This window comes from Eschscholzia californica, unplaced genomic scaffold (assembly GCF_041429995.1).
Source record: "Eschscholzia californica isolate CP2 unplaced genomic scaffold, dmEscCali1.0.p SCAF_2, whole genome shotgun sequence".
In the NCBI taxonomy this organism is placed as follows: Eukaryota; Viridiplantae; Streptophyta; class Magnoliopsida; order Ranunculales; family Papaveraceae; genus Eschscholzia; species Eschscholzia californica.
Genome location: NW_028238309.1, coordinates 58,778,197 through 58,918,421, shown reverse-complemented (window position 1 = coordinate 58,918,421; position 140,225 = coordinate 58,778,197). Strand labels below are relative to the sequence as shown.

At 35.8% G+C, this 140,225-nt stretch overlaps 17 protein-coding genes, 1 long non-coding RNA gene, 1 other non-coding gene and 1 pseudogene across 32 annotated transcripts; 8 read left to right on the top strand and 12 right to left on the bottom strand.

The window, feature by feature from the left end:
- The first annotated feature begins 8,597 nt into the window (after positions 1–8,597).
- MYB108 (myb domain protein 108) lies at positions 8,598–10,247 on the top strand. Its single transcript, XM_086661540.1, has 3 exons — positions 8,598–8,889; positions 9,061–9,190; positions 9,320–10,247. Exons 1-3 carry the CDS (start codon positions 8,736–8,738, stop codon positions 10,002–10,004), a joined length of 969 nt encoding a protein of 322 aa, XP_086517666.1. The 5' UTR covers positions 8,598–8,735; the 3' UTR covers positions 10,005–10,247.
- An 11,975-nt stretch (positions 10,248–22,222) lies between these two features.
- On the top strand, positions 22,223–27,768 carry LOC147559643 (alkaline/neutral invertase A, mitochondrial-like). 2 transcript variants are annotated; one of them, XM_086661539.1, is made up of 7 exons: positions 22,223–22,317; positions 22,928–24,195; positions 24,833–24,998; positions 25,384–25,595; positions 25,954–26,447; positions 26,560–26,608; positions 27,044–27,768. In XM_086661539.1, exons 2-7 carry the CDS (start codon positions 23,380–23,382, stop codon positions 27,368–27,370), a joined length of 2,064 nt encoding a protein of 687 aa, XP_086517665.1. In that variant the 5' UTR covers positions 22,223–22,317; positions 22,928–23,379; the 3' UTR covers positions 27,371–27,768. The 2 variants fall into 2 exon arrangements, with proteins under 2 accessions (XP_086517665.1, XP_086517664.1); XM_086661538.1 differs by lacking the exon at positions 22,223–22,317 and having other exon boundaries at positions 22,913–24,195.
- Positions 27,769–34,761: 6,993 nt separating this feature from the next.
- On the bottom strand, positions 34,762–39,002 carry GA2OX6 (gibberellin 2-oxidase 6). Its single transcript, XM_086661537.1, has 3 exons — positions 38,471–39,002; positions 36,255–36,627; positions 34,762–35,312 (listed from the first exon to the last, which is right to left on the bottom strand). The coding sequence occupies exons 1-3, from the start codon at positions 38,848–38,850 to the stop codon at positions 35,016–35,018; spliced, it is 1,050 nt and encodes a 349-aa protein (XP_086517663.1). The 5' UTR covers positions 38,851–39,002; the 3' UTR covers positions 34,762–35,015.
- An 11,512-nt stretch (positions 39,003–50,514) lies between these two features.
- TRNAV-CAC (transfer RNA valine (anticodon CAC)) lies at positions 50,515–50,588 on the top strand. The gene has a single exon. It is a non-coding gene; the product is annotated as a tRNA-Val (tRNA).
- Positions 50,589–52,407: 1,819 nt separating this feature from the next.
- On the bottom strand, positions 52,408–53,876 carry LOC147559640 (uncharacterized). Its single transcript, XR_015234636.1, has 2 exons — positions 53,754–53,876; positions 52,408–53,448 (listed from the first exon to the last, which is right to left on the bottom strand). It is a non-coding gene; the product is annotated as an uncharacterized LOC147559640 (long non-coding RNA).
- A 6,139-nt stretch (positions 53,877–60,015) lies between these two features.
- On the top strand, positions 60,016–63,109 carry PGN (Tetratricopeptide repeat (TPR)-like superfamily protein). The gene is made up of 2 exons (XM_086661533.1): positions 60,016–60,917; positions 61,319–63,109. Exons 1-2 carry the CDS (start codon positions 60,315–60,317, stop codon positions 62,531–62,533), a joined length of 1,818 nt encoding a protein of 605 aa, XP_086517659.1. The 5' UTR covers positions 60,016–60,314; the 3' UTR covers positions 62,534–63,109.
- Positions 63,055–66,029, bottom strand: LOC147559638 (patatin-like protein 4). 3 transcript variants are annotated; one of them, XM_086661534.1, is made up of 7 exons: positions 65,797–66,029; positions 65,243–65,451; positions 64,743–65,040; positions 64,495–64,641; positions 64,107–64,400; positions 63,590–63,765; positions 63,055–63,352 (listed from the first exon to the last, which is right to left on the bottom strand). In XM_086661534.1, exons 1-7 carry the CDS (start codon positions 65,923–65,925, stop codon positions 63,274–63,276), a joined length of 1,332 nt encoding a protein of 443 aa, XP_086517660.1. In that variant the 5' UTR covers positions 65,926–66,029; the 3' UTR covers positions 63,055–63,273. The 3 variants fall into 3 exon arrangements, with proteins under 3 accessions (XP_086517660.1, XP_086517661.1, XP_086517662.1); XM_086661535.1 differs by having other exon boundaries at positions 64,173–64,400; positions 65,797–65,996; XM_086661536.1 differs by lacking the exon at positions 63,590–63,765 and having other exon boundaries at positions 63,099–63,352; positions 65,797–65,996.
- Positions 66,030–67,731: 1,702 nt separating this feature from the next.
- On the top strand, positions 67,732–69,449 carry LOC147559637 (insulin-induced protein). 2 transcript variants are annotated; one of them, XM_086661529.1, is made up of 5 exons: positions 67,732–68,097; positions 68,201–68,325; positions 68,467–68,655; positions 68,749–68,800; positions 68,895–69,449. In XM_086661529.1, exons 1-5 carry the CDS (start codon positions 67,801–67,803, stop codon positions 69,009–69,011), a joined length of 780 nt encoding a protein of 259 aa, XP_086517655.1. In that variant the 5' UTR covers positions 67,732–67,800; the 3' UTR covers positions 69,012–69,449. The 2 variants fall into 2 exon arrangements, with proteins under 2 accessions (XP_086517655.1, XP_086517656.1); XM_086661530.1 differs by having other exon boundaries at positions 67,745–68,097; positions 68,230–68,325.
- Positions 69,215–72,675, bottom strand: NFU1 (NFU domain protein 1). Its single transcript, XM_086661531.1, has 3 exons — positions 70,935–72,675; positions 69,747–69,883; positions 69,215–69,670 (listed from the first exon to the last, which is right to left on the bottom strand). Exons 1-3 carry the CDS (start codon positions 71,362–71,364, stop codon positions 69,482–69,484), a joined length of 756 nt encoding a protein of 251 aa, XP_086517657.1. The 5' UTR covers positions 71,365–72,675; the 3' UTR covers positions 69,215–69,481.
- Positions 71,268–74,086, top strand: LOC147559635 (protein AGENET DOMAIN (AGD)-CONTAINING P1-like). The gene is made up of 3 exons (XM_086661528.1): positions 71,268–71,982; positions 72,399–72,836; positions 73,808–74,086. Exons 1-3 carry the CDS (start codon positions 71,542–71,544, stop codon positions 73,823–73,825), a joined length of 897 nt encoding a protein of 298 aa, XP_086517654.1. The 5' UTR covers positions 71,268–71,541; the 3' UTR covers positions 73,826–74,086.
- An 868-nt stretch (positions 74,087–74,954) lies between these two features.
- LOC147559634 (uncharacterized) lies at positions 74,955–75,710 on the bottom strand. The gene has a single exon (XM_086661532.1). It carries the CDS (start codon positions 75,610–75,612, stop codon positions 75,166–75,168), a length of 447 nt encoding a protein of 148 aa, XP_086517658.1. The 5' UTR covers positions 75,613–75,710; the 3' UTR covers positions 74,955–75,165.
- Positions 75,711–76,559: 849 nt separating this feature from the next.
- LOC147559633 (pentatricopeptide repeat-containing protein At3g62890 pseudogene) lies at positions 76,560–80,741 on the bottom strand (annotated as a pseudogene). 2 transcript variants are annotated; one of them, XR_015234634.1, is made up of 2 exons: positions 77,162–80,741; positions 76,560–77,067 (listed from the first exon to the last, which is right to left on the bottom strand). The product of XR_015234634.1 is annotated as a pentatricopeptide repeat-containing protein At3g62890 pseudogene, transcript variant X1 (transcript). The 2 variants fall into 2 exon arrangements; XR_015234635.1 differs by having other exon boundaries at positions 76,560–77,976; positions 78,045–80,741.
- A 1,653-nt stretch (positions 80,742–82,394) lies between these two features.
- On the bottom strand, positions 82,395–87,532 carry LOC147559632 (Metallopeptidase M24 family protein). The gene is made up of 14 exons (XM_086661526.1): positions 87,362–87,532; positions 86,669–86,743; positions 86,293–86,556; positions 85,682–85,774; positions 85,139–85,345; positions 84,915–85,018; positions 84,657–84,723; positions 84,447–84,554; positions 84,258–84,350; positions 83,958–84,054; positions 83,734–83,804; positions 83,041–83,096; positions 82,829–82,889; positions 82,395–82,694 (listed from the first exon to the last, which is right to left on the bottom strand). The coding sequence occupies exons 1-14, from the start codon at positions 87,407–87,409 to the stop codon at positions 82,584–82,586; spliced, it is 1,455 nt and encodes a 484-aa protein (XP_086517652.1). The 5' UTR covers positions 87,410–87,532; the 3' UTR covers positions 82,395–82,583.
- A 106-nt stretch (positions 87,533–87,638) lies between these two features.
- LOC147559631 (Translation elongation factor EF1B/ribosomal protein S6 family protein) lies at positions 87,639–90,461 on the top strand. The gene is made up of 5 exons (XM_086661527.1): positions 87,639–87,950; positions 88,744–88,798; positions 88,912–88,968; positions 89,412–89,489; positions 89,776–90,461. Exons 1-5 carry the CDS (start codon positions 87,654–87,656, stop codon positions 90,213–90,215), a joined length of 927 nt encoding a protein of 308 aa, XP_086517653.1. The 5' UTR covers positions 87,639–87,653; the 3' UTR covers positions 90,216–90,461.
- Positions 90,462–91,953: 1,492 nt separating this feature from the next.
- LOC147559630 (galactokinase-like) lies at positions 91,954–97,206 on the bottom strand. The gene is made up of 13 exons (XM_086661525.1): positions 96,754–97,206; positions 96,453–96,637; positions 96,322–96,368; positions 95,901–95,995; positions 95,696–95,778; positions 95,131–95,199; positions 94,758–94,943; positions 93,533–93,667; positions 93,257–93,391; positions 93,098–93,168; positions 92,836–92,913; positions 92,304–92,445; positions 91,954–92,227 (listed from the first exon to the last, which is right to left on the bottom strand). The coding sequence occupies exons 1-13, from the start codon at positions 96,914–96,916 to the stop codon at positions 92,117–92,119; spliced, it is 1,500 nt and encodes a 499-aa protein (XP_086517651.1). The 5' UTR covers positions 96,917–97,206; the 3' UTR covers positions 91,954–92,116.
- Positions 97,207–98,092: 886 nt separating this feature from the next.
- Positions 98,093–98,865, bottom strand: LOC147559629 (3'-5' exonuclease-like). The gene is made up of 2 exons (XM_086659205.1): positions 98,266–98,865; positions 98,093–98,134 (listed from the first exon to the last, which is right to left on the bottom strand). The coding sequence occupies exons 1-2, from the start codon at positions 98,863–98,865 to the stop codon at positions 98,093–98,095; spliced, it is 642 nt and encodes a 213-aa protein (XP_086515331.1).
- Positions 98,866–100,283: 1,418 nt separating this feature from the next.
- LOC147559628 (auxin response factor 1-like) lies at positions 100,284–103,439 on the bottom strand. 8 transcript variants are annotated; one of them, XM_086661517.1, is made up of 11 exons: positions 103,369–103,439; positions 103,206–103,303; positions 103,077–103,147; positions 102,888–102,984; positions 102,750–102,806; positions 102,486–102,638; positions 102,300–102,384; positions 102,060–102,125; positions 101,904–101,945; positions 101,339–101,425; positions 100,284–100,829 (listed from the first exon to the last, which is right to left on the bottom strand). In XM_086661517.1, the coding sequence occupies exons 7-11, from the start codon at positions 102,379–102,381 to the stop codon at positions 100,744–100,746; spliced, it is 363 nt and encodes a 120-aa protein (XP_086517643.1). In that variant the 5' UTR covers positions 102,382–102,384; positions 102,486–102,638; positions 102,750–102,806; positions 102,888–102,984; positions 103,077–103,147; positions 103,206–103,303; positions 103,369–103,439; the 3' UTR covers positions 100,284–100,743. The 8 variants fall into 8 exon arrangements, with proteins under 8 accessions (XP_086517643.1, XP_086517644.1, XP_086517647.1 ...); XM_086661518.1 differs by having other exon boundaries at positions 103,206–103,275; XM_086661521.1 differs by lacking the exon at positions 102,486–102,638 and having other exon boundaries at positions 102,888–103,006.
- An 11,416-nt stretch (positions 103,440–114,855) lies between these two features.
- On the bottom strand, positions 114,856–115,479 carry LOC147559627 (3'-5' exonuclease-like). The gene has a single exon (XM_086659203.1). The coding sequence runs from the start codon at positions 115,477–115,479 to the stop codon at positions 114,856–114,858; it is 624 nt and encodes a 207-aa protein (XP_086515329.1).
- Positions 115,480–116,511: 1,032 nt separating this feature from the next.
- Positions 116,512–117,062, top strand: LOC147559626 (uncharacterized). The gene is made up of 2 exons (XM_086659202.1): positions 116,512–116,967; positions 117,051–117,062. The coding sequence occupies exons 1-2, from the start codon at positions 116,512–116,514 to the stop codon at positions 117,060–117,062; spliced, it is 468 nt and encodes a 155-aa protein (XP_086515328.1).
- Positions 117,063–126,689: 9,627 nt separating this feature from the next.
- On the bottom strand, positions 126,690–127,310 carry LOC147559625 (3'-5' exonuclease-like). Its single transcript, XM_086659201.1, has one exon. It carries the CDS (start codon positions 127,308–127,310, stop codon positions 126,690–126,692), a length of 621 nt encoding a protein of 206 aa, XP_086515327.1.
- Between the last annotated feature and the right edge of the window lie 12,915 nt (positions 127,311–140,225).

Here is a 140,225-nt window from a genome sequence, read left to right as displayed (position 1 = left end):
TATTAGTTCACATCAAAATAATGGGCTTCAAGTGTTCACATTTTATGATGAGTATAGTTCATGAAAATAACGGAAAGGGTTGACATGAAGATTGTGAGTGGAAGAAGCAGCCCACAGAGTATTAGTAGATCAAGTTTTTATCTGGAAGGAGGGCTTCTAATTAGTAGTTTATGGCGTGGTTGGTTTTTGGTATTAGAGACATATTTAATTCTTTTTGGGGTCGGTTTTGGTTTTTCTTCCCCGCATTCACTTCATGTAATTATTCTGGTCATGTTTGACGCACCAGAATGCAATGTTATTAGCAAGAATCGTATTACAAAGTAGTGTTTGGTGTGAAAGAATGACTTAGAAGTCACATTATAAAGAGGAATGTGATTCTTCCTTAAGGAGGAATCCTGCATCAAAAGTGGGGAGTTTGCAACACTCTTTTTCTTGGAATCGTCAATCAGAGTAATTTACAGATAAAATCAATCTTTACAATCATAAATTTGATCAAAACTAAACAATATAGTAAGGTATTGACGTATTATGATTACTAATATCGAGTCATAGGATTATGTTCCTCTTAATCACATTTCTTTCTGGCACAGTGAAGAGAAATACTAACCTCACAACCGAAAAGCAGATTTTATCCAATGGTGATGTCGATACATGTTAACACCATGCCAAACTAACTTCGCAAAAGATGAAACAAAAAGGATAAATATTTTATTTCTTTTGAAGCTATATCGATGGATGTACGAATGTTTTAGTTGTGGGTTTACATAATATCCTTTACCACTTTTGAAATTTACGTACATTAAACGCTTTATATCTAAAACTTGGTGCATTAGGTGGCGTTTGTTTTTCTTTATTGTCGGAATGTGACTCACTTATGTCTTACGTATTTTGGTCGAGCATACTACAATATCATTTTAATTTAGGGAGAATTACTGAAACCCCCTAACTCTGATAATGCCTTTACCGAAACCCCCCACTTTAATTAGTAATTACTGAAACCCCCAACTCCGTTTGATTTAACGGTATTGTGCCGTTAGAGAGAGTGAAATGTCCAAAAGACCATTTACTAAAACCGGAGTTGGGGGGTTTCAGTAATTACTAATTAAAGTGGGGGGTTTCAGTAAAGGCATTATCAGAGTTGGGGGGTTTCAGTAATTACTAATTAAAGTGGGGGGTTTCAGTAAAGGCATTATCAGAGTTGGGGGGTTTCAGTAATTCTCCCTTACTTCAAAAACCATTCTCTCTTTCTTTCTTCATTACCCCACCAACATCAACCAACATGTATTCATCTTTTTCTTTTCTTCTTTGTTTTATTTTCCTATATTTATGGTTGTTTTAAGTTTCATAATTCACCCATTTTTCTTTGTCTGTCTTAGGATTACAATTGCAACTACATCCTATTAGTGATACTTTAGCGATACTTAAGTGATTAGGAACATCATATTACTAACCGAGAGAAAGTAGTCTGAACCGAATAATGTGATACTGTTAATTTTGTTAATGTTTGCACTTCATGTCGTTGGATATGTCTGAAATTTGCTATTTGTCTGAAGTTTACAACTACTAGTGATTTGGTTTAGCTAAAAGCTTCGTGACGACATACATTATGAGCTCGAGATGGTAGGGGTGAAGTTTGTAGGGTGGTTTCATGGATTTAAATAGAAAAAATAAGGCTCAAAAAGGTGTAAAACGGTAAAAAAAAACGACCATAATTTTTGTGTCATCTTGGCCATCCATTTTGAGCTTCTCCATTCATTTCAAATAGTTGGGGGGTTTCAGTAATTATTAATAAAAGTGGGGGGTTTCAGTATACGAATTATCAGAAGTGGGGGTAAACGTAAGAGGGCAAGAAAGTAATATTTAAAATATAAAAGTTAAATCAAACGGAGTTGGGGGGTTTCAGTAATTACTAATTAAAGTGGGGGGTTTCAGTAAAGGCATTATCAGAGTTGGGGGGTTTCAGTAATTCTCCCTTTAATTTATTTCATATAAATAACTAGACTTGCAAAAGAAATTTATTACTTCAGGTGGCAACCTGTTTCTTTAGGAAGAATAAACTCTGGTCAAGTCTTTCTCGTATAAGAAGCAAATATATATTTTCCGCACACCAAAGTATATTCTACTGTCAATTTACATGAAAAATATCGGCAATCACAAATAAGTTCAGCCGGCGGAGACTGCATTAGCGCGAAACCTCTAGGAAGCAGGGTCTCAAATTTGAGATCGTAATAACTAACAAGAGAAAAGGAATCACTATTCCACAATGAATTTACAAGAAATTCACATATATACCACAGTATAAGGATGTGATATCCGTATTAGAGGCTGCTTTGACTAAAAGAAAATGCTATTTGGCCCAACAAAGTAGCCTGAATAGTTTGACAATGTAAAATTGCTGATGTCATGATGACTTCAAATTTTGGTCTTACGGGACCATTGGTGACACTAATTGTCACGATGACTTCAAATTTTTGCCTTATCGGATCATTCGGGACACTATTTGTCACTCTAAATAGCATTTTTGTTGACAAAAGCATTAGAGTATTTTTACACAAAGAGATACTATTTTCAGTTTTTTTTTTGGTGGAAAGATACCATTTTCAGTTGCTATCTTGGAACTATTGAATGAAAGTGATCACCATTTTGCTACTTGCAAGAGGGACCATTTAGTTGTTGACTTATTAAAAAGAAAATATTCATGATTTGAAATTTATGTGCATCACTCAATAAATTAAAAAAAAAAAGGAAAATTGGAAAAAAAAAAAAATATTCTTAAAAACCTATTTTATGTCACAAAATGGATAATTAGTCCCAACTGGGCCAAAAATAGGCGATTAGTCCAAAGTGTTTTTCACTAATCTTAATTTTAGGCAAAAATATTGAAAGAAGAAAATCATAATTTACGGGAGGTCGAAATAGATATTTTTTCTGAAAGAAAAAAACCCTTTCCTGTAAAATATATACAGTGAATTCTCATAATGTATTATGATTTTTCATAATATAATACATTAAAAAAAGAGTACTATATACAAAAAAATATCCTATTTTAACTTTTTTAACTTGAATACAAAATCGTTTTTATTCTCAAATAAATTTTTGTTTCTCTACGTAATGCATTATGACCAGAAATAATACGTTATGAACAAGAACACTACAATATAGTTATTCATAATACGTTGTGAAAAGAAAATAAACTCAGAGAAGTATATCAAAATAAATTCGTCTTCTTCCATTTTCATTTGACAAGTTTTCAACTCTCTGATTACGCAATAGAGGTAAGGGAGATATCGAACTCAGAAAGAAACCGAGTATATCATCAACGGATTAAGCTTCATTTGTAGTTCTTTTCTCTCTTGAACAATAGTTCTTAACTGCATCAAAACCAAATTCATTATTCGTTTGAGGAATCTGTTTGTCCATTTATATTATGACGTAGACAATCTTTGTAAGACTCTTTTGATATATAGTTTAAACAAAAAATTGTTTATCTTCTAATTGGAACGGACATATTATTTTTTAAGATTTTTTGTCTCTTCAGAAATCTCATGATTTTCATAGCACATAATGAACTATCATACTACCTAAATGCTTGTTTCAACATAAGTCAATACCTAGCACGTCATTTTTCCGTGCGTCATGTAGAAAAAGCGGAGAAAGAAATTACATTGTTTCTGCCATATGATATGGACCTCTAGTCTAGGTGTTTCCGAGCCCGAATCTCCTCTCATTTATTGTGGCCATAGAACAAATTTATAGGCCACAATCAAAAGAAAAGATTTGAATTGGTAATTCTCACTCTAGATAGAGATATAGTTTGAATTGGTTGTTATTATAATTTTCTAATGTTCTGAATTATAAGAACTACTTATAGCTTGTGCATTCGGAATGTAAGACTTCGTCAAAAATTAAAGTTTGGACTAATTAAATAAGAATGGAATTTCAAAATCTTCTGATTATTCTTAAATTAAATACGAGAGAGTCCCTAGAAATAAATATTTGTATCTATTACAGAAAGCAAAATTTACAACTTGAACCAATTACGAAAGTTGAATTGAACACCTAAAAATTAACACAAATATCAAACAAAAGAAAATCAAAGTCATAACATCATATAAATTCAGACACTAAAAACAATTTGAAACACAAACACCCAACACGAAATTTAGAGAGAAAAAGGAGGGAGAGAGATAGGAAATGAAATTTAAAGTGAAATTATGTGAGAAGGATTTAGTATTGTGCAGGAGAAAGGATGATATGTCAGACTGGTTTATACAGGGGAAATGAGAGTTATATAAGAGGAAGACAGAAAGTATTAACGTTGGTGAAAAAAAATCGCCCAATTCTTATACGACTCCTTAAGTAATTTTATAATTTATCATGACATTTATCAATGTAATTGTCAGCACAAAACCATCTATTTTGTATAATAGATTATACCTATTTAAAGTGATTCTTGAATAGGTACTTGAATCGTGATAGTTGATGTCCAATAGTTCCCATTAATCTATATAAGATTGATAATTATACTAGTTAATTACGTTTTCATGACTGATTTGTGCAAATCTTCTTCTAATAAATAGAATTAGTGTGAAGAAAAGGTTAAATTGGATTTGGAAGAAAATAAAGAGAATATCTTTGACTTTGACTGGTCCTACTATTAGAAGCTGAATTGAAGTCAAAAGATTCTTCTTGTGGATGGACCCACATTAAGGCCCAGTTCTAAAGAACATGGACCCCATATTTTTAATTACACCTGACTCCTTAAAACTTTTAGCCGTCAATTCAAGTGAGTCAAATATCGGATTAGACAATGACGGTGTAGATCAACTTATAAGGTGGATGTAATCTAAGATTAAGTAAAATCATTTATACAATAGCAGCCCTCTTACTAGTAATTAGGTGAAGTTTAATTCCGTGAAGAAAGGAATACAGAAACGTGGCAGAAGAATATAGGTCGTTAACTTAGGTTTATCATTGTTGATGTTTTGCTTTATTCCTTCCAGTCTCCCTTGAGGGAGTAAAGGACCTAAAAGTGAATATTCCTCTCTTTTGGGGTCCTCTAGTAAAGAGATATCTCTGAAATAGACCCTATCTTTTTGTTGTTTAGAGTGCTAGGACTTACCTTCACTTTATTGGTTTCATTAACAAAATCAATACTAATAAAGATGCCAATTTGATGTGGTTTATTTTAACTATGGTAATTTAGCCGATTTGTCGTGTGGTTGACTAACCCATTGAGTTCAAGAGCAGACTTAATTAAACAAGCTAACAGTCACTCGACATTGGGTGATTAATAATTCGTTTGCTTCAAAATACAAATATCCTATTATAGTTAGCATTGAGCTTTAGCCGTAACACATCATTAGTTTATTCTTCTTTCAGGAAATCGGGCTGGAGATCTATTTTAAAAAAGTTAAGTTAAAAAGACAAGATTTATTTTGTTTGGTTAAAGAGTCAAATATTTTTATTTTGTTTTGTTGCAACCTTCATGCAAGTAGTTGCAAAACTCTTGCAAACTTTTTGTAAGTTGTCGTAAATTACTAAAAATACTTAAGCAGTGGAAGACTAAAAATAATTGAGCGATCGTTTTTCACCAAAACAAACAATTTAGAAGGAGTTTTGACCAATTTTCCTATTTTTTCAATTAGGTAAATTCTAAAATTACAAAAGTAGTAGAGGTGTGCTAAAACAAAGATTATTTGAGGAACTGAAAGAAAAATTAATATAAATTAATTAGGTAGTAATTGTTTTCTCTAAGACAGATCTAAAGTTGGACACGAAGTCTAAATCGATTAAAACCAGATTTTTAAGGTTTGTTTGTATCTGACTCGTACTATCAAACTAATCTGAATGACACATTGGATTGACAAGTCTTTTTCTTTATGATGCTGCCCTAGTGGCCGAGAAACTCAAATAAATATAAAATTAACCAAAAGTAATAGATGTTCTTTGTCATCAAGAACCTTTGAACTCACAATCACCGATTACACTAGGGGTAAATCAGTAAGGAGAAGAATAGGTAGCAACATATATTATAGATGTTGCATCCATCCAACAAGCTATACGACACAATTATAGAAGCAGAAGTTGTGTTTGGAGATCCAATTTTTCTATTAAAAACGAGTTTCAAACGATTTTGTCCGACATCTCCAAATTATTTTATAATATTATGTTGAATTGTTTGATCCTTAAACATTATAAAATTAGGGGTTTTTTGTTTATTGTCGCCTGATAGAGAAACAACCAGACATACTTTTCTCATAAGCTCCATCTAATCACCCAAAATGCCACAACTTTACTGTGTCTTAGTATGAAGTCATGCACAAAAGAAAGAAACCCACTAAGATTTAGGCGGCCTCTAATTATTAGTTTAAAATGCTAATCAAGAACTATTTGTTTTTTAACATACATTGGCTTTTACTTATTGTTTCTTTACTACTTGATCCCCACACATTACATGTGTTTGCCCTGGCCATTATAATTAATCACATACGCGTAGCTTTGCTACTAATATTTTGTGAATAACTCGGTTTTCAGTATTTATCCGTCCGTTCTAATTACCCTTTCATCGATGAGGATCAAATCCTTCATTTAACCTCTTATTTTTTGCATACAAGGAACACGCGAGATATAGATGATTGTATGGTCGAAGACCTAGATTCATTTTGGGGAAAGATAAAGTTTGATTGTTAATTAGATAAGATTTCAAACAGAGTAGAATATCACGCCTCAAGATCAACAAAAGCTTCGTAACAAAACCTAAAATATAGAACTATTTTTCAACTTTGCCTTAGTATTGACATCATATTTTAGTCAAATTTTTGGACTCTATACAATTACTTTTCTTCAAATAAATGGATATCCACGTACACTTTTGTTTTAAATTATTTCCAATACCTATTAAAAATAATAATTGTTGGATCATAGTCATATATACTCGGTTTGACTTCATTTAGGTTAACTCTTTCATGGCGCTCTTGTATGTTATAGATTACATAAATGGTGTTTCTTTACCAAATCTCTTAATTGTGTTGAATTTTTCATGGTTGTTTAGTTAGACTTTGGCTCGTGTCACATGATATTCAAAGTTAGCTAGATCATCTAAAATATGGACGTAATTACCTTTCTTCTGAAAACTTAGCTAGCAATTTAAGTGGCTCGCGTCCATTACAGCTAACTATGTCAGTAAATGAATAGGAAACACTATTCAATCTTTCGAGAAACTTATTTTATAATTTTATATCAGTCTCAAAACGAACAAATATACAGTATCTTCACATAAGTTATTAAGTTATAGCACTAAATGTCAAAAAAAGAAATATGGGGACAAAAGGAATAATACATTTTGAGGTTGAAAATCCCGAAGGAGTAGTGATCAAAGACCTTGTTCATTCTGAAGTAGATTAGCTACTACGAAAAAACTAAGTTGATATTATTTCTTACATTGTCTTGTTATTCTACGAAAAATAGTTCGAAATATAGACAATGGTGTTGCCCTTTCAGCCTTTTCATAATTAGTTCTTTAGCAGTATTATTCTTAGTAAAGAACAATAATTACATCCCGGTGAAATAGCTAAGGTGGATCAACTTAGTAAACCAAAAGGCACACATACAATTCCTCCCAAGCTCTGGGTACATTAGCATGGTCCCATATGACTTATTATTGGTAGTTTTTCGTCTACGAAGATAAACACACTTAAAGATATAAAAAATGAAATCGCCCTTTAAATTAGGTCTTTAGCCGCGGAACTGTTAGTAAAGAGCAATAATGACGTGTCGATGAAATAGCTACAGTTGATCAACTTATTAGTAAACCAAAAGGTACACATAAAATTTATAACGGGGTCCTATTATTGGTAGTTTTAGGATGTGTATTTGCGACTATAGAAATAACTAAGTTGGCATATTCTATCCCATTCTCTCATTATTCTATGAAAACAAACTCGAAAAAGTAGCTAAAGATATAGATAATGAAATTGCTAGCTATGATCAATCGTACACCAAAGGGCACACATAAAAACTTAAAATGGAGTCCCATGCCCCCCTCCCCCTCTATGACCTATTATCCCTAGTTTTAGGATGTGCACCATGACAAATACAGTGGTGGAAGACAGAAAGAGTACATTAGTCTCTCTCCCTCTCCTAGTACCACACACACACACACACACACACACACCTTGTTTTTGTTCTTCTTCTTGATGTACAAAACAAACTTCTTTAGTTAGGGACTTTTTTTTCTAAAGTAAAACTTTTTTAGATAAAACAACTAAAAAGACACGTGTGTTATGGATATTCAACACGGAACTTGGCTTAACTGAGTTGAAAGTCAAAGTGTCAAACTTAAAACTACTTTTGGTAACATTACTTAAATCAATCCACTTCTCTTCTCTCTCTCTATCTCTCACTTCTTTCTCTATCTCTCTCTAAAATTACTACTACTAATTGTTTCTTAAGCTAATAATTAATCAAGATAATTCCTTCCCCCTCACTAATCCTCTCTCTCCCCCACGTTTACCTTTTCTTTTCCATTCTCATCCATTTTCAACACCCCCTTCTTTCTATCTATAAAAAGAACATCTCTCCTCTCGGTCTCTCTCCAACTTCTCTCCTTCTCATTCTATTAAAAATTTCTCTCTCTCTCTCTCTAGGTTTTTCTCTCTTTCTCTCTCTCTTGATATTTCATTCTCATCCTAATAAGTCCAAAGAATTTGATTTTGAAAGATATACAAAAAGACATGGATAATCAAACTCATCAATTAAGTGATTTTGATGAAGATCAAATGGATGACCTTAGAAGAGGTCCTTGGACTCTTGAAGAAGACTTCTTACTTGTCAATTACATTACTAATCATGGTGAAGGTCGATGGAATTCATTAGCTCGTTCTGCTGGTAATTCATTCATTCTCTTTCTCTCTCTCTCTCACTAACTCACTTCTTTCTCTCTCTAGAATCAAGCGCCTAATTAACTAAAATGGGTTTATCTAATTGGGTCTTTTTTTTTTCTTCTTGAAGATCGATTTTGAACCATTTCTAATCTAATTTCTTCTTCTTCTATAACAGGACTGAAACGAACAGGTAAAAGTTGCAGATTAAGATGGTTAAATTACTTACGTCCTGATGTTAGACGTGGAAACATTACTCTTGAAGAACAACTTCTAATCCTTGAACTTCACTCTCGTTGGGGAAATAGGTATGTCAATATCATCATCAATCTTCTCTCTCTCTCTCTAGGATTCTAGAGAGATTTTCTTACATGGGTTTCATTTATAAGATCAAAATCTAACATGGGTTTGTTTCAATTTTTTGTTTAATCAATCAGGTGGTCTAAAATTGCACAACACTTACCAGGAAGAACAGATAATGAAATTAAAAACTATTGGAGAACCAGAGTTCAAAAACACGCTAAACAACTTCAATGTGATGTTAATAGTAAACAATTTAAAGATACTATGAGGTATCTATGGATGCCAAGATTAGTTGAAAGAATTCAAGCTGCTTCTGCCTCTGCTTATTCTAGCGACGCCGCCACCACCACCACTAACCACAACCACCACCAAAACCAAAATCAGAACCAATACAGCAACAGTATCATCAATAGCCATGGCCACCTTCCACCCAACACCAATACAGACTATTCAGCTGGTTCAAATTGGAACCAGAATTTCATTACTACTCCTGAAAATTCAAGTACTGCTGGTTCATCAGATTCAATGGGAACTCAATTCTCATCAGATTATTCTTACAATTTCCAAACTAATACTAGTAGTACTCTAAATTTGGATAATACCCAAACTACCCATAATAATAATAATATCTCTGAATCTTTATTTAGTCCGTATGGTTACTATAATCAAGGAGGAGGTATGGAATTACAGGGAAATAATAATGTTGAGCAAAATAGCATGTGGGGAGGTGATCATGGTGGTGGTGAGGATATATCTGGGAATTTATGGAATGATGAGGATATTTGGTTTTTACAGCAACAACTATATGATGGTATTTAAATTAAAATAGAGAGTATAATCCAAAATGGAGAAGATGTAGAAAAGTAAAAGAAAAAAAGAAATAGATTGAGAAAACAGAGGAAGTAGGGGTTTTATTGGAATTTGGTAAGAAAGAAGGACCAAATTGTGGGTTCCAACTTTTGTTTAAGTTTGTAATTTTGACATTTGTGAAGATCTATTTTTAAGTTTATGACATTTATCTTGTAATTGGTTCTATCTTCATATATTTTATTTGTTTATTTATACTTATTTTCTATTTTATTAGTTTGTTTTTCAAATTTTATGGTTCAACTGTGGGAAGAAAAATCCATTTGCCCTTCATTGATGTTTTTAATGAAGATTAAGAACTAGTATTAGATTTTTAAGGCACCAATTTTCAACATTGAGAGGATATTATTGAAGAAAAGTTCTACCGAAGTCTCCTACTCCTATCTAGCTAGCACTACACCTAACTAACTATGACGTATTAGAACTAATTAATCACTACACCTAACTAACTATGGATTGATATTTTAGTTGATTGACATAGATGTATCATCGAATAATGAAAGACTAGTACTTATGAGATCACTAGGAAATGTCCAATCGTGATGCTTAGGCTCTTACGTGTAAGTCGAAGGAAATTTATCTCCAAGAACAATTAATAATAAACAAAGAAACCTAAGCATTGAAATGTTTAACATTGTTCAATCTATACTAATCATTGTCTATCAAATCAATAATATAGTGGCACATAAGAAAACCCATTAAACATGTATTATGTATGATCAATAATTACTTTACAGTTATTTAATTTACATTTGGCTAATTATTGTTTATAGTTTTTATCCAATTTTATTTTGTTTTCAAATAAAATATCACAATTTATTCATTCATTCAGTTGTTCTCAACAAAAACCATAGTTTAACAAAGGCTGTACAAGCTAATAATGATGGTTTTTAGAATAAACAATCTTAATTACCACAAAAATAGTTTAATATGATCACGTGACATCTTCGATATGACACAATTTCCTTTTTTTACTTAATTATACAAAGCCTCAATCATATATGATGTGTCATGACATGTGAGTTTTCATATCCCTTCTAAAAAGAACTCAACCTGAAAGTTCGAGGAACGACAAAACAATATAGAAAAAGAAACCACCTCCACTAAGAGCACGAATTACACTTGTTTCTCGTTCTCTGTATTCTTTCACCCTCGCATTAAATATACAATTTATTTCTTAAAATATGAAGATAAAGGACATTAAAGATAAGTACTGCACTTGTATGATTGTCGTAATGTTGATGACTACATGTCACTATTTGAGTGCATTCACCTATTTGCAACCCCACGACTTACTTTTAGAATAGATATTCCAAAAAGTAACAGATCAGCTAATATAACGATATAATGAGATAAACACATGAACTAATGGAATTTAAAAGGTTTCTAAATTTGTGTAGTAATGTAACTTTAGGGTTCATACATATCGTTAGTTGATTGTTTATGATCGAACTTTTTCCTACCTGTCCGCAAATTGAGTTTGTAAGTTTTATTTGGAATGTAAATTTTTAATTGTGTTTTTGATTGCGGAATAAATTTTTTTTTTTTTTTTTTTTTTTTTGCGGAATAAAATTTTGAAACAACATTAAAAATGATATATATGTAATATTTGTGTGAAAAATGAGCATAGTATTAGGAAAATGAAATTGACACGTGAGAAAGGACAAGGGGCAAGGGCGATGGCGGCGGCGTGAGGAATAATTTGCTTAGGCGTGTCAAGTGATGAACCCACTCCTGTGGTCCAGGGAATTCCAAGCGTTAGTAGTTCTCCACGTGGCATATTTTTTGAAGAGGATAATAGTCTAGTTAGGTTCCCCAGACTGAAGCACTAACCAGAAGAGATTACGTCATTATTAGTTTAATAGTTTGTTCTTTATTTACCACATCATTGTTTTATTAGAAATATTGCATTAAAAAACCGTATTTTCTTTTTGTCTTTTTGGAAATTAAAATTCGTAATAACTTAATAACCAAAAAATTCTTATAAATTCTTTTTTTAACGAAGTGACTGGGATAGTCACTACAATAACATTAATACAACAATATGTAATAAGCACGATCATCATCAAAATTAAACTCTTACAGAAACGGATGTAAAGTCTAACTAAACATATACCTAAAGCACTATTTACATGACTAATGAGCCAATGTTGGAAGGTCCACTCCACTCGGCCAAACCGAGTGGACTTGGTCCAAATAGGAATCCTACTACAACTAGGATTCCTTAGGTATTAGGATTATAGTTTAGATTAGTTTAGGATTAGTTTAGATAAGTTTTGATAACTTAAAACTCTTCATCATGTAAACCTATATAAGGAGATCATACACATTGTATTATTAAGTTGTAGTGTTAATAAACAAGGTATTTACCTATCTCTCTCTCTCCTTCTCACACGATCAACAACTCACTAATCATCATCAATCATTCTCGGTTATAACCGAGAGCTCCATCTCTCTCTCTCTCGGTTATACCCGAGCATCTAAGTTCCATCACTCTCTGCTTCAACCGAGAGTCATCACATATCGTCTCGGTTATAGCCGAGACCATCATCCCTTCTTTATCTTCCTCGGTTAACAACCGAGTTAATCATCTTCTTCATCTCCACTCGATTATATTCGAGTGTGTTTATCATTCAAAGGTTTAACCTTTTCACATGGTATAAGAGCCTTCAAATTTTTTTTTTCTCTTGAATCATGAATACTCCCGAAGCTTCTGAAACTTCTCAAGTTCATGCTACCATTAATAGTGGACCGTTTGAGGTTCACCACTCGGATTCTCCCACCACGATGCCTTCAGCAACTACTCTCACACCGGAGCAATACCAATCTATAATTGCCTTATTGGAACAAAACAAACAGCCCACATCTTCTCATGGTACCACTAAAGACCCTCACGTCAATCTTACAGGTAAGTATTATTCTTCTTTTCATCCTCCTTGGGTTATTGATTCCGGTGCCGCTAAACACATATGTTCGGTTTTATCACGTTTTTCTTCATATTCTCTTGCTCCTCCGGATTTATTTGTTAGACTACCCGATGGATCAAGAGTTAAGGTACACCATATTGGTTCGGTCTATTTTTCCAATAGATTTTATTTACAAGATGTGCTTCATATTCCATCTTTTCAATTTAATCTCATATCTATATCTCAAATTTCTAAATCTCTTCGTTGTACCGTCTTATTTGACGATGACTTATGTCTTTTTCAAGACCGAACAACGAAGATGGAGATTGGGCATGGTAGTCTCCATGATGATCTTTACTTCCTCCGCACGGAGCGTCAAATTTTTTCCGTTTCAAATTTATTTCAAGATAAACCTAGTCATGAGTCTTTTTCTTTATGGCATTGCCGTTTAGGCCATCCATCTTTCTCTCGTTTTCAATTTTTTAATTCTAGACTTCCATGTATGAATTTTAAATTCTTATCAAATAAAGTGCCGTGCGATATATGTCCGCTTTCTAAGCAATGTCGATTGCCTTTTCCTTCTAGCACTACTTCTTCCACTCATATATTTGAGTTAGTTCATGCCGATATATGGGGTCCCTTTCCGGTTCTCTCCACCTCCGGGTGTCGTTATTTTTTGACCCTTGTTGACGATTTTTCTCGTTGTACTTGGATATTCCTTCTAAGTTCTAAATCGGACTCCACCATGAAAATTAGGAATTTTTCTAATTATGTTCATACACAATTTAATTGTGTGATAAAAACAATTAGATCAGACAATGGTTCTGAGTTCATGAATCATTCCCTCCAAAGTTGGTTTCTTGAAAAAGGAATCACCCATCAACGTAGTTGCACTTATACACCTCAACAAAACGGTGTTGTTGAGCGAAAACATCGCCACATTCTTGAAGTCGCTAGATCTTTACGACTACAAGCTCACCTCCCTCTTTCTTTTTGGGGAGAATGTGTTTTAACTGCCGTCTACCTCATAAATAAATTACCCACACCAATTCTTGATGGGAAATCTCCTCATGAAATCCTCATGGGTGCTCCTCCGAATCTTTCACACTTACGTGTATTCGGTTGCCTTTGCTATGCCCGTATCCCTTTGGTAAAAACCAAGATGGACGCCCGGTCTTCCGCCGGCATCTTTCTTGGTTACCCAAGTGGACAGAAAGGTTACCGTATCTACGATATCTCTACTCAACGTATCTTTATCTCACGAGATGTGTCTTTCTTTGAGAACCGCTTTCCGATGGCCTCTCCGCCTCCGGCACAACCTCCTCTTGCCAATCCGTCCACGTCCCTCTCTATCGATGATGACGGTACCTTTAATTTTCCGGTGATTAACAAGTCTCCTCCCAACTCACTGTCCGACAGCAGCAGGTTCACCGAAGAACCCACTGTTCCTGTCGTCCCGACTTCTGATTCTGTTTCAGGGGTGCCTCCAGACACCCCTGCTGACCCGCCTTCGGGGGTGCCGACAGAAACTCTTAATTTCCCTTCGGGGGTGCCGATAGAAACTCTTAATTCCCCTTCGGGGGTGCCGACAGAAAATCCTGACGGACTCCCAAGTTCAGGGGTGCCGACAGAACCTCCTGTCTTCACTCCCAGCTCGGTCTCTTCGCTGCCACCGAACGCGATCGACGTTCCCGCTTCCGACTTTCCCGTCGTTGATTCCGGCAGACCGGTTCGGTCTCGCCATCCACCTAGTCACCTCAAAGACTATGTTTGCTCCAACACCACTACCGTCAAGTACCCACTTGAAAACTACTTTTCAATCAATTCTTTTTCCACTTCTCATCAAAAATTTCTTTCTTCGGTCTTGTCCTCGACCGAACCCACTTCCTTCACCCAAGCAATGAAATCTTCTCATTGGAAGGATGCAATGGCCAAGGAAATTTCGGCCTTGGAAGAAAACAAAACATGGACTCTTACTAACTTACCACCCGGCAAGAAGCCTATCGGTTGTAAATGGGTGTATAAAATAAAATTCAAGCCCGATGGCTCCATAGAACGCTATAAAGCTCGTTTAGTGGCTAAAGGCTATACTCAAATAGAGGGTTTAGATTACAATGATACCTTTGCTCCGGTTGCTAAACTAGTAACCGTTCGAGTTCTTCTTTCTCTCGCCGCCATTAAAGGCTGGTCTCTCCATCAATTGGATGTCAATAACGCCTTTCTTCAAGGCGACCTTCATGAAGAAGTTTACATGAAATTACCCCCCGGTTTTTCATCTCAGGGGGAGTCTAAAGTATGTCGTCTCCATAAATCTCTCTATGGTCTCAAACAGGCCTCTCGACAATGGTTTTCAAAATTTTCCTCCGTTCTCATCGAACGTGGCTTTTCTCAGTCTAAAAGTGACTATTCTCTTTTTACTTTTAGATCTCACTCCACTCAAATCTATGTCCTTGTCTACGTAGACGACATAATTATCACGGGAAATAATGATCATGCTATCTCCCAGTTAAAAATATTTCTGAATAAAGCCTTTTCACTAAAGGATCTGTGCCGCCTACAGTACTTCCTTGGTATCGAAGTATCTCGCTCATCACAAGGCATATTTCTATGTCAAAGGAAATATGCTCTTGATATTTTAAAAGATTCTGGACTCACCGCTGCACGTCCTTCTGAGTTTCCCATGGAACAAAAACTACGTCTCAGTCCCACCGACGGTACACCTTTACCAGATCCGTCAGTTTACCGTCGTCTCATAGGCAGATTACTTTACTTAACGGTTACACGGCCAGATATCACCTTTGCCGTAAACAACCTCAGCCAGTTCATGCAAACACCTAGCCAAGTACACTTAGACGCAGCTCATCGCGTTCTACGATACTTGAAGGGTACCCTTGATAAAGGAGTCTTCTTATCCGCAGACAGCTCTCTCCATATTACAGGATACTGTGATTCGGATTGGGCTGGCTGCCCTTCAACCCGTAGATCTACTACTGGGTATTTCACAATGTTGGGATCCAGCCCTCTCTCCTGGAAATCAAAGAAGCAACCCACAGTTGCAAAATCTTCGGCAGAAGCAGAATATCGAGCTTTAGCCATCCTCACATGCGAATTACAATGGCTCAAGTATTTACTACTTGATTTTGGAATCGACCACTCTGACCCGATGACAATTTACTGTGACAATCGGGCCGCTCTCCACATTGCTGATAATCCCGTCTTCCACGAACGTACAAAACACATTGAGATAGATTGCCACATCGTTCGTGAAAAGATTAAAGACAACGTCATTGCCACACGCTTCACCAGTACAGAAAATCAGTTAGCGGATATCTTCACAAAGCCACTTGGGGCAGAACCGTTCAAGAACATTATTGGCAAGTTAGGCGTTACTTCCATTCCCGCTCTAACTTGAGGGGGAGTGTTGGAAGGTCCACTCCACTCGGCCAAACCGAGTGGACTTGGTCCAAATAGGAATCCTACTACAACTAGGATTCCTTAGGTATTAGGATTATAGTTTAGATTAGTTTAGGATTAGTTTAGATAAGTTTTGATAACTTAAAACTCTTCATCATGTAAACCTATATAAGGAGATCATACACATTGTATTATTAAGTTGTAGTGTTAATAAACAAGGTATTTACCTATCTCTCTCTCTCCTTCTCACACGATCAACAACTCACTAATCATCATCAATCATTCTCGGTTATAACCGAGAGCTCCATCTCTCTCTCTCTCGGTTATACCCGAGCATCTAAGTTCCATCACTCTCTGCTTCAACCGAGAGTCATCACATATCGTCTCGGTTATAGCCGAGACCATCATCCCTTCTTTATCTTCCTCGGTTAACAACCGAGTTAATCATCTTCTTCATCTCCACTCGATTATATTCGAGTGTGTTTATCATTCAAAGGTTTAACCTTTTCACAGCCAATAACAATTTACAAATGTATATACAAAAATAAACAAAATTTTCAGCGCTCATCACATACTCATAAGAGCATCACAAATCAGGCTAGAATTCTTTGTGACACAGTATTCCTCCAAAGTTGATTTTGGGAAGCAATTAAGAATGAGAAACATTCATAGAATGACTAATTGAGGGAGAGATTGATTTGTTAGAGTCTTATTCATCTAATGACAAACATCTTATTGGTTATTTTGAGAGGATTATTAGGGTTCTTGCCTTCCAAAGAAGCTAGAAGGTTAGATATTGATGACGGCGCCAGGATAGAATTTGTGAGTAATTTGATTGGCATTTATACTATCCATAATTTTTATCTCTCTGGCGTGACGTATATTAAGTTAGTGCTAGTTACTAATATTTGGTAGTTTATAATTTGGTCAATTGCTCTTATCTCTTCTCAAATGAAATTGTATTTGTGGAAGTAATATCATAATAAAACTATCCTAGATATTGCTTTTTGGCATGGATTACTAAATGACATCATTGAGGAATCGTTTATCATCAATACAATTAATATCAAGTACTAAACATTTTTAGTTGTATTTAAGAGGTTAGTTGTTAGAATTTTGGGAAGAAAGTTACTTAATCTAATTGAGTTTATCTTGTACTTTTTTTTTGCCAATTTAAGAAAACATCATGTCTTAGTACTTTTGTATTTTCTACCTACCTAGGCTCAACTAGTTAAGTTGTATGAAAGATGAGTTTAAAGATAGTCATATTATCCAACTTTACTCTTTAATATCCTCCACATGTTATTTTCAAATGACAATGAACTTTGCCTATAAGATGATCCCCCAATGTATCTCTTTCAATTTTCAATCTCACATATGTATCATACCCTTTATGCATATGAATTAGGGTTTCCACTTCAAGTAATACCAAATCTTGTTTTAGATGACTTTCATTGTTCTTTCCATTTGAGATGACTTCACCATTTTGAAAAAACATATCATGCATATATCCTCTTAGCTAACTAGGTATAATTTGGAGGGTTGATCAAACTAATTAGTATGTGAATTCCTTCGTTTAGATAGTTAAGTAGTTAAATTCCTATCTCACAAACACAAATGCATCTCTTCAGAAGACGAAGAAAGTAAAATGATGAGCTCGAGATCAAACTTCATAGTTTGACATCTATCCATTACCCGTAAATTTTATGTGATGTAACTAAACGTGAGAAAACTATATCATTTCTCATATAGTCTACGAAAACTAACAAGGGTTAAACTTGAGGTCGAAGTCATTAAACATTAGAAAAAAATCCTAGGCTGTGGTCACTGTTCTACTTCCAAAAGTAATAACCCCTATTAGGAAATATATTGGGGAATAAGAACCCTAAGGATATAAAACTATGCTTTTTATAGTATAACATCTTTTTTGCTATCAATCTTGAGGAGAATTCTAGTTCAACAAAAAAAAAATCTTGAGGAGAATTCAGACTGTGAATTTAAAGTAACTTTGATTGGACACTTGTTGCTATTGGATATCCTTTCCTTTTTAAAGAGGATATAATTTCATTTTATGGGAGAGTTTTCTATTTTGGGCAATACATGCAGTGAACATATTCATCTAACCCTAGACCTAGCTTCTGAGGTCCTTGTAAGATAATTATTGTACCTTAAAGATATCAGCCAAGATCCCACAACCCTTTGTGAGAACATACTGTCCTATGCATTGAAGCTGGCCTCTCCCTTTTCTGAAAGGCCATTTATAATGAGCTTTGTTTTGCACTATATATTTTGACAACCATTTACATTTTTAACTTTTAAGTGTATAATTAGTGATTGATTGATCGAAAAGACTTTACCGCTTACGTACGATCCTGGTATCAGATTTCAGATACATATCGACGTAACTCGTAGCTAATTTCTTATTTCGGTGGAGTGACATGCATGCACGCATGCGTATGTACAAATAAGAGAATATTTCAAAATACGTATTTAATGCAGTTATGCAGAGTATTAGACTAATGAGCTTATTATCCCTAACTTCCTTGGTTAGGTATGGATCAAATAAGGGTTTTTAGGTAGATTACTTTACTTGCAAATTCCGTACAAGTATTTAATCGAAATATTTAGGGGGATTTTTTTTTAAGGTTTCAAATTTATGCCAGAAGGGGGATTGCCATGCCAAAGCTAAATCTGAAATTGGAGAATTTTGTTATGGTTAGGTGTAAAATTGGGAAAAACAAAACCCAACCCATTCAAATTTGCTGGGGCAAGCCCTATGGGCCCTAACAGGCCTAGGGGAGTGTTGTAAAAATTTCATTTGCACACATCATTTCTATGCATACAAATCTAAGGTTCTAATTGTTTTGGTCAAGGGAGATCTGTTTGGTTGGATATAAAATAGAACCTTATATTTGTAGGTGTCTTCCATAAGGGTTATAGGCGCCTCTTTCCTTCATCCACCAACCAAAGATTCCTTCTCCTTGATAAGTCTCAGACCTAATGAGTTTGAGTCTAAACATGTACAACTCCATTGACAACTTCATTTGTCAAATGTCAAATATAAGGTCATATGACTAGCGAGACTGAAACTTTCTCTAAGATAAACACCTAGTAGGATGTAAGAAAAAAAGTTCTACCTCTTCTTCTCAGATGTGAAATACGATATCATTTCCTGATAAATGATATCTATATGTGTAAATTTTTTAAGCAAGAAAATTTTGAATTGGTCAGAGCACCTAGGTTTGTCATATAATTTAGAATCATGCGACCAACAATTGTTATTTTTACCCTGCCTGAACTTTAGGTTTGCTTCGGGAGTTCTGTAAGACGCCAAGAAAAGTTGAAATTGTATGCTTATGTTCCTAACACAAAATTCATGTCGTAGTTAACAACATAATTTTTATGAAGCAAGTAAAGCGGGAGTAGTGCAGGTGAGAAAACCAGAGAAGGCAAAAAAATTGCTTTCTTCAATAAACAAGTTGGTGTATACATAATAGTTTGACTTGTCCATTTTACTCCAGAAAAACAATATTTTTGCATTTTACTTTATGTAGTTGTCGAACACATTAATGAAAAAATAACATTTTAAATTAAGAAATTTTTATTTTCAAATTTTAAAAAAGTATTTTTTTTATTTTCTTGTGAAACAATAACTATATACATTTTACTTGTTGCATGTGAAAAACACATTAACGAACAAATAATACTTTGACTTAAGCATATTTGACAAACAAATTAGAGATCAAACAACATTTTGATTAAAAAGGTTTTAGCAGCGGTGGAAAATTATTGTTTTTTATTTTACAAAACCGTGGTTGATGTTACGAGATGGATCCTTAGAGTTATGGTAGGATATTACCATCAAACATTAACTTGCCATACGGCCGGTTGTCTTTCATTTTTTGAAATATTAGCATCTCATGTATACTTGTGGTGCTACTTATCACATGACATAAGGGACTCATTGAGAGGAGATCTCTTTAGTTTTCTACTTTTCTTGTAACTTTGACAAACCAAATCTATTAACTAATACTTCAAGTCTTTCATGATCTCTATATTTTGAGCCCTAATCTTTTTATATATGGTGCATAAATACCAAAGTCAATCTGAACATAATATGCCCCTGGAACTAACTTTCTGAGCAGAGTTGGTCAACATCAACTTAATAAGTTGTTTGATGTCAAAATGTAGAAAGTCTACCCCTGTCACCTTCTAATCGAAGTCTTCAAAGAGAGTGAAAAAACATAGCAATCTTAATTTTGTACACTATGAGGAAAGCAACTTGTGCTACAGATATAGCAATGTTAAGAAATTTGATGCCACAGAGAGAAAATTCAACCCTACCCATTAGACATTGTCACGAGAAGATAATGTTGAGAACTACACGATAAATATTGTCATTTCTTTTATTCTAACCATATGGAGAGTGAAAAAACATAGCAATCTTAATTTTGTACACTATGAGGAAAGCAACTTGTGCTACAGATATAGCAATGTTAAGAAATTTGATGCCACAGAGAGAAAATTCAACCCTACCCATTAGACATTGTCACGAGAAGATAATGTTGAGAACTACACGATAAATATTGTCATTTCTTTTATTCTAACCATATGGAGAGCGGTATTTTTGTACGAGTCAGAATAAAAATGTGTTTTAAGCGTAGACTGTTACTTTCGATACACTCTGTGGCGCCTAGAGAAATATCGACATTTTAGTCCTTCAGACTTTGTTCCACAACCTAATTCCACGCCATCAACCTTTATCTTTTTTTACGCGCGAAAAGAGATTTTATATACAGATAACTACTTGTACACTCCTTCGATGAGGGAAGTTTAGTGGATTGGATTGATTCTAGTAGACCATTACTCCATCAATCCATCCTCTACTTTGAAAGGTGTAAGTGTATTTGCAGGTCGTTCTCTCTATGCTTATCTTTCATGTTTATATGTGACCCTTAATGATTTTATTACGGTTAATTCTGTTTTCGCCCCCAATTTGTGACCAACTCACCGTCTTGGCCTCCAATTTGTGACCAACTCATCGTTTTGACCCCCATAAGTACACGATAGTTCGATTTAGCTCCCAAAGACCAAAAAAGTTACAACTTTTTCTGGAACTACTCTTGGAGGCCAAAATGGAATTAATTCAAAAAATTTGTAAAACATAAATTCCACCTCACCCACCCCTCCCTCTCTCCTCCACTTCATCCCTTTCGCCACCTCATCATCTTCTCCGACATTGTTGTCGGCCGCCCAAAATTTTAGGCGACCTTCAAACTTTAAAAAATAGAAAAATTATTTATTCTTCTTTACTCTCTTTCTTTCTCTCTCCACTAGGGTTTGGGTTTCCCCAGACCAGATCTGAAGCTTCAACGAAGCTTCAACAACCCTGATTTAAATTTTTCCAAACCATGTCTAGAGTGTGGGGAAACCCTAGTGGAGAGAGAGAAAGAGAGAAAAGAAGAATTCTTACATAAAAAAAATTCGTCAAGTTTGAAGGTCGCCAGAAATTTTGACCAGTCGACGACTTTGGCGGAGAAGATGATGAGGTGGCGAAAGAGATGAAGTGGAGGAGAGAAGAGGGATGAGGTGTAGTTCATGTTTTTATATTTTTCGGATTAATTCCATTTTCGCCCCCAAAAGTAGTTATAGAAAAAGTTGAAACTTTTTAATCCTTGGGAATCAAATCGGACTGTCAGACACTTATAAGGCCCAAAACTGTGAGTTGGTCACAAATTGAGGAAAAATACGAAATCTAACCTTTTATTAACCCTGACTAATTTGTGCTAATGGAATGTCAATCCATTTTGATAACAAGATATCTACTATCTTATAGCGCATAAAGTGTTTAACAATGTCTTCGCCACACATAGTGTACAATGTACTTAATCAATTGAAACATGGTAGAAGATGATAGGAAAGTAGATTAAACCTAGAAAAAATGAGTGAAAAACCCAAAAATCTAGACCCTAATGAGAAAAAAACCCACTCAAAAATAATAATGTCAAAAAAACCCATTTTTTGAACATTTTTCAAAATGCTCACAACATATGTAATTATATTGTTAACAAGACAATATATTTTTTTCATAATTCCATTGCTACCCTTACATGTTGACAACATATATCATTGTGTTGTTATAAAATGTTGACAATATCTATAATAATATCCCGACTTATTATAAAATGTTGGCGTCATATATAATTATGTTCTTAACAACATATATAATGTATTAGTCAAAATATTATTTGTTCGTTAACGAATTTGTTAAATACAAAGGATAATATGCATAACGTTTTAATTTTTGTAAAAGGCAAATAAAAAAATGCTTTAGTCTTTATATTTATGTCGAAAGCAAAACAAACAAACCAAGAATTGTTCAGAAATGTTCAAAATTGTTTTTGACGTTGATTTAGGCGGAAATTTCATTTTGGAGGGTAAAATTGTATTTTTACCTACTGGGTTTTTTCCTCATTATTATTTAATAGTGGGCCTGATTCTCTTTTACTTCCCCATTTTGGGCCGTATAATTACCGGGCCCTTAAACCTAACTAGTAATCAATGGTAGAAGATGTTACAAAATGTCAATCAAAGGAGAAAGAGAAGTTGTAAATAGAGACAGTCGATGTGGTGTAGGTCTGGTGGAGACTTCACACATTTTGTTAGTTTGCTATGCGGTAAGTCATAAATCTTCACATCCCTATTCCCTACACCCTTAAGGCTTCAATCCGCTCAATCTCTCTCTCTCTCTCTCTCTCTCTCTCTCTCTCTCTCTAAACTTTCGTACTTAGAAACTTTCGAACTATCACTAAAGATTTTCGCTTAGATTTCAAATATCAATATCCATTTTCATTTCATTATCATTCTATTTTTAGATTATTATCTGTTTTTCAGTTTTTAAAATCAACAACCTAACTGTATCATTCATACCCAAAATAGAAGTTTTCGTTTTGATTATTTAACTGAATTCAGAAACCGATTCTTTATAGTAGTAATTATTATTATTTATGAATCTGACTAGTTTCATGGGAATTCAGACCATGAAACCCCACCGTAAAATCTTAATCTGTTCTCGAACTTCATCTTTCTTCAGATTTTCAATTCGAAGATGTTGTAATCATTTAGGTATTGAAATTTCATCAATTTCTAGCTCGAATTTAGTTCAGGATCGTCAATTCCATGGAAATTCTCGTAAAGATCAGATTTTTCATTTACGAGATTTGATTATACCAAATCAGAGAAAACCCTTATTTATTGGTGATTCAAATTGGGGAAAAATTAGGGTTTTCTCAGGTAATTGCAATGTTGGTAATAGGGATAAGGGTTTTTCTTTGATTTCAAATGTTGCTTCCGGTATTAGGCACTATTCAACTTCAATTGAAGGTCATGTCAATGAAAAAGGATTTGAGAGGATTTATATTCAGGGTGGGGTAAATGTAAAACCATTGGTAGTTGAAAGGATTGAAGAAGGTGATGACTTAAGGGAAAAGAAACAGGAAAATGAAAACCCTAGTTTAGAAGTTACTAGTTCTAACCCACATATAGAAAACTCTAAGGGTTTAAATTATGAAGCTGAGATTTCTACTCATAAAAGAGTTTATTCACCATTAGAGAAAGAGGCTTGGAAGCTCCTAAATGATTCAGTTGTGACTTATTGTGGAAATCCTATTGGGACTGTTGCAGCAAATGATCCTGGTGATAAACAACCATTGAATTATGATCAGGTTTTCATTCGTGATTTCGTTCCGTCAGCATTAGCTTTCTTACTTAAAGGGGAGGGAGAGATTGTGAGGAACTTCCTCCTTCATACTTTGCAATTGCAGGTAATTTTGCAAATTTCAGTATTTCAATCTTTATACTAGTTCATAATCTAAGTTGATATATATTTCCCTCTTAGGTATATCTTTGTAATTTTTTTGTTTGAATGGTGCCTTTTCAATTGTTTAATTTGTTTGCTAAATGTTGTTCACAAAAGGCTAGAGCAAATGACTAGGATTGAAGTTTATAAGACAATTAGTGTCATCTAGTCTTTTGGCCTTGAGATTCTTATATAGCAAAAATATTTTCATGTTATATTATGACACTTGGGAATGCCAATATGTTGGATTTGTATGCGAGGCAATGTTTACAATGTTATCCTAATCTTGGAACGTTAATCCTATTGGGATGTAATGATTCCCTGGTTAAACCCACAGGCAGGCAGGCGATGGGGTAAAGAAACCGGGTTCCCAGGATTCATTGGGTCCTGATAAACTTATTGATGTTGAACTGTGTCTTTTTTAGGATGAAAAAGTGATAGTAGTCCTAAGAGACTGTATTTTGTTTGCGTAAAAGGGGTCATCCAATTTTGTCTGATATGACGCTTCATGCAATATCTGAAGGAGAAGGCCTTTTTATGGTAATTCCTTTTAAGCTTTGGATGAGGTCTAAAACTTGAACTTCTTCATGTTTGTTGCCCAGAGTTGGGAGAAAACAGTGGACTGCTATAGCCCAGGACAAGGGTTGATGCCAGCAAGTTTTAAAGTTAGAACTGTGCCTCTAGATGGAAGTAACGGAGCATTTGAAGAGGTTTTAGATCCAGACTTTGGCGAATCAGCTATTGGACGTGTTGCTCCCGTTGATTCTGGTTAGTAAAATAAACAACTTGATGGAGGCTATTATTTATTTTTTGTTCAGTTGTTAAATTGCCGGCTTGTCGCATACAACATGTCTAGGGTTGTTACTTGTTCCCATCCTTAGAAATGAGTTGTCAAAGCTCTATAACATCTGTGATGGCCCAAGTCCAAATAGTTACAAATATTATCCCTGCTTTGTTTCCAGTTCCAAGTCCAGTGGGCTTAGATTGTTATTTTTGGCGAAGGCTTTGCGAGCCCACGTAAAGACCTCTATAATTTCTAACCTTGAGTTAGGTACTATAGCCCAGACTCCGACACTCCCCCAAAAATTTGGCTCTATCCCATAAAAGATGCTGCTGATAATGCTAATGGGATGGTCCTTAACTAATTTTACAGGGTTGTGGTGGATTATTCTATTGAGGGCCTATGGAAAAATCACTGGTGACTACTCACTGCAAGAACGGGTGGACATTCAGACTGGCATAAAGCTTATCCTAAATTTATGTCTAGCTGATGGGTTTGATATGTTTCCTTCTCTGCTAGTCACTGATGGCTCCTGCATGATCGACCGAAGAATGGGAATCCATGGCCACCCACTTGAGATCCAAGTAATGTCTTCTACTTTCTACATTTATAGCTTCTTCATACTGCTTAGTTTGACTTGGCTGAATGGTTTCTAGGCTATATCCAAGGTTTTAAAAATCGAAAAATTTCGACTGAACGATCGAAATTTTTTCGGTTTCCATAGCTATGAAAGCGAAACTCAACATACATATTCCTTTTCCAAGGATTTCAGCCGTACTTGCCCAAGATTTTTAGATCATTACTTAGAGCTACGAAAAGTTGAAAAGGATGAACTAGTTTGTCATCTTCATTTGATGGTTCTAGTTTGTCATTTTCCTTACTATGATTATGTGTCCTCATCCAATTGTAGTTATGCCTAATCAAAGTAGTATGGTTTCACAGGCCTTATTCTATTCAGCATTAAGGAGCTCCCGCGAAATGCTTACAGTTGATGATCTCTCCAAGAATCTGGTTCGGGCAGTAAACAACAGACTCAGTGCATTATCGTTCCACATAAGGGAGTATTATTGGGTCGATATGAAAAAGATGAATGAGATATACCGCTACAAAACTGAGGAATACTCAACCGATGCCATCAATAAGTTCAATATCTATCCTGATCAAATTCCTAGTTGGCTTGTCGATTGGATCCCTGATAAAGGTGGCTATCTAATCGGCAATCTTCAGCCAGCTCACATGGATTTTAGGTTCTTCACTCTGGGGAATCTTTGGTCTATTGTTTCATCTTTGGGTACTCCAAGACAGAATCAGGGTATTCTGAATCTGATTGAATCCAAGTGGGATGATCTTGTGGGTCATATGCCTCTTAAGATATGTTACCCTGCTTTGGAATACGATGAGTGGCGTATAATCACTGGTAGTGACCCGAAAAATACGTGAGTTTTGCAAAGATGAATTTTGAAGTTTTGTGTATATTCCCACGCTCCATTTTATTTTGCTTTGAGCGAATTTTGAAGTGTGGTCAAATTTCTTGTGTCTTTCACGCAGCCCTTGGTCATATCACAATGGTGGCTCTTGGCCGACACTCTCATGGCAGGTACAATGTACTTATTTTGTCATTTGGTATGGTTTTGATCTCATTCAGATTTCTGGTTTCTTTCCGAGGTGGTGTTTCTTATAGTGAACTTACTAGTGTCAGTCTGATTTCTCTTAATCTGAGTTGTCTGCGTCTATCGTGTTTTACTGGTTTAGCGAGGTGCATAATGGTTCTTTCAGATTATTTTGGACAGTGGACTCTTAATTTTGGACTTATTATATGTCTGACTCAAACGCACCAAAATAAGCCATTTAGACGAGTCTGACGTCGAATCAGATTAAAAACAAACGTTTTAAATCTCACTTGAGTCTTTTCATATGTCGAATAAAATTCAGATCTGAAACTGAAAAAAAAAACACAGTTTATATTTCGATTTGTGTTCGGCAGCGGACTGATAATTTTGTTCCCCAACTTTCTATTTGTTTGGTGTTTCAGTTCACATTGGCTTGCATTAAAATGGGGAGACCAGAATTAGCAGAAAAGGCGGTTGCTTTAGCTGAAAAGAGGCTTTCAGAAGATGGATGGCCGGAATACTACGACACGCGAAATGGCAGGTTCATTGGTAAGCAATCACGACTATACCAAACATGGACAATTGCCGGGTATTTGACCTCCAAGATGCTCTTGAAGAACCCTGAAATGGCTTCCTTGCTATCCTGGGATGAAGATTTAGAGCTTCTCGAGACCTGCATCTGTGCACTGAGCAATACTACCCGGAAAAAGTGCTCTCGACGTGCTGCGAGGTCACAAATTTTAGTATAACAACAACAATACTCGCTGGTAACTTTCTGCATCCTGTATATATTTCACAGAAAAGCGAAAACATAAAAATATAAAATAAGAACATAGATTCTGAATTTTCAACTCGAAAATGCAGACCTTGTGTGAGTGGGAAAACAAAATTGTTTCATATTGTATCTCTCATAGATGTCATTTTGTATAATCAAGATGACAGATATACAAATTTCCATGCCCGAATTTTGTGGGGCATTTGAAGAGCTACTTAGAAGTGGTCTATTACATTTGACTAAATTTTATTGCATGTGTTATTAGTAATAGATCATTTGTATTGATTGAAAATTTGAAATTTGTTGTTTCTGTCTTCCATTATTAGCATAATTGTACCACTATAGTTTGATATCAATAATACATTTCTGATATTTCTATTTTTGTTGATGCATTTTGGTAGTTGTTCAAGAATCTCAATTATTTTGGTCCTACTTGACATGAGCAAAATGAGTGAATTTGTTGTTTGTCAAGTGTATAAATGCAAAATGGTCCTCTAGATTAGGTTTTGTAGTGACCTCTGAAATGAAACTCATTGGCTAAAACAGAAGGATATTTTGGTGTGCAAAAACAAATTATGTGATGTCGATTTGGAGGTTGGCCCATGGGTTTGCACCATTTCATGTGCAAAAGGTTCATGGATGAGAAGTGAAAAATTGAATGTTTTTTTGGGACTCTTAAGCCAATTCATTTGGGACCCAAGTTTACAAAAATAAATTGGATGTTGACCTTGGGTGGGATTTTGGTAGGGGCGGGAATCGGTTCGGACGGGCGGGAATCGGTTCAGACGGGCGGGGATCGGTTCGGACGGGCGCTAAGTCAACCGGTCCGGGCGGAACGGGCATAAATTTTAAGTGTCCATTCGGACATCCGGACAAAACGGACGGGCATTTCGGATTTTTCTCTAACAAAGTGCCCGTCCGTGACCGTTTTGATAGTCAGGCAAACTGGGTATCGGTCGGTCGGGCACCGGTTACTAATGAACAAATAAAAAAAAATTATCCGAAATTAAAAATGTTTAGTAACTAAATATAACTTTCTAAACTCCTACTTTCCAATTCCAAAAAGTATATGAATACAAAATTAAAAGATAATTATTGAGATTTCTCATGGATTAGGATCGGTTGTATTCTTCTTCACATGGATTACTATCGGTGCATTGTGGGTTCTACGGTGTATCGTGGGTTCAAGGGTTACTGATGAGATATTGAGATTTTGGAGGAGAGAGAAACTAGAGAAGTAGAGAGGTGAAGATAAGATTAAGAAAAGTGAGTTCTAGGGTTATATATTTTTACTCTTGAAATCTGACGGCTGTAGCTAATCCTACAAATCTAAAGGCTTAAAATCATCATATAGGCGGGCGGGTATAACGGGTAGGATAAACGAACGGGTATGGACGGATTCGGTCGGGCGGACAATATAAGTGGGCGGATTCGGTCAGACCACTGGGTAAGGACCTATGTCCGCGTCCGTCCGCTTAAGCTCTTTCGGTCGGGCGGGTACAGACCGATTCGGGCAACGGATGGTCACGGACGCTTCGGACTCAGGCGGTCGTGGGCGGATTCCGGGTTTCCGGACCACAATCCCACCCCTATTCGAGTCAGAAGGGTCCGCGACTGTCCGATGGCCGAATCAGTCCGTACCCGCCCGACCGAAAGAGCTTAAGTGGACGCACGCGGCATAGGTACCCGGTGATCCGACCGAGTCCGACCGCTTATATAGTCCGCCCGACCGAACCCGCCATATTGTCCGTTTATCCTACTCGTTATACCCGCCCGCCTATATGATTGATTCTAAGCCTTTAGATTTGTAGGGTTTGGTACAATTGTTAGATTTCAAGAGTAAAAATATATAACTCTATTAATCACTTTTCTTAATCTTGTCTTCGCCTCTCCACTTCTCTAGTCTCTCTCTCCTTCAAAATATCAATATCTCATCAGTAATCCTAGAATCCACAATACACCGACCATTATCCATGAGTAGAAGAAGAATAAAACTGATGGTAATCCATGAGAAATCTCAATGATTATCTTTTAATTTTGTATTCATTTACTTTGTGGATTTGTAGTTTGAGAGTTTAGAAAGTTGTATTTAGCTACTAAACAATTTTTAGTTTCGAATAAAAATTTCTTTATTTGTTCATTAGTGACCGGTGCCCGACCGACACCCGGTTTGTCCGACTATTAAAACGGTCACGAACGGACAATTTGTTGGAGAAAAAATCGAAATGTCCGCCCGTTTTGTCTGGATGTCCGAGTGGACACTTAGGACTTGTGCCCGTTCCGCCTGCACCGATTGAGTTAGTGTCTGTTTTCGCCCGCCCGAACCAATTCCCACCCTACCTTGGAGCATCTCAAACCTCCGCCGCCTAAGACTAGAATTTCAAATTGTAGCTGAGCCCCACCTGACCACTTTAGCCGTCCCAGGGTTTTGTCGACTGAAGTCCCCAACATGACCGTTGGAACATCTCAACGGTCATGTTAGGGATGACATTTAGCCGTTGGATCACTTCCAACTGGCCGAATTATTATTATTATTTTTTAAATATTTATTATCCCAATTTTTTTAAAAAAATAGTTACTTTTTTTTAAGCATGATTGCTACTTACACATTAATAATTCAAACACATTCCACCAACGTGCCCACCCCTGAATCATTTCTAAACTTTGAAAAAAAAAATGTTATTTCGAAAATAGTTCAAACACGTGTTTTGTACATACACAAGATCGCACACGTTTTTCGCACACCCACAAAAAGTTCACACACGTGTTTCTCACATGCACAAATTTTAGGCCTAAAAAGAGGTTGGGGTTGAGTTTAGTTTTAGAAGGTGAGTTGAGGCTGAAAAATTTAGGTGAAAAAGTGATTTTTTTCGACCTAAGAAAGACTGGGTTAGTCTTAGAGCAACCCAATAGAGGTTTTCAGATGGGAGGTTTCATCCCATTTTGGGAGCCTCTAAATTTTTTGGAGCTTCTTGGGTTTCCAGCTATGGGGCTTCCAAATCAGGAGCTAACAATTGAAGTTCATTTATTCCGTAAGTTTGTCAAATTTATTTCTTTTTTTTAACTGAATTATTGATTTCAAATTTAAAACTTGATCAAATTTTTGAGAGGGAATATCTTGAAAAGATTTAAAAATAAGTAAATAAAATAAACTTAAAAAAGGTTTGGGCAGAACTAAAAAAATTAAATTTTAAAATATTTTAAAGAATAAAAACGTGGGGTGAATATATTTTTTAAAAGATCCACCGCAAACTGGTCATTGGGCCTTCTTTACTGCTAGTTGTGACGAACTCTCAGGCCGTGGGCTATTCACTTGGAGCTTTCAGACTAGAGTCCGGGTTCCCAAATATTTGAATTTGTGAGACTATGATTAACCTAGTGGGTTTTCACGGAGTGGTAACCCCATAATGAAGTCTTATGTACGAAATGAAGCACATTAAGAGCATCTCCAATGCAAAACTCAAAAAAATCTCTATTTGTCTTATATGTCAAGTTTCATTAGAGAGTTTCACTCCAAGTTGGCGAAAATAGAGATGCTCAATTTTCTTTGTTAACCTTTTGGTTAACTAAAATGTGGTTTTTAAAAATTAAATCGGTACGTTGTAAGAATATTAACATTGCCTCACACTTTTAAACACACTTTCTTTGCATATAATCCTAAAATGGGTTTAGAAACCAAAATATTAACATGAATGGAAATCTAGTCCATTTGTATCCATCTCTAAAGAAAACACAAATCCCTAGGTTTCATATTAAATCATAATACCTAATCTAACCTTCTATATAAACAAAAACTTATTTTCCTTCAAAATCCCCAAATATCTGTTTTCCATTTTTATCTCTCATCTTCTCTCTCCAATCACGATCATATTAACAGAAACATTATCTTTATTCTTCTCCAAAACGGAAACCATTAATTTTATCTCTTTAAAACCGATCCTCTTTTCAGCCTCCATTTTTTAGTCTCGAAATCTGCTTCATCTTCCTTAAACCCTTTTTTGGGAAGATTTGACACTAAACCTATTTAAGGAAATGCAGACATAATAAATGGTTCAAGGAAATAATAAAATTAGAAAGAAAACAAGGGATTTAGAAAAAATAAAAAGAAGAAAAGTACCGAAAGAACATCAAACATCAAAGAAGATAAAAAAAACATAAAAAAAAGTGGAAAAAGTGAAGAACGAAAGAACGTAAGAGGAGAAAGAAACAAAAGAACGACAAAGAAAACGACAAAGAAACATAAAAACGACAAAGAATGAAAAATTAACAAAAAAACGACAAAGAAAACTGAAAGAAGAAGAATTCAGGATGGAAACCAGAAAAAAAAAGATCGAAAGGGAAATCATAAAAAATAGCTCGAAAAGGCGGAAGGCGAGGATGAGGAAGAGGAGCAGAAGGAGAAAAAAAGGAAAAAATATAGTGGCTCTTGGATTTCATGTAAAAAAAAATCTTATACCAACCTTTAACCCGACAATTCAACGACTTAGTTCGGTCTTAGGTTTGTATTGAGCTCGGGCCTTCTTATAGAAGGGGCAAATTTTAGTTATCTAAACGTAAGTAGATACCATATGGACTATGCCATAATTTACTTAAAGATGTGAGAATCAATGTGTCTAGGCGTACCTACTTTTCATTCTTGAGGTGTCTTCAGTCTCCGGACCCCATGATTTGCAGTAGTTTGAGGGCAATCAGATTGGGTCTGATCCGTGCTGAGCTTAAATAGCACAGACTGTAGTCAGTTCGAGTGCTCTCGGACTATCCTAATCTAGGGGCTCAGACTGAATAGTCTGAGCTCGACGGAGAATGCCAAGAGAGGAATAGACTAAGAGCGAAAGATCGCGACAAGTTTAGAGGCACCTTGTGAGAATTAGTGTGGTTTTTGTTTTTAAAATGATAGGTATTCATCCACATGGAGGGGGATTCACATGAATGTAATGGGGACATGGGTGAAGTACATTATTTATACCAAGTCTGGTCTAAAATAAGCCACACCTGCATCTCCTTTTTTCCTCCAGACAGTTAAACAACAATATCCAATCAACTGTCCACTTCCCTCATTGGATCTCTCTCTCTCTACCTTATTTCAATTTTTTATTTTCTAAAAAAAAAGATCCCCTTGTTCTTGGAAGTTTTACCCACAAAATTATTAATCTTTTGCAAAGTTGTAAAGTTTGAAGAAAGGACTAGACATGCAACTTTGCTATAGAGAGAGAGAAAGAGAGAATCAAAAGGGACCCTTCTTCCCATGCTATGAGTGGTTAGGACTTGCTCTGTTCCAAAGATTCAGAATTCTGAATCACCACTTTTTGGAGAGATAGTGAAGAAGAAATGTAGTGAGAGAAAGGTACTAAAAAAGAAAAAAGATGAGGAAAGGAAAATGGAATTAATGGGGAATGGTTACTACTGCTTCACTCTGTGTGTGGTTTGTTCTGCTTTTTTTTTTTACTGCCCAATCTGATCAAATTTTAACTGGATAAGGATTCATCAAATTACCCCTTGGATTTTACCATGTTCCTCTTTTTTTTTTTACTCACTGTCATGATTTTTGATGAATCACTGAATTACTGTGGTTGGGTACTTGGGTTGGGTTGGGTTGGGTTGGGTGGGAGAAGATAAGAGAGAGAGAGAGGTAAGAACTGTTATGGCATGCCAACTTCCCTACTATTCAATCTTTTCAAGAAACAACAAACCGACTTCTTACTCTGTTTTTTTACACAGTACTTTCGGTTGTACACCAAAGTCCAAACGCATGCTCTCTCTCTCTCTAAGTTTGTGGGGTGTATGTATTAGCTGTGGGCATCTCTTAAAAAAGGGGGAAAAGTTAGGTTTTGGGGGACTCACAAAACACTCTAATTGTCAATCAATAAAATTATGACAACTTCCCTAATTAGGTTCACAACCACATGCAGATCAACTATAACAAGCCACACCCAATTTGAGATATGTCATTTCAACCATAAAAAAGGAATTAATTAGTTGGTGGATTTGAATTAATATCTATTATTTTGTTTCTAGGCATGCCAAACAACCAACAAAACTATTCTTAACATTAAACTTGATTTTAGGTACAAGTTCCAAATGATTCAAGATCGTCAAGAGGCTAGATACAACAAATACTCATGAGTTGATATCCGGAGTTTCTAATTGATGTTCTTCAAAAGACTCATTCTCGGTTTGTATCGAAGAAACTAGTACGAGTGATTTGTACCCTCAAATTTACCGTAATCAACATTTCTTTTATATTCAGTTTAGAATTAAAATTCTTTAGTTACATTGTAGATTCCCTTGGAAAAAAAAGAGTTAAAATCCTTTTGATATTTTTCTTGTTGATAATGTAGAAAAAGTTAGTTGTCCATCATGTAGGATGTTTTGGTGGTTGATATATAATTGATACACCTAATGCCTAGTGATTAGGACAACAAGTTTGTAGGCTGTAGCAAAGGAAAAAAAGTTAATCTCCTTTATTATTAAGCTCAGACTAGCTAATTATCCTTCAATTATGCACAAGCATTCACCCATTAGTTGATGTGTAGTCACTCAACCCACATATTTTCATCTACTACTTGTGGAAAATCTCATTACAAACAGTATTAAGATTATGTCATCAATGCCTTCTCCTGCCTGAGTGATTCCCGCACTTCTTTTGAAATCACAATTGCTTTTCTATTTGGCTTGAAATGTGAAGAACCTAACTCATGCAAGGTTATTCGTTTGACGGAATCAATTTCCTTAGAAACAAGATTAGTTCTAGTTTGCAGCTAAATTGTGCATATAAAGGTCATCAAAAGTTTTGATGTTAATTCCAACTTGGATATATTTATATGATATTAATCGGAGGCAACCTCTTCGAACGTTTGATTACATAACATTTTAACCTAAAAGTGTAGGCTCCATAGGTCCAAAATGTTCTTTAATATATCACTAGGTTCTATGACAAAGACCTACTAAATTTTATCCTTTCTTGTTTATTAGTGAGAAGCCATTTACTTCTCTTCCATGTCCTAAGATATTCAGATGCAACTTGCTCATTTAAGAGTACATAATTATCCTCGACATAAAACCACATCCCCATTTTTATTCCCTTATATTATTGAAGAATGTATATTAATGTACCTTCTTAGAGCATTTTAATGTTAATCTCATCAACTTATTACCATGACGAGGAAGATAGCCTCACTTTTTAATATATTCAACTTTGAGTTACCAAATTTTCCGAAAAAGTCTCTATGAATGAACTAAATCAGAACGACATTCCATATGTTAGTCGGCTTCTTACTATTTCCATAGATAGAGCACTATCCCTAAAAAGAGATAAATTACTTTTGCCTTGAATTTGTTTTGTGCAAAATTAAAACAACACCAAAAGAACGAAAATATTACATTTTCAACACCTCAGAAACTCTTACATACCAAATATATTAAGAAAACATTAACAAAATCTTTAGTACTAATTTCTGGCTTCATCCTAAATTTGCAAGCATCCTTAGCAAAAAAATTGGGTGGAATGAGTAATCAACTACACACCCCTCTAAGGATGCAAATTCATTTTCTAGCACTTATTTACAGTAAGTACCTATTTTTTCAAATAATTTTTCTAGGTCATTTTCTTTCATGTTAATTCAAATTATATTAGAGTAGATCGAGTTGTCTTCGTTGTTGTTGTTGTCGTTATATTTCCGTGTTCTAAACAAATCAAGACGACGATCGCTGAGACGTAGAGAATATGTAGCTTTCTTGTATTCAGCCCAAGTGAACGATCTATATAGAGATGGGTTTTGGGGTGTAACCATCTCTGGTAAGGGAGAAATTCTTGCTTGCAAAGGTGGAGCTCCAAAATATACCATTGACATTCTAGTGGTGTATGAGTTTGTCAATGCCCTATGCCTCACACTCAAAAACCTTCCATTTGTTAAGGCCTTCAAAAGAAAAAAAGAAGGAAGTTTAGATAAATTCATAATTGTAAGTTCACCAAGTTATAATATATCCAAAATTTCCTTAATATAACAATGGCAAATTAACTCAATTATGGCCCTTGAGGGTAAACTCTTAACTTATGTTTAACCTTTGTAATTTAATTACGTGGACTTTTGCACGATTAAAGTAAGAACGCAATAAAAAATCAAGTAAATCAAAATTTGTTCTCGAACTCTTATGCATTCTTATCAACCCAAACATTGACATCTGAAATTTTTATACTTTTTCAAAAAAATACATTTTTGAGTTGTCATTTGTTGTTCTAAAATCAAATTTTAGTGTCTTTCTTGGCGAGCTAGACTCTCTATTTAAGAAAAAACATTTATATATTCTAAAGAAAAGTACATTGAAGTTTCCACCGAAAGTTTGAGCTTGGAATTGGTCAAACTCATGAAAGTATATTCCTCGTAACTCAGTCAAATGGAGGGTGAATAATCACGATTTCTCGAAATAAGTTAGTTTAAAAACATCAGTATTACTTCTCTTTTTCTTTGTTGATAGAAAAACACCGATATTACTTGGTTAATTAGACTTATCATCGTCAATAGTCTACTCATTTTTGCCGTAAAGTCTTAACCATTTCAAATAATTTCAATTAACACTAATTGTTAGAAGAAATCCATTTATTAGAACAGTCTTTTATGTCTATAAAAAATCTTAAATTGGGCATTGACTCTGTTTTCCTTAGAGGAGGTAGAGGATATTGGATATTAATATGACTGACCTAGTACACACTTGGATGATGTCAGACTAGTGACTACTACTTAATGGGTCCTACATGGAAGCTACTAGCAGCATGAAAGGCCCCAACAAAATGGGACCCAATAAAAAATCTGAAAACATTCATACATACATATGTATATATATATATAAATACTACTAACCTGTAAAGCATCACCAACATTAACACAGAAAGCCTCAGGATCAGAAGGAACAGGAACCCACAAACCATCTTCTAAAGAAATTTGTAATCCATCTACATCGTTGGATCTTAATAGTGTTAAGATCTGAGGGTCAGAATGTTCACCAAATCCAATCCTGTTGTTGTTGTTTTTAACCATGTGACAGTCTTTACTACTGTCTTTTATGATGACATTTGATGGATAGTGATTTAGCCTGATCACTGAATCACTATCAACGTCTCTGATCAACCTGCTAAATACTGACTTATCATTGACCCACAATCCCTCTGCCATTAGATCTAATATCTCACATGCTAGATCTCTAACTCCCTCAATGTATTCATTCACTATACAGCTGCATGCAGCAAAACCCATTTTCAACACATACCCAACAAACTTTAGAGAGAGAAATTATTCAAAAATGTAGAGAGAGAGAGAGAGAGAGAAATTATTCAAAAATGTAGAGAGAGAGGAACAAATTTCAACTAGTGTTGTTAGTTTGTTACCCATCCATCATCATGACTTACTTCATTTGGTAAGAAAATTTATTATTCATGTCATGTAAAGTCATTACTAGTTTTGCTCTTTTTAGAAAGAAAAATGATAAAGTTCCCCCCCACCTTACTCCCTTGTACACCATCTTGCCTATGTGGCACATAAAAGTAGGGGTGTTCTTAAAAGTTGAAACACTTGCAGGGACTGAAAATGAAAAAACACTCCCTTGTCTAATTCTAATACGGTAGACAAGGGAGTGAGGTGGGGAGTTACCCCATCACGGTTGTTTTAGAAATAAATAGTTAAAAAGTAAAAAAAAAATTTAATCATTTTAGATTTTATAGCCTTAATCCTTTCTTATCATTACAAATTATGATTTGTTTGGATGGGATGTCATTTCCTAATCATAATTAATTAGTAATATTCCTCTCACTTGTCATTCTAATTGTCTTTAGAATAATTTCAATTTCTTCTTTTAGCCAATTTTTAAGTTTGTTAACAATTTAATGGTTTATGAATGTTGGTAATGCTAAGTAATAATTTTCTTTGATATTTTATAGAGACATAGGGTCATATTCATAACATCAAGACGATAGAAAAACAAAAAACTAAAGCAAAATGATAGTACAATATTGTTTTTTTTGAATTTAATTTTTAACTTGAATGTGACATAAACAAGCAAAAAGGTTGTTTGGGTTGAAATGATCTCTATTATGGTAATGATTCTATTCATGGGGGGTCATGATGGAGTACTTTTTAAATGTTAGTTGGTGCATATGTGCCCTAAGGTTTTTTTTTCTTTTAGTAGGTTATATGAAATATTTATATATAGGAAAATATATTTAATAATATGAGATTAATTGATTAAAAAAGAAAATAATGCAATTATTAGGAGAAGGTATGAGATTTCTTAAATATGACTGCGTATTACTGGAAAATCTACTGACAATATGCGAATGATAAATATAGAACAGGCTTCGTACCACAATAATAATAGGAATTTAATTGATAAAAAAAGAAAATAATGCAATTATTAAGAAAAGGTACGAGAAAATTTCAAATATGACCTGCGTATTACTGCAACAGAAAATCTACTGACAATATGCGAATAGTAGACGTACAACAAATATTGTACCACAATAATCTCTTTGATTTTTTTTTGTCAGGTTCGTGTTTTTTTTTTACGTCGTCTTAGAAAGTGATATATTATTTTTTTTTGCCTTAGTCCTTTATGACAAAATATCATAAAATAAATAAAAAAAAAAGCCCAAGAAAAGAGCTTTTAGTAAGAAATGAGATACCCATAAAGTGATCATGATACATACTCTATAGTATTCAAACATTTTGGGAAATAATCCCTAAACCAAAATGGGTTTCACTATAATGATCATCATTACTATTTGTATATATTAAAGAACATAGAAATTGAGATAAAACTAAAAGATAAACATGTATATATAGGAGAAGCTCCCCAATACCCAACATAGAGATGAGGTACTCAAACTTTTATGATTCCAATTAATACTATGGGTATGTGGTTATATAGTCTAAATGCTTGAGAGAGAGAGAGAGAGGAGAAAATGAAGGAGGGTCTTAGTTAGAAATGATGAATAAGTACTATCATATACTATAAAAGTACAAAAGTTGTTGTATACATAAGAAAAAGAATAAGTAATGAGGTAAAAGGGTAATGAATTAATTACCTGAATTTTGTTGGATTATTGGAAATGGACTTGGATCTTTGAGAAATGGAAAGAGGATTTGTATGAAGGAGAAGATACTCAACTTCACCAATATCACCATTAAAACCAATATTTTTAATACCATAACCAAGAGGATTAGGAGGACCAGCTTTTAATTTCTCTAAAGAAGGTTTTGCAAAGAAATCAAAACCTTCTTTTTCCATTCTATCAATTATATCTTTTGAGATACCATGATTTATCACTTTAAAGAACCCATATTCTTCACTAGCTTTAACTATTTGTTCACATACTTGTGATCTCTTCTTTGATAAATCAATGGTTGGAATTCCAATAGATCTTATTCTTTCTTTAGGAATTGGATTAGGAGAGGCTACCACCATTGCTTCTTTATAGCTTTCTTGTTAATTTTTGTTTTAGTAAGTAGTTAAGAAAGGAACTTAAAGAGGGAAAGAAAAACTTAGAGAGAGAGAGAGAGAAGGGAGAATGGTGGAGGTGGATCTGAAGGTGGTGATATTTATTCAAGAATGAGGAGAGAGAGAGAGAATTCTTTTAATTTGGAAAAGAAAAGATATTATTATTATACATCCATAAATAAATAAATAATGTTGGGATATATAGATGGTAGACTTTGGGTGATCAAACAAAGTACAAGTAGTCAAAAACTAAGTTGGAGAGATAATATGGTTGACTTGCTTTTCTTTATACTCATTTTTCTATTCATTTTTTCTTTTCCAAATAATTATTTTTTCAAAAATTCTATTTATATCTCACACTCATTCTCACCCTAAATGTCTTTTATTGATCGGATCTATTCACATAGGGTTGTAGTTTTGTTGATTTTACATTTCTCAAATATGGGAATTTAGAATTCGGAGTAGTTGCGGTAATTAGAAAATTTTTCCATTAGTTTATGAAAAGGAATTGAAACATATGAAATAAGAGTTTTTCTTTGCCTTTCATACTGGGCTAGGATGACATTTTGTCTCTATCTTCATGCCTTTTGGGAATTTTAATGTTGTTTACGATATGGTTTATAAAATTATTCTATGTTTTGATATATCAATGTCAATATGTCATATTATATAATGATGTTGAATGGGCGAACAGTATATTCTCATCCTATCCTCAAATGTATTCATGTCTGTAATGTAATTTGGAAATTAAAAATAATAGATCCTTTACTTGAATGGTTACAATTCATGATAACCTCCTTTCACATATTCTATAGTTTTCATTTAAATAAACCGATGCTATAATTCAAAATTATCTTATAAATTTGCTTTCATCATGATCTACAAGAAAATTCTTCCCCAAAACTAACTAATATAATTAAAAAGCCTGCAATGTCAACATATCGTATTGAGTGGGACTCAATGGAACGTTTATTTATTTAAAACCAACAACTAAAAATTAATTCGATCGTTCAAAACTACTAAAATGGAGGCATTAATAATTTATTTTCAAATATTGAGTCATATATATGCATGTCAACACTAACTAATTATCAAGTATTTATTTTCTTTCGATAAATTTATCAAGTATTCAAACATAATATATCCATGTGAAACTCATACCCACCACATGAGACCGTTATATTTGAAGTAACTGAAAAGTAGTGTAAACGTTTAAGCGAAAAAAAAAAAAGTAGTGTATACGAATCCTATAACAATCATATAGTCAAAATAAACAAAATCAGAGAAAGCTATGACTAAATATTACAAGCCATAGACAAAAGCCGTACACAAAAGCCAAGGCCGACCTAATATAAATTAACATCCTGCCTATGATTTAACATAGTGGATGTTACTGCGTTTCTTACTCTTTTTTTGTTGCAAAGACTGCATTTCTTACTTGTTGATCAAGGCAAATATTCTTCACTTAATATCATATTTTAAGCGACAACAAGTTGACCTATCATTCTAAATAACTTATAACCGAAAGTTCAACATAAGGACAAGTGCATGCAACGGCAACTTCATTATATAAATAACTTGCAAATGTTTATTTTCTGAAAAAAATTAATCATGAAATTAGAATACATAACTCGATTTAATCTAACATAACTCTTTCATGTACACACTCAATTTAAAAATATGGGGTTTCATTTGGGTGTCGCAAGACTACAATGAAATGGATAACAGATAAATACTCAAATTTAGGTTATAAAAAATGAAAAGTGTTGATATGCATGTGCTCACTTCTGTACGTAATCGACATTATTTTAAATTTGATAGTGGAAGACCAAAAAATTGTCTGAATTAAGTTGAGTTCTTGACATTTTCATACAAGAACGAAAAGCAAAGTTTGAAGTAGTCCACCAAAACAAAAGATTTGGTAAATAAGGTGAGAATAATCTCACATAGGAGAAAGATGAACTCCACCATTGCCAATTGTCAATTGGTTTTGAAGTAGACAACCACAAGATTAACATGGTATCAGAGCCAAAAACACACTTCATAAGTTTACAAGCCACACGTGCTTTAGTAACAAAAAACATAATGACAAGTCCTCTCTCTGTCAATTAATTTTGAATTGAATGAAATAAAACTTGTAAATACTGTTTAAAACACCCTAACTATATATAATGAAATGGTCAATGTTGTACATATTTTATACACAAATACTGCACGATGAGATGAGAGTAGGTAGGATTATAAGGGGGTTGAGATAAAGATAGAGAGTTGTTTGAAGAGATTAAAATACAAAATCTCTAGATTGAATGCGACTAATACCGACCAAACAAGCTAGATAAGAAGGAAAGTTACTCGAGTAATTTCGGCCTAGACGTGGATGATCATCGCCATCGAAGTTAGTGTCCTATGCATGGAAAAGCAAAAAAAAAGAAACAAATTCCCTCCTTGATTAAAGCAATATTGATCATTAGTCAACAAAAACTTTCTAATAATTCTCTATATGGAGTATATAATATGGCTAGTCTAATTCTAATTAATTGCAGATTAGGTACTCCTAATCTCCACCTTCTTGATCTCATAATCACTTTTTGGTCCCCTTAATATAGTAATTTTTGAAATTCCCAAAAGCCATTTGCACTTCTCCATTTAGCACATTCAAGCTTATTTTGTTAGCTTGGACCCTGGAGGAACCTATGGATTATTAATCTTTTGTTTTACCAACAAGTTGGGTTGGAACATCCTATATCCATGTAATTAGGTCGGGTATCAATTATATTCTCTTTTCAATTTTAAAATTTTCTTGGTATGGTATTCTTAATTATTCATTATGTGCCTTAATAATTGGAGTTAGCTAGGGTTCATTTCCCCATCTTATCCAAAAACGCAATACTACCAATAACTCCAACCAACATAATTGTTTTTTAAATTATTTCAATATTTATATACTAACTACTTTTATATGTTTCTCTGCATTTTTAGGTCGAAAAATTGGGAACATGCTAGCCAATGAGTAACTACGCCTTCCCCGAGGCCTAGGCAAACCAATTGCTCTAAATTTTCTTCCAACAAATCAATTATGCTTATATCAACAAAAATATTTTAACAAATCAACTATGCTTATATCTTCTTTGAAAAAAACTATGCTTATATCGACAAAAATATGTTATATGAATTTAGAAAAGTAAAGCATGTCAAGACCATTTCTACTAAAATGCTAAAGTTAACTTCAAGCTTAAAGCTTGACCTCCTACTTGTAAGCGAAAAATTCGAGGTCTGTCTCTTGGAAAATTGGTGGGGAGGGAATTGAACACCTAAGAATACCAAACATTGAATAATTATTAAATTGAATGAATTCTAGTTTTCTTGTTCGAACACTCATTGTATTTTGATATATATATATATATATATATATATATGTATATATATATATATATATATATATATATATATATATATAAAGGGTCAGAGATATTTAATTAAGCAAGTCAATTGTCTTTTCAAATTAGTCAAGAGCCTATATATATATATGTTTGTGTTTTTACTTTCCAAACAGTTTCAAGATTATATAGTTGTTTGAAAAGATAGGTTAAATTTTATACTTTTTTTTTTTTTATAGATTTGAATATATATATAAAAGAATAAACCATTAACTATATATGATCACCCATTGTTGGTGTAGATTACACCACTTGGCAGCTTTGGACTCCTCTAAATTGCTTATCTGACTGAATAATATATGGTTGCCAACGGGCAACTGAAGACATGATACATATAAACATATCGATATTGACATATTAATCATATACCTTATGGGGTCACCATAACTTGGTGACCTAGGTATTCTGTTTATAATATTAAATCATCAATAGTCTCATACTATAAAAAGAAATTTTAATTCATAACAAACAATAGTAACTTTCAATAAAATTTTGCCCTTTCAAAATGAATATCATAGGAGTGAAATGTTCTCTATTTAGCTCAAATAAAACATCATAATGCAATACATTAAATTAGACAGAAATAGAATCCTCATTGCCATTTCCCCTCTCCACCTCTTCTAAGTTTTCTATATTGTAACAAACTTTGCTTAATATTTTAGGTTTCCTTAAGGTTATTTTTGTAGAATTAGTAAAATGAATTAGAAAGTTTTTGTGGTTTATGAAGAACACCCCACCAAACTTGGGGCAAAGACAACTGTCTCGAAATAATATTTAGTTTAAGTACATATATATTCAGTAGAGATACAATATATTCGGTTTTTTGTGAAGATGCTACTTACTAAAGTTGAACGGGGAATCAGCCGAATGTATCACTTGCTCGTCACTAATAGTTATATGGGGTTACTTTGAATTGTTTCTCGCGGAATTCCATCTGAATACCCATCAACCACACAGGATGGTAGGAGTTGAAGATTAATTAAGTCCAACATTACAAAACAGACGGCCTTTATTTACGGATTACTTCCGTAGTTGTGATTCCAATTTCCGTAGCAAAACATCTTTTGTTATGACCCTCCTCTCGTAATTAATATTGCAGCCACAAAAAAATTTAGCTACGAATTGTTTGCTAAGACCTTGTTCGTAACTACAAGTTTAAGCCTTTTGCTATGGATTTTACCGTAACTAAATGTTCAAAAATATTTGACCGTTACCTACTAATTTGATTATAGAATTAGTCATAGCAAAAAATCACGGAGAATTACTGTTGAATGCCCATTAGCTACAGAAGCATCCGTAGCAAAAAATTGGTCATCTTAAGACCCTATTTCCTGTTCGCATTAATTAATCATGACCCTGTTCAACCTGCATATATTGATATATATATATATATATATATATATATATATATATATATATATATATATATATATATATATATATATAACTAAAATGCATACAATAAAATGTCAATCATCTGTTTCATCCATTCATTCATTAAAAATCCTTCTTACATATACTAAAAGTAAAAAATCTATCAAATCAAATTTACCAAAATATGAGCGTAATATGTCGAGTAAACAATCCAAGCTAACAAATGTCAACATCTTAAAAAGTTCAACATACTATACATTAACAAAAAGAATTTCATACGAGGCTTTAGTTCTCTAACTTTTCCTGTAACAAGAGATTAATAAATCATTGGGATTCAATGAGTAACAATGGTACTTTGATAAAGTCAAGAATGTAATCATATTTTTTTGATAAAATGTAACATCACAATCCGAAAATGCTAACAAACAGTGTATAAAATTATTTACAAAGTCATGAGCGTGACACCTTAACCATTCGTTACAAGATTCAATGGAAAGCATCTAAATGTAAGCAACCTAACAATGAGTAAGTAAATGCGTAAAGTTATAACGGGTGAAAACATCAAATACGATAAAAGGTAAAAGCCAACTGCAGAATATGGTTTAATAAAATGAGTAACAAACTGCATCATATTTACGTCATTCTATAGAGTTAGGTTGCAATACTATCTTTCATTGCTCAATCTGAATGGTATCTTCTTGGTTATGTGAAAGTAAACATATGAAGGTCTCGTACTTAAAACTGTCTCGATTTCATATATGGCAGATGTTCGTTATGTTATTTCTTATATTATTTTTTGGCAACATCAGAATTGAAAGAATAATAAAGCATGTGTATGCTTACAATTGCAGTTCAGTTTGCTTTCCCCAAATAAGATATAGTTTAATTTCAATTTTATGCACACATTTTTGCGTATAACCATCGTTTCCACATTGTTGTTTCTCATACTTCCAGATGTGTTAGGTCCAGACAAGATCTAAGGAATTGGTGTTGGTTTCATTCATGGCGTCCTTGATGTTGGTCTAATCGATGAAGTTGTTCAAGTAAGCTTCATAAGTTTTTTATTTAACTTTTTACTTTGTTGGATATGGTTGTCAATGGGTATAGTTTAAATAACTCCCTCCAATGATGGATACTCCAAAACTACGGTGACGTTGTCTACCACATCCATTAGTGCACATAATATATAGTTTACCACATTGATGGAGATACCGAAACATACAGAAAATTCAAAATATGTAAGAAAGTAAACTAGAAGATGTACCAATGCATATTCTCGTAACTTTATGAAATAATAGTATCATCCCCATCATTGTGCAGAGTTACAGGATGAAGTACGCTATATATAGTTAAAGTAGTTATGATTTCTTGAGAATAAAAAAATGCTTAGAAACTTAATTCTCATGATAAATAATGAAAGAACAAAGTTGGAACTTCTAATAGTAATTTCAAAAGTGAGTGATTGCATTTCTAACAATTGCTGCCAATTTTCATAAGACGAATTACTGAAGATGTGAGAATCAAAGTTTTTTCTAACTGTTGTTGTATGGGCCAATATTCGTCCAACGAGGTGCCCGTAGAAAAAAGAACAACCGCTTCGTAAGGATAAAATCTGCGAAGCTCGATAACGAGGTCCAATAACGTCCCAAGTCGCTACTCTGGTCACCGAATCCATACCCGCTTGACACTAAGCATATCTGACACGTGTCACGCGATAGCTACCTGTCAGTACTACGCTATCTTACTGTCAGAGGATTATTGCGCAATCCATAACCACTTCGATGTTGAATATCTCGTATCTTCCACTTAAAGACGGACGTTACTGGTCAGTAGATTATCGCACATGTGGTAACATCCTGTTCGCCCCTCAGAAAATTCAAATACTCATCTGACGGTCGATGCGTCAGATACTCTACCCCTTAACGCACCTCCCATGAGTAACGCCCCTAAATGAATACGCCATTAACTTGCTGGTCGTCATCAAGGTAACCCCTCTCCACCACTATAAATACAAGAGGCGACACTCAGACAAGACCATCCAATATTCGACAACAGTACTCGAGTAACCTAATCCATTATCTCCACTCACTTACCCACTCATAAGCATCTCAAAGATCTTCCGATTCTCTCAAAGTCTCCGACTTATCGTCTTAGAAGTTGGGAGGTAAGAGTCTGGTAGTCACAAATCAAACGACAACTAGCTAACTGTATCAACACCATACGACCACCACCTTATTGCATAAGAGAGCTCTCTGATCTAATATATCTCCCATCTAACGGTAACTAGCTGATCGTAACACTCAACCAGCGGTAACGAGCTGACCGTAACACCCATCCAACAGTAACTAGTTGGTCGTAACACCATCCTTATACGACCACCCTCTTACGCATCATCCTCACCGTTCGATCCACTTGCGACCAGAGCCCTATTGCAAGATTCGTTTACGACCAGCAGGTTATCGTTACAATATTTCTACCATCACCCTCTTCATTGCACTAAGTATACCACTACCGTGGAGATTCGTTCCGACGACTCCACGAGCCGCGACACCTAAGCACTCCGACGATGGTTACCTTCCTATCGCCCACTGTGACTTTGTTATTTCTATTTGATCGAGTATTTGACTTGATCGTCGGAGCCCCCTTAGGTCGGCACCATCCCGGTGTCCCAAAGGCTTCACGATCTTTTCTTTCTTTTTGTGTGCAGGTCCTTTTCGACACGTAGCTGGTCCCCAAAACATCCAACCCGACCCGACAAGACTTTTGACCGTTGACTCGTTGAGTGTCAGACTTTTCGTCCCGTAGACATTTTACCGTCTACAACTGCAAAGCTACAACATTGCTAGAGGAAGAAAAATGTCACAAAGTTGTTATAGCTAGAGACTCAATATGTTTGTAGCTTGTTTACTTTGCCAGGAACTAATTCTCCTTGGCAATATGTTTTCATTTGTAACTGAATTAAAAGGCAATTAAATCAGTTTGCTAAATGCATTTGAAAAATATCTATTGGGAATTCTATGTTTGAATGAAGAGGCTTTAATGCCTTCTATATTCCCTGCGTTCATTTGTTTCAGGTCCCCCTAAGCCTGCTGATATATACAAAAACAAAAAATTATAAACAATTTAATATTAAATACATGTATACCTGACTAGATAGTCGATATATCTCCTCTTTCATCTGATCCATATTTGTGCTTAACATTTTAACTTGTTCACTCAAATTCTTGATCTTATCATCCTTGCTTATGGAGCAAGAAGCACTTTGATTAATTCTGTCGAACTTCATTCTAGGCCCAACAACACCCCACCGCCCTTTTTCTCGGGTCCTACAACATACCACCAATGTTGCAATATACCACTAATGTTATCGTCATTATCATTATCATTACTTGCATCTTCTCTATTCTCCACCATTGCAGGTGCATCCTGTATCGTTTTTTCTTTCTCACCGTGATGATACCATGTTTTTATAAGTTTCTAGCACCCCTCTACAAACCAAATGGTCATAGATAGTATCTCTATCTTTAAAGACGAGTTCTTACAATCTATACATGGGCACCTTATAAGTCCCACATCGTTAACATAACCATGAACAAAAGCATTATCCAGAAATGCAGAACTCCATCATCATAAGTTTGAGAATTTTTACGCATATGAATCCAACTTTTATTCGTGACTTTAGAAAACACTTAACAAAGCTTACTAAGTGAAAAGTTCAAAGATCAAGAACCCGCAACTCTGTTACAACAAACAGCAACTTCAAACAAATGTGTTGTAATTAAATTCTGAATTTTATTATGATAAACACTTACAAAATGCAGCAGATGTTGTTTTCTTTTTTTTTTTTTTTTTTTTTTGTTGAAATATCCATAGAATTAAATCAGATGTTGCTTGAACTGTTGAAGTACAACAATTTCGTTGAAGTATTCTAAAGCATTTTAAAGATATTGAAACAAAATGATAAACCTTTTCAAACCTTCCGACTACCAAAATGATGTTCTAGAGTTATGCAAGTAGCTATACCCAAATATGTCAACATATTCCGTATTAACGGTGGATAATCATAAACTTGATGCATGACTCGTCGGCTTTTTATGATGAATATATTACAACTTAAAAAAATACTCCATGTTTTAATAAGCACTTATGTTTTTATTCGTTTCCTCAATCTAATTACTACCTTTCTATTGTATATTTTTTTTCACTGTTGCGAAATCATTCTTAAATAAAATAATAGATCAAGCAGATTAAAGTGCTTAGAGCATCTCAAATGCAAGACTTAATCTTAAAATCTTAAGTGCCAACTAGGACTTTAGAGTTTTTTTTGAGATAAAACCTCTCCAATGCAAAACTCAATTGAGATCTTAAAATGATGTGGAAGCATTAAGTTTTAAGATGCCTCAACTAGAAACTCTATTTTTGAGATCTCTTTTGAGAGTCTTAAGTGTCCTAGTCATCAAATTTAATTTTTTGACCAATAGAAAACCTTTCTTTCTCAACTATTTTTTCCTATTAAATGTATGTGTGACATGTGTATCTATTAGAGTTTTTTAGAGTGTTGCATTGGAGAAGGACTTGAATTAGAGACACTCAAGTTAGCCACATAAGAAAGAGAATCTCAATTGGGACTCAACACATAAGTCAAATAGAGTTTTTTTTAAGTTTTGCATTGGAGATGCTCTTATACAAGAACTCATAATGATCACATGAGATTAAGATCTTAGTCCTAAATATCATCCTTTCAGTTCCCACATTTGGTGTAAAGAAAGTGTTAATTACAACACATGGTGTTAATAAATGACTTCATTGTTAATGACTAATTATTAAGTTTAGTTAGTTAGACAATTAAACTTAATCATTGATTAAGTAATAATCAATCTATCTACAGTTCTGACATCTGGTTATCTTTGAATGTTGACTAGTCTTAACTGGATATACAAATATAACAGAATTTATGTTATTCCATTTGGGCAGTTAGTAGTTAGATATCATATCTGTATTAATATTAGATTAACATTCTAAAACTTGATTAAAAAGTAGTTTAACCAAATATACCTTCTCTGATCACATGATTATTCACATGGTGGCTATATAATATTCAGGAGTATATATATATATATATATATGAAGATCGACAACCTTACAAAAACAGATAAGTGGGGGCGATCGTGATGATCGAATTATAAAAACAATATTTTAGTGATGAAATTACAAAGATATCATGACAACGAATCGGGTGGTGGCTAGAGATCTAGACAAGGAAAACATTGCTATCATAATAAATCGGTTGATTGGTCATACCACTTTATGAAACCTTCTCTTAACACATAATTAGGGGACAAGATTAAATTAGGTCATGACATTAAGATTGATTAGGAACATAAAAACGGATGTTTAGGGAATGTGATCCAAGTTAATCTCTCCGTGTCAAGTGGCGGGGTCTAAATTTTATTTGTTTAATTTGAGGTAATGTGTTTTTTTTTTTTATGGATTTTATGAGACAATCTTTGACTTTGAATTATTTGAATGTTTTATCACTTACACTATTAACTTTGAAAGACTTCTCATGTTATAAGATCATGTGTCTAGTTGGTTATGTTTTTCAATCTATTAAAATAATTGAACTTTTTTTTAAGTCTCTTGGATCGGTCAACGAAACTTAATTGTGTCTGAAGAGGAATTAGACGGAAATACTAATTCTTGATTTGGTCCGTTTTAGTTAAGCAAAAAATAATTAGCAACAGACAAATACTCAAGTATATCAGTTTTTTTTTTTTAAATAGTAAGATTCGAACCGTGATCTCTACATACTGAAGAGCTATTCATGTAAATGTTTATGAGTGGAGAGATAATACATGCTCATCATGGTATTGTGTTTATGACAAATTTGCCTCCAGTGAGCTTTTAAATTGAAAGGCAGCCCAGTAAGGAAGTATTTTGGTGCTTCATGTAAGGCCCAATAAAGAAATTCTTAAGGCGCCTCCTAAATAGAGTGTAGTGCTTTGGTTATGGTTAAGTAGCTCGGAGTAGCCCTCCTAGTTTCACCTTTGCATACTTGAAGAGAAGAAGTAGAAGAGAGAAAGAGAAAGAGAAGGAGAAAGAAAGACTCCAAAAGGTTTAGCTCCGAGCGTTTAGATAGATGGAGAGGAGATTTAGCAACAAAAAGACCCAGAGAACACAAGTTTTTAGATTGGGAGATGCTAGAGTTACAAAGGATTTTGACAAAAGAAAGTTCCCAGCTGATGTGGGTCGTGGACATATATTGGAGCATGGACTCCAAATTCTTGTACATATTTTGAAGAAATGTCACCGATCTGAATGTTGCACACATGTTTGGATAAAAATATAGATGGTTAGCAAATTCACAACAACGAACTTTGAGCTTTCATTCTTTTCCATGATTTTCATCAACTAAAATATGATTTTGGAGGAAGATAAATGGTCTAACTTCGAAATGTTCCTACTCACAAAAAAAGTTTGAAATGGTGAGGTAGATAGAGTAGTTTGGTAGAAGTAATTTGATTCTTTTTAATTACTTAAAAGTTTCTTGACCGAGTTGAGTGTGAGTAACACTTTGACTTCAAACTGATCAAATAATGTGAGTCTGATAGATAGAAACAAGAAGTGTATATAAATTTTTCGATCCGTAAATACGTTATAATGGGTTTGTAATATGAGTTTGAGTCCCTCAGTCTTGTCGAGTATATCAGTTGTCTCTCGGTTGGGGTCAACGTAGATCTAAATCCATTTCTGTATCATCTAAATTCTAAAAAGCACCTAAAGAAAGTAATAAAACAATTGGGTGTCTAATAACACAAAAGTCTGGGTGGTGTAGTCGGTTATCACGCTAGTCTCACACACTAGAGGTCCCCAGTTCGAACCCGGGCTCAGACATTTTTCCTCTTTAATTATTTTTACCCCTAAAAGAACACTTAGAATCGATTTCCATTCTTTTCTTACACTGATCTTTTGGATTATATTCTTCTTCATCGTAACTCCCATTTCATGGCTGGAACCGATAATCAATTTTACTAGTAATTTTTTTTATAAGATAAGCGGAATAAGGGCCCGGAAACAAGAAAACCAAAACTCAAAGGCCAATTATCCCCAACCCTTCCTTAGCCTAACAGTTCCCCTCGTGTCTGACTCTATTATGTTGACTAATTCTGGTGGTAGTCGATCAATAGATAGTCTCGTTTCTCCATTCCGAAGATTCATTTTAGCTAAAAAGTCTGCTGCTTGATTAGTTTCTCTATAAATATGAGAGATAGTAACACTTCTAAAATGATGGCGTAACCTTTTAACTTTAATATTGGCTTCGTGAGTAAGGTTTGTACATTCATCGAATCCAGACCCACTTTTATATTTTCCAGCCCAATCTCTTTTGCCATGTGTAGGCCCATTTCTAAACCCTGAAGTTCGTGAAAGAAAATAGTCTGCTTCTCACATGTTGTCGTCGTTGCGGCTAGCACTCCTCCTTCTGGTCATGAATAATAGCTCCATAGCCCACTGTCTCGCTAGTTAGTGACCCATCTCTTGGCTCAGTCCATTTGCATGTAGTATAAGTTGGCCTAGCAAGAGAGATATCCAGGTTCCAATCTCTTGGGATGTTTCTATTTTCTAGAGTATCAGTTACCTGTCCCGTCCCGAATGACATTTTAACCTTGACTTCTTCGTATAGTTCACTGAGAATAATCGTTGTTTGACGAGTGAGACCTTCAAAATCTTTCCTGTTACGTCTGCCAAGTATGATACATATATATGCATTGAATACCGGCCGGCCAATTTTCCTTCCTATTGAGGGACCCTTGATATTAGTTAGGCACCAGTCGATCTTGTCTTCCCAACTAGAGGCACACTGTCTTGAGAAACCTGCAGGTTGTTGGAGTAGTTCTTCCCAAATTGGTTTGGTTTCAACACACCCAAGTAAAATGTGGTAATCAGTTTCTTCCTCTCTATTACAGAATACACACCTGGGGTGAACATTTATGGCTTAGCGGCTTAGCCCATTAACTTAGCCGCTTCCTTGTCTATAATCTTCTATATAGTACTGCTACCCAGGAAATGAAACTACGTCGTGGAAAGGAAGGTTACTAATTCGCATCGATATTCAAAAAAAAAAAAAAAAAGTTGTAGCTGTCCTAATATACAAGAGGACTAGAGGAGTGTTACATGTACAACTTAATTATTTATAATGGATTACGTATGTTGAAAATTTGCGAGTTATACTGAGTTCGGTTGAGTTAGTACGTTGTTAAACAACTAGCATTAAACCGTTACAAATCCAATATAAGTAATTGGATATACGGAAATGACCTTCTGCCCGGCCGTCTTCTGACTGAATCTCGGCCGGGTGACGTAGCCGAGCATGATTTAGAGAGAAAATTAAATATTTTTTTCCTTTAAATCTTGTCAGGCCACATCATACGGTCAAGATTCAGCTGAAATACGGGTGACGACTATGAGGTTGTTAGTGTATAAGTGAACTTTGTGAACAAGTATAACTAATCCTGTAAACAAAGAACTATATTTGATATTATGAAGTTTTTTAAAGTCCAAAATAAAGCATAAAAAAACAATGATAAAAAAGAAAGAAAAATAAAGAATGAGAAGAAAAACAGTACATTAGTAATAATAGTTGTACTATTCTACTCCAATAATACTGTGAAAACAGTATTTTGTACTAGTTTTCAAAAGTCACGAGAAGATAGAGTTTTTAGAGTGAGAGAGAATATTTATCATTTAATCATTCAAGCAACAAACAACATATAAAACAACAAATTCATCATTCCAGTACTTCTGCAACACCACATTTATGCTCATCTTACAAATAAAAAAATCCAAAACCCTAAAAACTGGCAGCCAGGCAGGGATATTCAAAGAAAACCCACACACTTTTTTCTCATCACATTTTGTTTTCTTGGTAAAATGAATATACTTCTATCTGATCTATTCATCCTCACTTCCATGTTTTTTGTTGCTTCTTTAGTGTCTTACATCATTACATGTACCAAAACAAATAAGTTGATGAAACTAAAGTATAAGAATTTCGTCTCCAAATTCATTCCAAATTCTTGTTAATCATGGAGCTCTTTATATAGATAACTTCCAAAGTGTACGTCGGGAACTAACTTAATAAGAATCTCATATAACAACGAAGAGAAAGCCAATAACCCTTGGTTGGAGTGGTATTAGCTAGACTTAGTCTTCCACCTTATAGATCAGAGGTACGAGGCACGTTGATTTAGGAAAAGCTCAAGAGGGTTTTGAGCACGATTTGATTTAGGAAAAGCTCAAGAGGGATAGACAAGAGAAAGAGGGGTGAGTTGGGCGGAAGGAGACAACAGTGGAGGTAAGATTTTCTAACATGACCTCAAGAGAAAGGGCTTATGACAAATCAGAGAATAAAACTACCAACTTTTACGTTGGGTCTTACAAGGTCAAGAAAAGGTCTTACAAGGTCAAGAAAACTATAGGAACAACGGAAAATAAAGTTGTGATCCACTTAAATATGGATCAACCGACAACAGAAAAGAGAGGATGGAGATAGACGAAGAATACGATTAGTGAAGAAAAGCTCAGTTAGGATACCACCTTTTCAAGGCAAACGAATAATAAAAGTTACATAATAAAGGCCTCCCATATTGTTGTTGATACTCTCCAACCATGGAAAGCTTTCATCATGGCCAAAGATTTCAAATCTTGGGTAAATACTAGTACTTGTTGTGGTGAATGTGAACTCAACCATGACAACCTACACACAAACAAATGGAGATAATTAATTAGCATAAAGTAATGTAATAATTAACCACAACTAATTTGTGAATTTCTTCTAATCAAGAAAATAAACCTTTAAGTACCCAAGATTGAAAGCAAAAAAATAGGAGTAAATTTTCAGTTTTTCATGCATGGGTAGGTAGAAAACGCAAAACTAATACATAGATTTAAGAAGAATGCAAAGTGGGTTAATAGGATGATTACATAAAAAAGCTAATTGCTTAAGCTAAAGATATGTTAATTTTGTAGGTAGGTATTCAAAAAAACTTTTGCAATGTTTACCTTGTAAAAAGTTTACTTCTTGTTCTTTTGGTTGAAATTAGGTATTCTTCTCTCCCCCTCATCACAAAACACAACACAAGCAGTTCAAAATTTAGAGAGAGAGAGAGAGAGAGATAGAGAGGTGAAAAGTGAGGTGGTGGTGGGGGGTTCTTATGGAAGGAGGTTGGTTGGGCTTGACAGTGACTGATCTAAGCCCACAAAGAATATTACCCGTGACATCACAACGTGCACCCCCTGGCCCCTGCCCTTTGTGTGAGCTGTACTGATTGATTTTAGTCACATTTTTTCCAATTTTTTTTTAGAGTTTTACTTGGGCTTATGAGGCCTGAGGCAGTCAAATGTGAACAATAGGTATTGGAAATTCTCACTATTTGCATTTTTTTCCCTCTAATTTTAGAGGAGTGCAAAACTAACTCGAGCTTTGCGTAGCCTTTTTTTATTTCAAATTATCGCAATCTTAAAATGTATGTACATCTTTTCTTACAATAAAAGCAGAGGAAAGAAATTATGTTTGATTAGACTCGTTTACATTTACCCAAATATAACTAGGTCGATTTGACTGATTAGAAAAACATAACATTTTTTATACCTATAAATTCCTAAAAAGCACTAATATGTTAGTGAGAACTTAGTAGTAATCCCTTTGTTAGATGTTGAAAATATTTAACAATGAAAGTGAAGAGTTCAAGAAGTAATAAAGTTTTTGGAAGTGGTAGAGAATCACGTGACTCAAATACAGATGCACGCGTGTGTTACTGGTTTTCCGTGCTAAACTTGCAAAGTTTTCCCCCCTTCCCTTCCTCCTAGAATATTTTCCCATTATCTTCTTCACCTTTTACGAGTCAATTACCAAACTACCCTCATTAAAATCTAAGATGAACCAATCTCTATTTTAAGCTGTCTTCTATGTGGTAAGCCCATTTCAGATCCATACGAGGTATAGATAGTGTTTCACAACAGGTAGGAGCAATTCGAAAACAGTCTATAATGCCCCGTTTAAGTGGTCGACGAGAGTTGTTCATATTTTCAACTTTGGCATACTAACAATAACTTATTGATTAGTATAGTGTCTATCGTTCTATAATATGACAAACGCGAGAATAAAGGAAGAAATAGTTGGTAGATAAGAAGTTACAAAAGAAAAAAAACAGGAATAGATAAAAGAAGAAACGTTTAGTTAAACTTTTGAATGTCGATAACAAACAGTTGCTGAAAACTTTGTATTCGATACAAGGATTAGAAGTGATCCAGTTGCTCTAAGAACACCTCATTAAATCGCACATGGTCTAAGTCGAGATCTGTCAGCATAGGGTCAGAGGGTTGTTAGGTAGGGATACAACAGGAATTCAAAGAATTCACTACCTCTTAAGTGGGGGCATTTCCCAAATTAGGATTTATAGAAGAGTCAAGGGAAAGAAAACAAGAAATGGTGTGGGAAGGGGGTCAGCTAATTATTCACGGTCGTCGAGGATTTCGGTCAATGGAACTGCTTCCTTTGGGGCAAGTTGCCCATTAGTTTTTTTCAAAATTCATGAATTCGGAGTTGACCTTCTTTTCCCTAATATTCCTGCCCATGCTGCCCGATTAACTGACCTCCTGATGAGTCCTGACCTGATTCATTTCTAGGTCAGGGGGTCCCCCCCCCCCCAATTCCCACCCATATAACTTTCTTTTTAAAACAAACACGTCGCTAGTTTGGGAGGGGGGCCTCTTTTTCAATTTCCTATTTTGATAGGATCGCCCATGTCTTCAAAATATTTCACTATTTGTGTCCTCCAAAAAGTTCACATTATTCCACCACTTTCATCCTCTCCCCCATTTCATAAATTGATCTAGGACCTACCGGTGGGGTAGTCCTTTGTCAAAAAATGTGTTGGGTAGTCTAGCTAGGTTATCCATGACCCAAAATCATATCGAAGAGGTGAAAATTTTCTCCATTTATTGAAACAATCGCTAACACGATGATACCTTTTGTGACTGTGTGAAATTGTTTTCACAATCTTTACCTCACATATTGGGTTTTATTTTAATAGATAATTGGATAGAAACTTGAGTTTAGGTTGTTACTGGTCATTCTCACTTTGAAAATTTGGATAAAATCAGAGTCCGCTCGAGTATATGGGAGGCCACAAGTGAAGTGCAAATTGAAGCCTTATACGACAAGCTAGAAAAAAATAATTAAATCTCTTAGAGTGTTTATCAGAGGATTTGAACTCTTAACCTTTTGCACGCGATCTAAATTCCTAACAACTAAACTTCAACTAATCATGTCTAAGTCCTCTACACTCATTGTCAAATAGTTTCGAGTTGGATGATCACAAATTTAACATGGGATCAGAACTAGGCCCACACGTGATAGGCTTAAAAGCCACAAGTGTTCCACGTCACCCGAAAAAAGAACACGTGATTGACTAAAAAACGCTACGCATGAGGGGACGTGTGAGAATAGTCTCACATGGAGAAAGGACATCTAACAACCAAGATTATAATGGTCTAAGTCCTCTCCGCTCATTGCCAATTAGTTTTGAGTTGGATGACCACAAACTTAACAAACCTAATTCAGTATGGTTTGTATAAAATTGGGTTAATTTATCTTAAAGTTTTCATAACATGTGTCTTAAGTGCACGTAAAGACGTAACTTCTTTTCATTTTTATCTTAAAAATGTGTACAATTAGTGTGGACGTTATATCTTAATTTGTTTTTTTCTAATATAGATTTGAAGAGTCATTATATCATTATTTGTCAAACATACGGAAATCCTCCAAATTTAACAAATTATCATGTGAAATTGTGTCACTGCATTTCTTTTTCGGAAGTGCTAAAGCATTTTACGAAAGAGTAATACTAAAATAGGCAACAACTCAAAACCTACTCCAGGTATACGAAATCAACAGTCTCTATTTTGGAATCAACTCTCTTTCTTTCTTGATGATTTTTTTCACTCTTCGTGAACAATTAATTTCTATTTAAGTGTGAGATAAATATAAGAGTTAATTCCTATATGGCCCCCTACTTTGTGACCAGCTTCCTCTATGGCCCCCTTTTTTTCGTAAATTCAAATATGACCCCCTATTTTCATGGAAATGTCCTAACTACCCTTCCTTTAAATTTTTTTCAAAATAAAATAAAAAAAACAAACATAATTCCACCTCACCTCTCTTCCCAAATCATCTTTCTCTCTCTCCAACTCACCTTTTTCTCTCTCCACCTCACCTCTCTTCCCAAATCATCTTTCTCTCTCTCCAACTCACCTTTTTCTCTCTCCACCTCACCTCTCTCTCTCTCCACCTCACTCTATCTTCTCCGATGAAGGTCGCCGGCCGGAAAATTTTCCGGCTGACGACCTTCAACCTAAAAAATTTTTTTTACTCCCATCTCCCTCTCTCTCTAAAAACTCCGCTGAAGGGAAAATTTTCCGGCCGGCGACCTTCATCGGAGAAGATAGAGTGAGGTGGAGAGAGAGAGAGAGGTGAGTTGGAAAGAGAGAGAAAGATGATTTGGGAAGAGAGGTGAGGTGGAGAGAGATAAGTGGTGGAGAGGGAAGTGAGGTGGAATTATGTTTGTTTTTTTGATTTTATTTTAAAAAAAGATTTAAAGGAAGGGTAGTTAGGACATTTCCATGAAAATAAGGGGCCATATTTGAATTTACGAAAAAAAGGGGGCCATAAAGGAAGCTGGTCACAAAGTAGGGGGCCATACAGGAATTAACTCTAAATATAATTTTGTAGTCATTTTTGTTTATGAAAATCGTTCACAAATCTGCTGCTATAGTATGTAGCTCCACAAACAGAATAAACAAAACAAAAAGCAAATGTTCCAGAGTACTCTAGACAATAGCAATAATTAACATAGGAAGATGTATCATGTATAGAAAGAGATATTAGTGTGCAGAGAGAAACTACATGCATGGTGGGAGTGGTCCTTCATTAGTATTGATTTTCATCTTTCATACTGTATAAAAGACTGTTAAAGAGAGAGAAAGAAATGGGTTCCTTTCTAAATCGGGTGTTTAATTGGATGCCATATTCAATCTTGCCATGCCCATGCATGGCTAATGGCACAACCAACAAGGTGAATGAAGCAGGCAGCTGGCCTCTGTCTATATTTTCACTAACAATTCTTATGGTAGTTAGGGACCCGACCCGACGTGTGTGATATGTACATGTATTTATGTTAGAGAAAGAAAGAGAAATCTAGAGAGAGAGAAAACAGAGTCATCTCTATATATCTGCATATATTGGTTAAATTTGTAGATCCCAAAATCTGTTGGTTGAAAGTGAAATATGATAAAATGAAGTCGGGATAATTCTGAAGGCAGGAAAGACAGAAGAATAAGGTATGCATTTAGGTATGTACAGGCCCAAGTTGATGAATTTTGTTTCCATTCAATTTTTCTTCTGTCTAGTAAGACAAATATTATAAATGCCAATAATGCAGTCTTTCTATTACCCTATAATATTTGTCTAGTAAGACAAATATTATACTAGCTTGTTTCCATTCAATTTTTCTTATTCATTTGGTTTGGCTATGTAAACTCCACGTCCATCAACAAACATTTTAAGAGAAGCTAGCTTGTGTTAAGATGGAGTTAACGAGGGACAGCGCGTGCCGACGTGACCCGAAGCGAGCTAAAATTTGTAGTTCTACTTAACGGATTTGACTATTTAAACGTGCATTGTCTATGAATTATGACATAATTAATTTCATATCATTTTCTTCCCATATTTGTCAAGACCAAAATGATATTTTCGGATAGCTTGATCATAAAGGCTGTAGAATGAGCTCACTAAAATGTATTTTCCGAAATATACGTAACAAGAAAAACAACCTAGCATTTTTTTTGAAATGGACTCAAGAGTCGTTATATCATTAAACGCCTTGATACATCACAAACATATTACATCATGAATTTTTCATATAAAAAATACATCATATATTGGATAAACTCAATAACTACCATCTCAAAGACATCGAATTTGAGATCTCTCGTAAGAGGAATGGGTAGCAACCACTAAGCCAAATGGTGTTGAAAAAAAAACCTAACACTTGAAGACTATGAATATTGTGCAACCTTCTTCATTTAACTTTGTGGTCATCCAATCCAAAATCAATTGGGAATGAGTAGAGAGGACCTACACATCATATTCTTGGTTGTTAATTATTCCTTCTCCGGCCCATGTGGGACTATTCGGTCATGCACGATAGGCGGTGCACAAGAGTGGGCGTGGAGTAATTTAGTTATTTATATCCTTTGAAAATACAAGATTATTCGTCAAAGGATATAAATAACAAGATTACTCCTTGTCTTATTCGGTCATATACGATAGGCGGTGCAAGAGTGTACACTAGGTGTAGTTCAATCATTTTTGAAAATTTAATTTCTTTGAGAAAAGGGAAATTCTATTCCTCCCTCCCCCAGTCTTTATGTGACAACATCTTACTTGAACACCGAGACCAAGTCCCTTACCACTGAGCTACAACCCTGATATTTGTTAAAAATCTAGTTTTAGTTTTTTTTGTCAGAATTTTAGGGTCTTCTTTCACTAATCTTTAGGATTTTTTTGTCAGATCTTCAGGGTCTTTATTCTCGGATCTTTAGGATCCCGATAGTGTCTGTGTTTAAAGGTATGTAACTCTCATGAAGTTTTCAGAGGAGAGAAATAAGAATTCATCCATGTAAACTGATTTATTCACTTATTAATGGAATTTGTTCCCTTGACTTCAAAAAAAAAAAAATAAAAATATGCCACGGCTTAACCTGGGCAGCCCGTGTATGGAGAGAATATGATCAAGTGAGAAGCCGTCACATCAGTCACAGGACCGGAGGAGGGAGCACATGGAAAGAGGAACAAAATTTTTGTTGAAGAAAACCATTTATGACCGACTATGTACTAGGAGTCAGTTTAGTATCACCTAGGGATGTCAGCGGGGCGGGTTTGGGACGGCTCATCCCCTTCCCAACTCCGTCCCGTTAGCAAACGGGTTTTACCATTACCGTCCCAATAATTAATCGGGGTGGATATTCAATTACCATACCCGCCCCAGTTAAAATTTGCTAAACCATCACCGCCCCGCCCCGCCCCGTTTAATATATTTTGTTTCACAACAGTTATTCTAGTTTGAAGTAACATAACAATCGTTAACAAAATTTTATAAGATTTTGAGTATATCAATCATAAACACTACAACTACTTAAATAATATAAAACATAACATAGTTACATTGATAATATAAGACTAAATTTTTAGAAACATAACCTTAAATAAAACATATATATAATATATTCGTACCAATCGGTTCGGGGCGGAGTTTACTATCTGATACCAAACCCGCCCCGAACCCGATTATTATTTTTAACTTCATACCAAACCCGAACCGTTTAATAAACGGGTCGGTAAAACCCATTCCATTAGGGACGGGTTTGGAAAAAAACCGCCGGTTCGGACCAAATTGCCACCCCTTATCACCAGTGGTGAATTTGTCTGAAAAGAAATACCCGAATATAACGGCAGATACCACAACCCAAACCCGAACTCCCATCCCATGATCCAAGATAGAGATGAGTGTGAGAAAACTTTTTCTCACGTCTAATTTCCATACTCTCAAATTCCCAGTTTTGGGCACTCATAAATTCACAACCCAATCATCAATTCCACCCAACATACCAAATGGAAAACAAATTTTAGCAACAAATTTGATAATTTCATATTGTAAAAAGGGATTTGTGAAAGAAGCACGTAAGTTGTTCGACGAAATTCCCCACAGAGATGTTGTTTTATGGACTGCCATGATATGTGGATATACATTGTGTTACAGATACAATCAAGCATGGATGGTTTTTTATGAGATGATAAGAGAAGGAATTGAACCAAATTCTTTTACAATTTCAAGTGTTTTAAAAGTATGTAGAGAGATGGATTGTTGTTATTATGGGAAGATGGTTCATGGGTTGACTATTAAGTATGGTATGGATGGGTCTATGTATGTTGAGAATGCACTCATGGATATGTATGGTACATGTAGTGAGAACATGGATGATGCATGCATGGTTTTTCAAGGGATTCAAGTCAAGAATGCTGTTACTTGGACTACTATGATTGCTAGGTATACTGATAGAGGTGATGGTTTTTCAGGGCTTCAAGTTTTCCAGCAAATGCTACAGGTATACTTTTAAAACCTAGGCCCATAAACTTCTTATAATTTCTTACGGATCCTCGTTAGCCCATTACATTCTCTTATTGGGCCTGATTAAGTTCCAATGAGGCCCATATAATAACTAAACTTTACGGATTAAACGTATAGAAATTCGTAGGCACCACGGGCGTCTTTTAATCCGGGAGTTTAAGTTTCGCCTGGTCAGGGCTCCATCAAGTGAAGTGGGTGCCTACCTCACTCTGGTGCCAACACCGGCTCAAGTGAAAGGTAATCGGAGGCGGCTATAGCGAAAGTGACGGTGCCTATAGAATTTCCCAACCTAGATCCTTCAGTTTAAGTTTCTCTTCACTAAAGTTCTGCCAAAGCTCATAATATTTCAATATTTTCTCATGTTCTCATCACTATCAGGAGGAAGTAGAATTGAGCACATTTATTTGTTCAACTGCAACTAAAGCTTGTGCTTCAATAAGGTCCCAAACCTTCGGCAAGCAAGTTCATGCAACTCTGGTTAAACACGGATTCGATTATGATCTTCCTGTTGGAAACTCATTAGTTGATATGTACTGCAAATGTAGCTGTATGTCTGAGGCGTATCAACTCTTTCACGAAATTCCTGTCAGAGATTTAATAACATGGAACACTCTGATTGCCGGGTTCGAAAGATCTGGTTCTCATCTCTGTCTTCTTTTGTTTTCTCAAATGGTTTCAGAAGGTCTAAGCCCGAATTGCTTTACATTTAGTAGTGTTATAGCTGTATGTGCTAATTTCGCAGCTTTGTATTGTGGGCAACAAGTTCACGGAGGGATTGTTCGAAGAGGCCTTGAAAGCAACATGGCACTAGCTAATGCTCTTATTGATATGTACTCGAAATGTGGAAACGTGAGTGATTCGTGTAGGATATTCGACGAGATGCCTCAGAGAGATCTTATCTCTTGGACTTCAATGATGAATGGATATGGGTCTCATGGATATGGAAGAGAAGCAATTAGATTGTTTGATAAAATGGTGAATTCAGGTATCAAACCAGATCAAATTGTGTTTATGGGGGTTCTAAGTGCTTGTAGTCATTCAGGACTTGTTCATGAAGGATTGCAGTATTTTGATTCAATGGTTGCTGATTATTCTATTAAACCAAATCAGGAGATATATGGATGTGTTGTCGACCTTCTTGGACGTGCAGGGAGAGTTACAGAAGCTCATGAACTTATTGAAAAAATGCCATTCCAACCTGACGAGTCGGTTTGGGGAGCACTTCTTGGAGCTTGTAAAGCTCATGGAATTTCAAACTTGGGAAGGTTAGCTGCTATAAGAATATTGGAATTAAGGCCCAACGGGCCCGAGACTTACGTCATGTTATCTAACATTTATGCAGCAGACGGTAAGTGGGGGGAGTTCGCTAAACTGAGAAAGTTGATGAGGGGAATGGGAAACAAGAAAGAAGCGGGAAAGAGTTGGATTCAAGTGAGAAATCAAGTTTATAGTTTTGTTGTTGGTGATAAGATGGGTTGTGATCAAATTGATCTAGTTTATGAAGGGCTTCAAATGCTTGAACAACACATGAAAGAAGTAGGTCATGTTTCTGATTCAGATTGCTTATTATATGATATGGAAGACGGAACCTAAATCAAAAGCTCAACTTGATTGACAAAAGATAGATCATTCTTTAATGGAAAATTTTCCAAGTTACCAACAGGGCATGTGTTTTTCGGTTTCCTTCTATTTATCTTCCACCCCCAGAATAGAAGTTACCAAGGGGCCATGACGATCTGGAAACTAACAAAATGACCTGTGAAAGGGGGATGCTGGGCCGACATGACACATCTCGAAATGGGTGATGGTGTTACAGACGGTTCGGCCTATGTACTTGCGAAGTGAACGCCGACACATCTTAGTGGGAGCAAGCAACGTGCCTAATGCAACAATATCCAACTTCATCGTATTCTTTGATCCACTTTTAGGGCTCAGTCGACCATTCCAGTTTGCTGGAACAGGTTGACCAGGGATACATAATGCTTAAATGAGCAAATCTGCCACAAAAAGTTTCTTTTTGGCGACAGTTTTCTAAACCGTTGCTTAACCTTTCTATAACTGTTGCCTTCAGTTTTATTCAACTGTCGCTATGTGGAATAGCATAGTACACATTATGAACAATGAACTTGATTTTATTGGTTAATGATTGAAGCACTAATAATCACACCACTTCAAGTGGATTTTATTTTAAAACACACAAAATATACAAGCAAATAAACCTAGCATTAACGGCTAATGATTTTATTTTAAAACACACATAATATATAAGCAAATAAACCTAATTATTTTATTTTAAAACACACATAATGTATATCCACTCACTTAATCTATGATTAGGCGTTGTTCCGGTCCTTCACAAACTGATTAAGCATCGATCTATGTTTTTTTTCACTTGATAATATTTTCGCGTACCTACATTACGAAATACACAAATAATATTTGTTAATAGATAACAACAAAATATGTGTGATAGTAAAAGAAATAATGATTTAGCGAGTTCTAATCGGTCATAGAGTTCTTCTATGTCACAACTTGCATTTTGTGAAAGTTTACGGCAGAATTAGCTCAGACTAAACATGTTATCTCCGATAGCCAACTCGCTAAATCACTTCAAAAATAATTGTATAAAGGATAGATAGATGTTTTTACTCGGTAAGGACTTCTCTATTAGTGCGCCCAGGCGACAAAGGTTTTTGTAAGCCATTTTCAGTGTCTGTAATTGAAACAGGTTTGTCCAAGAGCTCTAACCCTTTATTCTTTAAGTTCTCCAGATTAGATGGATTTGAGTCATCAGTTGATGTTTCATGAGGCCCCATTCTGTCATCCTGTTTAAGTTTCATTGATTATATCATATATCGATTAATATCAACCAATACCGATTTGAGATCACTAGTATTCTTACACTAAGTTTACACCTTTTTATGTTATCCAAACTTAGGGTTTAAATAATAAAAAATGATGGTTAGCACGAAAAAGCTGTCCGACCCAAGTTTTGATGACTAATGTGACTGTCGGCTAGGTCGGGTCAACTATCTTTTCTCTACACGATACTTGGCCCACCATCCTGGCAAACAGTGTCAGTCTTCTGGTTGTGGTCGACCAACTTTGTCGAACAATGTAACATGGTTATCAACGAAGTTTGATATTTATTTTCTTTTGCTATTACCTGAATGCGAAGATATTTGTCTATACCACCGCGGGATTTGAAGAAGAAAGACGTATAAATGCTAACCATGTCGTCTACCGCGTTAGAGAAAACATCAAGCAGGGGAGGGGTGCCTTTAGCAGTAACAGGATAAAACCATCCGAACAGACCCCACTTTTTATCGTCCTCGCATTCATATCCTTCTGTCTTCGCCGAGCCCGTGCCCAAGGATAGAACCAAAAATTTACAAGTATCTTTAGGACTCATTTCTGTATCTTCCATATTTTCCTTCCCTTCTAGTATTGCAAGCAATGTCTGATTGTAAAGAAAAAGACCAAATTTATCACATTTTCTTCTCAAGTTTTTTTTTTAAAAATATTACATAAAAAAGTTCGAGAAATGAGTTTACAGGATTATTTGCAGCAACACCACCATCAACTAGATGATAAGTTGTTTTGTCGCACTCGAACTTATATGGGGGAAGGTAATAAGGAGCTGCTGCAGAACTGATAACTATATCTGACAAAAGTGCATTTTTACTAGGATGTCTTTTCGCCTAGTACATATTTAGAATAAAAATACGCAATTACTAGATCGAAATAGCAACATAAAAAAGCAAAAGAACTTTATTAATAGTAATAATGAGAATGTACGTACCTGGAAAGAGGAAAAGATAATCGGGTGAAGGAGTTTAATATCAAAACTAGGAATAAGTACATTTGTTAAGGTTTGATTTAACGTTGTTGTGCCAAGAAGCTCTTTCACTTTTGTACGGAGATGTTCTCCATCGTACTTGCTATCGTAAACCTTAATTATCCCAAGAAAAGATTTAGTGAAGACAAATTCCGCAGTAGCACTTGCTTTCTCCTTTAAATACCCAAATGTACCTCTCCAACTAAACGTATTCTTCCACCTCCATTTCACTTCTTTGTCGTCCTTGTGTAATTCTTTATAACTATTTAGCACATCACAAAAATGAAAACGCATTAATGAAAAAAAGACCCATTTTATATCGTTAAGATCGAACTCTGGTCTCTCTAATGGAGAGATATACATGTGACCAGTTCAATTACTGAAGTGAGTTTCACAACATTACTGGTGTGCAATCCATGTTTGAAATTACTGGCTCGGAGAAAATTGATTTTTATTTAATTTACCTTCTCGCAAATTGTTCGGCTGGTTTGGCATCTTCACAAAATATTTTTGGGCATTCTTCTAAATAGAAGGGCACAATATCTTTTGCAGCAAAGAGAGGACGATTCTCGGGGTTAGGTGCAGTTAGCATACTTGTTATGAGGCTGCCTGTGCTTGTCCCTGCAATCAAGTCGAAATAATCTGCAAGTCTTGCTTCCTCCCCATCAATGTTCTGTTTGTCAAGCAAATAGAGCATCAACAACAAAAATCGCATAATTTTCGTTTAGCTCTAATGACATAATCAAAATAATAATTTCACAAAATTTGCGTCATACCATATTTATTTCCTATTGGGATTTGGCGAAAGAAGTTATTTACGAAGTTGTTGGGAAACAAAGTTATCTTGAGTGCGGAGTTGTTTGAAATGTGTGGTCAAATAGAAGGCCAATGTGCTATCTCTATATTGAAGAAATATCGGAACTCTTCCCGTCTAGGGCCTAGGGCTCTAGCCCGTTGTGTCTGCATTCTGGTTCCGTCCCTGTTCATTCATAATAACTGAGAGAAAGAGAAGAAATACCTGAAGTTGAGACTCGAGGAATTCTAATATAGTTCCAGGAATTATGCCACGAACTCCACCTCCATCGATGCTAAGTATTGTGATTAATCTTTCACTAGTAGCGACTATGGGTATAACTTGATCTATCATTTTTATTTAAAGAGATGAAAAGGTGAAATATTAGATGCAGAGTTGCAGGTTAAGGTTAAAGCTTTTGATATGAACTTGTTTGTAATTCTCTACCTCCTTTTTATAGATCTCATAATTTGATAAAGAACACGTAAAACATGCATGCGATTCTATATTTTATAACTTAATCAAAAGGAAAAGAATATGAAAAATGCTATGTGGCCCGACAAAAGATAGTCTGTATGGTCGGACAATGCCAAATTGTTGACGTCGTGTGTAAATTTGACCTTGTTGTACCATTCAAGCCACTTTTTGTCGGGCCAGTTAGCATTATTCGAAGAGTATATAAGGGATGTCTTCAATCAATATAGATTACCCCCAACCATCTGTTTATTTACATTTGTAAATAGATAAACACAATCATGTTTGTCAGACAATTTCAAAGAGAGATAGGCACAATGGACTATACGTACTGTCGTAATGAGACAATTCCTAGAAATCTTTGTTCACATTCCTTACAGTTGGGTTGCTTATTACATTGTTATTCTTTTTTCTGGAAAGAGGCGGTTGAGGGTCTACCATAAAGTTATTTCGGGTATAGATATCATTATATTTTTGTCGTGTATTTACGGGATGAAGTGTAACGGACACCCTCATTTTTGTCATGCTCCAAAGTAAGAAATATGGCGAGATATTATGTCGTGGTTACTTTAATTCGTGGATGAATGATACTTCTATCAAAGAACCAAAGCTAAGGAAGAATTTAATAAAACATGTATCTCGACTGCTATTCTAGGCGTATTTTGTAAGAACGAAATTTAAGAATTTTTCTAGATTCTAGTTAAAGAGAAACTAAAGGGAAGGAATGATTATATTACTAAGTTAAGAATCTGTTTTTTTTTTTTGTAAGGAACTATTGAGATTTGGTTAAGTAACTAGGTTTTTAGATTCTATGGCTCCTGGGACAAAAAGATGTTAATTCTTGAACTGCTTGTGTTGCATCAACCACTTGACTCCTTCTATTTCAGCAAATGTCTCTAGATCTTTCTACAACATTAATTCCATGAGTTGGAATTGATTGATTCCTCCTAAGTTCTGTTTCATGCTATGGAAATTTTGACCTCTTGAACTGCAATTAAATTTTGAGCTTATGAATACATAACTTCCTACCACCACCTTCAAATGTGGAGGTGGTCGAAAATTGTAGCGATGGTGAGTGAAGTCGAAGATGAGGAGATAAACGTAAACATGTTGAATTTTAGATCCAGAACAAGGTAGTCTCCTACGTTAATTCAAGTCAAATCTGATTAACTGATAACCAAATGAGCACTAACTAACTAAATGAGATTGATCAAATTACTAGGAAGTATCGTACTCAACACTCATATTTTTGGATGAGAATGGAGGTGATAACCACTGTGATTGAGTGGTAACATGTGTGTTTCCATGTCGCAGAGAGCAAGATCCAAATCTTAGTTGAAAACGTTCATAATTTTCTACAAACTCATTGGGCTTTGAAAGCTACGTAGAAGACCGGTGCATTATTTTGAAAGAGATATTTGTTTCTCTCATAATTTGACTGACAGTTTTAGTCAGAAGATGATGTGAATCCCGTACTCTATACTTTTATAAACTACTTTTGAAAGTTTAACCAACACCACTAAAATACAGATTGTGCCATCAGTAGGTTGAGTTGGACTCTAGTGACTGTAGCATTTGGAAAACCTTTAGGTTTCCACTATGTGAAATGATGGGATTTTTAGGCCATTATCCAGTTTCTCATTAGCCTAGTTGTCTATTTCATTGCTGAATAATATAACACCACATGTGTACTAGTCCTAGATTGAGTGAATGGAAATAAACTCTTCTGAGCTTCCAAATTTTTAGAAGAAAACTATGCAAATCCAAACTTTAGGGCTCTCTTCCTTTTCTTATACTTCTGCTAATTTCCCCTTCAGTCCTCATCCACATCTTCCAGAGAACACCAATAAAATTCAACTCAAAAAACCCATCTGCAGTATAAGAAAAGAAAGCAAAAGAAGTTCCATAATCAATTGGAAACCTATTTCTCTTTCTCTTTTTGGTTCAGGTTTCTTCTTAGGTCCTCTTCTTGATGGAATTCATTCAAATGTCAACCTTCAAATCTACCAAAACGGGTCGATCGATATCGGCCCACTTCATACAAACATCTGGGTAATCTTCCTTGTTTTTTAGTTTTTTCTGTTACTGTTCTATCAGTATCATCAAGTAGTTTTTCATCTTTGTTTTTCTTGATTCTGCAATCTTCTTCAATTAGGTTCCTCCTCTGCTTGGAGTGTTTTACAGTGTCGTCGGCTTGGTGCAACTATTCTTGGATCAAAAGGTTTCTTCCCCGTCGAAAATTCCACAAGGAAGCTTGGAAAAAACAACAGTTTCACTAATGTGAGTTTCAGAGTTACTAGTTCAACTTCATTTCATACTTCAAGACAGTAATTTCAAGAAAAAAGATAAAAGAAAATCTGTAATAATTCTTGATTCTTACTAGGTCCTAATCAAGTTCTTGATTCTGTGTTTAAATCATAGAACACTGGTGATTTTCATAGAATTGAGTGCTGAAATGTACAAAGCTGGAGTACCAACTTACAGTGAAGCTTACATACTATTTGGACTCGCCGAGTTTATATGGTTCTTCCTGGATGGGACATGGCTAGGGTTTACCTTAGCTTGCATTATTGGTTTTGGTTGTCCTTTAGCTGAGATTCCCATTATCAAGTAAGATCTTATCCTTCATCTTCCCTCTCAGAATGATAAACCTGAAAAGGTGTTCTAGTCGGACTGATTTTCTGAGTTTCATTGATTTTTCAGGCTATTTCATCTCTGGTCGTATCCCCAAGCAGATATAGAAGTCTTCGGTCAGGTAATAAGAATCAAATTTTATTAAACCTCTTCTGTTGGTTTGAACTTTTATTGAGCTTGGCAGAAAGTGAATTCGATTGTGGTGTTAAATGCAGGGATTAATCAGTTGGACAAGTACTTGTTACTTTGTTTATACCCCATTCTTAATCAGTTTGTCTCGCTGGCTAAGATCAGTAACAGACACTCCTAGTGAGATGGATGAATCACCTTAGTCCACATTTTCAATCAACTGTCTCAGTAAATTTATTGGATCCTCGTTATCGAAGATTTTCAAGTTCTTTTGGGTTCTTGTTGAACTAGTCATGCAAGTAAACGAGGCAGAAGATCGAAACAAACTACATAGCAGACATAAGAAAGTTCTTCTATCATAAGTTTCAAAGCACTTCTAGTTCTGCAACAAACCATAGTAAAAGACTTGAAGAATGAAATATGAAAAGCAATTAAAAAGATCGTTGAGTACATTAATTTGTCAAAAACACAGTAAGATTACACAAGCGCGTTGAGTACATGGCAAAGACAATGTTTTGAAGCACAATGGACGGTGACCTAAGCCTATATAAAAGACGTAAAATAGGTTGAAATATGTACGTAATTGAAATATTTCAAGGCTTTTCATTATTTGTTATAACAGAACCTCAATTTGCTGATTCCGACTTCATGGGCTTTGAGTGATAGCAACTTCTTATGCAGTAAACACAACATTGACTATGTCCGGGAATTTCTCCTTAATTGCTGCTTTTATTCCTGATCCAATGGATTCTGGCCCGTCATATTTTACGACGCAATCTTCTCCGTTAATAGACATTACTTCCACGCTTCCACCATAGTTCTTAATTGCCGGTCTAAGTATATCGAGATGAGCATTCACTGCCTGTAAGATCATAGCATTGTTAATTGGCATTGAAGCTAGTAAACAAATTTTTTTTCTAATTTTCAAATATTTTCACCTCCACAGTTGTCTCGCTTTGTTGTTCATCGAAAACTTGACGTATATCCTTGATTGAATCTCCAAATTTCTCCTTCAACACACGTTCGATTCCCATCTTCATGGTGGTTGTTGAACTAGGACAGCTTCCACAAGCTCCTGAAAAAATAAATATATAAAAAGAGGTTTAGTTGACAATGGAAGCCACACAAAAAGAGTCGGGTAACATAAAATTGACGCCTCTTCAAATTTATGTGCTTTGAGTGATATATTGAATTTGTGTCATTGCTAGGACATCAAATACAAGGTGAAATAACGAGTTTTATGGTGGCGATTAGCTACGGGATAAACCTACGTAATGTGGACAGAGTATAGAGATACGAGTATTGATATCCGACACCGATACTAGCTCTCTAATACAATTTTCTTCCTCAACCTATAGGTCGAAGTCTCTTTTCTTTCTTATTTCTCGATACAAGTAGAAGGGCTAAACACTGGAAGGATATCATGTTTAGTTTCACAGGCAAAACGAATGAAAGCAGTGTGCAGAATCTTTAGGAGCAATTGAGTCACCCATTTGGTGAAGAACCAACTACACTGCCCAGAGCATTTATACAAATTTAGAAAGCTTCGAAAGAATCCGTGTTGTTCTACAACCAAGTATCTACACTAATCAACAACAATATTATGACTATGTCTTACGAAACCCGAAACCAAATCGAACGAAGATGGCTAAGAATTTCACTATCTCTTACAACAACCCTATCTCTAAGTTATCCATGTTAGACCTTTTAATTTATGGTACCAAATTTTTCTAGTTCCTCCCTAATAAGATCCCTTTTGGCTAGTATATGATCATGAAAATTTGCATACAAAGCACTAAAAAATCAAAGAAAAACACAAGAAACCCACTCAATTCAGACAAACAACAAAAATTACTGGCTAAATTAATAATCTCCATCTAATTATTCAGGTTCCCATTTCTACAATCCTATAAAAGGGAAAAATTCTCTAAGACAATCTAAATTCCAATTTCTAAGAAACCCTAATTCATAATAGAACCCAAAAGTCAGTTTTCAATTTCAAGCTACCAAATTTATCAAATAATATAGATTTCAGTTTTGCACAAACCTCAATTCACTAAATTCATTATAATTTCAACTTCAAAAAGAACCTAACTCACAAAAAAAAAATCAAAATTTTAGCTAACCTTGAAGTTGAAGAGAGATGATTCCATCTTCAACAGAAACTACATCAACGTTTCCTCCATCAGCAATCAGGTAAGGTCTAACATCTTCAAGAACTAAATCTACGTTCTTCACAGTGAGATCAAATGTTTGAGATGAATAAAGTCCAGATGAATTAGTTGCCTTTACTCTTGAATCTTTCAAACTCTTAATCCCCTTTCTGAATGATACCCATCTCTTAGAAACGCCTCTATTTTCTCCAAAAGAAACAGAGGAAGAATGAGAACGAAATTTACTAGGTTGGGTAGGAAGAATTGATGAAGTTCCAGTCAACCCATTTGCAGTTAGAGACGCCATTTTTAGTATATGAAGCAAATATAAACATCCGTCGCATAAATAAGAACATCGTGAAGAAGGGTAAATTTGGTCAATTCGAATACGTATTGAAGGCATTCTGGGTAAATTCAATTTATGTGGTGTCAGTGTCGATTAGATACATTTCAAATCTCGAGGTAATCCAACGGCTTATGCCTTGTCTCTCAGCTCCCGCCAACAAGCAATGATTAAAGAGCAGAAACCCTCTCTATTTAGTTTCTCTCTCTAGTTTGGTGTAGTTGGGACAGAGAAAAAATGGCGGATACCCACTTCGCTAAAGGATCAGAGGTTGAAGTTTGTACAGAAGAAGAGGGTTTTAGAGGTGCATGGTTTACTGGAACAGTCTTAAGACCTGTTAACAAGAAGAAGAAAGTGTTCATTGAGTACCATAATTTGTTAGCAAATGAGAAATCATCAAAGAAACTGAGGGAATTCGTAGATTTTGTTAATATAAGACCACTTCTTCCTCGAGAAAGTAATGATTGGAGCTTGAATGTGAACGATAAGGTTAATGCATTTCATGAAGATGCTTGGTGGGAAGGGGTAGTAATTGATGTTCTTGAAAATGGTAAGTACTCTGTTTATTTCAGAGATTCAAAGGAGCAGATTGAGTTTTCTAGGTCGGAAATTAGGTGTCACCGAGAATGGGTTAATGGGTCATGGGTTCCACCCTTGGAAGAGAACAATCACCAGAAGGTACAGAATTTAGGGTTTCTTCAAATTTGTTTTTTTTTCTTTGGTTTTGTTGATTGTCTTTGTTTTTCAGTGATGAGTTTAGCTTTCTAGATGATGCTTATAATTGTTTAGTGTTTAGGAATTAGATCTTTAGTTTGATTAACTTTCTTGGGTGATTTAAATCCAAATTGAAAGAACTTCAATCCAAAGTACCTAAACAAATTTGTACAAGAAATGTAGTATGAAATTTGAAGCATGCTAACTTTATAATTCGGTTATCGGAAAATTTTCGATCTTCAATCAACTTTTAAAGTGTACCCAAGTCTTAAAATTAGGTTTTGGTTTAATGGTGCTTCATAGGTTTCTGATGTCCTCTTTTTCTCACTTTTATTAGTTGAAACCATTATTTACCATTTTGTTTCTGAATTATTTGGCAGAGTTTTTCGTGTGGATTAGAATCTTTTCAAAACGGATTTAACGAGGGGATGTTGGTAGAGGTTACTACTGACGAAGAAGGCTTCGCTGGTTCTTGGTTTGCTGCGACAATTATCGAAAAGATTGAAGAGGAACGATACATTATAGAATACAAGCATTTAAGAACAGAAGATGGTAAAGAACAGTTGAGAGAAGAAGCAGAAGCTAAGCATATCAGACCATTTCCACCTGATACTCCCGAAGTCGATTCTTACAATTTATTACAGGAAGTTGATGCTCAACTCAATGATGGGTGGTGGTGTGGTGTGATATCGAAAGTTCTCCGAGGCCAGAGGTACATGGTCTACTTCAAGGAAACAAAAGAAGAATCGGAGTATGAACATTCCCTATTAAGGCCCCATCAGGATTGGTTTGATGGGAAATGGGTAATAGCTTCTCAGGTATTATGAAATCTTACTATTGTATAATCCTTTCAACATTCTATTGCCCTTATTGAGTTACATTCTCAAACAGGTGAAAAGTTTGTGTATACACTGTTAGGAACATCTAATATAATTCATCCTCCCCTCTTGCTCCAAAATTAAGCAATTTGGGACGGGAATAGGCTGTACCCGCCATCCCCGAGTTGCCCGTTCACGAGCCTAAGTTACTCGGCCAAATCTCTCGCTATTTTTCTTTAAAATAGAATATTTTATTGTGGATGTGGGTGTAGTCCATGGGTGTTACTTGCCCCAAAGTGGTGTTGGGCCTATCTTACCCCAAAAGCTAGCTCAAAAGATGAGGTTTTCTCTCACACTTATAAAGTGACCACCACCCCTTCAATTTGGGATTAACACCAACAATCCTTTCCTTCATGTATTGGGCCTGGAAGACTATCTTTCTCCTGGGTCCACAAGGAACCTACATTGTTAAGAAACATGGGCCCTGATACCATTTCTTGGTGTGGTCTATGGGCTCCATTTACCCCAAACTGGTCTCAAGCCTATCTCACCCCGAAAGCTAGCTCAAGGGGTAATAAGGCTTTCCCTCACATTTAGAAAGTGACCACCACCCCCTCCCATGCCATAACACAACATATACTATTTAAAGCTGTAAAAGGCAGCTATAGAAGAGCAACTGTTTTTCTGTAGCTGCTGCTTCCCCTTGTGCTCTATTTGGACCCAACTACTTGGCTTGGTTGGATCAGCCCCTACTACCCAAACCGGAGCCAGTCCATGGGTTACTCTGGTGGATTGGCAGATGCGAACTACTTAGCTCCAAAACTGTTTTGATGCTGATGAGTAAGTCACATTCTGAAAGATCATAAAACTTGAGTGTCTTCAGATATTGTATTATACATATTCTTATATTATAATCTTTTTCCTTAGAAGTTGACGTTGTTTTTCTAACATTAGGTTTGTTTTTATTTCAGGCTATAAAATGGGATTAGCTAACAGAATGTACAACGTTACAAGTCGACTTACAATTTTGGATCCTACAATGGATGCATTATGTTGCAGTTCAATCTTTTCTGAAATTCAGGATCAAGTTTGGGCTTTTGATGTTAGGAGCGACTGTTATATCTTGGTAAAGACTGCTAACTGCTTGTTCTTGTAATAATCTTTGTATAATAGTATTACAGTAAAATGATCTCTATCAACAGCATTTGGACATTTGATCTTCAAAATAGCAGATAGTTAGTTGTTGAACTTATTAGGTGCATCTCGAGCTGATAATGCTGAATCTGTCCCTAAACTTTTGGGTTCTAACCTGGAGCTTGTACTCCCTTGCCTAGGTTAAACCTGGTAACGATACTGAATTTAGGCCAACCCATTAGGTTGGGATTCAGCCTGCCCAAGTTCCAAGTCAACTATGAATGGAATGAAAACATTTACTAGTGAGGGGGGATGAAGTTTGTCACATGTTTTCTTTAAGACCTGAAGTCCATATTGAGGTAGTTTTGGTCTTCTGAAGACTATAACAACCCAAAGTTGCCAAAAGAGACACTATTAGGTGCTTGACATTTAAGGTCTGAATTCTAAACAAGATACGATAGGACACCACATAAATGGTGCAGTTGGCTGGTTAACTTTGTGGAAAACTAGGTCTCGGTGGCAACAAGTAGATGCAGCTTCCTTAGGGGTGGCAAGTTGATCTGACGGCCCGCCCGATACTTGCCATCTGCCTGAGTCTGGGTCAGCTGATGAAAGTCAGGCGGGGACTTGCCCAATTGTACCAATCATATTAGTGGTTCAGACACCTCTGGGCAGTATGCTTCCAGAGTGGGTCATCTGGGCAAGGTTCTTATCAGCCGGACGAAAGCACCATTAAAAAGTTAAGTCCGTGCTAGAAAATAATCCCAAAACGTTTTTTGCTTCGGTATTGAACCTTATATAGGTAAAGGGTGGGCATCTGTCGGTGTCCGACCTATTCTATTAAAGTAGCCTGAATCAGTGCTACCCATTGTGTTTCTTGGTTTGGTTATGAATGAACGGTAAACGTTCAAATTTGATGACAAAGAAAAGAGAAAAACGTAACGATACATACCAAAATGATAATGATAAGATACTCATCTAACATACGAGAAAAATATAACACTTACTCAAATGCACCATAAACACAAATACCATTAAAAGCAGAAATCGACCGACCTTTTCGGTTCATAAGTTTTGTTCTTTTATTCAATTACATGAGTCAATATCCCAGGCGCGTAACACAAGCACCATTAGGGTTCAAACTCAATACTTTTGGATACAACGATATTAGTTTACTGTTTACCTAGTTAGTTCTTCATTCATTATTGTCTTTCTTGACATCTTCAATCTGAAAAGCAGACACAGGAAAAGATTTGGATATACCAGTAAAACTCTTGAAGGTAATTTTTCCGGTGGGAGGATCGTCGACATAAATTTCAGTTAAAGTGACCCAAATCAAGAGTTCTTTAGCTTTAACACCAGTGAGCTTCTTGATTCTATTATTCTCAATAAAAGCAGTAACTATAGGACCATAAGATACTAACTTCCCAATTGACTCAAACTTATGTTGATATTTTGTCTTTTGTTTGAGCCAAACAAAACCAGTTTCTTCAACATGACCAGACTCTTCTATGTCTTTTAATGGAAGTAACCCATTTGGTAAACCAAATTTTGTCAGCAAAAGTTTACTTTTCTCTTGCCCAATCTCATCTCCATAGCATATAATTGCCTTGGATCTCATTTCTTCTATCATTTCAGACATCTCTAGATTCTCTCTAGATTTTTTGGTGAGTATTGGTGGGTCTTCTTTGCCTATGTGGGGTGGTGAGATTGGTAAGTGGGTAGTAGACCAATTGTAGTAGAAAGGGTTCATAATATAGGAAAGAAGCTACACATTCACCCCTAGTCTCCAAGAAAACAACCATTTTGCCATTACATGTTTCATAAGGAATCTTAAGTAGAGAGAATCTCTTGGGGTGTGGGAGTGGTATTTTTTTAGTTTTGAGTGAGGAGGAAGGGTATTAGTTTAAGGCTTATGAGATGGTTTTAAATGAAAACGGTTGGGTGGAGAAGGTTAGGTGGTGAGATCGAATTAAAAGACGTCCCCATTGTTGGGACTTGGGAGTAATGATGAAGGACAACTTTTCAACAAAAAAAAGAAAAAGATGGACAACTCTGAAATGAAGTATATCAGTAGACCCGTGTCAGCTAAATATTTGACCTCGTTTGTTTTGATTAAAGAACATGACAATAATAAACGTGATGGTGGTAGGTTTGCAGTGGTATACATCTTTTTTCTTTTTCCAGCCCATTAGTCCATTACTACTTCTAGGTACTATGATTTTCCAACTATGATAGTGACGTGTCTCTTACATAACTTACATGTTAAGCATGTAACAAAATATCTTCTTTTAATGAATATTACTAACAACAAATATGTCAATTCAGAATACCGTTTTATATGGTTTTTAGAGGGAAATGAAATTTTGCTAAAAAAGGATTTGGATTCTTTAATGTCGATTGTCAAGATGAACAACCACCATGATTAAGAGAATTTTGGCTATCAAAAATTGATTAAAAACTTTTGCTTTTCAAACCCACCAATTCCCTGAAGTTAAAAACTGGATACCTCTGCAAAACGATTCGCAGATAATTATTTCACATACAAAGGTAAGCTATAGATTATTTCAAGCATTACAAACACCTATATAGTAAACACACCTTTAATTTCCAAAATATTTACATTAAGCCAACCCTAACATGAATTCCTGGTTCCACCCTTACACATACAGTTTAACTACATTATGCTGGAATGTGAGCCTTCTTTGAAGTGACGAAACTTTTTTTTTTTTTGAATAATTTGATTGAGTTCAAACGGAAGGAGAAAAGAATGTACAACCCCCAGGGGTGGGCAGGGGAAAGGAAAAAAAAACAAAAAAACCCAAGAAAAGACTTAAAGATTACATCGAAAGGATAAAAGGTTCCCAATTCCCGACTATGTCCGCAAAGGGTTTGAGTTTGACCCTTGGGATATTCCTGCTCCAATGGAAGATGAAACATTTTGCGGAGAAGGTGATGTCTTCCACCGATTCCGACTTATCGGAGAAGATAATTGAATTTCTTACATTCCAAATCGGCCAAATAATGGCTTTGGGAACCAGATTGAGAAAAAAAAAATCTCCTTTTTAATACCCCACTCCCACGCAGCCAAAAGATCCTGAATGTTGGCAGGTATAACCCAAGAGAGACCCAAAGACGAGATGAAATACCGCCACACTTGATTGGAGTGATTACATAGGATGAACAAGTGCGAAATAGTTTCCCCGACATTTTTGCACCACGGACACCTGTTAGGACACGGTTGCAACCCCTCTTAATAAATCGATGGTAGGCACTCTATCTAAACAAGCCGCCCAAAGAAAGAAGATGACTCTATGAGGGATGTTCCTTCTCCAAATATCAGGACATAACAGGACTTCACCGATAAATTCTTGAAATTCGGCGCAATCCAAACCCTTGAGTCGTTGCTATTTGACAAAGTACCCTCCTCCAGCAAGCCTAGAAGGCGATTGAAATCATCGGTCTCCCACTCCCTGAGTCTACGCCTTAACGTCACGGTCCAGGTCCCAGACCGAGCCCTCCTTGTTGATGCACGTCCTGAAATGGTAGGGAATTCTATCCTAAGAGGTCGATCCAACACCCAAATGTCCAACCAGAAGTTGGTTTGAGTCCAAGAGCCAACCTTTAACTTAGTTCTGGCATTAAACAAGTCCCACCTGTTATAGATGCCTCTCAACACAGAGAATCCATAAGCTCCTTTTGGGGGGAGACGAAACTTATTGTGATCCCTCACCGCAACTTTGTGTTCATAAGCTTTAGAAAGGACCTCTGCCATATAATGGCAACCCACGCATACACATATAACGTTCACTGCATTCTAATCGACGGCGACGGGCTTGTGCTGATAATCTTCAAAAGTATGAGCCAACTTTTCTTTCTTCACCCATATCTAGGTCGGCAGCTTACCCTTATGGCGAGGTCTTCGAGAGCTACGCAACTGCCTATAGGAGACCCTCATGGACCAAAAGACATAAGATTTTGACAGACATCTCATCTCAAGATCCAACTGAAATATTTTGAAGAAAACTTCAGTAACACAATGTTTTAAGAACATCAAAATAGACATGGAAGTACATGACAAGCAAAATCGATGCAGATTCTCTCATCAGCTTGATTTCTCATGGTGGTTTTATCAGCCTCGACTCATGAGTATAAATAGAAAGATTTTTCACTTCGACATTGTTAATGCCTCCGGATCCTTATAAGCTGGTAATGCTACTTGCAAATTGTGTAATTTTGGTGATCTTCTGATTCATTACCAGTAATCTGAGCATGAACATGAACCTTCTTTGAAGTGATGGAACCTATTTCGATCCCTCACGACAATTTCTCGTCCATAAGATCTAGAAATGGCCTTAGCCGCATTATGGCAATCTACACATATACGCAAATTCTTCGTTATTCTAATTGGTATTGATGGGCTTATGCTAATAATCCCAAAAGCAATAGCTAACTTTTCACTATGCCTGTATAAACTAGTTTCCTTTTCTTCTTCATCTATATCGAGTGAAACCTCATTTGTATCAGGGGCATATCCATCCTTCTTTAATCGCTTAGACATTTCGTCTAACATTTTCTCAATCTCATTTATCCGAGGATGGGTTCTATCTCCTGCAAGGAATTCATGCACCAATCCATCGGCTTCGATCCAACTACAACCTGGAACTTTAACCACTCCTTGTTTCTTCATTATACCTCTGATTTCTAAAACATCTTCCCACTTTCCTTTTGAAGCAAAAATATTGGATAATAGTACATGAAACCCATCATGGTTAGAATATTTCTCAACGAGCTTTTTCCCTATTCTTTCGCCCATTTTCGTATTTCCATGCTTCTTACAAGCTCCAAGAAGGGCACCCCAAGTAGCAATATCCGGTTCCACTGGCATATTTTGAATAAGTTCTTCTGCTTCTTCAAGAAAACCTGCACGTCCAAGAAGATCAACCATACATCCATAATGCTTAATATTTGGTTTTATATTATGAACTTCGATCATAGAATCAAAATAACGACGACCCTCTTCTACTAATCCTATATGTTGACAAGCTCCTAATATTCCCATGAAGGTTATCTCATTAGGTTCTACTCCGACCCTCTTCATATCTGAGAATGTCTCAAGTGATCTATCAACTGACCCATTCATGGCTAACCCCACAATGAGGGCATTCCAAGAAGAAACCCCTTTTTCTTCCATCCCATGAAAGACCTCCATTGCATTCTCCACACACCCACTTTTCATGTACATGTCTATAAGGGTCGTACCAACAATTGAATTGATCTTAAGTCCATTCTTCCTTATAAATGCATGAACCCATTTTCCTTGATCTAAAGCTGCTAAGTGAGCACAAGCTGAAATTACACCCACAACTGTCGCTTCATCGGGTTTAATTTCTTCGAGCTGCATTTTGTGAAACAATTCTAAGGTCTTTAGAAACTGATTATGTTGGGTATAACCAGATATCATAGTACTCCAAGAAACAACATCCTTATTAGGCATAGAATCAAATAAAATTCTTGCATCTTCTAATAACCCAGCTTTCAAGTATCCAGATATCATAGAGTTCCAAGATATTTGATCCAAGATGAAGCTTGATTGGAACAATTTCCGAGATGAATCTATGTCCTCACAGTTTGAATACATATGAATAAGCGCATTTTGAAGATTAACATACGATTCAATTCCTATTCGTATAGTAAGGCCATGAATCAACTTGCCTACCTTAATATCCGACAAGTTCGAACATGCAGAAAGAACACTAACAATGACAACCTCATCTACCACTATACCCTCAGAAGCCATCTTTTCAAACATCACCAAAGCCTCTTCAAACATCTCATTCTGCTCATAACTAGAGATCATGGCGCTCCATGAAACCATATCTCTATCTGGCATTTTGTCAAATAGTTTTAGAGCATCATTCAAATGTCCTGTTTTACCAAGCAAAACAATCATTGAATTTGAAGCAATTATGTTCCTATCAGGCATTTGATCAAAGATAATCATTGCTTCTTCTACATTTCCAATTTGAACATACGCAGCCAAAAGCGAATTCCATGATACTGAATCTTTTACAGGACTTTCATCGAACAGTTTCCGCGCTTCGATCATATCCCCACAAACCCCATACATAGTAATCAAAGTATTCAAAACATGAACATCTAAATGAAACCCCATTTTCAAAACATGATTATGAATCTGTCTTCCTTCTTTTACAGACAATCTAACAGAACAAGCTTGAATTAAAATTGGGTAAGTGTAATTATCAGGTTCAAAGCTCTTTTCTTGCATCAATTTGTATAGGAAAATAGTAGATTGAGGATAATTTCTATTCAAATATGCTTTCATTAATCTATTCCAAGTAAACCCATTTGGGCTTTCAATTTGATTTAAAATGCAGAATGAGTAATTGAGATGAATGAAGTGAGAATCTGAAGTGAAATTGATAAGTCGACTTGCGGCAAATGTGTCTTTAAATAATCCAGAAACGATCATTCGTGAGAAAATTTGATTAAATTGCTTCAAGTTTCCACATTTTTGTAAATGGGTATCTAAAAGTGAAAGATTTATTGTGGGTTTTAAGGTGGAAATTTTGTTTAAGGATTGTTTAATGGCTGAAGGAAGATGAGTTTTGGCAAAATTCATTGAGAAAGAAGAAGGGTCAAAGGAGAGTTCGAAAACGTGTAGAGAGAGAGAGAGTTACCCGGTGGACATGTGAACACCAATGGCCGGAACGAAGAGAATGGTGATGGTGTGGACAAGGATGGAGACACCACAAGTCTCCATGTTATGGAACTCCACCATTCTGTAACTTCTGTTGCCTACAACGCAGCTAAACACAACAGTTCACCGCTCTGTCAGACGGTCGGGTTCATGTTATTCATCGGGTCGGGCCGGTCGGGTTCATGTTATTCATCGGGTCGGGCCGGTCGCGCTTTGAAGCTCTCTGTCCAGTCGGGCTTCAGGTTTAATCGGGCGGGTTATTTAAAAAATCTTAGTGTCTAAAACCCGTCCAAGTCTGTCAAACTTTTCGAGTTTCTCGGGTGTCGGGCGGTCGAGTATCGGGTTTTCACCAGTTTCAAAATATCTCGGTCGAAATCACCAAAAATATTTCTATTCCGATGGTACCGAAATTTCTATCGAAACTAAAATTTAATTAAATTTCTCTTAACAATGTTTTGCAAAGGACATTCCTCACCTAGACAACAATGTATATATATATATATATATATATATATATATATATATATATATATATATATATATATGTTATACATGCATACATAAATACATACAAGCAAGCATACATATAATGTGCATAGGTATCATATAAATAGATGACATTATTAAGCGGGTTATGTCGGGTAAAGATTATCGGACGGGATGTCGGGTAGCACTTCAAAACCCATACCCAACCCGTTGATTTCATCGGGTCGGTCGGGCTAAACCCGCCTTCGGGTTTCGGGTACCCGCAGGCTCTAACGGACTCGGGTAGTCGCGACGGGTTTCGGGTTTGCAGACTTTTTTCCCAGCCACTGCTCTTCCTAACGTGCTCGGCCCCCAGTCCGCCATTTTCGCCCTCTTCTTTCCCTCCAATTCAAAACTGCCGAAGTGATAATGTTAAATTTTTTTTTGAATGGCCTAAAGCCCGGACCAAATTACATTAAACTACCTAATTTATACCCAAATTTTTAATAAGACTCTAACATATCGGTTCAGAATTTTTTAAAAAATATTTTCTAAGTGAAAGGTGGAGATTGCCCGACCACAATCCCGGCCCAATGCCCGGGGTACGTGATCGGCTGAGATTTATAGAGAGAACCACTTTCTCTCTCTAAATCTCAACCGGCTACATATCTCGGACGGGATTGTGGTCGGGCATTCTGCTGATTCGTTTTTTTACAATAAACCTGTAACTTTTAGATTAACTTTTGAAGACTATTTACTCACAGTTTTGCCCATTTCATCTATTTTGGACTTTGTAAAAGCTTTTGGGACAAAACAGTGATAAAAGTATATAAGGAGGCAAATTGGATCTGAGTCTATGCCTTGTTACCATATTTGTCAAAGAAAAACTAGCTAGATCATGTGTAGTTAGTTAATTTAGAAGTAGCTATTGTAATAGTACACATTAAGTTTTGAGCGCTTCCGATTGTAGAGGGGAAGCTACCGTATCGGCGTATCCTCTGAAGAGTGTACGAAATGCAGATCCACATCCGATGAATGATGGTCTCAGGCTCTCGGCAATAGAGGATTTTTGTTTTTTTTTTTTTTGCTGAAAAACAAAAGATTTTTTATTGGAAATATACATTGTTTAGTTCCAAATATTCCATGACAAACATGAAGAAATTGAGAATCTGAAGTAGAATACCCAAAAGAATTAACCCTAAACTGAAAAAGTACAGAGTTCGATTAACATTTAAATCTTCAAAGAAAAAAAGAATCGGCATAAATAAGATTTCCAATACAAATAATGGTGTAAGCAGAGTTGATTTAGCCTTCATAGAAACAAAAAGCAATCTTCATTTTCTTCTTTTATTGTACTGCACAAACAATGTCTAAAAAAATAACAAAGTTGAGGCTCGACTCTGTTGGCCTATGATATTAGGGTTTCTTCAACTAGATGATGCTACATTCATGTTAGTAGATTGGGTTTGGGTATGACTGTAGTTATTTAGTAATGACTTGATGTGTTGAACCTCTTTCGGCATCGATCCAGTAAGAACCTGTTTCCCAAAAAAAATGGAAGTTTGAATTGATTAAGCAATAAGAGATCACATAAAGAGAATCTAGCCCTAGAATCTATTGTTTAACAGTTACGAGTTTGTTTCAAATTCAGTTTAAAAGATAATTTTATTACCTCGTATCCAGTTTCTGTAATGAGGATTTCATCCTCAATTCTTATCCCAATGCCTTTGTATCTGAATATCAAACATAGTTAACGACGACAGCTTCATCAACCAAGAGAAATAGCACAAGGTATGTGTTCTTTATCATGTCCGAGTTTATCTTGCAACTGAGTTCTCAGTACTAGTAAGTAGGTAAAGACTGATAATAACGAAAAAGGATTACCTCTCTGGGACATCAAAGGAAGACGGGATATAAATTCCGGGTTCAATTGTTATTATCTGTCATCAAAAGGGTATGAACAGATAAAACATGAATAAAAGAAATTGTTAAAGACTGCAGGAAGAGTAAAACTATTTGGAACGAAACAAAGACTTCCACTCTAACAAATTATGATCGACCAATCATCCCAAGTAACTAAGGGATCAGATCAGGATTTGACGTAGACCGAGTACATCCCTGGCCGAGCCCTACTTAGTTATTGTGTTTGAACTTAAACAGGTAGAGTTTGATTTTATAGTGTTGGCATATTCGTAAAAAATACATATACATACAAGGGTTAATGAAAACTTCACTGAAACTCGATAACTCAGACTTGTCACTCGGCTTTGACGGGTGTGGATCGAGTATCCGCCTTTGGCGGCTCACGGGCTGATCTCCGCCTTAATTGCCTAGATTCCACTATTAATGTTTGTTTTTACAAGGATTAGTGAAAAGTTGGCTGCTACCCGACAACTCAGACGAGTTACTCAGCTCGGATGGGTGGGATCGGGTATCTGTCTTGGGCCAATCACTATCTGATCTCCAACTGCCTATATTCCACTGTTATTGTTTTTCTGCGGCCGATGCCAGAACCTTGAAATGGTATTTACTTAAGACTTCAGTATCGAAGAGATTTGAAGGTAAAAAGGGACTTACAACACCGGGCTTCAAAGGGCGGTCGATGCTAACCCTAGAGCTGTCATGAACATCCATTCCGAGATAATGACCTGTGTAAGGAAATGGAGGAAACAATATTACCACTTTAATTAGCTTCTGGGCAATCTAGTAAGACAATGAAGTTCAGAAAACAACTTCTATAACATATTACAGGTTCTTTGTTTCTTGGTATGATTGTTTATGAGTAAAGGAGAGAGAGAGACCTATAGAAGTTGGATTCAGTTGATTGTAAACTTCAGTCATGCTCCGATCATTCGTCAAAATACCGAACTCCTTAAGTCCTTTGCAGAGCATAGAGACCTGCATTTATGTTTAACCTTAGAAGCCTACAAATCATACCCTCTAGTTATATAGCTAACAAAATCAAGGATCTGCTTAAAAATATAATAGATAAATGGAGGCTCTGAGAAGTGGCACAAAACACAGTGTGATTGAACGGCCAGGTGATTGGTCTGCTGTCGACGGCCAATCAAATAGACCAACTTAGAGTCAGTGCTACATACCGAAGTCAAGTGTATATCCCGGATGCTTGTACCAGGTCTGCAGAGCTTGATACATTCCTTGTTTGTCTCTAAAATTAGATCATAAAGCTCTTCCTGCAAAATATATAGGTAACATTAGAGATAAACTTGAAATTGTCTTCCCGATAAACAATTACGCAAAAAGAAGTAAAAAAGAAGAAGATAGACTACTTGAGCTGGCGAGAAGTTGCCACAAGGTGGCCATGTACGAGTCAGATCACTGAGATAACCATGCAATTCACATCCAACATCCATCAAAACTAGGTCACCATCTTTGATCTATAAGATATATTACACGTAAATCTTTTGGACAATGAAGTACTTCAATGAAGCTAAAAAGAATTAGATGAAAGCTCAACATTAGAAGTGTGTTTTTCTTACAGTTTGATCATTCCGAGAATAATGTATAACACTAGCATTAGACCCTCCACCAACTACTGGGTTGAACCTATAAAAAGCGAATAAAGAGAGCTTATAAATTTTCGGAAGAATTATTTTATAATATAATGGTTATCACATCAGATCGTTGTTTTCTCTAGAAAAATCAGCAATAAAAAATATTCATTGTTTCAGCATTGATGTTAATTCCATCAGCCACTATTGAAATTGTTATCTTGCCCTAACATCTAAAATGCTTACGCCATCCTTTGGGCACCTCTCATTCTGCATTCATATTCTATCTTGGCCGACAGCTTCCCCTCGTGGGGTGAAGTCCTCGAAAACAGCATTGTTTGTAGAAGACCCTAGTAGAGAAAAAATAAAGTTGATGATAGTCATCCACAACGAGGTTCTTCCCAACATGTTATTTACTAACAAGTATAACATCAAATTATGAAAGAACACCAAAATAAATGTGAAAGTACCTGGCAAGCAATTGATGCAGATTGTCTCATAAGGTTAATTTCTGATGGTGATTTTATCCACCTTAAGTCATGTGTATAAATAGAAAGATCTTTCACTCTGTCATTGTTGAATGCCCTACGAAATGCCTCCAAATCCTTGTAAGCTGGTAGAGCAGTTTGTGGATTATGGTATAATTTTGATGATTTTCTAATCATATCTGGAAGAACCTGCAATATGTATTAATCAAAACCGCCGGTTCGATAAGGTACCATGGGGATAGCACAATCAGACACACCGTTAAAATGAATTTTTACATTATAGTTAGACTATGCAGGACAACTTAAACATTTGAGCTAGTAGGGATCAAGGATTGATGGTTCCTTCTCAAAAAAAAAAAAAGAACTAACGAATCCAACTTCCATCAAAGCAATCTCTCATCTTCATTAGGAAACCACTCAAATTCTCTTTTTACCAAATTGCACCTTTTTCCAAGTAGTAATTATGAAGTCACGAATTTTACAAACGCAAGATAAAATAAATAAATTAATTAACATAGGTTTCACCTCGCGCAGTTTATTCATTGGAAATGCCTTGTCAGCCTTGAATGCATCTAAAGCTTCATCAACTCCAGCAACTTGACCTTGCCAGGTAACATCCTGAAAAATAATCAAAACAATTTGTAAGAAATACTGCTCTTCAGCATTTTTTTCAAGAAAGCTACTAATCAAACTACTAATTCTCGCCTTAGCAAAATAATTAGGTCTTCTAATCCTAAAACAAATACTTCTACTTGAACACTGTAAACTGAAAAACATATATGATGACTAATGGAAAATTAAAACATATATCATGCTCCAAATAATTCGGAAAATGAAATTTTGGATTACTTGCTGAAAGGAACGAATACTAATTACTGTAACTACAATGTTTAAGACATACCCTAATTAATTGCAAGATTAGCAGTTCGATGTATTCTGAAATAACACCATATTATATAACTATGAGTTAACAATGAGTGTACAAAAACAGTGGACAAGAAAATGAAAAGGCCAACATTTTTAGGTGATATAATGTGTTGATTACGATTAAGGAGTGCGATTTTCGATCTTTGGTGGTGGGATTTTTGGTTCTCTTTAAACACAAGTTGACCTACAAAATACAAGTTAAGTCTTACATGAGGATCCGCTTCTGGCATAAACATGCATAAACCACTTTCATGACTTAGAACTGCAATACCACCAGGCTGCTGGCAGCCAGTTATATAAAGATAATCAGCGTCCTGTCTGAACGTGTATGGGACGACATCGGTCATCATTTTTACAGGTGCAGCAGCAACAATAGCTAACCCATTTTCAGGAAGTAGGTCCAACAATTTTTTCCTTCTTGATATGTACTCTTCAGTAGTAATTCCAGGAGTAATCTCTCCTTCCTCCATTAACTATCGAGAAGATAGACATGAAACAATGAGAAAAAATTAACCCAATAAACCCATAGACTCCATTTATGAAGAAAAAAGCAAAAAAGGAACGCGAAGTTTGGAGAAGCCTTACTTGAGGATGAGATTTGGCAGTTGGCTGCCCTATATCGATAACCTGGTTGGTAGAATATCTGCAGCATCGAATTGTCTAACAAAACCCAAGTCACCAAGCAATCATTAGTTAGACCAGAAAACAATCATGAACAAAAATTTTTTGGATAAAGATGAAAACTAAAGTATGCCAATTTCTATTTTGATACTAGCCCATATTCCAAACCCACTTCTGTCTTCCTAACAAAGAATAGAAACCCAGAATTTATACAATAAACCTGATTTGTGGGGATTTGATTTGCATTATAAAGCATCAAACTAGAGCTTCTTTATTCTGAATCTCAAGGGGAAAATCTAACACTAAAGTTATTGATCATAATTAATCAGAACAGTTTGATGAGCTTATATGGAAATAAAGAAAGTAAGATACACTTTTTCCTTCCAACCCCAGAAAGAGTTCTTCAAATTCTGCCTCAACTCCAGTAAGTTTTGGTTTCCAAAATGAATTAGACTTATAAAGATCGAATTTTTTTTCACTTATATGAATGTGAAGTTCATAATTATTCAATTTAGTTCCTAAATCAACAATAGAGAGATACCCATTTCCTAAAATCGACACTAACATCAGAAACCAGAGATTTCTAGAAAAACAATGAAAAATTGAAGCATGAAAATTTCAAAAGATAACAGCTTGATGAAGATAAAAGTTCATTACTTGATTGAAGAAGACCTTCTGTATTACTCTTCTCCCCAAGACTTGCATTTTTCTCCCGCCTTTTCCCCCTCTATCTGAAATCTAGGGTTTTGGCGTCAAGGTTTTAGTGAGATTCTCTTGTAGAGACCCCTGAAATTGAAGTGTAAACCGAGTGTAAGAAAACGAGTCTCTAGGATTTTGGGAAAAAAAGAAATCATTACCGGGTACTGGCTGGACAGGTAAAAAAATGATAAACCTCTCTTCAAAATGAATTGAAGAAGAAACTTATCTTGTTCTAAATTTCGAAACTTCTATGGAGGTCTTCATGAAAACCACCACCCCAGGAACTTATTTCCCAACCCAAAACTCCAAATTGATTTTTGGCAAAAGGGTTTACAAAACCCTGAGTTCTTGTTTAAGTTGTTCTATAAAAGGATGGTCTTTTCATCAACAGCCATTAGCAGCAAATCCAAAGTTATTTGTTGAAGCAAAATACAGAAAATCAGTGATTGCAGAAGCAAAGAAGAACAAGAAAAATGATTTCCATAGTTTTATAGCAAAACCAGATGAAGCTACTGGACCTTTCCCTGAAGCTGTGTTGCTTAAAGAGGTGATTACAGTGTTTTCTCTGTGTTTAATTTTCTAGTATTTTTCAGTGGTTTGATGAGAGGGAATAGATGTAGAAGTTATCAAGTTCGGGATTTCTAATTTACTCATGATTCTTCTTCCTGAGTTGAGTAGCAATTAGGTAGGAATTCCATGGTTTTATGGTTTGTGAAAGGAGTTCAATTTTGGTTCTGAATTTGCTCAAAATGTGGGGAATTGGTGATTGTTTGAGGAACCAATTTTTGTTCTTTAGTCTTTGAAATGGTTGGGAGGAAATTTTATGGGTTGAGACTAGAGAAGTATTTAACTTTGATATTATCATATTTTGATATTAGTTCTTTTTTACATCATTTAGGTTTACAGATTTCAAAAAATTGAATTTGAAATGGGTAGTTCTGTTGATTCTTTATATATTTGTGTCATGGAGATAGATACTTGTGTCTGCCTAAGATGTGGGTATTATGTCGTCTCAGTGGTAGATCTTGATCTAGTGAACGTTTCTATTAGCTTTAAGTGCTATATGTCATCATGTTATATGATGTGTGGTTTATTTGGTAACTGCGAGTGTTGAAACTAATACAAGTTCTTGCTTAGAGCAATTTCTGCTTCCACATGTTAATGTCTCTGATTGCGTTTAATGTGATCCAATTCATTTTTTCTGTAGTTCATGCCTTCCTGGTAGATTAGTTATGTTCTACTTTGTAGATTGATAAAAGCGTTTTTTTTAACTTTTGTGAACTTCTCAAAAAACAATAACTGATCTTGAGATGAGATTCTTTTTTTTTTTTTGTCATCAGAAAAAAGTTCAGGAAGATGGTAGAGTTGCTCCTGAATTTGAAGATGCCGAAGAAGGTAGTGATTTACTATTAGGATCGTATTTCATCTTTTGTTTACTTACCAAGAACAAATTGTTTTGATTCTTGAATGCTTCAGAAGTTTGTAGAGTAACCAAGTTTTTCTTGCAGAAAAGCTTTTCGAGTTCCTCAATCTTCAGCTGGAGAGTGATTTGGATCATGACAGAAGTAAGTGTTTTTCTTCTTTTGTTCTCTTCTAGTTTTCCTCTATAAGTTTAACTGATTTGAAGCACTCTTTTCCTTCTTTTATGGGAGAAGTTTCTCTTCCAATTAGGGTATACTTGGAGTTCCAGGGACGGTATATCTTCCCATCGTTTCTGATTATAGTCACGATTGTAGTCATAAACTTCAGGTCATCCTTGTAGTACCTGAAATTAGTATCTTTTCATGAATTCATGAACACAGTCGAATTATACCATTTTGAATATTATCTAGAACTTCAGTTAATCGACCAAACAATAACTTTTTTCCATCTTCTTTGTTGATCCTTGTCCTGCTGCTTAGTTTTCCTTTTCTTCCTCAGATATATCTGAATATACAAAACCGAAGTAACACTAAACAATCTTATTTTCTTGAAACAAAGAACATATTTTAATACAATGGTTTTGCAGTGAGGCATTATGAGGTGGTTTATTTAATTCACGAGGACCACAACGAGGAGGTCGGAAAAGTTAATACTAAAGTTGAAGGTGATCTATTTCCTTTCATTCCTTGTTGTTGTTTATTCTTTTTACCAATGTCACTTGCTAAAATTTTACCACAAGCTCCGTAGGACTATATGGATTCACATCTCATTATGGAGTCTATATTTCATTACATAACTATGTAACGAGATTCTATTAGTCTGAACTCATTTTTCGGTTCCCACTTCTTCCGAAGTGATAAAAGAGTTGAATCAATCTAAGGGGTATAAAGAGTTGAACTAGTGCTTGGTTTCCTTGTAACTTCTAAGATTTAATGAAATTATCTTTGCAGACTTTATAAAGGAGAAAAAGGGTAAGATATGGAGATTAAACGATTGGGGTCTTCGAAGACTAGCTTACAAGATAAAGAAAGCAAAGAGTGCCCACTACATGTTGATGAATTTTGAGTTGGAAGCTAAATGGATAAATGACTTCAAGACCATGCTAGATAAGGACGAGAGGGTCATTCGACATCTTGTGATTAAGAGAGACGAAGCTATAACGGAGGATTGCCCTCCACCTCCCGAGTTCCACACAGTACGTGCCGGTTTTGATGATGATGAGGACATGGATGACGATGATGATTTTGATGACGATGAGTTTGACGATGAGGAAGAGGAGTTAGGAGATGATGTTGAAGAGGGTATAATTGTTATTGACGATGTAGGAGAAGATAGAAGTAGCAGATCATCAGAAGCAAATATAAGGGGGAAAGATAGAGCTTATGCTTGAGGAAACTGGCACAAGAGACTGTTAGTTTCTTTTATGCTCCGCTTTTGTTACTGAGCCGTCCACTATACCTTCTCATATCTTTAGCGAGAACATAATTTTTGTATGTTAGTTGAAGCTTTAATTTGACAGTTTCACTGTCCAACCAAAATGTGGAAATTGGTATAATGCTGTTACGACTGAAACACAAGTAGGAAGCAGGATTATGTTTGTTTTTCTTAGAAATGTGAATGTGATTCATGTGTGTTTTAATTGGTTGATCCCTTTGGCTTTTGAAATCACTCTGTCGAAGAGGTACTCTCCTCTAGCAGGTGGTTCAAACTTGTAGGCTTAAGAAGTGTGAAGCATTAATTAGATGTAGAGAAAGAGATTTCCAGAACCTTGAAAAAACCCTTAAAGAATGCCTCAAGGAAGTCTTAAGCAAGTCTCTTAAGGGAGCGAACACACTTTTGAGGCTACGTTTGATGACATTTTACGAGCACTTTTTCGTTGATGATACAATTCTGGTGAAAAGTTTCACTGGAACTGCCTGAAATGGCCAATGAAAAATGCTCCTGGAAGACATTACCTCAAGTGCCCTTTAAAAAGTTACTAAAGGATAGGTAAAACTGACACAAGTGTCCAAGTGACAGCAAAGTGTTGCCAAAATGTGGCAGCAGCGTCGCCAAAAGTGACAGCAAAAAGTGTTGCAAAAGTGCGCCAAAAGTGACAGCAAAAGTGTGCCAAAAGTGACAGCAAAAAAGTGTGCCAAAAGTGACAGCAAAAAGTGATAGCAAAGTGTCCCCAAAGTGACAACAAAGTGTTGCCTAAGTGACAACAGGGTCGCCAAAAGTGACAACCAAGTGCCAAAAGTGACCGCGAACTGCCAAAGTGCTGCCAAAGGTGAAAGCAAGGTGCCAAAAGCGTTTCCAAAGGTGACAGCAAACTGTAACCATCCCTTAAAGTGTGTTCTAAATTGTTGCTTAAAGTGTCGATGAAGCCATCGCCTAAAGTGTTGGTGAAACCATCGCCACGTGTAACATCGAAGCTAAGTGCAGGTAAAAGCATCACCTAAAGTATTTGTAGAGCCTTGAAGTGCAGCAAAAGTATTGCCTAAAGTGGCGGCAAAAACGTCGCATGGACTGCTGGTAAAAGTGGTGTGCATGCCTATGAAAGCGTCGCCTCACATGCCAAGTAACAGGAAGTGTTGCGAAACTTTGCAGATAAATACTGTAAGACCGTTGTGATTCAAATGAACTCCACCAAACACTTCAGTAACTCTTTGACATTGTATGCTCTTTTACAGAGGTTGATCGGGAAATGATATGGCAGCTGAGACTGCAACTGAAAAAACCACCACTCAACTTCAGATCAGAACATCAGCATAATTCGAAAGCATAAACCATTGTTTTAACATAACTAATCAGCACAATAGTTGGTAACTTTTAACATTTTGTTTATCTAATCAGCATAACTAGATAAACAAAATTATCATTTCGAGGCTAAGTTAAATATGAAAGCAGTGAATATAGTGAACGGTAAAGGAAAAAAGTAAGCAAGAAACTCTAGGATCTGATATATCTAAACAGTAAATACTCCTCAATCGGTCGCTAATTGTACAAGAGAAATCCGTCCCAATGGGTTTCCTTAATGAGGTACATTTTGACTTTCAGGCAATGAAAAACATAAGGCAACCCTACCGAGTTAATTTGGAGATCAAATTACTACCTTCCTACTGAAAACGATGAAGATATTGTCGAAATTATGAAAATAATGAGTATTTATAAGATGAACATATATTACGAATGTAGATTACAAGACTTCTGTAATTTATTTGGGTAAAATTTGCAAATATATTAAGCCGATCTCCTCCGTTTAGATGAAGCAATCAGAACAGCTTTCTACAGTGATCATTTGCCAATGATTTAAAATTTAAATATTGCCGCTCCACTTGAGGGTTTGGAGGCGAAAACGTAGAGATCAACTTCTTCTTGTTTTATCACTCCTTTCTCAATTCTTGATTTGTAGAATGATTCCTGAAACGGTAAGCATAATTCATGTTAATGAGAAATCAAAGGAACGATTTCTTGGCAATCAAGTTTAGAAGGTAACCTTCAATGTTTCGATAAATTGTGGGACGATACTCTCTTTCACTAAAGCAACTGCACAACCACCCCATCCAGCTCCTGTAAGTCTTGCTCCAAGAGCTCCATTTTCACGACTTATTTTTACTAGTTCTTCCAACTCCGGGCAGCTAAAAATGCATTACATGTGAAAATGGTTATCGGAAATGCTTCAATATGTAAATGAGAGAATAGTACCACATGGAGAACATGAAGTCTCATGACCAATAATATAATATCTAGGGTCTCTACACATTGCTAGTCAATATGTTTTAGAGCTATGGCACGTGATAGGCCAATGGCAGCACGTGGTCCACGTCAGGTGACAGAAAGACACGTGATAGGCTTAAACAAAGCCACATTATGGAGGCTGTGTGTAATTAATCCCACATGGACCAAGCAATGTCTGATGACCAACACTATAATATCCAACAAATCTCCACTTATTGCCGATTAGTTTTGAGTTGTATGCCCACAAACTTAACAACTCAACGATTTATTTCATATAGATCTATCTATACCTGCATTCATATAAAACACTGCAGCTGTGGTGGCTTTCATTCATGAGTTCGCCAAGCTTTTTCAGCTTCTCTTCGTCACTGAAAGACATGATAATTTGGAAGTTAAATTATATAATTATGGAATCAAAGCCACTTCCGGAACCCCCATTAACTTCCTTGTAAATCTGTTATAAAGGTCACTAACTTACTATACATACCACATGTTAGAAACTAAGTTCAACTTTTCTCATAATTGCTAGTTGGGATTGCGAAAGACACGCACCTAAGTTGTGATGAAACAGTATCCTTGAAAGCGGGAACTCGCTTAGCTTCAGAGTAAACGTGAGAAGCTCGCTAAAACAAAGAAACAAATTCAAACGTTTTATTTTAAGAGTTTAAATGTAGTCTTAAGAAAACTGCGACGAAAACAAGATTCATTTACCTGAAATAATTTATAAGTCTTTGCCGCTTTAAGAACATCCAATGAAGTTTGACAGTGTTTGAAGATTAATGTCAGATCTTCCTCTGTGATTTTTTCGATATCTTCTGCTGTATATGGTTCCTCCTTCAACAGATTCTGAGAAGCAAGAGGTAATAGCATCACAGGAGGAATGCAGTCATATTAGAAGCGAGACTTGCAAGTATGTATTATTTTCAGTTGAAGATAATATATCCAGATAAGAAAATTTTGGGTATTTTAAAAATACTGTACGAGTACCTTCACTGCAATAACAGGATCAGAAGATCCATGATTCTTGGCAAAAGATACACATTGTGCCTCAACATCAGAAAGAGTTTGCACGCTGGAAATTGCATCTTTTGGATTCATTCCGAGCTTTATACCAAGGACAATCTGAACATGAACGTGACAACAATAAGTACTTCGCTGAAACTTATGGGCCATAAAAGAACTTGTGTGAAGTTCCTAGTGAACCGGCTGAATGTCTATACATATGTGTGTGGATCTAGGACATCTCAAATGTAAAACTAAAAAGGACAAACTCTATTAGTCCTATGCGTCAAGTTTATTTGAGGATCTCTAATTGCTTTTGTCCCCAAGTGATAAACTAGAGATCCTCTAGTTACTTTAGGTCTCCGATGTAAGTCTCTACAAATACTCTGTCTCTCTATATGTCATTTGATAATTCGATAGAAATAATTAGTTATTAAAAGTTATGAAGGAAGGTTTCCTACAGGTCAAAATACAAAAAGTGATGACTACGACAATTCCAGATACTGCAGGAGACACACTAGAATTAGAGTGTCCTCTTGAGGATCTCTAAACTAACTACCTACATGTTATGATGGAGGTTCAAATTGAGTTTAGAGCATCTCCAATGGAGGACTCAATGTCTAAAACTTAGAGTGTCATATAGGGCTTCTAGAGTTTTGTTAAAATCCATCTCCACCAGGAGACTCTGTTTGAACCTCTATGATGACATGGAGGTAGCTATTTTAGAGATCCTCAAGAAAACACTAAATTTAGAGTGTCTTCTTAAGGATCTCTAATTGTCATAGTCACCACTTCTTGTATTTTGACCAATAAATAAAATTCTGTTGTAACTTTTTAATAACTAATCTCCTTTCTATCAAATTGTCAAGTGACATGTGGAGAATGAAGTATTATTAGAGACTCGCACTAGAGAAAAAAAATTAGAACATCTTTATTTTGCCAATTAGGAAAAAGAATCTCAGTTGAGACTTGACACATAAGACTATCGGAGTTTTGTATCGAGTTTTACAATGAGTGCTCTTAAGTTTTACAGTGAACTGATTCAAATAGGAAAGTGCTGATGGGCCTTACAGTCATCATCTAGCCGGCTACATATCTTCTGTTGACATGTTTACATCATTAACAATAAAGAACACCAGCTAAAAGTCTATTTGTTTGATATTAGCATATTAGTTAGAGAGTAACAAGAGATAGTCAATTTCTAACTTACAGATGCTAGACGACATTCCACTACACGGTTATTATAATTCGTTGCAGCAGTAACTGCTTTCTGAGATTCAGCTAAAGAATGGCCTATCACGAAAGTTCCACCAGATGGGAGTTGAACATCAGTTGCTCGAATAGGATTGAAATCTATCAGCTCCGCAAACCCCGATTGAGCCATAACAGAGATTGCCTGAACAGGAAACAACACAAGATCAGGTCCTGTTTGGGGTTCTTGACACTTAAAAGAGATGGCCATAGAAATTATGGAGAGAGCTTGAGATGTTCAAGATATTTCGATAATTAGATACCTAAAAGAAAAAGCTCGAAATAGGAATATATACCCGAAATCAATAGGATTGAAACAAGATATACCTCACCTGGTCCATTCCACCAGATTGTGTTCCAATATGGCGCTCACAGTCACATGTAAGCTGTGCAATTTCTTTCTGGGAAATAGTTAACAAGTTAGTAATCATCATTATATGGCATGATTTGTCTCATGAAAACCATGTTTTTCCGGTGCATGTTTTAGTGAACTTGTGTAAAGACCTAAGCCCCAACAATTAACGATATTGTCCCGCTTTTGCCACCCAGACCGGAACCCAACGGGTATAAGGTTTTGTTGGGTCTCACACCTATAGCCCGATCTATGGTTGCTCCCCCCTAAGCGATGTGGAATATAATATGACCGGGGTATGCTAATTATTGTCATTCTTTCCTAGCATTTGATTTCAATACGAAAACAGTAATCAGGGAAAGATAATTTCAAGTAATAAACGTTTTTCGACCTTCTAAATACATAAAGATTATAGTCATGAATCTGCATTCAGATTGAACAGAAAGCAAGCAAGTGATAATTTCTTTACTCGAACAGAAAAATGAATTGTTGATTGAGAATTTGACAATTGTAGAAATCAAAACTCTTCTGTATAAGAGGAATACCTTTGGGTAGTTCTGATCAAATGCAGCCATTATAGCAATTGTAGAAGCACAAACAAATGCAGCCGAGCTTGATAATCCAGACCCTATAAGAACAAGAAATCACACGAATTTGATTTTATCCCACAAGTAAACAATAACGACACCAACAGACTTAAATAGGCATTGAAGAGTTGTTGATATACGAAAATCTCGTAGAATACACAACCTGTAGGAACTATTCCGTCGACAAGGACATCAAGACCCACCGGAGCACCGGCATCAATGCCTTTCGATTTAGCAAACTCATAATATCCTTTGTACCTACAAAAGGCATCACAAATTCTTTCAGAGTTAAGCGAAAATGGTGAATCATATTGTTGCTTAAGTGCATTAGAATCATAACGATTACGTAGAAGATAAAAACATTTCTACTTGAAATATAACAGATAAGTACGGAAAAAAAATTAAGGTATACCCACTTTATTAAGTACCAATAGGAGACTGAAATTCGACTTAACAAAACAGAAGTTGTTCAAACTATGAGGGTTTTTAGTCCTTCTTGAGCTAAACTCTAATCCATGATTGAATGAACCCTCTTATCAATATCTAAAGGGTCAAAAATAAAAAAAACAAATTCCATGACTTACCCACAAATAAAATAATGCCCCCATTTATGATTACTCAAATCAATTTCCTGCATATATAGACAAATCAAAATTCATTAAAAACTTGTCAATTAGGGCTAAAAAACAAAACTTTCAAATAAATCAAATCAAACCTGATTGGGATCAGCTGGATAAGTACACATTGTATATTTATCATTAACATTTGCAATTCTAAGAAACTTTGAAGACTCCCCAGACTCATTCTTCCGAATAGCAACGATTGTGTCTTGCCGAATTGCCATGGGTAGAACCGAATATCCCTCATAATCAATGTGTTCCCCGATCAAGTTCACTCTACCTAAATTCAATTTCAACAACAATAAAACAGAAATATGTGTGATTATCTCCCCACAACAAAACCACTCTTTCTCTCTCTAGAATTCTCTCTGAACTCTGTAATGTGGGAAGAAATACCTGGAGATCGAGCGAAAAGATCAGGTTGATGACCAAAAACATCCATGAATTTTGATGTAAGTTTGTCAAATCGAGCTTGAGCTTCTTCAAGATGAGATCCTTCTCCATAAATTGGTTCAATTGTGTTGTAAATTGGGATGGGTAGTTCTTCATGTTTAGCCATTATTTGAGTTCTACTAATTAGTTTCCTGAAACTTGAATTAACCAAAAAAAAAAAAGTTGGGTTTTTTTTCTTCTGTTTTTTTAGATTTAAAGGATGGTGAGTCGTTTGAAAAGAAGAATTTATTTAAGAATGAAAAGGAGATGAAGAGAGAGAGAAAAGGTTGAAGCTTTTTATGAAAAGGAAATTTCAGTGGCTTAGAGAAAAAGTATGGTGGTAGATCCTATGCTCTCGGCGTTCTTCTTGGTCTATCTCCCTCCTATTTGAAATTTAGAATATACAAAGTAAACAATACCTTCGATATAGGCATACCCATATTCGAGTCTGTATCCATATCCGAATTCGATAAGTTATCCGATATTATAATTAATTATCATAAACAGTAGCTTATAGGATCGACATACGCATATCCATATCCGATAAGTTATCCGATGTCTGGTAATTATCAGACGGATATGATGAATCAATATCTGAATTCTAATCTGAATTCGATAATATTAACGAATAGCGGATAGTATTCGATACAGAAACTTTAACAAAATTTTAATTTTTTTTTAAAATTTTTTAATCATTAGATCTAAATAATAAATCTTAACCATATTTTTTATGTATTATTATAAATAAATTTAAATTTTTATTATTTTTTTATATTACTTATCGGATATAGACATTTATCGAATCGAATATTAGTGTATGCATATCCGATAAAAAATATCCGAATTTGAATCCAATATATGAAATTTCAGATATCTTTTTTAAATTCGAATATGGATGCGGATCGGATATGTGATGCGGATCGGATATCGAATATTCGGATATCCATTGGCAGGATTAGGAAAAACCGCCCCAACCAACTAAGCAAAGTAGTGATTATTTAGTAAAGTTAAAATCAACCAAATAACGAGTAAGTGAAGTGTAAGAAAATGATATACTTCGTAATAAAACATTGGAGGTTTGGGGTACAGGCCGAATGCTATTGAAATTGGGTTATCAAAGGCATAAATAATGTCATAAATTTGTCAAGTTTTAAGCGTTTTTCATGTTGTGGATTTTGAGCTTCTTTCATGGTCTAACTTACGCAGTTATCGTGCTTATTACATCTTCGTGATGTATCAATGCCTTGAAGTGTTATTTCCAATATAAAAAAGATACTGTAAGAATTCAGCTTAACTGTTCATTTCAAACATTCAAAAACCACTTCTCTTTGTATATTATAAGAACCTCAAAACAAAGAAAAACATCAACCAAACACTAAGTACAATAAACATATAGACGCCACTAAATTAAACCCATAATACCATTACACCCCACACTCGTTAACGAAGTTGAACCTAATCGAGACAATTACTTACCTCATCTCCTATAGCAAAAGAAACATAGGCATCCCTAGTTGCATAATAGATCTGTTCCTTAGTTAGATGGGCATACCAATTAGAGCGACGAATGATTTCAGGATTCACAACAGAGAGACCAAGAACAATAGAGGCTAATTCCACAAAACCATAACTGCTGTAGCACTTGTACCATGAGTTACCATAATATCTATCAACCAAAGGGCCTAATTCTTTCCCAGACTTGCATACAATCCCATAATGTTGCTCAAGTTTAGCCAAATTAGCATCAATACCAACACCAACAAACCAAATGGCCTCATCAGCGAAGAAGTACTTGAGAGGATCCGGGATTGAACCCAAGTAACACATTTGAACAATAAGGCACCGATTTCCATGGCACAACTGAAGTGTCGCAAATGTGTTGTTATTTGGGGTTGGCCTCCACTCTATATTTAGGCTAACAATACGATCGTTTTTAGTGCTCGAAATAGAGAAGAGAGAAGTGCATATCTCGTTCAGAAAATCAGTTACTTGGGAAGAGGACTTAGCAATGGTAGTAACTACTTTAACATCGTCTTTGATCTGAACATTATGATTTCCAGCAGATAAACTACTCATTTTTTCAGATGAATATCAGAGAAGACGAGTTGAGATAGGGTGTGTGCAAGAAAGCAAGTTGTTCATGTATATACTATAAAGCGAACTTACATGTATTTATAGATAAACTAATTGAAATACCAGTTTCATGGTTATATCAAGGGGTAGTCAAAAGTTTGTGTACCGATAGAATGACTTTCCCAAGGAAATAAATCAAACGCATCGAACTTGGTTTTATCCATTCAAAGCCAAGGAAATGAATGAGCACACTGAGTACTTTGTATCTTTTGGTGATTGGGCGTTTGGCATTTTGGCTTGATGCAATGGTGGTAATCGGGTCGGGTCTGACATGATGACCCATGGGCATTTTTCTCGCATTGGTCTATCAGCAGTCTCGGGAAAAATACTCTTCTCGGAATGTTGTTGATGGTGTGGGTACTACAACTTCTAATGTTATTTTCCTAGTAACCTAAAAGGTCTTGCATAAGAAAACTCAACAATTGAGTTTTAGTATCTCAACATTTATTGTTGATACATAATATTGAGTTTCTAGTTGAGTGTTGCATTGGAGAGCTTTTTTTTTTGTTAAAAACTCAAATTATCCTCTGTGTCAAATTAATTGAGTGTTGCATTGGAGATGGTCTAAGACTTAAGAAAAGAACAAATGGCTAATATTTTTTATCAAGTCATTTAAGGTCTATTGAATTTTAAAGTTGATGTAATATATTTAATTAGTAGATTAATGTTAGTAGTAGTTAAGAAATTAGTGGGTTAATTTGGTGGTAAGTTAACGAGGTTAATACATAAATTAGCTTTGACATTGAACTTGGCTCCATGTGCAACAGTAGCAGAAGCTCATGCGGCAAGACTTGTTGTTGAACTTGCAGAAAAGGTGAATCAATTCCCTTTTACCATTGAAGATGATGCTTTGGTGATGATTAAAGCATGCTCTACTACGAAAACATGGTCGTCATGGAAAATCAGACCAATAATTATGGACATTTTGGTGGAATGTAACTCCCTCCCTGATATTTCTTTCAAGTTTGCAAGAGAGATTTGAATCAAGTGGCACATTTACTCGCAAATGATTTTTTTGTGTCCGGTAGTAATAGATCTTGGGATGCTATACAAATTCCAAGTTGCATTGTAAGCCAACTAGGTATGACCCGTGCCTCTGGCACGAGCATTGATATTGAACGAGAATATGAAAGCTTAGACTATAATTTATAACAGGTTTATTCCTAATAATTTGACGAAACCCTGTCACAAAATGCGGCAACCATTCAAGCTCAAGCGCAAAAACCTTAGCACAGGCTTCTTCTTGAGCGACCTGCTAACAACATCATAAAAAGATCTCAAGTTGAAAGATGGTGAATTGCGAAGTGCCCCAGCGGTCCTATTTGTAGATTGAACAATACTAAATGAGAAGTGGAGGAATATATCGAATAACAAATGTATGTTGCATATACTGTGTTCAATATCTATCATGGAAAATCACTATGTAGGTCATAATGATTTGAATTTTGAACAAAAAAAAGGTCATAATGTTTTGAATTGACCAGATATGTTACCATTGAGGTGCATAATACATATTAACCACGACAACTTCATTGCTTACTAAAATTTCGAAGCAGCAAATTTGTTGTCACTCATAAGAAGAATGGAGTTTATGAAAAAGGAACAAAATTGAAGACTAACGTACTGGTGGCATTGTACAGTCATACCATTATTACGATAAGTAATTTTTGCAGAACTACTATTTCATTCTCAAGTTCCTTCCTCAATCTTTTATTTCGCACTCCACGGCTTCCATCTTCTGCTCCACCATGCGAAATTGTAAAACAAACAGTTGTCATGATGTAATTATCGACACATGCTATTAGATGCAAAATAGGAATGTTAGAGGTCTGCTGCTCTCCTTGAACTTGGGCTTCTAGTTAGTGAACTTTCTTCCCAGATATTACCAAGTTCTCCCTTGTGTCTTCCTGTTGCATGAAAGCATTTAAGTATAAGCTTTAAAGAAGTGGATCAAGTGTATACAGTGATCAATAGATTACTACAAATATTAATATTTGAAAAAGACAACTTCATGGAGATTTTCATGATTTCGAATGACTTTATCCTAATTTCTATTTATATTTTTAAGCATATCTATCTTCCACAAGTTTATCTAGTGTTTCAGAACGTGTCATGGCAGCCCAAAAACAACCCACCACTACCAATATGTAGGTCTTCCTGAAAAGTCACAAACTCATAACATAAATATAAATGACTTCAATTGAACCAATTTTAGCATCATATTTGTAAAAGCATGGAATTCTAGGTAAACCAATTTAATTCATATTAAGAAGCATAGAAGTCTAAATACGAATCACCACAACTCTCTTTGTATCGAATAGATATCATTCACGGTTGATTCAATAACACGAGTGATATACTTCGAAATTACAATGAAGGGATGTCAATGTGAAAAGTTGTGAAAAATGATTCTTACCGACTAATGTTGCCGAAACAGATATTCGGGCATTTGGAATCTCCTTTTCGACCACTTTTGATACATATGATGTCTGGTTTTTCGAATCTGAAACCATAAAAGAGCACTTTGTTTGATCCAAAAATCGTGTCATCTTTTGACTTTTAGTCTTCTTTAGTTCATCTAAGCTTTTCATTTTCATCTGAAGCTATATATATATATATATATATATAAATATCCAACTTTTTCATCTTATGGGATAAAACCTCAGCTATATTAAGAATCCACTATTAAAATCATAGCTAATAAATAGCGGAAAAGCTATGTCCATAACAAAAACACCTATTCTTTCTTCCTCATCATTTTCAAACTTGAATGACTGAATATATATATATACATATATATATATATATATATATACATATATATATATATATATATATCCAAGTTCTAGTGCAAATACTCTACAAATTCTGGTCATATGTAGTTCCTTATCTCTCCAACTATAACAAAAAAGGGTAATGTAATGAGTTCGGCTAAGAATTTTATCGAAAACTAAGTGTGTGTCAAATGTCTGAGTTATTACCGGTAATAGTAGCAGCGAAACCAGTTCCAGCAACTTCTTCCGCTGCAACAAAATTATTAAGAAACCAATTCATAGCCAAACTTCACAATCTAAATAAAATGGTATATAAGGTAAGAACAGAGACAAGCTAAGTGAAAAAGAACCAAGAAAAATTACTTTCGAATTCAGGTACTTCATAACCAATTCTCCAAATCCCAACCGTAATTGCAAAAAGTGATGAACCTAATAGATACTAAAGGAAAAGAAAATTAGTCTTCTAGGTCAATTCCCCTTCTGGATCCATGGGAACATCAATTCACAGATAACACAAGTCAATTGTGGAATATGGCTAGTCAAAGCAGTATCAATTCCGGTCATTTCTAGAGTGAAAAATGTTGAGTTTAGATTAAAAGTCACCTCTGAAAGGATGCTTCAATCGCCACTCGTATCCATGAAGATCTTTCGCAACCAACTCTTGAGTTAGTGCCGCTTGGTTCATGTCCTAAAAATAGCAAACCGCAAAGGCATAAGAAACCAGTGGGAAAACCAAAATCGACATGAAGGAATAAGAAGAAAGAATATGAATCCAGAACCCCAAATTACCAAAACAGGGAGGCATTTAGTTGAGTGTTTCCGAAGAACAGAGAGTCAACCATGAGTGCTTGTATCAGATGCAGTTAAAATTTTGCAAAATGAGTGAACAGTGGGTTTTGGAGTTTCGGGTAAAGAATCATCAGAACTGATTTTTTCATTTTGCTACAGAAGCAAAAGGAGAAAGAAGACTTACAAAAGTGGATAAGGGTATAACATAATCATAGCTTGAATTATAATCTTAATCTATTTTGGAAGAGTTCGAGAAATCCTTACATCATCTAAAGCGATTAAGGTAATTTGTGCATAAACTTCATCAGTTTCTTGCTCAGCCTAGAAATTTAAAACCAAATCAACAATTTGAATGTTTAAAAATTAAAAAGATCATCACTAACAAGAAAGAAGAATCTCTACCAATAACTGAGTATTAATAACTCTGACGAAGGATCTTTGACGGAAGATTAAACAAAGGAATCCTCTAATTAAGTTCCTGGTTTGTTGAAGCTTCTAACTGCAAATCACACACCAAAACACTAAAATCGAAAATGAGAACAAAAGAGAAAAAATGACCTGGTTGTTGTAATTTGGAAGTTAAAGTTTCACCTGCTCTAAAAAAAATATCTACTGAAGGACCCCAGCACAAGCTTTCCATAGCTCAGTATCTAAGTCTTGACCTAAAAAATCCATTAGAAACAGAAAGAAAATCCCATCGATTAAATGAAGAAAACATACCTGTGATCTCCATCGAAGAATTTCATCTTCAAAACCATACCTCACTAATTTTTTTTTTCATTTGGATATTCTATCCAATAGATAATGGTAAAAAAAACCTAAATCAGAAACAACAATTTCATATCAAACAAACAATCTATAAATTAAAAAAAAAATAATTTACCTTCAATGTAGGCAAAGACATGAGAGAAGGGAGAGAGGACGATTGAAGATGAGGAGACGCGTTTACGTTAATGGTGTGTTTGGATGGCGGAATCATGAATCCGCAGATTCATGAGTCCTTGGGATTCATGATTCCACGGATTCATGAATCCAAGTAATATTTTTTGGCTTGTTTGGCAACAAAGAATCCTATGATTTATTATTATTTGAGTATTTTTAAACGTCTTTAGAAAAAATATGATTTTTGAAAAAAATAATTATTTTGAAAAAAAATAATGATTTAATAGAAGGAAATATTTTTTTTGATGATTTTAAGTTTGAAATTTAGGTTCATTAATCTAAAATCCTAGCAAATCCTAGGGGGTAGGGTGGGATTTTGGTCCAATACAAATTTTGGAATTAGGAATCTTTAGGATTCAAGAGTCCGAGGATTCTTGGTAGCCAAACAGACCAAGGATTCATGATTCCTACCAAATTCCACTTTTGATAGGAATCCTACTTAGGAATCCTGCAACCAAACACACCATAAGTGTAGAGAGAGGGAAGAACAAAGTTGTGAGAGGCGAATGAAAATGGAGGGTTCAGACGTTTTTGTGTGTTGTTGAAAGGGCTTATGACGATGGATGAACTTCGTTAACCATCAACAAACAGTGATGCAAACCGAATGAAATGAAGAAGATGAAAGATTCAATAGTTGATGAATCAGATAGAGAGAGACAAAGTACTTGAACTATCTTCGTTGATGAATCATGGTGGCAAATGGAGAAGAAGAAACGACAATAAGAGAAATAGAGAAAGTCGGATAGAGAGAAAGAGATAAATGAGAAGGGTCAGATTGAGGGACGTTTGTTTGAAGGAAAGATTGAGAGAGGGTAACGAAGGGTCAACCGGACGGTTAGCAGAGATCCGTTAGATATCAACACACATGGCAAATCGGAGGGCGAGATTTACTCTAGTCAGCATATGGGAATATTAAGTTTGTCCTAGTCAGATTGTCCTAGTCACAACCTTTCTGTTTTGTTATATAGATTATTTACGGAGAAATCCAACATTGTCATTGAGAATTTTAATGAATAATTAATTGCAAGCTATATGTCTTTTCACCAAAAAAAAAAGATAAATTAGCGGGATTAATGGATAAGTTAGTGAGATCTTATTAGTAGTGGTGATAGTTAGTGAATAGAATTTTGGTCTATAAATAGACCTGTCTTTGTAGTTTATTTCTACTCGAATCAAGTTGTATCCCGTTCGAGTTTAATTTTTTCTTCATTCTTCTTTGTTTGCGCCAAAATTTTTTTCCTTTGTCATTCGAAAGTTAAAGTATCTTTTAATTTCTAGCACTCCTACATCCCATCTTTCGACTAAAGTCATTTTTGCAAGTCAGAAGATGCTTAACATTGGCAAGCAGCTAAGCATTATGTTCTGTTTTCTGATATATGCAAGTAGGGTCATTACCTCCTATAGACACCTATCTATACCCCATGTATTATACAACTCAATCATATTTACAATTAATAAGATTCAAGCTTGTATTGTCATTGTCTTTGGTTTTCTTCTCTACGAGCATTTGATTTTCACATGATATTAGAGCAGGATTGATATCCAAGTCTAATATTTTTTTCTTCAATATGGCTTCTCCTATTTATGATGTTCATCACTTTGACTCTCTTATTACAATTCTAATCACTCAATTTCTCACCGGAAACAATCACACCTCCTGATCTCGAGTTACGAAGAAAGCTCTTTGTGCCAAAGATAAACTTGGTTTTGTCGACGAAAGTATTCCAAAACCCACTTCAACTGCAGACTTACATTCTTGGGGAAGATTTAACAACCTCGTAGGCACTTGGATCATTATTGTTGGAACTAAAAGTTCGCGGAAGCTATCGAACCTATCCTAGAAATTAATCTGATTATGAAATTAATCGAAAAGCTAAAACCAAAATTAAATATGTAAAAAGAATTAACGAGGTTCGGCTTAAAGCCTACGCCCTCGGGCGAACGAGAAAACTTTATTAAAGGATAGATGAAGATGACTCACACAACCCGCAAGTTCGTCCCAAGATGGTACCGTATAGAAAATAACCTTCTATACTAGATCTTCGACGACCGAGAAATTAAACACCGCTCAAACACAATGAATAAAATTTCTCTTTCACTTGCTCACACTCTATGTTGAATAGTTGTTGTGTTTTTGTTGTATATACAAGCACTCAAACCCTCTATTTATATATAATATCCACCGACTTAACAAACCCCATAATAATAACTTTGGTTTTTAAATTTTAGTGTCAATTACAAACAATTCAAAACCGTCTATATCAATTTGTGAAACCGCCTATTCAATTGAATTGAAACTGCCTCTGCCTCTCACAATTAATTATGTTGCTCTAGCATTCATTTTTCTATTATGTACGATGAGAACGTAGTCGATGTTTGTCATAATTTGCACAAATGATTCTTTTAGCCGAATGCAATCAAGGTATTTCAGTTGAAAATCACTATCTCATATCTGAACATAGGAAGGGTATGATGTCTCATCTTAATTAATTTACTAGTCTCAAATTCCTTCAAGATGAGCTTCAATCTTTACTAACTGTCGAACCATGTATATCTGGACATGACAAGTCTCTCATTGTTCGTTTAAATCAATAACTTAGAATGGAGTTTCTTAAAGGTCTTCATTAAAGGTGTACTTAGGGGTAGGAATTATACCGACAACCCGATAGATGTCATGGTTACTCGAGTCTGACATGGCCCGTGGACGCCTATGCCCGAATATGGGTAGTACCCTCCCGAACCGAGGGTAATTAGTGGGCGGGTTCGGGGGAGAGAGCCTACCCGACATCCTGCCCGAGCCCGAAAAGGGAGCCCGTTACCCTCCCACTAGCACCTGCATAAAAGAACAATACAAATGTGTTAATATGGGTCGCCAGTTCAAAGACATGTGCAAACCCGTCACCAACTTAGGGCCACACTGTAACAAACTCAAATAACTAATAAGAGACTAATAAATATATGTTTCTTTTCTTCTTCTGAAGATTTTAAGAAAGAAAGAGGATTTTAGAGAGAGAGAGAGAGAGAAGATGACCAGGGGCGGACCCACGTTGGGGCCTATGGGGTCCGAGCAAATTCCGAGTTATACATGTCTTTGATTTCGAAATTCTTAGGGTCAAGTTCACGTAAAATGTGAGTAATTGTTAACTTTTAGCATGAAACAGTAGTTGGCTTGATGGTGTGTTAAGAAGTTGTTTGATGCAAAGGTTGTGTGTTCGAAACCCTCCAGCCACAACCATTATAAGTTATAGAAATTTTCTTTTTGCCCCAATTTTCTTTGAAGCTAGCTTAATTTGGCAGTTTTAATTCTCTTTTCAACTCTTCTTCCTTGATCAAAATTTTTTGTTTGCTTATTCTTTTGCAAATTATAGATGGACTTTTCTTTGTGCTAAAATTTATCTTTTCATTGGTAGAGTTATTTACGTCTTCATATTACTTTTATGCCCTTGTCATAATTCATTTTTATGTATATTTTCTAACAACATTATTTTAAAATCGCTCTCATCTCTCTTCATCTCTTTTCGTAATTTCTTTACAAAATATAGATTATGAGGCTTTTTTTTTCAAAATAAAAGGTCTTCTTATTCTTTTAATATATAACTTGTACTTATTTATTTTTGTACATTAACTTAATTGTTCATACGACTGAAAAAAAACTTAATTATTCATACAAATTATTTGTAACTAGATTGTAATCAAAGCAACTCACGGTTAGCCGTAGTCTAATTAGATGAGTGTCGCTATGACATATAGAGATCATTGGCTTGAACGATATTTTTTTTTTTTTTTTTTGCAATTCACACTTATAGCTCGGTTTGGTAAAGTTTGGTAAGAGTTCGTCATTTGTGATGGTATTGGTTTTTTTACTGCTTCATATAATTAAATGTGCCCCCACAAGAAAGAATTTCTGGGTCCGCCACTGAAGATGACCTAAGAGAGAGTGACAGAAAAAGATCTTAATAGAGAGTGAATTCTTGAAAAGTAACAAGAAAAGAAGATGATGTAGAAGACGATAATAAGAATGGATGAAGATATTTTGAAAGATCGGGAAAGAGAAAGAAAAAGGGAGGTCATGTAGACACACATAAGTTGATTATGACGGTGAAACCATAATAGATCACATGTACTCTATTATATGTATATATCCCTTAATCTTCCTGTAACTTTGATCTGTAAAAAGATCCACTCATATATAAAATAGTTCTTTTCGTCACACATATGTGTTTTATATGTATATTGATTAGAAATCTTGATTAACTTTCATCTTTAAAATAATTTTTCTCATGGAACAACTATTTTCATCTACAAAGCATATTTGATCAACATACCAGCTTTATATCTTAAACTTACCAGATCTATCTAGATTCGTAAGCATTTTATATATATCATGTAATAGAAATAATCGACGTAAATCAGTCGTTGCTATACATTGGTGTATCAAAATATGAATAACATACTTATAAAAATTATTGAATGCAGATTTCTAGGGTTTTGATTTATACAATTCTTCAAAGTAGTGAAGCTTATTCTGGATAGAAATTTATCAGATCAGGAAACCCAAAGCCCGGCTAACCCGATGCCTTAACTAGCTTGGGCGGGCTCGAGTCCGCCTGAGCATCCGAGTGAGTAGAGAGGAAACTTACTCGACCCACCCGAACCCGACTTAGAACTACCCGCGAGCGCCCATACCCACCTGATTCCCACTCCTAAGTGTACTTAAGTCGAGCATATAACTAGCTGCTCGAGCTTGACTCGCCTATTGCTCGTGCTCGACTAGAAGTTTAACGAGTACAAGTTTAACACGAGTCCAAAATCATGTTAGTTTATATAAACGAGTCGAACTTGACCATTTTTTACTCTATCCCGAGCTAATTGTGAACAACTCGTTTAACATACTATATATAATACTTTAATACATAGTTATGTATTGTATTTAAATTTGTACATGTAAATCCAACCATCAAAAGATTATTGGAGTATGAATCATTACTCATTATTATATTGTATGTGACAAATATTCATTGAAGTATTTTAATAATTTAAGAAGTTTTTTTTTATTTGAAGTATTTTGATAAACGACCTTAAAACGATGTGAGCTCAAGCTCTTCGAAACATATACGAGTCGAGTTCGAAAAAGTGGACATTTACTCGATCGAGCTCGAGCTTAAGAAAACAGTCAAACACACTAGCTGAGCTTGAACACCTTACTACTCGCATCGACTCGGCTCTGGTACACCCCTAGTCTTCATGACTGATGTGGAAGACTAGGGTTTCGGCTGAAGATGAGAAGAGATGAGATTAGGGCAAACAGGTTTAGAAAGGGTTTTATATGGTCAATAGTTAATCTTCTCAGTCAAGTCAATAGTTGGACCGAGACCATGCTTGCTTCAAGACTAAGTCAACAAGATTAGACTGACTTCCATTTGTGTCTAAAGGCACCTGTGAAGAACAAGAAACAAAGTTAGTTAAACTTGTTAGCTTTCGGTTATTTCTGTTTTATTAGGTTTTCTGTTATAGCTAACTAACTACAACTCTCTTAATTCTCCTATATAAGGATATTTGTAAATCGAAAAGTATTATTGAAATAAAATAGAGTTGAGAGCTTCTTCTTACATGGTATCAGTTAGGTTTTTCAAGATCCATAGCTAGGGTTTCTGCTCATCAACTCAAGAACATTTAGTCCACAATCTCGCAAAACAACCAACAAAGATCAAAATTCAGTTAAAATGGATCAATACTCAAAGATTATATCAAATTCAGACTACAAAAATCAAAATTAGATAACAAAGATCAATATCAAGTTTCAAGATCAAAAGTGCTAAGTGATAAAGAATCACTTACTGTTTTTTCAGACTTCTCTCCATCATCTCCTGGTTCTTTAATCATCCATTCAATTTTCTAATCATGGCAGCCTCAAATCAAGGTAATCTTCCACCAATCTCTTCTGTTACAAACTTTATAACAGAAAAACTAGATGATAGCAATTATCTAATGTGGAAAGACCAAGTTGAAACTATGCTTGGAACCTATGATCTATTAGGGTTTGTTAATGGTACTATAGAAGAACCACCTCAACTTAGATATGTAAATGGTATAGAACAAGTAAACTCTGAATTCCAAGTATGGAGATCAAAAGAGAGTTTTGTTAGGTCATACCTTAAGAGTACTCTATCAAAATCTGTTTACTATGATACATATGGGCTAAAAACAGCAAAGGAAATATGGGAATACCTTGATCTTACCAACAATGAAGGTCTAGAATAAAAAAAGGACCAACTTAGAAGAAAATTACAGACAATCAAGAAAGGAACTGCATCTATTGCTGAATATCTTAGAGAATTAAAGTTAATTGCTGATTCTTTAACTTCAGTGAATGATAAAATTAGTGAATCTGAGCTAGTCAGACTAGCTATTCATGGTTTAAACTCTGACTATGATCAATTTGTCATTGCTATAAGAGCAAACAATGAACAATTGACTTTAGCCCATCTAAAATCTAGGTTAATCCAACATGAACAATGGTTATTACAAAAAGAAACTGAACAGGAGGCATATTATGTTAAGAGACAGTATCCAAAGCCACATCAAAGACAATTAAATAAACCCTCACCATCTTATTATAAAAATCAAGCTTATGCAAAGAGAGATGGGTCTCCTATAAAGGGTCAATCTTCAGTAAACAATCAACTAAAAGGTCAAAAGGCTGAGGACTTTGATTTCTCTTCAGTCCCATGTGGTCTGTGTAAAAGATGGGGACATACTCCTAGTGTTTGTTATTTTAGATACAAACCAAATAGAAGCTACCCAACTTATCATACTGAATCCCAATGTCCACAAGATGATATTGAAGTAGTTCATCATGAAGAAGATATCACAAACATGAAATCATACTCTTATATGGAAGAAGGCATGCTAGAATGAAATAATGTTGTATTAGTACCATATGAAAACAGTGATGAATATGATGAATTTCATGAGTGTCATACTGCTGTAGTGATTACAGATTTAGATGATGAAGTTTATTATGAATGCAATCCAGAACAGGAACAGTGCTTTGTTACTACAGATTCTACTTCTATATCAAAAAAGGATAGTTCTTGGTTGGCTGATACAGGAGCTAGTAGTCATATGACTCATAGTGAAGACAATCTTACACTAATTCAACCATATAATGGTTCTGATGCTGTTATGGTAGGTAGTGGGAAGTTTTTACCTATTTCTAGCACAGGTACATCAACACTTTCAACTTCAACTCATAATTTTGAGCTTAGTAAAGTTCTTTGTGAACCTAATCTTAAAAGGAACTTGCTATCAATTTCAAAATTCACAAAAGATAATTCGTGTTCAGTTGAGTTTCTACCATGGGGTTATAATATAAAAGACATTCATTCAAAGCAAATCCTAGCAGAAGGGCCTGTCAAAAACAATTTGTATCCTATAGAAGTACATAATGCTATGTTACAAAATAGACATAAGGTTGCTTATCTATCTCGAACATCTTCAAACTATGATATTTGGCATGCTAGATTGGGACATTCTAATAGTGCAGTTATCAAGCAACTTCATGAGGAGCATAAAATCATTCTAAGTACTAAGATAGACAAGACTTTTTGTAAGTCATGTGAATTGGGTAAAAGCAAGTGTCTACCCTTTGAATCTTCTTCTTCTACTACCAATACTCCTCTATATTTGATTCATTGTGACATTTGGGGACCAGCCCCTGTCACCACTCCAAATGGTGCAAGGTATTATATACTATTTCTAGATGATTTCAGCAGGTATAGCTGGATTTATGCAATGAAACTAAGGTCTGATAGTATGAAGTGTTTTAGTCATTTCAAAGCAACAAATGAAAATCTTCTCAAGGAGAAGATTGTCTATTTTCAGTCAGATGGTGCACCAGAACTCAAAAAGGGGGAATTTAGAGAATTCTTAGACAAAAGTGGTATTCTTTTCAGATGTTCCTGCCCATATACTCCTCAACAGAATGGAAAAGCTGAAAGGAAGCATAGACACATCACAGAACTTGGTAATACATTATCTTTTCACTGTTCTTTACCAAAACATCTATGGTTTGATGCTTTTAGTACTGCAGTCTATATAATCAATAGAATACCCACCAAAACTTTACAAGGCAACACCCCATATGACACACTATTTCATCATTCACCTGATTATTCATTCCTCAAAGTTTTTGGCTGTGCTTGTTACCCACACCTTGGAGAACTCAGAAAAGATGAACTCAGTCCCAAGAGTGTCCAATGTGTTTTCTTGGGCTATAGTAATGAACATAAGGGGTATAGATGTTATGATCCTTTAACAAAAAGGCTTTATATGTCTAGACATGTCACATTTGAGGAAGACAACTTTCCCTATGTCAACCTCATTGATAGACAGTCTAGTGGTGATCAGAATACACAGCCACATATCTCATTACCCCTACCTTCTATTAATCATGTTCTAGACAGTCCAACTGAATTAGGGACACCTAGTATAAATACTAGTACACCAGCTAATTCAGTATCAAGGCTTTTGGCTAGTGATGAGGGCATTGCTAATGTTTCCACTAGTACACCAGCAACATCACTAGGAACATCTCATCCTCCACCATCTAGAACAATCACAACAAGAGGTAGAAATGGGATTATCAAAAGGAAAGATCTACCCAATGATTTTGTAGCTCATTATTCATCCTCTCACACTTTAGATGTTGCTTATTTATCCATTTTACAACTACCAACTGAGCCAACATCTTACAAGGAGGCAGCTAAGCATACTGCCTGGGTTCAGGCCATGAATGAGGAGTACCAAGCCTTACTTGACAATCAAACATGGTCTTTAGTACCTTATCACAACAAAATGAATGTACTTGGGTGCAAGTGGGTCTTTAAGTTGAAACAAAAGAGTGATGGTACAATTGAAAGGTATAAAGCAAGACTTGTAGCAAAAGGATTTCATCAACAAGAGGGTGTTGATTATGATGAGACCTTCAGTCCAGTTGTGAAAGCAAATACTATTAGATTGGTACTCACTATAGCAATCTCAAAAGCATGGAATATCAAACAACTTGATGTATCAAATGCTTTTTTACATGGAGTTTTAGAAGAAGATGTATATATGGTTCAGCCACCAGGGTTTATCAAACCAGGAACAGACAACCTTGTTTGTCATCTACACAAAGCCATCTATGGTCTTAAACAGGCACCTAGGGCCTGGTTCAAAAAATTTACAACCTTTCTATTGTCATATGGTTTCCAAAAGAGCAAATCAGATCATTCAATGTTTGTTCTTCATCACCCATCATCAACTATGATTCTGTTGTTATATGTGGATGATATAATTCTCACAGGGAATTCAATGTCTCAGATATCATCTCTTATCAAGGACTTAAGCAGTAACTTCAAGATGAAAGACCTGGGTCCTTTATCTTATTTTTTAGGCATTGAAGTCATCACAAATCAGAGGCAACTATTTCTTACACAGAACAAGTACACTTTGCAGGTAATACAAAAAGCAAAGCTTTTAGACTCTAAACCATCTAAATTACCAGTTTCTAGTGGTAAAAGGGTTTCAATCACAGAAGGAGAAGACCTCTCAAATCCCACTGAGTATAGGAGTCTAGTTGGAGCATTACAGTATCTAACACTCACTAGACCAGATATATCATTTGCAGTTAATTATGCAGCCCAATTCATGCATAAACCAACAACAGTACACTTGGTTGTGGTCAAAAAGATTCTAAGGTATCTCAAGGGTTCCATAGGGTCTGGAATAACCCTCTCTGCAGGTGAGTTAACTAGGTTTACAGCCTACTCTGACTCAGATTGGGCTGGTTGCCCAGATTCAAGGAAATCGACAGGGGGCTATTGTATATTTCTTGGTTCAAATCTAATATCATGGAGTTCGAAGAAACAAGCAACAGTAGCCAAGTCATCAACAGAAGCCGAATATAAATCACTTTCAAACACTGCTACAGAGTTAGTTTGGTTGTCTTACCTCATGGAAGAGCTTCGATTTCCACTGACTCGTCCATTTCACCTCTTCTGTGATAATATCTCTGCAAATATCTTGCTTCGAACCCTATTTTCCATGCGAGGACCAAGCATATCGAAGTGGACTTCCATTATGTACGAGATCTGGTTTCTAATGGTTCGGTTATGGTGAATCATGTCTCCACTACAGATCAAATAGCAGATATATTCACCAAAGGGTTACCAGAAGACTTGTTTAAGAAATTTCGAGACAAACTGATGGTGTTTCATCCCTCAACACCATCGGTTTGAGGGGGGCTGTGGAAGACTAGGGTTTCGGCTGAAGATGAGAAGAGATGAGATTAGGGCAAACAGGTTTAGAAAGGGTTTTATATGGTCAATAGTTAATCTTCTCAGTCAAGTCAATAGTTGGACCGAGACCATGCTTGCTTCAAGACTAAGTCAACAAGATTAGACTGACTTCCATTTGTGTCTAAAGGCACCTGTGAAGAACAAGAAACAAAGTTAGTTAAACTTGTTAGCTTTCGGTTATTTCTGTTTTTAGGTTTTAGGTTTTCTGTTATAGCTAACTAACTACAACTCTCTTAATTCTCCTATATAAGGATATTTGTAAATCGAAAAGTATTATTGAAATAAAATAGAGTTGAGAGCTTCTTCTTACAACTGATTCTTCGCCATTCGAAGTCAACATCAATGTGGGTGAACAAGGAGTAATTTCTGCTTTGACTGCCTGCAATTATTGAGACCAAGAATCCAAGATCTGTATATTAAGATCTGCCTAAAATCTTGACTTTTGCCTATTCCGATTAGGAATGGATCTCTTCATCTTCATCTTTAGAGAGGAAAAACAAATTGTCGACAGACGAAGAGAAATACAAGATATAAATCAAACGAAACAAAAATTAAACAGTAGTCCATACTTCAGGAAAGTGAAAAATGAACTTTCTAGTCAATGCATTGATTGAAATATGAACTAGGAGGCGCGCCGCGCGCGTGCCTGTAAACTGGTCCAAACCTAGGGGGCTATTTGGAAAATAACCCTTTAGAATAAACCTAACACTCTGTTTGAATCAAAACAAAACAAAGAGATACCGTAATCGCCACTCTAACCAGAAGAGAGGCCACACAACTTAAAATGCAGCACTAGGAAAGGTGGTGTCTAACCATATGAACTGTGCTTGGTCTGTTCCCCATGTGGGATTGATTGATAAAAAAACAGATAATAACTTGACTTGCCTATTCATGTGAGACATTCAAAAATCGTTTTTTCACTTTGTATAGCCATGGGAACCACAAAACAAACAAAAACATGAATTGGACAACAAGTTAAGCAATACACCACAGTGAGACAAACATAACTTAACTTGACTTGCCTATTCAATAAATCAAATACATTATAGCAATACACCCCAGTCCCCACACTGTCGACCAAGTTAAAACTATCTGATATAAAACCTTATCTTATCTCCCATAGCAAAAGTAACATAGGCATCTCTAGTTGCAAAATAGATCTGTCCTTTGGAAAGAGACACAGCATTCCAATCGGAACGACGAATAAATTCAGGTTTTTCAACATTAAGGCTAAGAAGAAAAAAGGATAAATCCGCCAACCCCCAATTGATGTACTTTGAGTTCGTCTTATTATACCGGTCGGCCAGAGGGCCTAATTCTTCGGAAGACTTGCATGTAACAATATAATTTGTCTGAATTGAAGCCAAATCCTTCTTAATGCCAACACCAACAAACGAGATGGCTTCATCAGCTAAGAAGTACTTGAGAGGATCTGGGAATGAAGGAAAGTAACGCATTTGAACAATAAGGCAACGATTTCCATGGCATAATTGAAGTGTTGCAATGCCCACGCACTTTGGGTCTTCAATCCACTCTATATTTAGGCCCACGATACGTTCGCGTTTACTAGTGATCCAAACAGCGAAGAGAGAAGTGCATAGCTCACTCAGAACATTGGTTATTTGGGAAAGGGTAGTAGCAACAGTAGTAACTACTTTAACATCGTCTGTAATCTGAACATCATGATTTCCAGCAGAAGAAAAACTAGTCATTTTTCAGATGAATATCAAGGATGTGCAAGAAAGCAAGTTGTTTGTATTTGTAGGAAGAAAAATGACTCGTATTTATAGATAAACTACTCTTCTCATGCCTTCAAGAAGAAGGGGGTATCTCATCAAAAAAAAAGAAGAAGGGGGTAGTCAAATGTTTGTGTACCTAGCTAGATAGATAATTACTTTCCCAAAGAAATACTATTAAATTAACACAATGAACTTGGTTATATCCATTCAAAGCCATGAGTACTGATGTCTCTGTCTCTCTCTCCGGTCAAAAATTAAACAAGGGAATAATGGGGGAGGTTTCTTAACGAGAGAATGATATTCAATGGAAACAAATGAGCAGGCTGAGTATTTTTTTGTCTTTTGGTGATCCCGAGTGTTGGAGTTGTGTTTGGTTGGCCATGACTCATTAACTTGGCCAGGATGGCTAGGATTGAGCCATGACTCAATAGTCGATTGTCGGATGATTAGATCCCACCAGAGTATTGTCAGAATGGTGTACAACGTCCATTGCCCAATAATTAGATCCACCACAATATTGTCAAACTTAAGAAAAATGATCATACATGTTTGGGTTTGTTTTGATATCAATTTTCATTTGAGTAATATCAATTGTAGTTACAAACTACAGTAACAAGCTTGAACACATTGGTCGATGGAACTCAACTTTCTATTTTACTCCAACAAGGACAATGTTTGATAGGGTGCAACCAGTGTTGTGGCACTTACCCTCTTCACACTGGCCCCAAGTAGAGATATACTTCTACAATGTTAAAAGGGTGATTGGTCGTGCCTAATATTATTGCCTGCCTACAAAAGGGACTTCTAAAAAAACCTCATGGGTGCCTATTGAACTTCCTTCATTTAATTCCTTGGAAATTCATTCTCTCGGTAACAAACATCCATGAGTCTCCTCTCCCTTTTGACCAGATTGATAAAGAGAAGGTGTATTGTGAAGCAACTATATATAGTAACTTCCCTTTATAAATACAAATCACTTGTCTTCTTTTCTTCACAAAAGAAACCATGCCTACAAACTCTTCTCTCATGGAGATGATCATCGCAGAAAATACCATTCCTGCTGCAAAGTATAACGTTCAGATATATGACACTAACGTCGTTACTACAGTTGCTGACACTTGTGCTTCAATAACCCATTTTCTGAATGAGTTTCGCACGTATCTTTTTTCTCATGAAACAAGAAACAACAGCACCGGCAGACCTGTTGTTGGCATAGATGTGAAGTGGAATTTAAACATGCCTGGTGGGTTAATTTTATCACTTCAATTGTGTCATGGCAGTAGGTGCATTATCATTCAGATGATGCACTTGGACAAATCGGTTCCTGATTCACTCAAGAACTTCTTTGCTGATGAATCCATTTGGTTTGTTAGCGTTGGTATCAACAATGTCTTGGTTACTCTTCGTGACTATCGAATCATATGCAACTCCGGAAGAGACTTGGGTTGTCTGGCTGATATGGTATATAGAACATACCCCAAGTACAAAGATTCTAGCTTGAAAGAATTAATCCATCGTGTTTTTGGTTTACATGTTGTGGATAGTCTAACAGTTAGTTATGGGCAAAGCTGGGGTGCTAGGTACCTTACAGGGGATCAGATCAATTCTGCTACTACTGATGCCTATTTTTCTTTTGCTATTGGGAATAAGTTGCTTCCTCAAAGTATCAATTAGTTTAATGGGTGTGCTTTTTATTGGGATGTTTATCATGTTTTAGTTTAACCTGTTAACACAAGCAGTCGAGAGAAGAGGCAGCTAGGGTTTGAAGAAGTGAAAGAGTTTTAGGGTTTCTCTGGAAATTACAAGTATATAAATGGTTGACTAGTCAAGTCTAGTCAAGTCAAGCTATGGTCTATCTGGCAGTCAATCTGAGAAGTCAAGGCCCATCAAGAAGTCATCAACTCAGCTTGTCTGAAGGCACTCTTGTCTGAAGACACTCACAAGGATAACTGAAATAAGAAGATTAGAGATTAGTTTGTTAAATAACTAAGGTTGATTAGTATTAGTTAAGTTTGTTAAATAACTAAGTTTGTTATTATAACAGAATCTGTTATAATAACAACTTAATCTTCTTATATTAGTATAAATACTAGATGTAATAGTTCTAATGAAATGATTGAAATAAAATTAGGGTTTAGAGAAATTCTTACATGGTATCAGGTTCAGGCTAGGTCTTCATCAAGTTTTTCTCTCAAACTCAAGAACAATCATCAAAATTTAACATCATCTCGCAAAAATCAAACATTCAAAATAGAAGAAGATTAAAATCAGCTACTTCAAGCACTAAAATCATCAATTTCAAACAGTGATTAGATAGAAAACTTACTGTTTTTTCATACTATTCATCAAGCATTTTCATGGCTTCCGCAAATCAAAGCAGTCTCCCTCCAATTTCAGCAGTCACCAGCTTCATTACTGAAAAGTTGGATGACTCCAACTATCTTATGTGGAGAGATCAGGTTGAAACAATGTTAAATACCTATGAACTCATAGGTTTTGTTAATGGTTCAATTGAAGAACCACCTCAGTTGACATTTATCAATGGAGTTGAGCAAATCAACCCACAATTTCAGCAATGGAGGAGTAAGGAAAGTTTTGTCAAATCATATATCAAGAGTACTTTATCAAAATCAATTTACTTTGATATATATGGTCTTCAATCAGCAAGAGAAATATGGAATTATCTAGATCTAACCAATAATGAAGGTTTAGAAGCAAAGAAAGATCAACTGAGAAGAAAACTGCAAACAATAAAGAAAGGGGATGCTTCTATTGCAGAATATCTAAGGGAAATCAAGGTTATTTCTGATTCCTTGCTATCTGTTCATGATAAGGTAAGCGAACCTGAACTTGTTCGAATTGCTATTCATGGATTATCATCAGATTATGATCAATTTGTTATAGCCCTAAGGGCAAATAATGAAGTCTTATCTCTAGCACAACTTAAGTCTAGGTTAAATCAACATGAACAGTGGCTAGCTACAAAAGATTCTGGTCATGAAGTATATTATGTGAACAGATCACAGTATAAAAATGGACAGAAAATCAAACCTGCTCCTACCTATTACAGAAATCAGGCTATCAAAAAGAAAGATAATTCATATTCAGATAATTCACAGTCTAAGAATCATAAGGCAGAAGATTTTGATTTTTCATCTGTTCCATGTGGAATATGTAAAAGGTGGGGACATTCAGCTGGGGTCTGCTATTTCAGATATAGGCAGAACAAACCTCAGTCTGGTTATCATACAGAAGAAAGTAAACAACTAATACTATCTGATGATGAAATTGTTTCACCTGATTCAAAATCTTACCCATACTCAGAAGAATCATTACTTGAGTGTAATAATGCTATTATCTATCCTTATGATCACAGTGATGAAGATGAGGTTTTTCAAGAGTGTCATACTGCAATTTTATGTGATGAAAATGATGAAAGTGATGAAGATTTCTTTCATGATTGTGAAATATATGATGACAGTATGATAATATCATCTGAAAGTTGCTATACTACTAGTAAAAGTTCAGATATGTCTAATATAAAAGAAAGGGCATGGTTAGCAGATACTGGAGCAAGCAGCCATATGACCCATACAGTAGAGAATATCATTTCACCTCAAATTTATAAAGGTACTGAGGCAGTAATGGTTGGTAGTGGCAAATTTCTACCAATAGAAAGTACAGGTACTTCAAAATTGTCTACTTCTAACTGTGTTTTTGATCTACATAAGGTGTTATGTGTTCCAAATCTTAAAAGGAACCTACTGTCAATCTCAAAGTTCACAAAAGACAATTCAGTGTCTGTGGAATTCCTACCTTGGGGATATACTATAAAAGATATTTGGTCTAAGAGAATTCTAGCTGAGGGACCAGTCAAAAACAACCTTTATCCCATAGAAGTTCAACAGAATATCACACAAAACAAGTCTATTGTTGCCCATATGGCTCAAACAGCCACTACTATTCATGTCTGGCATGCTAGACTAGGTCATACAAACCAGAGAATTGTCAAACAGTTACATAAAGAAGATAAAATACACTTGTCTAACCCTAGTGATACATTTTTCTGTAACTCATGTGAATTGGGTAAGAGCAAGTGTCTTCCCTTTGTTTCATCAAGTTCCACTACCAATACTCCTTTACATCTAATTCATTGTGACATTTGGGGACCAGCCCCTGTTTCAACACCAAATGGGGCAAGATACTATATTCTATTTCTAGATGATTTCAGCAAATACAGTTGGATTTATGCAATGAAATTGAGATCAGACAGTGTGAAATGCTTTACTCACTTCAAAAACACAAATGAAAATCTACTCAAAGTAAAGATTGTGTATTTCCAATCTGATGGTGCTCCTGAGCTACAAAAAGGGGATTTCAGGGCTTTTTTGGATACAAATGGCATTATATTCAGGAGTTCATGCCCTTATACTCCCCAACAAAATGGGAAGGCAGAAAGGAAACATAGGCATATTACTGAGCTAGGTAACACTCTGTCCTTTCATTGTTCTTTACCAAAGTTATTATGGTTTGATGCTTTTCATACTGCAGTCTATATCATAAATAGGCTACCCACATCAACACTTCAAGGATTATCTCCTTTTGAAGTTCTTTTTCATACTGTTCCTGATTACTCCAACCTTAAGATATTTGGCTGTGCTTGTTATCCTCACTTAGGTGATCTTAGGAAAGATAAACTCAGTCCTAAGAGTGTTCAATGTGTATTTTTGGGATACAGTCATGAGCACAAAGGGTATAGGTGCTATGATCCTGTCACCAAAAGGTTATACATATCCAGACATGTTACTTTTGATGAGGACAACTTTCCATATGTCCACATCCATAAGAACAGGTCAGGTTGTGATCAGAGTTCAGAGCCTTTTATTTCATTGCCTCTGCCCTCTCCTATATCCACTCAGTCCTTGCCTCTAGAGTTAGGTACATCTAGATGTGTTTCTAGCTCACCAGCTAACTCAGAACCAAGGGAGTTGTCTGCTCCTGAGATAGGGACACCTAACTTATCTGCTAGTACACCAGCTATCCCACAAGTTCAACCACAAACTAAGCAGATAATAACAAGAGGAAGGAATGGCATTATCAAACCTAAACATTTACCATCTGACTTTGTGGCTCACTACTCATCACCTCACATATTCAATGTTGCCTACTTATCAATTCTACAATTGCCTGCTGAACCCACTACTTATAAAGAGGCATCTAAACACAAAGAGTGGTGTCAAGCAATGAATGAAGAATATATGGCATTACAGCAAAATAAGACATGGTCTCTTGTGCCATATCAAAATTCTATGAATGTATTAGGCTGTAAATGGGTTTACAAGCTCAAACAGAAAAGTGATGGTTCCATTGAAAGGTACAAGGCCAGATTGGTTGCTAAAGGATTTCATCAACAAGAGGGTGTTGATTTCTATGAAACCTTTAGTCCTGTTGTAAAGGCAACAACAATTAGACTTATTCTCACATTGGCAGCAACAAATTCATGGCATATTAAACAGTTGGATGTATCAAATGCCTTTCTTCATGGGGTTTTGGAAGAGGCTGTTTATATGATACAACCCCCTGGTTTTGTTCAACCAGATAAGGAAACCCATGTCTGTCATCTTCACAAAGCCCTCTATGGTCTCAAACAAGCCCCAAGGGCTTGGTTCAATAGATTTGCCAATTTCTTATATCAGTATGGTTTTCATAAGAGCAGAAGTGATCATTCCATGTTTGTTTTCCATCAAGATAAGGATATACTTGTACTTCTACTGTATGTAGATGATATTATTCTCACAGGGAGCTCTTTGCCAATGATGAATAAGCTAATTTGTGATCTAAGTATCTCTTTCAAGATGAAAGATCTAGGTCCTTTAGCCTATTTCTTAGGAATTGAAGTTACTCATGGGCCAGATAACTCAAGTATGCTATTAACTCAAAAGAAGTACACACTACAGTTACTTCAGAAGGCCTCATTATTAGATTCAAAACCATCTCATTTGCCTGTATCTAGTGGTCAAAGATTATCAATTTCTGATGGTGAAGAACTTCCTAGTCCAACAGAGTACAGAAGCTTAGTAGGTGCTCTACAATATCTTACTCTTACAAGACCAGACATATCATATGCTGTTAACTACACAGCCCAATTCATGCATAAGCCTACTACTTCTCATTTGGTCTTAGTGAAGAAGATCCTTAGGTATTTGAAAGGGTCTGTTGGTTCTGGAATTCGTTTACAATCTGGTGATATAACTAAGCTAACAGCTTATTCAGACTCAGACTGGGCTGGATGTCCAGACTCCAGAAAGTCTACAGGGGGTTTCTGTATTTTTCTTGGCTCGAGTTTAATCTCTTGGAGCTCAAAGAAGCAGGCTACAGTTGCTAAGTCCTCAACAGAGGCAGAATATAAATCTCTTTCAACTACATCTACTGAAATGGTTTGGATTTCATACCTGATGGACGAGCTTAAGTGTCCATTAATCAAACCCTATAGTCTGTTTTGTGATAACATCAGCGCCAAATACCTTGCTTCAAATCCAATCTTCCATGCGCGCACGAAACACATCGAAGTAGATTTTCATTATGTTCGAGATCTCGTTTCTGATGGCTCAATACAGATCCATCACATCTCCACCAAGGATCAATTAGCAGACATCTTCACAAAGGGTTTATCTCTCGACGTTTTCTCTCATCTTCGTGACAAACTGATGGATCATACTTCGTCATCTCCATCGGTTTGAGGGGGGATGTTAACACAAGCAGTCGAGAGAAGAGGCAGCTAGGGTTTGAAGAAGTGAAAGAGTTTTAGGGTTTCTCTGGAAATTACAAGTATATAAATGGTTGACTAGTCAAGTCTAGTCAAGTCAAGCTATGGTCTATCTGGCAGTCAATCTGAGAAGTCAAGGCCCATCAAGAAGTCATCAACTCAGCTTGTCTGAAGGCACTCTTGTCTGAAGACACTCACAAGGATAACTGAAATAAGAAGATTAGAGATTAGTTTGTTAAATAACTAAGGTTGATTAGTATTAGTTAAGTTTGTTAAATAACTAAGTTTGTTATTATAACAGAATCTGTTATAATAACAACTTAATCTTCTTATATTAGTATAAATACTAGATGTAATAGTTCTAATGAAATGATTGAAATAAAATTAGGGTTTAGAGAAATTCTTACATAACCAATAGCTATTTTGAGTGTCTATGTCGTCTTCGGGTTCTAGTTTAATGTGTCCGTTTGTTTCATGGCATTTTAATTAATATTAGCTGAATCTATTCTCGGTTTGCAAGATTTCCTTTGTTGTATGGTTTTGGATGTGTTCACGAGCTAATTGTTCAATTTCAAGTCTTTCTTCAGAAAGATTGATCATTGTTGTGCATTTTAAATTTTTAAGATCATTGTTGTGCATTTTTTATTTTTAAATTGAACTGAACTTTGTGGATTTTGATGGGAATCAACTGAGAATTGGATTACCTATAAGAACACCAAAGAAACTCTCGATTCATTTGTGTGTAAACTGGAATACACATTTATAATGGTAGCGAGATATTGTATTTTAATGCTCGGTTCCGAACCATCGGGATTTTGTAAGAGCCCAAACTAATGCGGAAAAAAGTATAAAAACACAAATCGTAACAAAGAAAACGGACAATTGGAAAGATGGCAAAGTTGGCGGTTTTTTAAGAGCCCAAACTAATGTGAATAAAGTATAGAAACAACAAACGCTCACGAGAAAAAGGGTCGATTGCAAAGATGGAAAAGTTTGTGCTTAACTGGGCAATTTAGTCATGTTAGGACTTAGGAGGGGTTTAAATCCCCTTAGGATGACTGCTAAATGTCTTTATACGACATTCAAAAGGTCAACTATTGTAATAATAGGGACGAAGAGACGAATATTTTATTCAATTCATATGATTAGCTTCCCGCGTAACCTCTTAGTTTATCAAAAAATACTTAGATAACATTTTTTTTTACTGTTACCGTCAAAAGACTGTTAAAGTCGGATTCTATGTTACAAAATTAACCTTCTGTTATGTCAGTTCATGTTTTTTCATCGTGCGTCTTCCAAAACAGAATTAATGATGCAACATCATCACTTTCCTTCATTCCCAGGATTATGTCCCTCCCTTCCACAAATCCACCATCAAGATCACTATTCACCTCTCCACTTCTTCCTACATCTCAATCTCCTTCTGTATACAACGCTCAAATAGCTTCAGTCATGGCTTCCAAACGAGACCTCATATCTCTCCCTCTTTCTAACTATTATGTCTGAAACTAATCTCCGTATTAACAAAAAGATGAAGAGAAAACCAGCTTGAGATTAAAGAACATATACAACTTCTTTTACAGAGAACTTTTTTCTTTTTCGTGTACAATTTCAGTTCAACACCCTCATTTCTATCTTCTAATAGGTAACCCAACAGGGCATTGTAGCATTTCCTTTGGGTTCTAGGGAAGTGGTGAGATAGAGAGAGAAAATAGTTGGAAACACTACAAAAAAAAAGGTTCAATAGGGACAAATGTTTTACGTCCGTCCCTAATTCATGAACAGTAGGGACAGATACTTAGACAGCTAATGACTGTCCCTAATAACCGTTTAGACAGGGACAGTTGGGTATCATCCCAAACAAGTATTGGGGACAGATGTAATCCGTCTATATAACAGTCCCTAATACTATTTGGGACCCCGCTTTAGGGGACAGATTTTAGCCGTCCCTCATAATCCATCGAGGACGGTTTTGACGTTTTGGGACGGTTTTTACCGTCCCAGACCATATTTTGTAGTGAAATCATGGTTGCCATTCATTTCCACGTTCCAGTGGGTGTTATGTAATTTGATGAGTTTGATAGTGGGTGAGAAAGAGAGAGTAGTATTGTCTCTGACATGTAGAGAGAGAGAGAGAGAGAGAGATCTACAGAGAGAAGATTGATTAGAGCATCTCCAATGCAACACTCTAAATCTTAGAGTGCCACAAGATTTTTTAGAGTGTTTCTTTAAAATCCATCTCTAATGCAAAACTCAACATAAATCTTCAAATTGATGTGTCAAGATTTGTTTCAGACTAAAATAAGCAAATCAATTAGTTTTAAACTAAAACATAAGTTTTTAGAGTTTCGCTTGAGTCTTGCGTTGGAGAAGGTTATGCAATAGAGTGTCTCTAAATGGCCAAATAGGAAAGAGGCCATTTAGAGATCCATTTTTCACACTTGACACTTTAGAGTTTTTCTTGAGTCTTGCATTATATAATTAGATGAGCTTGATCGTGGTGTTGTTATTACCAAATAGTGTTGATTAATGATAATCAATTACAGAATCCATAACTTAAGTGATATTTCAATGATGTTTGAAGAAATTGGTAAGATTACTAAATCTATATTTTGATTCATCTTCTTTTTTTCAATTAAATCTCCTTTCTCCCTCTTCAACCAAATCATCGTCGTCTTAATCTACTTCATCTTCTTCTTCATCATCATCTAGACAGATTCTGCACCACCATTATTCCATTAACTTTACCAACACAATTAATTTTTTTTTGTATCATAAATTGTACTTTGGGAAGAGACACATTGAAAAGAAATGAACTGACATTATAGAAGGGTAATTTTGGAACATACAATCTGACTTTAACAGTCATGTAGTGATAATGATAAAAAAAAAACGACTATCTGGGTATTTTCGATAAACTAACAAACTATTCGGGAAACAAGTCATAAACTAGGAGGTCATTTGGCAAATAGCCTGAAAATAAACACATTTAACAAGAATATAATCAGAGTTGCCCAATCATTTCACTATTTCAGTCATGCATACAATACTTCTAGCTAGGGGTGGGAATCGGGCGGACTCGGGCTACCAAGCGCCGGGCTCGGGCGGATCGGGCTCGGATAAGCCGAGCCCGAGGTAATGAGCCGGGCGGATCGGGCCGGGCGAATCTAAGACATGAAGTGCCCATAGCCCGTCCGAGCCCGACTACCCGAACGGGTTCCAACGGGCTCGGGTCGGGCGGGCTCGGGTTTATTGAATAATTATGCTAACTAGAAGCCCATGTTATGAGTTTGTGAATGTGGCAATACTCTCTGACTTTCTCTATTATTTTCGATACGCCTCTGTTTCATCAAACAAGAAAATACTCTCTTTCATCAAACAAGAAAAAACCCCCAAATTGCTAGGTTTTCTCCAACACCCAAATAACTGAATTTTTTGTAGAGAGACAGAGAGAGAGGATGACTCATGTTAGGATAGGTAATCCTATAGAAGTGGGGAAGACGGTGATTGAAGTTGCAGAGGTAGCTTGGTCAGCCATGGAGTTCACCCACAACCATCTCCACAAACATCATGATCAAAAATCAAAAACCCATCATCATCAACTATCTACATCAGAAGAGGAAGAAGAAATTGAGTCTTTACGTTCCGAGAATCGTCAACTATCTACATCAGAAGAGGAAGAAGAAGAAATTGCTTTATATCAAATTGGATCTTATCTGTTGTTAACTTGTTATTTGAGTACTAATTAGTAATACCCATGATTGATTTTGAGTTTCTGGCATTTAATTATTAATACCCAATTGGGATTCTGTTCCAAATATGTTCACTTTAATCTTCTAGTCTCTTTATTCTGCTTGAGGTCTGAGGCTGAAAGAGAGAGAGAGGGGTGGAAAGAGAGAGAGCGCCGGAAAGAGAGAGAGAGAGCGCCGGAAACAGAGAGAGAGAGCGGTGGAAGAGAGAGAGATGATAGGGTTCGGTTAGTGAGAAGAGGCATTAGGGTTTTATGCTGGGAATTGAGGGGTATTTATAGGCGGGTGAGATTAAATCCAACGGCTGAGATATTATGTAATCTCAGCCGTTGGATTCATTAAAAACACGCGGATCAATTTCGGGCTGCTCGACGGGCTACTCATCGGGCTCAACTAACGGGCAAACTATCGGGCTACACATACGGGCTACTCATCGGGCCGGGCTTCGGACGGGCTTAACGGGCCGGGACTCGGAATTGAGAACCTGTCCGAGTCCCGGCCCAATTAGCCCGATATATAGGGCCGGGTTAGCCCGGCTCGGGGCTGCTTCGATCATCGGTCTCTCACGGTTCGGGCCGAACGGGCCGGATCGCGGGTTTCCGGACCGTTTTCCCAGCCCTACTTCTAGCTACTCACCATTTAACCATTAAACGCCTAACCTTCACAAACTAATTGATTAAACTCCTTAGCCTATCCCCGATGGCGAAAGAAAGATAAGCATCCTTAGTTGCATAATGTATCTCTTCTTTGGAAAGTGACGAAGTGTTCCAATTGGAGTGACCAATAAGTTCAGATTTCAAAACAAAAAGAGCATGAATTAAAGAGGCTAATTCCGCCAACCCATAAATTCTATACCAGGGTACTGTAGAGAACCTCTTGCCAGCAAGAGGCCCCAACTCTTTCCCAGACTTGCATACAATCCCATAATGTTGCTCAAGTTTAGCCAAATTAGCATCAATACCAAAACCAACAAAGGCGATGGCTTCATCAGCAAAGAAGAACTTGAAATAATCTGGAACACTTGAAGAAAAGTAACTCCTTAATATGATAAGGCAACGATTTCCATGGCACAATTGAAGTGTCGCAATTTCGTTGTCATTTGGGGTTGGTTTCCTCTCCACATTTAGGCTAACGATACGTTTCTCTTTCGTGCATCCAAAGGAGAAGCGAGAAGTACGTAATTCGGTCAGGAAATTGTAGACTTGCAAACAGTCCCTAGCTGCAACAGTCGTAACTACTTTAATATTATCATCTAGCTGAACATCATGATTTTCTGCAGAACTAGTCATTATTTAGATTAACTAGATAAGTTGAGATTGGGTTTAAGGTGAAGAAGCCTTTTGGTTTTGTATTTATAGACAACCGGAACCGGGGTGTTGCTTTTGATTGAAATTTCACCATCGTGAATTGAAATACAATTAACATTTTCTCAAGGAAATAAATGGAGACACTGAACTTAGTTACTATATAGTACAAACCCATTACTAATCTCTCTCTTTCTCTCTCTCTAAATCCGGTCAAACAGAAGAGTTTGTTACCAAGGAGAATGAATTAATAGTAAGGTGAAAGCGGAAAGCCCCTTATTTGTAGAGTCCATGGGTATATAGACCAAAATCATTTTCATAATAGGTATATAGACCAATCTTCCCAAAATATGGACATTTAGTCCTTTTATAATAAGGGCATAAATAACTCATACTTTATTGATAAATACCCTCCATGTCCCTCGTCTAAAAAATCCGGGGTTGTTAAATTTCGGAATGAATCCGGAAAGTTTCCCAAACCAGGGGGCGTGATTTGGGGGAGATATTTAGGTTACAAACTGAAAAGATTTAATAGGAAGTAACGGATCAAGGATATTTTCCAAAACAGATTTTTCAAAACAGATTTGGAAAACGGATATTTTCCAAAACAGATTTTCTCTCTCATCCTTACAGATTTGGAAACCAAATCTATATATCACTTTCTCTCACTTAATTTTCAGATTTGGAAAGAGTATATTTTCTGAGATCAATTAGCGTGATTTGGGGGTTAATATTCAAAACATATATATCAACTTTCTCTCACTTAACTTTCATTTTTTATTCATACATAAACACACATCGAATACAAATTATGAAACAAGTTCGTAAATTATGTGTTATTTATGACGAGGAAACCATCATTTGTCATGTATACAACATAATTTATCATATGCGTGTGTGTCATCCTGAAGGAGTTGAAGGAGATGTCCTTCGACCAAGGTGACAATGCGAACAATTTGTCGGATAGGACAATTGATGTGGAAGATCATCAAGTCCGATTGATTTAGGGATCGTAGAGTTGTAGCTAGAGACCAACTACGATCGTCGAATTACGAAGTAATTCGCGGCTAACTTCGATCGGATCCTACAACGGGTTACACATAAGAGTGACAAATTGATCTAGGATATGACTAGTGGGAGTGAGATATAATCATGGGAGTGTCCCATAAACATATCTCATAGGCCTAAAAAGGAATTAGGCAAAGATAGTACAAAAAGGCCAAAAGCAGGGTTTTTGGGCCTAGGCCGATTCGGGCACTTTTAGGGCTCGGATTGGGCTGATTTTTGGAGGGACGTTTCCTTATGTTATGAACATTAAATCTGCCAATTTTGGCTGGGTTTGGACGTCATCTCCTTAGGGAATTGAGAAAATACCAATAGTTGCTATTTTCGACTATTTCCCTAAATCTTATTCTAAAGGGTGTTTTGGGAAACCTAAAAGGAGGTGGATTCTTATTAGGGTTCTATATAAACACTCTTAGGGCAGAGAATAAGGTGTGGAATTTCTCTCTAAGCTTTCTTACTCTACCACATCAAGTAGAGAAGAGAAAGTGAGCTAATTCCCATTAACTATCTATCTAGTCAAGAAGAAAGGAGTTCTTCTTCCAACCACCATTGGTGTGCTAGCTATACAACAAGGTGGGAGATCAAATTGATTGCTCGTGTCCCAAGTAGAGGAGCTACACTTGAAGCTCTTGATCTTCTCATAAGCAATTGGAAAGGTTCGAGGGAAAACTAGCGAATAAGGTATTTATCTTTCTAGTTTTAATTAATGATTATCATAGGCTTATGCATGTGATCCTGGGAATACTAGTGTAGACATTAGATGTCTTATTCCGCTATAAACACTAGTAGAAGGGTGCAAAACCCAACAGTGGCGTCAGAGCCTCTTGCAATTAGCCTATCTTATCTAAGTTTTGGACCAATTCCATGCTTTTCTAGATAGAATATTGTGTTTAAAAGTGTTTTGAACACAAAATTTTGATTAATTTTGAATAAGATTCAAGTATTTGTCAAAAGATTTCAAAATTTGTTCTTGAAAAGAGTTTCAAAACCTGAAATTTTGATCCAAAATAGTTTGAGTAAGAGTTGTTTTTTTTTAGTTTTTGGAAACTTGTGAAAAACAAAATTTGGAAATTTAGAATTGTTCTAAAAGAATTTGAAATATTTTAGAAGTGTTTCAAATTTTGGAAATAGCAATTTAGAATTGCAACACAAAAAAAAAAAAAAAAAGGGGAAAGACTATTGAGTTTTTTAGAAACTCAATAGGTCCGGCCAGGAAGCTTCCTGGCCGGACCAGTAGTCTGGAGGACGCGTCTGGGAGACGCGTCCCAGACTACTGGTGGATGCGTCTGGGGACGCGTCCGGGTACTCCAGGTCGCGTCTTCCAGACGCGACCAGTAGCTTAACCAGGACGCGTCTGGGACGCGTCCAGTAGCTACCATCAGACGCGTCTTGGAGACGCGTCTGGGGTCCTGGGTGTCTCGGACTAAGTCCGAGACACCTAGTGCTGGTCCGGTCCAGCATCAGATGCGTCTAGGACGCGTCTGGTGCTTGGACTAGCGTCCTGGCTCCGGCCAGGACGAGATCAGGCCTATTGGCCTCGGCTCGGACATGCCGGCCCTATGGGCCGTGCCATGTCCGGACCTTGTCCGGGCCCCTTTTTGGGCTTGGGCCGGGACTTGTCTAGGACTTGTCCCGGGTCTTTTCAAGGCTTTTCGGACCACGAAAAGGGACCACTATTCGAGTGGGAGTTTTATCCAAATTTTCTCCAAAATTCCAATCCAAATATTTCCGAAATAAACCCGGGCCATTCAAAGCCTAAACGGAATTTCTCTTTAAAATCAGATTTTAAAATCAAACCAAGACGCACCATTAGTCTAATCCTTTGATGTAGACTTAAGGTACGTACATGACATATAGATGTCGACAAAAGTATCTCCCGGATATACATGCATATATAATTGTTAGCCTTGAAATATATTATATGATTGCATGTGATGTGAATGCGGAAACTAGTATGGCCATAGAAAGTGTTTCTTATTTTTGTTTTGAGCACGGATGGGTGCCTAATTTGTAATAATTTTAATTTTCAAGTTTACACGATCTGCGAATCGTTTGAGTCTTGTAATTAGAGTTTAGGGTTTATGAGTCCATTGAAGAAGCTCAAGGAAGGAGTCCTAAGGTGAGTGGGAGAAATCAATGGAGGTTCAAAGATGGAGATCTAGACGAACCAAAAGACGAAACAAGAAGCAAACCAAAGGAGATTAGATCTTCTAGGTTAGAGGCCATACTAGGATCCATATGTGCTTGATTTACTTTCTCGCGCGCATTTACTTACTTATTTACGCTTTATGTCGTGGATGTTAGTTAGGCTAATTAGTTCACTAAAACGAACGCCAGACTAGCGTAAAAGTCCCTAAAAGTAATTTTGAGTACAGTGCCTATCCAAATTAAGACACTCCTTGCGCCCTTGTTCGAGGAAGGTGGGTCGGCCTTCGCAGAGTACCTCCTCTACCTTGGGACATTGCGGGTAGGCCTATAGAAGAGGCCTACATGTCTAAATGGTTCTACTCAACGAGATCAGCAAGAGAGTCTTGGATACTCGAGGCAAAAGGATGGATTTTACACTTAACATGTAATCCATCAACCGAGAATCATACGGTATGATCAGTGAAAGTGTTCACTCACCTAAATCAATGGGAATTAAGGGCAGGGCCCTAGTCCGCTTAATCCTTGAGAGATGGGATCTCGGAATCGCATTATTCATCTAGGGACATGTTTTATCTTGAATAATGTGGCAAAAACGTAGAACTTTTTTGCAAAAATTATCGAATGTAATACTTAGCAAAATCCTTTTTCTGTTTCATGTAGTTTTACTATGGCAAAAATCAATCTTTTCAACCTATGTTCAATCCTTGATGAGGACAAATTGAACATGGATAACTTCCTTGATTGGGAAAAGAGATTGAGAAGTGTTCTCAAGTCTACAAACAAAGAAAGCGTACTGGATACCCCTATTCCAAGAATAACTGCGAACTCAAAGGTTGAGGAACAAAAGCAGGCCAAAAGTATCCGGATGAAATCAATTTCAGTAACTTGCCTTATGTTGGCAACCATGGAACCTAATCTTCAAAAGAGATTCAGGAAAATGGATGCGCACACAATCATCCGTCGATTAAGGGACATGTCCCGAAACAAATCACGGTTGAGGAAGTACGGGACTTCCAAGGCAATCCGGAGAGGCATTGGAATGTCTGAATCAAAGAAAGAACTTCAACTGATTCAGAAGAACAAAAGGAAAAAGGAAGGAACTCGCGATTCCGACCAAGGTATCTATGTTATCGAAGTTAACTTAGCAAATACATTTGATTCTCAATCCTGGGTATTCGATACCGGATGTGGTGCTCATATCATTTATGATGTGCAGGGCCTTAAGGGAATCAAGTATTTATCTGGAAGGGAGCTTGTCCTACGAGTAGCAAATAGAGCAACGGTTGCTGCAAAAGCTGTAGGAACATTCAGTCTACCTTTAGAAACTGGTCTAGTTTTAGAACTTCATAATTGCTATTATGTACCCTCTATTTCTAGAAACATTATCTCTGTCTCAGAATTAGACAAAGAGGGATATCACCTATTAATAAAAAACCAGCGTTGTTCTTTATACAAAGGTGAAATGTTTTATACCAGTGCTAAGCTATACAACGGTCTCTATATTACGAATATTGAGAACGAAGTCTTCAACATAGAAACCAATAGGCTACGGTCAGATGATTCAAATCCAAGTTACCTTTGGCATTGTCGTTTGGGTCACATTAACATGACACGCATGAAGAAGCTCCATGAGCATGGACTTCTAGGTTCGTATAATTTAGAATCATATGACACATGCGAATCATGTTTAATGGGTAAAATGACGAGGTCTTCTTTTAAAGGAAAAGGAGACCGAGCCAAAGAACCCTTGGAACTCATACATACGGATGTATGCGGACCAATGAGTACTCCGGCGAGAGGTAACTATGGCTACTTCATCACGTTCACGGATGACTTCACTCGTTATGGTTACATATACTTGATGAGGCATAAGTCCGAATCGTTTGACATGTTCAAACAATTTCAGAACGAAGTAGAGAATCAACTTGGCAAGAAAATAAAAGCCATTCGATCCGATCGAGGTGGTGAATATTTGAGTCAAGAATTTGACGATCATCTTAGGAGTTGTGGTATAGTATCTCAACTCACTCCGCCAGGAACACCCCAGATGAATGGTGTTTCTGAAAGGAGAAATCGCACCTTGTTAGACATGGTTCGATCTATGATGAGTTTAGCAAATCTTCCAAACACGTTCTGGGGGTATGCTCTAGAAACGGCTGCTTTCACACTTAACCGAGCTCCGTCAAAAGCTGTAGAAAAGACGCCATATGAGTTATGGTTTGGAAAGGTTCCAAAGCTGTCTTTTCTCAAAGTCTGGGGATGCGAAGTTTATGTAAAACGTTTACAAGGAGACAAACTCGCACCTAAATCAGACAAATGTCTCTTTGTGGGCTATCCAAAAGAGACAAGGGGTTACTACTTCTACCACGAATCTGAGAACAAAGTGTTTGTTGCTCGAGATGGTGTCTTCCTTGAAAAGGAATTCCTTTCCAAACAGACAAGTGGGAGAAATGTAGATATCGATGAAATTCGATATGAGCAACAAATAAACACAGATATAGAGATATCAAGAGGTTTAGCGGCTCCTATCTATACACAAAGTATGGAAGAGGAAAATGAGGTCGAGAGAGTACCTCCCGCTCAAGTCGAATTAAATTCGCAGGAGACATCTCAACTAGTTGAGAACACTCCAAAAGTTGCTCAGGCCCCTCGTAGATCTCAAAGGCTCCAGGAATTATCTCAGAAAACAGATATCCTACTGTTAGAAGATAATGAGCCGAGTACCTACAACCAAGCTATGGCGAGCCCCGACTCCGAAAAATGGCTAAAAGCCATGAGGTCGGAAATGGATTCCATGTCAGAAAATCAAGTATGGAACTTGATCGATTTGCCCGATGGAGCAAAACCAATCGGATGCAAATGGGTTTTCAAAGTAAAAACTGACAAGGATGGAAACGTTAGCGTTTTCAAAGCTAGACTCGTGGCGAAAGGATACAAACAGATTCATGGTATAGACTATGATGAAACCTTTTCACCTGTCGCAATGCTTAAATCCATTCGGATCATTCTAGCAATTGCAGCTCATTATGATTATGAGGTTTGGCAAATGGATGTCAAAACCGCCTTCCTAAACGGACACTTGGAAGAGGATGTGTACATGACACAACCCGAAGGTTTTGTAGATTCCAAAAATGCTGGAAAAGTTTGCAAGCTTAAGAAATCCATTTATGGACTCAAGCAAGCAAGCCGGAGTTGGAATCTTCGATTCGACGAGAAAATCAAAGAATTTGGATTTCTCAAGAATGCAGAAGAATCTTGTGTTTACAAGAAGGTTAGTGGGAGCGACCTAGTTTTCTTAGTCCTTTATGTCGATGACATATTAATCATAGGAAACAAGATTCCGATGTTGGAATCAGTTAAAGACTGGCTTCGGAAATGCTTCTCTATGAAGGACCTAGGGGAAGCAGAATACATATTGGGAATCAAGATCTATAGAGATAGATCAAAGAGGATGATCGGACTTAGTCAAGAAACTTATATAGATAAGATTCTTCAACGGTTCGAGATGACAAACTCCAAAAGAGGATTCCTTCCCATGTCACATGGTATGGTGCTTAGCAAAGATCAGTGTCCTAAGAGTCCTGATGAGCTAGCACACATGATGAAAGTACCCTATGCTTCGGCAATAGGATCAATCATGTACGCCATGATCTGCACTCGCCCAGACGTCTCATATGCTTTGAGCATGTGTAGCCGTTACCAATCAAATCCAGGCCAAGCGCACTGGCACGCCGCCAAGAATATCCTAAAGTACCTGAAAAGGACTAAGGATCATTTCCTGGTATATGGCGGGGAAGATACACTAAAAGTTGTAGGCCATGTGGATGCAAGCTTTCAAACTGATAGAGACGACTTCAAATCACAATCTGGGTTCGTCTACTGTCTGAATGGAGGAGCGGTATGTTGGAAAAGTTCCAAGCAGAGCACAGTTGCAGACTCTACCACTGAAGCAGAATACCTAGCGGCCTCGGAAGCTGCAAAGGAAGGAGTTTGGATCAAGAAGTTCATGATAGAACTTGGTGTCGTACCTGGCATGGAAGAGGGCGTGACTCTCTATTGTGACAACAACGGAGCAATAGCCCAAGCCAAGGAACCAAGAGCGCACCAAAAATCCAAACATATCCAAAGGAAGTACCACTTGATTAGAGAAATCATAGAAAGAAAAGATGTGGTAATTTGCAAGGTTCATACGGATGATAACGTTGCAGATCCGTTGACCAAACCGTTACCTCAGTCCAAACATGATTCACACATGAGGGACATTGGTATAAAGCGCATTGGGGAATGGCAACAAATGTAATTTGGATTCATAAAAGAGTTTATGTGCCTAATTACTTACATTCGATAAATAAAATAAAAGAAATTTTATTTTGTCCTTAGAATTTGGTTTGGTATTTTAAGAGACAGTCCACACGATAAAGAAAACGCTCCGAGTAGGCTTGTCAGATACGTGATCTGATGAATGAAACCCTACTAAGTGAACTTGGAGTGATTCATTATCAATTCCCTAGTCCAGGTCATTGCATGGACAACAATGACTCACGAAGACTAGTACGGGAGTCGATGGGATAGCGCAGTTTCATGGGCTATAGGAATAGTGTATTCGATTCGACTACGTGAGTGCATAATAGAGATTATGCGCTGGAATAACCCTCAACATGAGAAGTTCATCCAAAGAATGATGAAATCGTCAAACTTCTCATAAAGACAAGATTGAAGAGATTCCTCAAAACATGAGTGCTCAGCTCATCTTATGTAAGGAATGTCTGACTTTGGTTCCGTTAAACGCCGCGCCGTAAAAGGAGGTTATAAAGGCGGATACTGGGAAGGACAGGATAGACATGAAGTTGAGTGGGAGCGCAAGAATGGATTATGTCCTCCTAACCATGTTAGGATGCAGTGTCCTCGGGCCACTTGACGAGCAGCAACTGAAAATGCATGGCCGTGCTCAAATGGATTAAAAGTTAATCATTTGTTTTGACAGTTGTACTCGAGATCAAGAAAGTCTGAATGACGTGACGTATCAGATGGGATACTAAGTGACATGGGAATCGAGCATTGTACTTGTTCTAAGTCCAAGTGGGAGTCTGAAGGAGTTGAAGGAGATGTCCTTCGACCAAGGTGACAATGCGAACAATTTGTCGGATAGGACAATTGATGTGGAAGATCATCAAGTCCGATTGATTTAGGGATCGTAGAGTTGTAGCTAGAGACCAACTACGATCGTCGAATTACGAAGTAATTCGCGGCTAACTTCGATCGGATCCTACAACGGGTTACACATAAGAGTGACAAATTGATCTAGGATATGACTAGTGGGAGTGAGATATAATCATGGGAGTGTCCCATAAACATATCTCATAGGCCTAAAAAGGAATTAGGCAAAGATAGTACAAAAAGGCCAAAAGCAGGGTTTTTGGGCCTAGGCCGATTCGGGCACTTTTAGGGCTCGGATTGGGCTGATTTTTGGAGGGACGTTTCCTTATGTTATGAACATTAAATCTGCCAATTTTGGCTGGGTTTGGACGTCATCTCCTTAGGGAATTGAGAAAATACCAATAGTTGCTATTTTCGACTATTTCCCTAAATCTTATTCTAAAGGGTGTTTTGGGAAACCTAAAAGGAGGTGGATTCTTATTAGGGTTCTATATAAACACTCTTAGGGCAGAGAATAAGGTGTGGAATTTCTCTCTAAGCTTTCTTACTCTACCACATCAAGTAGAGAAGAGAAAGTGAGCTAATTCCCATTAACTATCTATCTAGTCAAGAAGAAAGGAGTTCTTCTTCCAACCACCATTGGTGTGCTAGCTATACAACAAGGTGGGAGATCAAATTGATTGCTCGTGTCCCAAGTAGAGGAGCTACACTTGAAGCTCTTGATCTTCTCATAAGCAATTGGAAAGGTTCGAGGGAAAACTAGCGAATAAGGTATTTATCTTTCTAGTTTTAATTAATGATTATCATAGGCTTATGCATGTGATCCTGGGAATACTAGTGTAGACATTAGATGTCTTATTCCGCTATAAACACTAGTAGAAGGGTGCAAAACCCAACACATCCATTATGTACCATTGAATACTTAGATTATTTTCTGACATAAATTACTTGTTTTTTATGTCATGTTAGGAAATGTACCATTGAATCCATTATGTACCATTGAATACTTAGATTATCCATTATGTACCATAAATTATAGTAACTTGTTAGGAAATGTAAATCTGAAATCATGTTTTTTGTTATAAAGTATTTGATTTATCATAAATTATGTATACTGTATAGTAAATAACACAACCTTTGTACGACTGAAAGGAAATTTTATTGAACAGTAATCTGTGTTTTATTGTAAATGAAAAGAACATAGTAGACTAGGTAACTTAAAAACAAACTCCGTCAGAATGTTGTCCGAGCTCTCGATCCTTACTGTCTTTGGGCCATTCAAGGTTTACGCCGAATCAAACATGGTAGTGTTTTTGACTCTTCATTAAATGTACATGGTTCATCGAAGTTAGGGGCAGGGTTTATATGTTCCTTGTAAGTCTTCACGTAAGACTCCGTTGTCCAAACAGGATCATAGAAACAATCTTCTTCATCGTAATTTATACTTCTATAGTTTATGTGATGATTCTGTAAGAAATTCCATCAGTGCTGGTTTACTACAAGAAAAAAAAACATATGTATTAGTTAAAAAAAATTATAATCAAATTTTCATACATTAATAATGAAACATTTAATAAAAAACAAATGAGATGGATCATAAATAACAGGTACAGATCAATAAATTATGTATAATGTATGGAAAAGTACAATTGTTTATTAGGTTAAGAGAAGTTTTATATGCTTGTCATGGCCACTGTTCTGGTAAAAAAAGGACGTGTAATGTTGGATAAATTTTTCATACTTTACGAACCTTTGATCATTAATACTATCATCTTACGTGAAATGTATGCAGATTGTATCAGAAAGTATGGTAATTTATCGTAACGTAACTGTAATTTTTATTCGGTTACAAGAATCAGAAAGGATAAACATCAAGATATTATTAGCAAATTTTATCAGAAAACATGAAAAGTTATCGTAAAGTACCTGTACTTTATATTCTGTTATAGGAATAAGTGTGGATAATCACAAAGATCAAGAACTGTACGGACAGATGATTCTGATCTGCAAAAAAAAACAAAAAAAGAAGAGGATTTAACGTAGATCTGAAGAAATGTACAATGAACATTGGAAGGAGAAATAACATACTAACATTGAACAAATCATTAAATAAGAAATAAACATCAAAGATCTTAAAGAGTTATGAAAGTTTTAGAGAGAGAAAATATAAATCTTCCATTCGAAGGTAGTTAAGATTACAGCAAAACAGATTCAAAGTTATTGAAATGGAAAAACAAGAAAAGAAAGACCTAAATCAAGATTTGATGTTTTCAACGATTCTATATGAATCTTTAACCTATAAAGCAATAAAGATAAGATTTTAAACCTGAATAACAATGGCTAGAATAAAGAGATAAACAGTATAAAACCTAAATAACAATGGAGGTTTTGATGAAAGCTCTTGATTGAATATTAAACAATGGAATTTTTAACAGCTGGTGGTGAGATTAATTTAGGTTTAATGAAGATTTCGTTTTTAGAGAGAGAGATGGAAAGTTACCGGATTTCAGTTACGGAATATTATCAACATAGTAGTTAGTTACAATTCAAACGTGATTGGAGAGAGAAAGTTGAGATAAAAATGGAAAAAATATCTTTAACAATTTAGAATGTAAATCACGTTTTGATATTAAAGAAGGTTAATATAGGTATTAAATCTTTAATATGTATTATATGGATTTGTGTTTTCTCTCTAGATGAGACCAAAATTAGGACTAGATATCCATTTAAATTATTATTTAGGTTTTGAAATCCTTTTTAGGATTATAGAGGATTAAATCTCCTATTAGGACCCAATTTTTGGTCTATAGACTCAAAAATTATTATTTGTACTCCATTAGATTTTTCTTTATCAAAATCATAAATTGCCCCAAAATCGTTTTCCCAGTCGGTCTCCAACTGTTGGGATATTGGGCAATCTTAACAACGTATGTTGGTTTAAGCCCAAACCCAGTTTTGACTATGAGCTCCTTTATTATTTTGTTCCAAAATAAGTTGATCACGAAGGCTGATGTGGCTTACACTCATTGGGCAGGACATTTATTTCTTTGCATTCTGCTCAGTGGGTGCCTGCCGCATCAACCTTTGCCTTGGGGCTGACTCCATTTTTCGAACTAAACACACGGATGTGTTTGAGGGGGTGCGACGGCTGCGGTCGCACTGGCCCCCCTCAAACTACAACATTTTTGCTCTGACCGAGGGGTCCCTAAATAGCGAACCAAGTCTAATAGCTAGACAATGTAAAATTATTCAAAAAAAGATGTGTATTTTAGTTGGTAAACAACTTATAAAAGAAGCATGAGGTCACAAGTTCAAAACTCTCCCTTTTCTTTCTTTTTTGTTTATTTTCTCAATTCTTTGTTATCTTGAACTATTAGGAGTAACAACAACAACAATTATTAATAGTAGATAATCAAGTAGATTCAAGTTAGTTTTGTTTTGTTCCAATAGATTTAGGTTATTTTATATAGTTCAAGACTAATTGTTAAGTGTAATACTTATTGTTTCATTCATGGAACAAGTTTACCTCGATGCGTGTGGCTCTTGCTTAAATAAAATTTTCGGAACAAAAAAAATACACAATTTAGATTCAAATGAAGAAAGAAAAAAAATTCCAACTTAATCCATTTTGATTTTTGCTAAATGTGTTACATTTTAAATAGAAAATTACGCTTTAATATTAGGGTCTACGGGTTTTAGGCCAAAAATAAAATTCAAAAAGGGATTAAGGTCCAATCTTCCCAGAATATAGGATTTTAGTCTTTTTCCCTTTGGAAGAAACATTGTTGATACATAATGTGTTATGTATGACATATAAAAAAATGAAATAAAGTATGAAACTTTAACAATAAATAACACGTTTTTTTGAAATAAAACAAGAATCAATAAACAGAAAAACACTGTAACTTTGACATCTAGACATACTTTAACTTACTAAATGTGTTTTGTTGTAGAAATATACGTAATTGATGCTAAATAACGCGTATAAATGTGTTTGAAATCAATCGAAAAAATCTGAGAAAAGAAAGAAAGAGAGTTTTGTGGATTGGTTTTCAAAAGTAAGTTTTTTCTTATAGAAAAGGTTATAATGGGTATTATGATTAAAGAGAAATGAATTAGACCTGTTTTTTCTATAGAGATGGGTCAATTTGGACTAAATATCTATTATAATTATTATTTTGGCTTAAAATCCTATATTAATATTAGGGTGGAGTAAATGTGTGTTTAGGTGTAGATTTTTGGACTAGGAACCCAAAATTTATTAATATTATCAGAAAAAAGGTCCCCAACTTTTTTTTTTCATACCGGGCCCCGAATTAGCCACGCCACTGACTAAATAGTATATTTTTACTGGAAATATCGGTCCCCAACGGACCAATCCATGCACACCAGCACACATGTAAACAACTCTTTTGAATTGAAGGCATACCCAAAGAGCGAGCATCCATCCAATCTTCCTTTGTCTTATAGACACCAAATGGCCTTTGTATGTTATAACTTATAATTTTCAGATCACTCTCCAAAAGAAAA

What these genes read in the sequence shown, in the direction of transcription:
- MYB108 (XM_086661540.1), top strand. Translation starts at nt 8,736, where the DNA reads ATGGATAATCAAACTCATCAATTAAGTGATTTTGATGAAGATCAAATG. An exon ending in TTCATTAGCTCGTTCTGCTG is followed by an intron (nt 8,890 to 9,060) that starts GTAATTCATTCA and finishes CTTCTATAACAG; the next exon opens with GACTGAAACGAACAGGTAAA. An exon ending in CACTCTCGTTGGGGAAATAG is followed by an intron (nt 9,191 to 9,319) that starts GTATGTCAATAT and finishes TTAATCAATCAG; the next exon opens with GTGGTCTAAAATTGCACAAC.
- LOC147559643 (XM_086661539.1), top strand. Translation starts at nt 23,380, where the DNA reads ATGAATCTGACTAGTTTCATGGGAATTCAGACCATGAAACCCCACCGT. An exon ending in TTCATACTTTGCAATTGCAG is followed by an intron (nt 24,196 to 24,832) that starts GTAATTTTGCAA and finishes TTTGTTGCCCAG; the next exon opens with AGTTGGGAGAAAACAGTGGA. An exon ending in GGTAGTGACCCGAAAAATAC is followed by an intron (nt 26,448 to 26,559) that starts GTGAGTTTTGCA and finishes TCTTTCACGCAG; the next exon opens with CCCTTGGTCATATCACAATG.
- GA2OX6 (XM_086661537.1), bottom strand. Translation starts at nt 38,850, where the DNA reads ATGGTGGTAGCCTCTCCTAATCCAATTCCTAAAGAAAGAATAAGATCT. An exon ending in AATAATCCAACAAAATTCAG is followed by an intron (nt 36,628 to 38,470) that starts GTAATTAATTCA and finishes TGCTGCATGCAG; the next exon opens with CTGTATAGTGAATGAATACA. An exon ending in ATGTTGGTGATGCTTTACAG is followed by an intron (nt 35,313 to 36,254) that starts GTTAGTAGTATT and finishes TTTCTTTTGAAG; the next exon opens with GCCTTAACAAATGGAAGGTT.
- PGN (XM_086661533.1), top strand. Translation starts at nt 60,315, where the DNA reads ATGAGTGTGAGAAAACTTTTTCTCACGTCTAATTTCCATACTCTCAAA. An exon ending in TTTTCCAGCAAATGCTACAG is followed by an intron (nt 60,918 to 61,318) that starts GTATACTTTTAA and finishes CATCACTATCAG; the next exon opens with GAGGAAGTAGAATTGAGCAC.
- LOC147559638 (XM_086661534.1), bottom strand. Translation starts at nt 65,925, where the DNA reads ATGATAGATCAAGTTATACCCATAGTCGCTACTAGTGAAAGATTAATC. An exon ending in TCCTCGAGTCTCAACTTCAG is followed by an intron (nt 65,452 to 65,796) that starts GTATTTCTTCTC and finishes CTTGACAAACAG; the next exon opens with AACATTGATGGGGAGGAAGC. An exon ending in GTGTTGCTGCAAATAATCCT is followed by an intron (nt 64,401 to 64,494) that starts GTAAACTCATTT and finishes CTTTACAATCAG; the next exon opens with ACATTGCTTGCAATACTAGA.
- LOC147559637 (XM_086661529.1), top strand. Translation starts at nt 67,801, where the DNA reads ATGCAAATCCAAACTTTAGGGCTCTCTTCCTTTTCTTATACTTCTGCT. An exon ending in CACTTCATACAAACATCTGG is followed by an intron (nt 68,098 to 68,200) that starts GTAATCTTCCTT and finishes TTCTTCAATTAG; the next exon opens with GTTCCTCCTCTGCTTGGAGT. An exon ending in AAAACAACAGTTTCACTAAT is followed by an intron (nt 68,326 to 68,466) that starts GTGAGTTTCAGA and finishes TTTAAATCATAG; the next exon opens with AACACTGGTGATTTTCATAG.
- NFU1 (XM_086661531.1), bottom strand. Translation starts at nt 71,364, where the DNA reads ATGCCTTCAATACGTATTCGAATTGACCAAATTTACCCTTCTTCACGA. An exon ending in CATCTCTCTTCAACTTCAAG is followed by an intron (nt 69,884 to 70,934) that starts GTTAGCTAAAAT and finishes TTATTTTTTCAG; the next exon opens with GAGCTTGTGGAAGCTGTCCT. An exon ending in AAAGCGAGACAACTGTGGAG is followed by an intron (nt 69,671 to 69,746) that starts GTGAAAATATTT and finishes ATGATCTTACAG; the next exon opens with GCAGTGAATGCTCATCTCGA.
- LOC147559635 (XM_086661528.1), top strand. Translation starts at nt 71,542, where the DNA reads ATGGCGGATACCCACTTCGCTAAAGGATCAGAGGTTGAAGTTTGTACA. An exon ending in AAGAGAACAATCACCAGAAG is followed by an intron (nt 71,983 to 72,398) that starts GTACAGAATTTA and finishes ATTATTTGGCAG; the next exon opens with AGTTTTTCGTGTGGATTAGA.
- LOC147559634 (XM_086661532.1), bottom strand. Translation starts at nt 75,612, where the DNA reads ATGTCTGAAATGATAGAAGAAATGAGATCCAAGGCAATTATATGCTAT.
- LOC147559632 (XM_086661526.1), bottom strand. Translation starts at nt 87,409, where the DNA reads ATGCAAGTCTTGGGGAGAAGAGTAATACAGAAGGTCTTCTTCAATCAA. An exon ending in AGAGGTGCCCAAAGGATGGC is followed by an intron (nt 84,724 to 84,914) that starts GTAAGCATTTTA and finishes CGCTTTTTATAG; the next exon opens with GTTCAACCCAGTAGTTGGTG. An exon ending in GCAACTTCTCGCCAGCTCAA is followed by an intron (nt 84,351 to 84,446) that starts GTAGTCTATCTT and finishes TATATTTTGCAG; the next exon opens with GAAGAGCTTTATGATCTAAT.
- LOC147559631 (XM_086661527.1), top strand. Translation starts at nt 87,654, where the DNA reads ATGGAGGTCTTCATGAAAACCACCACCCCAGGAACTTATTTCCCAACC. An exon ending in ATTTGAAGATGCCGAAGAAG is followed by an intron (nt 88,799 to 88,911) that starts GTAGTGATTTAC and finishes TTTTTCTTGCAG; the next exon opens with AAAAGCTTTTCGAGTTCCTC. An exon ending in AGTTAATACTAAAGTTGAAG is followed by an intron (nt 89,490 to 89,775) that starts GTGATCTATTTC and finishes TTATCTTTGCAG; the next exon opens with ACTTTATAAAGGAGAAAAAG.
- LOC147559630 (XM_086661525.1), bottom strand. Translation starts at nt 96,916, where the DNA reads ATGGCTAAACATGAAGAACTACCCATCCCAATTTACAACACAATTGAA. An exon ending in CGACGGAATAGTTCCTACAG is followed by an intron (nt 95,779 to 95,900) that starts GTTGTGTATTCT and finishes TTGTTCTTATAG; the next exon opens with GGTCTGGATTATCAAGCTCG. An exon ending in AATCTGGTGGAATGGACCAG is followed by an intron (nt 94,944 to 95,130) that starts GTGAGGTATATC and finishes TTTCCTGTTCAG; the next exon opens with GCAATCTCTGTTATGGCTCA.
- LOC147559629 (XM_086659205.1), bottom strand. Translation starts at nt 98,865, where the DNA reads ATGAGTAGTTTATCTGCTGGAAATCATAATGTTCAGATCAAAGACGAT. An exon ending in CTTTTGCTATAGGAGATGAG is followed by an intron (nt 98,135 to 98,265) that starts GTAAGTAATTGT and finishes CTTTGTTTTGAG; the next exon opens with GTTCTTATAATATACAAAGA.
- LOC147559628 (XM_086661521.1), bottom strand. Translation starts at nt 102,381, where the DNA reads ATGAACCAAGCGGCACTAACTCAAGAGTTGGTTGCGAAAGATCTTCAT. An exon ending in TGAAGTACCTGAATTCGAAA is followed by an intron (nt 101,946 to 102,059) that starts GTAATTTTTCTT and finishes ATTTTGTTGCAG; the next exon opens with CGGAAGAAGTTGCTGGAACT. An exon ending in TGTTTCGGCAACATTAGTCG is followed by an intron (nt 100,830 to 101,338) that starts GTAAGAATCATT and finishes TTCATGCAACAG; the next exon opens with GAAGACACAAGGGAGAACTT.
- LOC147559627 (XM_086659203.1), bottom strand. Translation starts at nt 115,479, where the DNA reads ATGACTAGTTTTTCTTCTGCTGGAAATCATGATGTTCAGATTACAGAC.
- LOC147559626 (XM_086659202.1), top strand. Translation starts at nt 116,512, where the DNA reads ATGCCTACAAACTCTTCTCTCATGGAGATGATCATCGCAGAAAATACC.
- LOC147559625 (XM_086659201.1), bottom strand. Translation starts at nt 127,310, where the DNA reads ATGACTAGTTCTGCAGAAAATCATGATGTTCAGCTAGATGATAATATT.